The following is a 144,179-nucleotide window of genomic DNA, read 5'->3' as shown; positions in this document are numbered from 1 at the left end:
TCTTAGCACTCCACCAGAATTTCAAAGGTAATTAAACCCAATTTCTCTACAGCAGTTGTCGAGATTGCAAAATGACACGGCACACAAGAAGCACACTCTTGGTATGATGTTGCTAATAAAATCTGTGATAATTATGTATGTGTGTAATATGCTCCCAATTAAAACATGACTTGGGTCGACTCCTCTGGCATCCAAACTCTCCGGCAAAACTGCACTTCAGGCAGAAATTCAACCATCTTTAGTGTAATTTCCACTGGGCCCTTACAAAAATCAAAACAGGAACAGGAATATACGATTTCAGACATCTTGTCAGCATTTCTGTTCAAAATCGAAGCTAAAATAAAATAAATATCCCGAAATGCATATTTGATGATCCCTCTGTACACACCTGTGGTGCTGTCCCACAAAAGCAGTCACATGTGTAGAAAGAGAATTAACTCCTGAAGCAAACACAAAGTAATTCAATTGGTGCAAATCAAATTAAATTCTGTTTAAAAACTCAATTAAAAACTTATATTTTATTTTTAAAAAAGCATGTATGATTGTTAGAATATTAACTGGATTTGAATGGATTAGAATAAGGGTGCTTGTTGCTGTGTTAAATGTACAGACACAATCTTCTTTTGATCTTATTTATGTTTTTGTACACTTTTATGCATTGCCTTGTCATTGTTTATACTGTCGTCCACAAAGCAGCAACTACACAAAGAATTACAGAACATCACAAGAGTTCAAAGGGCAACAGATGCTTTCATCTATCTGGATGTTCTGTTCAAATCTTCAAAGCAAGCTTAGTGCCCTGTCATTTTTAGAAATAGGAGAGAGGGAGATTTAAAAATGATTTAGAATAAATACATTTGCTCTGACATACGAGATCTGTACTGACAAAAACAACTGAATACTGAGAAGCCCCAAGCCACCCACGTTGAATAGGAACATAAACTCTCCAAACAAAAGGTCATGGATCTACCATTTACTGTGGCCTTACAGACAAGGCAGTCATTAAAATAACGGAAGTGTCTTGGGATTTCATTACATCCTAACAGTATTGCGGAAAATAAAAATATGGCAATACTTGGTGCCAAGAGGCATGTATGTTATTATTTTACTATAATTCCACCTGCCACTACCTGACCTCCCTTGTCCAGACCATATTTCAGTACAATAATATGAAGTATAAATAACATCATGCTCCGTGCCACATTTGTCTCACTTTCCTTGCACCCTCTCCTTCTCAGAGCAGTCAATATAAACAATGTTCATATATGGTTGCCTTAATCCTCCCCTTCCCTTACGTGCTTAGAACACAAAGTGTGACAAACACTTGCTCATTTCCACCCACCCCTTTCTAAATGACAATTAGATACTTGTTCCACCCGCCCCCTGTACCACACTGACTTGTCATGGGATATCATCCAAAGATTGTTTAAAATGCTTCGAGATGAGAGCACGACTCAAACCACGCACTCCGAGCAGCAGGCACACAAAACACACACACACCCCCACACCCACACACACACACACACACACACACACACACACACACACACACACGCACACACACACACACACACACACACACACACACACACGCGCACACACACACACACGGACACACACACGCACACACCCACATCAGATGAATGTTCATCCAATTCAGCATGTGTGCTAAAGCCTAAATGTGCAAATACACTTAATCAAAATAAGCGCTTTACTGTTAAAGTGCCACCGCTTAACTTTGCATGTATGACAATATCCTATTTTACATCAGAAAAAATTGGATGGTGAATAGGGAGATGAATAGAAACAGTGACCAAGAGAGTTACTGTATTTTCACTGCTTCCCTTTTCTGGAATGAAAATACTTTAATGTTGAGCCTGCTGCACTATTGTGGCCTTTTAAAAGTGCAGAAGATCACTTCAGCCTAAACAACCTGGCATGAAATGTCATTCTTTGTTGTTAATTACTGGCCAATTAATGTTGACAAGGAAAGATACTGTAATTTAGACCTTAGGCCCCAAGGGGCTTTTGGAGAAAGCTGACTCAGCCAGGATTGACAGATATTGGATACTCCTTCGCCTGTGTCAGAACAGGGAACAGGATGGGAACAATGTGATAGCAACACAGCCAATTTGTTCAATCTTGTATTTTATTAATATTTGACCTCCTCTGTCTGAAGCTGCATACGAGCCATATGCAATATCATGCTTATATACAGGGTGTTAGAATACACAATGCATTCACCATGATTCTAGTATCCCCCAATCCCTCTAAAATAAGCATTTTATATGTACATACACAAACACACCCCACACACACCACAAAAGCCACTGAAAATATTATCATCATCATCACATTATCATTAATGTAAACCTATGTATAAAGGTGACCAATGCACATGTTACACCATCTTATATGAGCATCTATTTTATTCAGCCTGAGTTTTTATCCCAACATGTCCCCAGCCACCTTCTCTTCACCTTAGTAAATGATTTATATCAACTCAAGAATTAGTCACAGTTTTTCTCCCTGGTCTCCTTGCAGTTATCACGTTTTCCAAGATTACAAAAAAGTCAAGGGCAGAAAAGGGTCGTACATTTTATTTTACAAGACTGTTGTTTACTTGTACCAAAATAAGAAGTTACAATGTATCATTACATACAGGACATGGTATGCTTGTGAGAAAAACTGCGCCCTTTTGGGCATGATCTAAGCATCCATCAGGCCCAAATCAATGAGAGAGGTACCCCATCAGTGTCAGATGGAGATGGATTTCTCCTTTACATGCAGCCTCTGTAAGAAACAAGCTGATGACCAATTAATCTGTGCTTGGTAAAGGGCCTTGCTTGCAGCCCTGATCCAAGCTTTCTCATTAACATTGCAGCGTTGTGTCCAAGAGCTATAGTGGATTGCTCTGGAAGGTTCACGCTCTCTCAGCATTCATGAAATGTTCCGCAGGATCACACACGAGGCTCCAAATGTGGAACTTTAATCTCTAATTGATCAAGCTCATATAGCAAAGGAGATTAAATATTTTGCCCCGATGAGGGGTGTTGAATCTACCAAGGAAAAATCTAATTAATACCTGAGTATCAATAGTGTAGTAGCTGTGACATTAAAAAGCATGCATGTCGGATTCTGCAAAGTAATGCATCTAAACTGAAATTGATTTTCAGTCTCAGACTTATGCTAAACACCTCCTGTTAAGAAAGGACAGGTTTGGCTGGTTAATGTCATCTACACTTCACAGAAGTTATTCTAGAGTAAGAATTTTGTTTGAACTGTATCAAGGGCATGTTGTTTGTTTGAGATGGAGCTGGATTGTGTGTCTTGTTTTTGAGACCAAACATGTCATTGTCCTGGCAGGGAGGCCACCGATCTGCAGATGTCTGGCCCACATCCTGTGTCATCACAGGCAGATGAGAGGAGAGCCAAGCCATCGGAGGACGTCTCTCTGTTTCTCTCTGTGCCACTATCGTCATCTGGACGCCAGAGTCAGCTGTGGCCACTGCAAGGATGAAGCTAGGGTTGCGAGGGATCAAGACAAACCTATTACCAAATGAGTCGTACAGTACCACATCGCAATGTTATCCTTTTATCACTATTAAAATAGCTGACTTTACCCTCAGGCAGTAAGTAAATCCTCTTCAAGTCAGGAAGGTTATAGGTGATATTGATGAAAAAGCTGTGAGTAGCACTGAAATGAAAGTAGTACTGAAAGTGCCTACTCTGCACCTGTTTCACTGAGGCATTTGTTTGCAGAGAGTACAGGGTCTTGTACTGTACATTTTCTCCTCTGAGCCTGAGAGGACGCGTGACAGAACTGTAGTGGAGAATTGTCATCTGGACTGCTTGGCTCAGACGCGCGTCACCATCCCCGCATGGCTGACCATGTCCAGCCGGCTCACCTGACAGCCATAACCAGCGAGACGCCCGTCAAAAGGGATCTGCTGCCTGCTGGAGCAGCCCGCCTCACGCAACATCACACAGGACCGGGGAGTCGACAACGAGGCGCTTGACAGGGAGGTCCAAGACAGATGGACGAATGGAAAGGAAGAAGAAAGAGATAAACATCTCCTCGCACATACTGAACACATGGAAGCACAGAAAATATGTCATATTCTGTTAGAATATTTGACATAAGGCTAGGGTATGGAAAGATTATGTATACAGCATAACAATAAGCCTGAAAAAGCACACACACACACACACACACACACACACGCGCGCACGCACAAGCACACACACACACACACACACACACACACACACACATACGCGCACGCACAAGCTCACACACACACCCCACAGAAACCACTGAAAATGGTAGGCAATACACAGGACCTGGTCAAAAACATGAAAAAAATTAAGTTTACTGTACGGTGTAAACATATCAAGTAATTCATTTTATTACTTTTTTGCAACCGTGAACTATTTACGGTCAGTGGTGCATTTTAAACACCACCTGTGGACCGTGCGGATGTGAAACAGTCTGGCTCGCTCTTGTTCTTACACCATTATCATCACCCCATGCAGAATCACAGAGGGGGTTGGTCTCCGCAGTGGACACAGCCGTTACTGCGCGAATAAGGCTGATTTATCTGGGAAATACACCTGTCTGCCAGAGGAGTCCTGCTGCAGCCCATGAGGCTCCATGTCGACGCACATTATGTTGTATTCAGCCCATAAAAGGAATGAAAAAAAAAATTAGGAAAATGAATAAGCACATCTCATAAAAAAGCTGGATACTGATAAATAATACATCAGATAAAAGGTTACTGTGGTCGAATTCAAGTGTTAAAGCAAACAGATTAGAGAACATAATGCGAAGAACCCTTTTTTTTTGCAAGGACAGTGCCACTGTGTGGCTAAGATCCAAAGGCTTTGGCATCCATCTTGAAACTGCGCTTCCTGTTCTGGTAGTTCAAAGGAAGCATGACCTTCGGCAAACATCCCTCTCCAGAACAGGGGGACAAAGGTTCTTACACAGTCTTTCAATCCAGAGAGAGCGTGCCCTGACAGTATTGAAGACCCGCACTACCTTTGAGTTAAAATCATTATTAGACTCTGTTTCTTATGTGCTTTATCTCCCTTGGACCTTACCACTGCACAGGATGCATTTAAAAATCAGATGAAAATTAACAGAGGCAAATTGCAATGCAAATTAATATATCTGAAACTAAGTATTCTGGCAAGTGTTCAGGCAAGGTACAAAAACTTGAAAATGTGATGACCTACACAGTGTCTAAGGATGGGTTTACATGCCAATCATGAGATGGCTAGGAACACACACGTGATTGACAAGCAAGCTGGTGTGACGCATCTGTCTGGACAAGCTTTTGTCACAACACAGGGAGCTGCTGAAATTCAATAATATAAATTACGGAGGGCAGTGTTCAATATAATCTTATGTATCATACCATTAGCTTTTTCCTGTCCACACAATCATAAATCAGGAAGGACAACCTTTTGGTTAAAAAAAAAATACAGTTTTGTACCAAAAATGTTTAGCTATGAATGGCTAAATGTCCCAAAGCTGGTCGTTAGAGATTTTTGATCAAGTGTAATTGTGGTGCATGGCAGACAGTAGAAAATAATATTCATTGTTATATTAAAGCAACATTGATATGGAAACTGGTGCCTTGTTTATCATATGGTTTAATGAACTATATGTACAAAAGCCAGTAAAGTAATTAACTTGTCTTTTTTATCTTTATAGTATCTACTAACCAGTGTTATTTTTGATTTATGAAGGCTGATTAATTGTTTTCCCATACAAACTGAGAAATAGCCCTAAAAACCATCCAGATGGATTTTACACTGAGCATCATGTAGCGTATGTACATTTACCTTTATTTACAATTGCAACTTCTTTTTAAACGCTTAGTTCTGACATACTTTTAAAAAGGAAAATGAAGAAAGCTCTATTTTTAAAGTGCAATCGCTGAAAAAATAAAATGAATATGTTGTTTCTTACTTCAGAGTTTCCAGTTAATGCTTATATTCCTTAAAATCTCAGTTGTGATTATACCCATCTCATTTTTTCCTGTTTGCCTCCTGTCCCAAGATTGCCCTGACATGTCTCTTTGGTCTGTTTTAAAGAGGCAAGTACACTGACAAAGAGGATGTAAATTCAGATTCCACAGACACAAACCTGCTTGGCATTCAAAGAGTAAACAGTAACACTAGAGCATACTTCTTTCTTATAAATGCCTAATAAAGCATTCATGACTGCATTATTATTGAATATTATTGAATGATACATTGCTGGAGTTTGGTCTAACAGTAGTGGATGTTTATTAATGCGCTTTATTGGGAAAATAAAACATATTTGTATTTATTCCGAATGAGGATATTCTGCACAAGAATGTGCTGTTGCTAAGCTGTATATATTCCAACTTCAACTATGAAAATTGTCGCCTTAAATGGATTTTTAAAATCTGTCCGTCATGGCCCCCTCCACCTTAATAACATAAATACTTCCCTATTTGCTATATATATGTTTCATAAAAATCAACAATGTTCTGTTTATCATTTTCAAAAGTGTAAAATAATAAACTGTATACAGCCTAAGTCTTTGCAGTATGCATTCATGTCAAAAACAGTGTTTAAGGAATGAGTAACAAACACAAAATTTACAAATGTAATTTCCTACAATCCACAGAGAGGAGATCAGAGGAAAAACACTCCAGGCTTTGTATGAGCATTTGAAACAGTAGTCTGAATCAGATTAAGAAAGCATGAAAGGGTTTCATATAAACTCACATTCTTAGTTCAAAATAAAATGAAGACCTTTTTCAATATGGATGCTTATTATAATACAGGTAAGCATCAGCAAACAAAATTAAAAATTTAAATCAGGTGAACATACACTACAGGCAATGAACCCCTCTGATGAAGCAAATTGTCATGATTAGGCATAGAGGGTTTTTGGAAACAAACCTTACTTAACAAGTATAAATTGATTGTTTAAATCAAGTGGAGTCATGTCTCCCTTAGAGTGAGATCTTCTCAATCTATGGGTTTAGTGAATTGCCGAAAGTTGCAATAGACTGTTCAATTGCTTGTTTACATAAAATGTCAAATGACAGCTCAGTCTGATATTTACATCACATTAGAAGATATAAACATGCAATTTACATCCTTTTTAACAAAAACAGGCACATGGCTCCTAGATTTTTAAAATCTAATTAAGGACAGAAATCAATCAAGGATCTATGGACAAAAAAAATCATCTTGAGGGAAAAGATTAATATGTTCAGTGAACAAGATCCTTTTCTCGAGGGAACAACTCAACATCTGAAAGGTACTACAGGTTTATCTAAGGGAATTGCCTATTATTTAGAGGGAACAACTTATTATTTTGTGGCCATTATTTAATACTGTATGGGATAACTTAATTGCAATCCTTACACTGGATCTCACAATGAGGTATTCCCTCATGATAAGGATAGTATTTCTTAAGTTGTTCATTTTAGATATGAATCTTATTCGCTCAGTATATTACATCATTCACTTGCGATATTAAATTGTTCTTTCAGTATAAAATATTGTTTGCATCCATGTCCCCTTAGGAGCTCTGTAAGAATTACCCTTGTTAATTAAAGAATAAGTGGCAGGCAAGGCTGACTGAATTTTAAATGTTCATCACTAACCATTTTAGATAAGGCCATGTTGATAGCATCATCGCTCAGCCTGAGTTGGAGGTGAAGTCTCTGATCAAAGACTGCAAACCCGATCTCGGCTGGGTGCCACCAGAACAGAGACGAGTTTAGTTGCTGAGGCGTTGTATGTGAGGACTAATGGTCCCGCAGTGGCATAGTTGATCTCTCCACAAAGCTAAGACTTAAGCTCAGAGGAAACTTCTCTGTGTGTATGACCTATTGGCCCTGATCCCTCTGCCAGCTTTCATTTGTTCCTCATTAAACAGGTCCCTAGACCCACTCAAAGAAAATGCCTAATTTGTCTTCCGTCAATGACTAACTTCTCTTTTCTTCAGATAATTTGTAAGTGAATCAGACAAAAGTAGAATAAAAATACCCCGTTCTATAAAAGTATGCACTCTTTATAATGCCTGGGAGCAAATGAAGGGAGAGTTTGGAGGAGAAGCACGGGTGGCAGTGAAATGAATGAATTATTAACAAAAGAACAATAGTAAAAGGTTTTACTGTAGGCCATTGTTCAGAGAAAAACTGTTATAAGTAAGGGTGATGCTTTAGCAAAAGAGCATTATATTTCACAACCCCCATTCATTGTACGTAACTCATTGGGTATAATTAATGCTCATTCATGTTCTCGTCCATGGCTGATTTCCTCAAGGGAGGACCAAAAAGAGCACTCCCTCATTGAGATTATTATTTTTTTTTGTTTGACTTCTTGTTTGACTTTCTGTGCACAGTCAGATCTGTCTGTCTGTCCTTTCCACATCCTTCCAGGCAATGTGTGGTGAATGGAGACAGGGTCTGGTAAATATTTTAAAACGAGGTCACAAGGTGCGATTATATAAGAGAGTTTCTCTGGCCAGAAGTTTTCATACATTCAAATACTTAACTTTGTTGCCTTTCTTTACCTTAGGCCATTCGATGAATAACTATTCATACTTGATCTTACCTTTACATCTTACCTAACACATATATGGTATCTAATTATGTCTTATCAAGAATTTTCAGATGTCTGCAAACACAACAAGCAACTAAAAATTAAACTAAGTGGAATGGTTGATACCCAGAGTACATTAAACACCCCTTTAAAGGTGAGCTACTGGGTTTGTGTCATGTCTCTCAGAGAGTCATTCTAGATGCACTGTACGTCTCTGTTTCTCAGTTTAGTGAGCTGTGACAACAGAAAAGATCAAATGATGAAAGCCCTCCTCACTGTGAAGGACAAATTTGTATTGACCATGTAACGCAATTTCCTCTGAAGCCTCAATGACACTTGCGCCATAATCCACTGCATTTCAGCTTCTTATTTCACAGCCTCTTTATATCCAGCGAGATCTAATTCATTGAAATAGGATTTGTCATTTTCTTCTAGAGACATAATCCAGAGTAATACCCGGCCCTTACATTGAAATGCACTAACTTACCTGCGCATAAACAGAAAATTCAATACACTACATGACACCACCAAATACATTGAACAAATGTCAAACAGCTACAAAACAGACATACATAATTGATGCCTCTCTGGCTCTAATTCAAATGTGATATATACGCTTGAGTGGTAATGGAAGGCTTAAATATAGCATGCCTCTGAGAAGGAATTTAAATGATTAGCTTACTGCTATCTTTTTAGCAATTAATAAAATGCTTGATGTTCAGGTGAATAGCCTGTTAGTCTATCATTAAGCCATGGATGCCATCACATACCCATACATGGCAGATGATGGAATCAACTACCACACAGCTTCCCCTCCACTTGCTCCTTGCTGGAACTGGTGACTCCAGTCAAAAATCACTAAACAATACCCCCTTTCATTTAGTGCTAATTTAGCATGAAAAAATACACCAAACATAATAAATGACAATATCTACAATCAATTTGTCTCATTTATGTATACATGCATATGGGACATGATACTAATAACATTACAGACATAATTAATCACTGAATTTATACATACAAAGGATGACTGCATGAGACAGCTGTAATGATATTCTGAGTAAAAGTTTCGCAAAGGTAACAGTCCCAACCATGGCCTGAAGACTAACTTCTGAGGTGAGTGAAAACTCTTGCTTCAGTTACGTTGTTTGTTGCAGTTGATCTCAATGACACTGTAAACACAATAGATTTTGATGACAGTTTCAATGAAGAGGACAAGCAATTTGCAGAGCAAGCTAATTTGGCAGCCATACCTGGGGGGCACAGTCAGCATCTTTTGGTGATCAGGAATCGATCTCTTCAGAAGATTAACCTGTAGCTGCTCCTCAGCTTAACAATCTACATGGGTTCACTTGCAAGTGCCACCAATCATGGCTGAAATGGGAACTAGAATATGCTTGTTGCAGAGAGTCATCATCAGTGTACAGTACCTTCCTCCCACTCTGACACAGGAAAATAGTAATTGCTTGTGATAACCATGTGCAATCTTTAGCTTACTTGGCTCCAGGTTTATTGGGCCAGTCTGATTGCTTTGAGTAGGCTCTACTTATTTTGTGTCCATCTCCTTCACCAAAATATCTGAAAGAGTCAATAATGGCTCTATAGCATGAATGAAAAAAATGACAAAATAATATTCATGAAAGTTAAACGACAAGTGACGTTGCTTCACATTTCTGCAGACAACAGAAGAACCTACAATAACTTGAATGGTGAAACAGAGAATACTGTCACAGGGACTTTGGCTGAATCATTATCATATTTGAATCAATGACAAAACTGGGAGGGGGCTAAGTGCTTATGTGAATTTTAAACAGAGAGCTGGGTGTATTTTGAGCAATGAGCATGATTTATTTTAGTAATTCTACTATTTCATAAAGATCTGTGCAATATTAAAAGAGAAATCATCTTGAAGGTTAAACAGAGCCACAGGGACCAAGAGTCTATGAATAAGAGATCTATTCCTTAGCTGTTAGAAGAAGTACATCACCAATGACCACTACAAAATATGGATTCAATATATGAGTGGTCCATATATGGTGAACCATATACTGGATTGGAACAAAAGTCACATGCGATTCTGTGTTCATTACATGAGAGAATCTCAATGCTCAAAGCAAGTACTAAACAGTGATCAGTCTGCACTTCACGGTACACCACAGTGTTGGCATCAGGCCAAAGTACTTTTATTCATAAAGAATTGCCTTGGGCATCTTATGTGAAATGAACATCATTTTCCTCTTCAGCAAGAAAATTGCAACATAGACAAAATAACCCAGTGAGTATTACAGTACTTATAGACAGATATTTCATTTATATAACATCAAAACATATCAGTGGGTCTTTTACATCACATTCCTTCATTTCAGTCCTGATTTAAAATGGCTGAGCAGCAGCTTTAAGTTATGGTCTTTTATTGTTATGACACGCATCTTGCTGAGTGCTTTAACATCAAATCATGCTCCCACTTTTGTTATCTGAGTTTAGCAGGTCTGATAGCTGGCAGTAATGGCAACCTGTCTGCCCCCTCTGGTCTTAACTATCACAGATATGACTATCAGGAGGACAACCATAGCAGCATTTCCTCTTTTAGGCTTCAGATACAGTAATTCACCTCCACAGTGGTTGCAAAGTTAAACTGCAGCACATATAATCTACTGGGTTCAAGAAAACATCAATTAGTCTGATCACTCAGCCATGAAATAACAAACTGCATATTAAGCACAGATAAGGAAAGGTGCTTGTCACCTGATCGAGCTTGAGGGAAAAATACTGAGGTAATAAGAGTGCATCCAAACACAGTGACGGTAGTCTGGTCACCCAGGTGTAACCTTGCTTGATCTAGTCATATAGGTCAAGGTATATATCATTTTTTCCCCCGAAGAGAGAAACTGTCTATTTCCATTGTGATGTCTGAATTTCTGAGATTTATATGCAAAAGGTGAAAATAGAGGGGTTCATAGGAGAGTGTCTGATATGCTGTACAATTTAGTTCGCCATGTTAACGTCCTAAATCACTCCTGCATCACCACAATTCCAGTCTTAACACGTACACTTTATGGCCAAATGTATGTGGACACCTGACCATCACACCTATATGAGCTTATTGGACATCCCATTCTAAAACCATGGACATTAATATGGAGTCGCCCAATTGCCCCCCACCCCTCCTTTGCAGGTATAACAGCCTCCAATCTTCTAGGAAGGCTTTCCACAAGATTTTGGAGTGTGTCTGTGGGAATTCGTGCCCATTCAGCCAAAACAGCATGTGTGAGGTCAGGCACTGATGTTGGATGAGAAGGCCTGGCTCGCAATCGGCATTCTAATTCATCCCAAAGGTGTTCAATGGGGTTGAGGTCAGGGCTCTGTGCAGGCCACTGGAGTTCCTCCACACCAAACTCATCAAACCATGTCTTTATGGATGTTGCTTGAACACCTGAAGCACCTGAATTCAATAATTAGGGGGGTGTGCACATACTTTTGGCCATATAGTGTATTTTCCCAGTAGCTAACATTATTCTTTAGCATTCAGAAACTTGTGGTGTAGCCTGTGTCATGCACTCTGCATTGTAACATACACTGTAAGTGTTAACCAGAGTTGAAAGAATCTTCTATAAAATACAGCTGTGTGCCCTGTTTGGTCTCCAGTCATTAATCATGTGAAAGAAAACTGTAATACAACATAGGCCTGTAATGTTTTCCAATGACCTCAAATCCTCAATCATAGTAGTCTCACAAGAACCTACAAAACATTAGGCAGATTATTAGATTATGCTAATCTACATGCCCAAAAGCTCACTAAGAGTCATTTTTATTATATCACCACTGATAAGGGCTCCTACCAATTTCAGTCGTAGTAATGTCACTGTTACCCGCAAGAACATGGTGTTCAGGATTTTTCCCATACATTATGAGAGTCCAGGGAAGGTTATTGTCCACAAACATCATAAATTCTCTGTAAAACTGAGTCCGTGTCTCACCTTTTATATTTCTGTGTCTGTCCTAGGACTTTCTGCCACAATTTTTTAGACCGTTTTTAACCAATCAATGACTTTAACTCATCGATAGAGCCTGTGGGGCTTTCTTTCTTTTGACCTTCATTTACTCCTAACCCCTTATTACTCCTTTTTTACATCATTTTCACACATCCCATAACACAACTATTTCATATTTAGTGATTATGTAGGAGTTGTTTATTCTAAAGGTCGCCTGTGTATGATTACACACATTTTGCATGCCACCCTTTGCAAGAGGCTATTTCCTTTTCTCTGGACCTCCTGTCTTGTCTAGGGCTTATGTCGGACAGAATGCCCCTACACGTTATTTCATGCAATAAATGAAGCTAATTAAAAGCAAGTGTACTGTCTCCTTGCCTGTGTCTGAACAGAGTCAAGTATGCAATGGCGTGCAGATACCTGGCACAAGAAGGGATTTCAATCCTAGATATGTGATTTCACCACAACAACATCTTGTTAAAAAATAGAGAGGGAATAAGTCATTGACAGTAGAAGAACCAAATCTTAAAATACTTTCATCTGTGAGAAGCAGAAGGGAACAATTCAGAAAATTGTGAATATGGAAATCAATAGTTATAATTAAGGTTCAGTTACCATATTCTGAGCTTCAATTGATCCTGTATTATACAAAGAAGTCAGGAGTCTCCAGGCTGTGTCCTAATTGCCCCAAAAATTAATTTCTAAAAGATCAAAGGTTCCCGTTAAACAGGAAACTTGGCCATCAATACCGAAAGGAAATGGGAGAGTAGCAATGAAAAAAAAAATCCACAGACAGACTACTTCAAAGCTTTGTAACACCATGTTGAACAAAACTAGCACGACTGCCTGTGTGAATGGACAATGGAAGAATTCCTGTTGACGGAAAGCATCTGAAGGACCTTGAGCTATGAGCTGATTTTCTTCAAGGGCAGGACCAAAGGGGCAGCAAACCTATTTCTGAGTTTCTCTGCTGTGCCTGTTAAATTAAGAGAAACTTTTAAAATTGTTGCTTTGGAGGAGTTCAAGTTCAGAAAGGGTACTGACGTCCTATACACAAAGCCAGCGCTGCTTTGCATAACTGCTTTTGTAGATCAGTGGAGGGTAAAAAACAAACTACACCACAACAGCATAAAAAGAAATAGATGGATTTTCAATCCTTCTTCCTTAGGAGCAATTTTCAGGATCTCTGCCCTGTTCTCTTGGTTGGAAAGTTAATTAAGGCAGGACCTTATTGTAGATTCCCTCATGAGCTGAACTGCACATTGGCCTCTGTGGGCAAACTGAAGCCTTTAATCAACCAGCTGCTGGAGTTTTTAACCTTCAAAACCAAGATGAAATTTTTACAGCAGTTAAACTTAGCAATGCACATCCTGACCTCTCTACGGGCAAGAGATCACCTCCCTTTCGCTGTTGTCCTGCAAAATAGCACAAAGTAGAAAGGCTTAAATAACCAAAAAACAGAGAACATCCCTGTTCCATGTATTTGGCGGGTTGAGGGGTGCAGTTTTATGTGATGGGGATTCTGTCTGTTGTCAGTGAAGGCTCCTTGAGTACAGTTATGCTTTATTTCACACGTATGCTCATTTGGGGTCTCTTTTCTGTTTGTGGGTCTGACAGCTGACTGGGGGTCTGACATTAAGACTAAAATGACAAAGGGGATGTTGCCTACAGGAAATATGATTTTACTTTTCCAATAGAGAATTTATATGCCAATGGATAATGGTAATACATTGTATCTTGAACAGTATACACTTTTGTTGTGGTTCCAAAGGGGAAGGTGAAATGATTGATAGTCGCTTACAAAGTGCAGCCTTTTTCCACGACTCCTCCGTGTTTTGCAACACTATCCACTCAATAACAATTAAAGCACCAGCTCCCAACCTTTTCCCCTTGTCTGAATTTTATTTGAAATCAGATGTCAAACGGGGATAGTGGTTTGTTCCTCTGAGTGGTGGGTAGCATGAGTTGAGGGGCAAGAGGTGGAGGTTTTTGCCTTATCCTATCTAGTTATTTATTAATGTATCTATTTTTAAACCATGGTAGTCAGGGTTTAATGAGATTCAAGAGAGGATTCTGCTTTGCATTCAGACAATAAACTGTGCAGACTCGCTGTACCCAACAGTCCCGGCAGAGATGAGAGGTGAGAGTGAAACTTTATATTGGTGTGTGAATGTGGGTGTGGCCACGTGCATTATTTTTTATGAAATTATCCAATGTAATTGACAATTGCTATATCTTTCTCATTTCTAAGTACAGATGTGCTAAATATCCATCATGGTCTATGGAGGATGAACAAAGTGGTTGTCTGATTTGTCATACTTGTGTCTGATTATATTAATGTAAGATACAGATTCCAAAATGTCTGTTTTCTCTCCCATCAGTGCAACAGACCAAGAGTGTTTCACAAGTCAGCATTATTAAAACTACTTTTAAGGTCTCCTTCAGAAGGGTGAAGAGTTCGATTTTGAGGCATTCTTGCTACTGGGACAAATTTCGGGAGCACTAAAGTGTAGTGTGTTGTCATTGGGACTGTAATTACTGCTGGCCAGGGCAATGGTGTTTAATTAGATAAGCTTGTTTAACCTCTAAGCGAGAGAGAACCAGAGTCGTAAAATCAATTCCACTTGCCACCTATTCACTGTCCTCATTCAACTTATAAGATGGCTTCTTCTCCTTTCTGTGCTGTTCATGATATTAGTTATATATTGCTGACTTCTACACATTTGAGATGGCCTGAGAAGAAAAGAAATGCTACTAAATGCAGACAAAATGAAATCTTACTTAAAGAAGCTTTTGACCCAATTCCCGTTATGTACTTGTAGCAGCTAGTACAATTCATTACGTATTTTCTACCGAAATGTCATGCTTTTAATGCTTTAGAAGCCTTCATGGTTAGTTTTCAGCCTAGTAGAGTTCATCTATTGGGACATATCAAACCACAAAATCAAGTAAAGAGTAAACAAAAAATTGTTTAACATCATTCCTATCCATTTTAATACCATTATATGTCTAGTCTAGACAACATGAGAACTTTTCAGTTTCCTGTCTTTGGCTGCCTTTTTTGCTCTTACTTTCACAGTACACATAGTTTTTGAGACTACCTGTCACACAACACATTTTTAAACTTTGGTTGGGGGATGAAAAAAAGAGCAGAAGTGAAAGCCATTATCGCTTTATAGTGATCTTAGGCCACATTTGGGGCATATGAAGTGACAGGCTGCATTTGTCACACAGCGTCACATTTTGTCCAAAGCGATTTGAGAGAGTTCCAGGCTTTCCTCGGCCGAGTTGGCCACACTGTGAGGTGACAGCAGTGACAGGGTGGCACGGAGCAGCCAGAGCTCAAGTACAGGGCATCTCCCCCAACACCCAATCTACTTCACATTATCAAATCTCATCTCTGTAATACCGCCCTGCAGCCCAGGAAAAGGGAAAGGAAGACCTTTGCCATACCGTTTATTTAAGTTTGCTGTGTTACCCAAGCATGCTCTATACAAAAAATAAGACTTTTTGAAAGAGTCTGGTTTAATGATGTTCGAAATAAAAAGAAAACCCATTTCAACACTGTCTATAACTGGTTATGTTACAGTGCCTCTGCTCTCCTTTGAGGGCTGATATTCTTGTTTTGTCAGACAGACCTGGGAATCTGAGTAGCATCTGAGTAGTTATACATAATAAGACTGTGTGGCCACTGTCCCAATATTGTAGATTTGAAAGCATCAGAGAAAAATAAGCCTTATTGGTGCATCAGGCACCAGGCCTGTGTTATCCATTTTAATGGCTTTTACTAAAATGTTTTGAATGAATGTGAAGGGACAGAGACATCCATATAAGATACCTGACAATCTATCCAATTGTTTGTAGTGGAAAAAATCAGGAAAAACAATACCTGTTGAAACTGTCAGATGAGGGAGAAACAGTGAGAATAAGCCAACACAGGGATTGAATCCATGTCTGTGAATGGATGAAATTCTGGAGACTAGGTCCAGCAACATCACACACACACACACACACACACACACACACATATACACACACACACACACACACACACATGCACATATACAGGCAAACAAATTAAATTTGTTAATTGGTGGCACAAATGGAGGATGAAATGTGTCCCCCCTACACATGAAAGCATTTAAGGGATGAACATATATTTGGGGGCACTGTGCCTCATTAAGACAGGTTAGTTGTCTTTATTTGTAAGGCTTAGGCTATGGCCACTAAACAATAATAATGGCATCCCACTAATTGCCCTGGAGCAGCTATCATGCCCACTGCATTGGGGGTTAATAGAGATCCCTCAGCAGTCCATCAGACTGTGAAGTTTTAGAACACCTCTCTGAACCCCCTCTTAGCACTTAAGTTCAATAAGGCGATTAGACTGCCCATTTAGCACAGAGTGGCTCCATAAAATGCTGCCCGATTATAAAAATAAATAAATCGGGATACCAGCACTTAAAACTCTCCATGGACAATAAAAAACAGAAACGATCAGACGTGCACCACAAATGAATACATGCTTGCTCTCCGGACCTAATGGAGAAAGTCATTTAAAGCGCATAGAGAAGTTTCCCACTGCAAACATGGTGCAAAGCACTGGTGAAATGAACCTGCTGCAAAGAGATAAAATCATTTATTTTCTGGACCATTGGCATCCACTGAAAGAACTGTTCATCCAGAGGTCAAAACTGCAACTGACACAGTTATAAACACTTGAAATGCCCCTAAACCACCGGAGATTTTAAGCCCAACTGATGGTGATATAATACCAGAACAAACAGTAAACTAACACTCTCTATATTAGTAAGGGCAATGAACAGAATCCTCATTTTAACCTCTCACTTCTTATAATTAAAGACAAAATATTTTAGCTACTGTCATCACATTATACTGTGTATGAGAAAGAAAGCAATATAGAATGGGAAAGTCAGTGAACAGAAAGAAAGATTGAAAGGACATGTTTTTATAATTGTATAATTGTTGCTACACATGCATACAGCAGACTCTCATTCTCATAATTCATCCATGCATAAACACATAATTAAAACACTTTGTTTTTCTCATATTTCCTTTTTGCTCTTCATGCTTAGCCAGATTTGCATTGATTTGCTCGTGGTGAGGTTTTCAGATACAATAAAATATGTTGATGAGTTCTGTATATTTAAAGGATTTGAGAAAATAAGAGTTCTAGCTCAAAACTCAGGGTTCACTTAGTCTGAAGAGAATGTCAATCACTGAGGTTGAGACAGGTCATACGTTTCTCAAACACAAACTAACAGGAATTCTGCATCATAAGGACTCATTGCAAGAGCACTGGAAATCTTTTCAGGCTATTAAACACTGACAAAACCGTTTGAAAGACATGAGTCTTGTATACAGAAGGTCGGCACAATTCATGTGATAAACATCTACAGTATGAGATACATATTTGTTATTAGTTCACTTCTGCATCAACAGAAATGAGGTGGTAAGCAGCCTTGTTTTCATAGGCTTGGTGGCTCATATGCAGCAGTATCATTCTTACAGCATTTCAAGAACTTCCTGAGGTACTCTTGACAGTTGTTTCCATGGCAACGTGCATCACTGTTAAACCATGTTCATTAACAGTCAACTTGCTTAATTTGTATATTTTTTGGAAAATACAAACAGGTATTTCTTGCTGTATTATTATCACCATTACACATAAACATAAAAGCACTCAGGACAGTGTTTTGCTGTTGTTTTGCGTTTCATTAAAATTCATAAGGTTTTGTTTGCTAGCTAATTAGGTGGTGACAAGATGTTGATTTAGCTGAACGAAGTCATTGTTTACCAACATATATAAAGGGATCTTCTGTGACTAGATTATTTGAAAATGGCATTATAATGGAAGAATACGCTCTCATTTAAAAAGAAGAGAAAATGTCAATCTTGATGCCCCATCAGACTAGAAATTTACAGTAAGAGGCTGTCCATCATGGCTAGGATATTGGCCACGTGCCTAGGCCAAAAACAGAAAATATTTTATAAATATCAAATCAATGGAATGGAAGAAAAATTGAAGTTTAGTAGGTTAGCTAGAGCTGAAAAAATAACACCTTTTGGTGAAAACCAACCTAATCATTCAGGTTAATTTTCAAAAAATATAAATCCTTAATCATTCTCATATGCCGAAATTAAAACTACTTGTTTTTATGCTTCTGGTTATTAGCACTTGGTTTATTCTTGCACCAGCCGGCCAGGGTATCCAATTATGCAGATTGAGATGATTATAGTTTGACATTTATCAATCTTACATTCAGTGACATTCACACTACATATGATCGTCTATTATCTGTGCCTCAAGATTTATTTTTTTCCAGTTAGCATAAACACCCTTGATTGACAACAATACAACTAAATGAATGTGAACAAACAAACAATGCCTATTCTCATCAGTGTACAACCAGGGCGCTTTTGCAACAAATACCACAGGGAACAAGGTGACACTTGGTATCATGCTCTCCCATGTTGACAGCCTTGGCTTGGGACCAGTTCACTAGGCTTTTTGTTTCCCATTAAACACCGCTGTCCAACAGCATGCTGCAGGAGGGCAAATTTTTTATTATTATTATTTGTGGTCTCAAAAAAGTCTGAGCTTCACAAGGTCACACTTTGGGAACCAGTTCCATTTCACATGGTTGCAGAAACTGGATATTCTACAGGGGATAAAATGTTTTATTCCAATTAGCTACTTTATGAAAACTGAGGGTTGTGGTTTCTCATCCTTTGAAGAGAAAAACATACCTATATAATGCCTTACTGTACATAGCAATAACAAGGTTTCACATCATGCAAAATGTCTTTGTTTATAAACCTGAATAGCTAGAGAATACCTCATTGTGTTTAATGATATACAGCAGATATGTTCTGTTTGTCATTGTATCATTGATCACATTTGCATGCAGGCAATTATTCTAAAACTTGACATGAATGTGCATTATGAATATACTGGAAAATATTTCACTAATAGTCATACTTCGCAAGCAGGTAGGTATTTGATGTTTCTTATTTGGAATAATCATCAATCCAGTGCTGCCATATTAAGACTTCTATTACCAGAATGAACAGTTTACATGGTCTTGAATATTTGGATTTTTTAAAAAATTACTGTAATGATGGAATATAAGTGATTAGCCAGCACATGGCCAGATCTCCTCTTCCATTCACATTGCATCTGTAATGATGGCATTACCTCCCATTAATCCACTCTTTGTGAAAGTGTTACATTGAGTCAAATTTGACAGATTCATAGGTATGGGCATGCTTACTGTCATCCAGCAGTGCTCTCAGTATGTTACAAAGAAACGAGAGGGAATGTCACAGAGTTAGATGGATATTCTATAAGTCTGTCCACAGTCCATTGTCTAGCTGGAGGGTAGCCATAATGTATTCCTACAAGAAAGAACATATTTATCTGAAGAAGCAAAACCATATGCTCTCCTCTTTCACTAACCCCCATTTGAAATGAGAGCACATCTGCTGTATAATCAAAATGGCCCAAAGTCATAGACAACCTAAAGGATTTGAAAAATGGGCAGGCTCATGCATGTAGTATGAGAGCAGGCAAGGAAATTAAGAGAAGTCCAATTACCTCACTAGGGATTAACATAATTTGAATGGTATTGTAGCCTATATACTCCAGCACCCATGTCACAAGACCATGTGAGCCAGACTAGACTATTTTTTTGTATTCTCTGGGAGAAAAAAAAAAAATAAGAAAGATTTGTTTCTTTTCTTTTTTAAAAGCACCAAGGAGCAAGGCCAAGACTGAGCCCAGACCCATGGTGGTGATGGCCATGTGTTGGTCATGTCTTTTTTTGGGAATTTTGAGGACATTGTTGCACTGACACCTGGACCAAGCCAAATCTAAAATCTTTCATTCAAGGAAAGTGAGAGAAGGACATTAGTCCCCAGTTCCACAAAGTCTACGGATCATTTCCCATGGTCAAACTGTTTTCCGCACATCCGGCTGGAAGTGTGCAGAGCTGCTGGAGTCCATGCTGAGCGGCTGTGCTTGTGGAGATGAATGACTGCAGATGAGTTCTCTGAGGTCACACCCTTCCTACGGTGCTCATTTCAAAACAGCACCAGTAAAACCACATTGCCAAAGGGGAAGCATTGCCCCGCTGACATCCTCTGCATATTTTATTTAAACTACGTTTTTAAAACACGGCAGAGAAAAAAAAAATGTAGCCAGACCAGTGTCTGCAGACAGGTGTCACTTATGAATCAGTGGTTTATACGAATATACATCATGTGCATATTTTGTGACTCTTGAAAACCTTGTGTCCCATTACTGGCCAGAGCAACGAATGCACTGAAGATTCCCTTTCTGACTTAGTTTTCTCCATCCAATTTTTTTGGTCCTGTCCATTTAAAATTGGGCAATTCATTCAGCCAAGTCTGACTGTCCTGGTGCCATGGGTGCAGTCAGGAAACAAAGAGCTGTTGCTCCGGCCATTTAGAATCATTAGCTGGTGCAGAAGTGAGCTTCACTGGGATGACATACTGAATCCATCACAGGTGGCTTTGGGAAGGTGGAGGAGGTGAGGGCATGAAGGGGAACACACTCCTCCACATGCCTTATCCGTGATGTTTATGTGCACTGGGGAGAATGGCAGTGTTTGTGTGTATGTGGAGAGGTGGTGGGAGGGGAGAGGTGGAGGTGCGGGATATGATTCAGTGGTGTTGTGGTTTAACGACAGTGAGGACAATGGTTTATTTTTGTCTGTTTCCCTGTGAGTGACGGTCCAATCAAGGTTGGGACAGGCTGTCAGGGCTGTCAGACTGAGGGATGAGAGGAGATTAGAATTGGAGACACAGCATGACGGGAGGGTGATCGACGGACCGAGGGAAAGCCGAAGGAGCGGGAGGAGTGCTCGGGTGGAGAGATCGCTTCCAGGGGAGCTACGCACCTTTTGTCACCAGATAGAATTTCAGAATGTGCCAATGGCAAGCAGCAATTTAGGGAAAACCGCGAAACCATGAACGAGGGAGTCATAAATCAGTCCACAGCTGCAAACATCGGATTTCGCGTAGACTTGATTAAACCATCCTTGCATTCAGTGAACGATTTGCAGCTTCACCTAGGTAAATAATTAAAGGCTCAGTCATTTATACAGAGAGGTGAAAAAGCCCATGAAATAGCTACCACTACACAGTGATGATATGTGGTATCTGAGCATTGCTCTTGCCATACAATTAATGCCCAAAACCTTGTGGTCCCTTTACACTGCCACAGTGAGCCAAGTTTATGAGCAGATGAAGGCTTGAGTTTGAGTTTTGTTATGTTTAGTTTCAAAACTTGATGGAGGCTCATTTATTAAATTAAGGTAATGCTCAGTGGCCACAGCACAAATACTGCATGATGTAGGAAAACAAGGACATGCTTTACAGCATGAGGAATGCTGAATTGTAGTGAATAGAAAACACCTGCAGTTTAACAGTGCATGTATGTCTGTGCCAGGGGTTGGGGAGGTTTGGCTGTATATATAAGTTTGTGTCTGGAGTCTAAGCTCAGCTGTTGCTTTGAGATATAAGCAACAGACATACTTAAAAATACATGGTACAAGACATATTGTAGTAGATCTGTATCACTGGAAGCAGATGAAGAGGCAGATGAAGAAAAATCAAGATGTAACAGGTTATACAGTATACAGGGTGTAAAGAAAATAATGGAAACACCAAATGCAAGAGGTAAAAGTAAGTAAATTCTGATTAAAAAGGAGACTACACATTTCATATTAATGCCAAAACTAATTGCTGATATGTTTCTGCTTCAAAAGCCGTTTTAAAATCAAAGCTTTATTATGTCATTTACGAAAGCAACATGAGAGATCTAACAGATTTTGAACGAGGCCAAATACTTTTTGCACAAATTTCACATGTGTGAGTCACAGAAACACAAAAGGTAAAGTGCGGCCTACCTCCTCATTTCTTAATAAATATTCATATATTGGTTGGTTTTTATTATCATTATTATTCTCGCATGCTGCTATATACAGCATTTAGTGCTCACGATCCATCCTCTTTGTCTCCACCCTTTTTTAGGCTTTCTGTATAACAATGGCTTTGGCTGACTGCTTGCATGATGGACTTGTGATTGCACAGACAGTTGCTCTGGCATGCAGCGTTCCCTTATCACATTGTGTCATCTGAAAAGCGCTTGCAGTATCAATTCAAATACGTATAAATCCCTGGCAGGTCCTGGGGATGAGGGTTAAATCAAAGAAACAAAGACATTCCGCAGGTTGAGGCCCAGGAGAGAAAGCATCAGCCTTCCAGAAGAAAGTTCCTGGAATGCAGGGCTCGTCACGCGGTGTCCTGTCTCCTCTCCCTCCCAGATCGCACAGGCTCCGCTCTGTTTAATTGAGGGGTGATTGCAACAGAGGGGCAGGATCCATGGCAGCCTCTGACAGATGACTGGACAGATAAACACAGTTTTGTCATGTTAATCTACTGAGATGAGGGTTTGAGACATTGTGGGAATACGCACCGGCGGAGAGGGCGGGGCTATCTCTAATGCTATTAAAGGTATGGAGATGATCTGTTATATGGGGGAAAAGCTGGAATACACTTGAGACGCTGTCTTTTTCTTTACTTAAAGGAATATTCGTGTGAGAGGAAGTATAGAATCATGTGTCGAAGATGGATAGCTGTGTCACCCCTTCAAAACTATGTTCAGCACTGGCTTCTGGCCATGGCCACCTTTGCATTTTAATAAAATATATTACAATTTTACTGGTCTACACCAAATGTAATATTTATATGATGCAACGTAATATGAAAAGTAATATAATGAAGTACAAAATAAAATATTGAAATGATGAATGTTTTCAATGTGGGGGCCCGGACAGCTGATAGGGTAGGAGCATATCACAATTTCTCTGGCATGAAGCAGCTTTTATACAATTACACTCTCAGAACAACAACAGCTCATCTCTGAGCCATTACCATATCCATCTCTCTTATGGTGAGTGTCAAGCAGAGAGGGATTGGCTGTTTTATTAAAAGGCTTTGGTTTAAGTAAGATGGCCATTGAAATTACAACCTCCTGGCATTGGCTAATGAGTAAAATCAGTATGAATGATTCAAATACGGGAATGAAAAACAGGTGATAATGTAAATTCTAGGAGAAGCAATGCTGGCACGGGGAGGGGGGTTTGTATGAGGATTTTGTCTGAAAGACAGGGTGTCCTCTTTCCTGGAGCTTGCCTCACACTGGTGCTGCTATGTTGCCGGAGGTGTTGGGAAGCTGTGAGGAGCAATTTCCGCAAGACAGACTGTGGGGGGTGTACTATAATTTATTCACAGGTGATAAATGCATGCCCTGTGTGCTGCAAGTAGGGGGCCCTCCTGCGACTCAACCAAACAAAAACAATTAAAAGTGACAGCACCGCCCACTGCAGCATCCATGTGAGCCTCGGGTTTATTGAACCGGAAGAATGTACAAACCACAAGACATCACACAACTCATCACACAACTGAGCAAGATAGTAAACATGTCATAAACATACTAAACAGTAATGTTTTTAATAATCCACATGTAAAAAGGTACTTGACTTGTGTTTCAAGCAGAACTGTCTGTGTTCCATAATATTCTAGGTTTTAAAACATGTGGTGTCTTACAAGAAAACCAGTATAATGACATTACAGACATATTCAAGAGAAACTGGAGACTGCTTGTCACTTGGCAATGTAATTACCAATGTCTTCAACATACTCGTCTGATAACATGGTTTAGATTCTGTCATAGCAATTCTTGTTGTGACCCTGTAACACTGGTAAATAGTCAAGGACATAGTCAAGGTGTCCAGAGCAGATCATATGAAGCCATGGTGGGTCCTTGAACATCTCAGACAGAGAAGGCAGATATTGGAGTGGTTCAGGTTTTATGTGGAATCTGACTCTGACCCAACTGTTTACTATGGCCTATGGAGTGGGAAACTTGGAACTAAAAGAACAAGAAACACAAGGAGGCCATGTTGTTGGAGTCCCCATGCATCATGTCTCATGTATCGAACTTTCCCTATGTCTCTTCTCATCCACCTCACTGCAATGCATTCTGCCGACTCTTGTGTCAATGAACGGAGAAGAGAAGGAAGGGTACAGACAAGCAGAGTGAGAGAGGGGGAATAAATGGCAGGATCTTGAGAATAAATGTCTTACACACTCAGCAGTCATTGATCGCCCTGTTTTCCACTGAGTGTTTGGTCTTTCTGACCTCCTCCATCTCTCAGAGAGTTGAAGTATCCTTTTCTGTTGCCTCCCACATCCTAAGCAATAAACACACAACCACAATGGGGGAAAGAGATCTGCTTAAAGCATACTGTTTTCATCTGATGTCTGAGTGACTGCACCAAAGGAAAGTGTGCACAGTTCTGTTTATGAAGCAAGGTCAGTTTGCGAGTTTAAAGCTGGAATGTTAATTCATGTATTAAACGGACCAATGTGACGTTCTCTAAATAAAAATTTATTTCAAACAGGGTCCATGTACAGGCAGCTGCCCAAATAAAGGAAACACTTGGACCTTGAGAGAGATGGGTGATAAGATGGATGATTGTTGGGGCACATTTAGCAGGAGCCTCAGTAACTTTGACTGCTCTACTTGCCTCTGCATTTGTTTGAGGTGCATAGAAAAACAGACAAGCGACTCTGAATCAGGTGACTGCATATATCAAGGCAGTTTCATCAAGAACAGTCTGCTGTGATCACAGAGATGGATACTATGGATTCCAGTGCATCAACCCCTTATTACTCCTAAAAATACATGTTTGAGAATAAAGTGATGCAAAGAACACAGGCAATGGTCTATTGAGCAGTGGAAAAAAGTCATATGGTCAGATAACAAGACAACAAGCGGACGGGTGCATGTGTGGCCCACACCAAAAGAAACATAAATGCCCGAGTGCTTGTTTCTCACAATGAAGGGTTGTTGCATCTCTGTTATGGTGTGGGATGCATTCTCCTGGCATTGTTTAGATCCACTCAACCATTTAGAGGGCAATATAAATGTCAATAAATACAAAGCCATTCTGAGTGATCACCTTCATTCTATGGTGAAGCCATTCCATCCTGATGGGAACGGTCTCTTCTAGGAATACAATGCCCCCATCCACAGGGCACAAGTGGTTACTGAATGCCTTGATGAGCATAAACCATATGCTATGGCCAACTCATTCACTAGATCTCAACCAAATTGAACACTTGTGGGAGATTATGGAACGATGTCTGACACAGCACTTTCTACTGCCATCAACAAAGCACAAAATTTGGAATTTTCTCATTAAAGAATGAAAGTTCCAAACATGCGCAGAATCTATGCCAAGGTGCATGGAAGCTACTGTGGTGGCTTGTGGGGGCCCAACATCCCATTAAGACACTTTTTATGTTGGTGTTTCCTGTATTTTGTCCGTTACCTGTATCTCTGAACATTAAGTTAGGTGCCCAATAAAATACACCTGTATAGAGTGACAACACTGCCGCACTTCCGTGGCACTTCCGGTTCCGTGGTCCGTTCTCTGAACTTTCTCCATTCACTTCCCTAATACCGATGTTGCAATTCTGAAAAAATACACTATTTTGTGTTTAAAAGCCATGTACTATCGATGTCCTTGTTGTATTCAACGATTAATGATAACTGTTAACTTGAATGGATGAACATATATTTTGTTGTGCTGGAAGTCGCTCTGGATAAGGGCGTCTGCTAAATGTTTATAATGTAGTGTAATGTAAAAAAAACATACAGCATGGTTTGTAAATGCTGTGTCTCCTGTATTCTAGCATTAGACTACAGGAGTGGGGTTGTTACATGACAGAGCAATGTCATCCTTGCCAGGCACGTGTCCCAGAGTATGTACAACACATTAACTTGGCTGCTGTTTTGGAGGTCACATGTTTCCACATAAAATAATTAATCTGCTGCCAGTGCATAGATTGCCTCAGTCTAAAAAGTAGCTTATATAATGTAAGAACAATGCAATCATTTTCAGAGTGCCACATTAAGATTAACTATATTAGAGAGATTGCCCAGCAGTTACTGCTAAAGTCCCTTCAAGAAGGACATCATTAGATTATTTCACAAATCTTAAATCCTATCCCTCCACAAACAGGGTTTAAGTGTTGGAAAAAATGGTGACATATGCCACTGTGTTGGCCGTAGGAACAATGATGGTGAAATCATTCACAGTGTACAGAACATAAAAGTATAGGCAGAGACAGTGCTTTTGCACACCATCTGTGTGGAAAAAGCCTCAGATGAACTCTATGGATCACTGAACTCCCTGGTGGTCAAGAACTGAACATGCATTCCTACATATATACAGATGGACTATAACCCCAAGAGGGGTTTGACAAACCAGATATAAGCTACTGATTGAGGTTTTAGGGAAGCTGGCCAGAAATGCCATTTCTCTTTCACACAAATGGTTATTTGATTTAAGACCATCATTTGTGTGAATAGAAAATAGGGTTCCAGCACAGTGCCTTGGGGAACACCAGCACAGGTTTATACTTGCACAGGGTTGACTTTAATTTACAGTAGGCTCTGCGTCTGCTCCAAAACTTTCAATGATGATAATGATGGCAGATTTCAATACATGATAATAAATATTTTACTATCATATTAAATATAGAATAAAATACAGTTTATTTAATTAATAACGTAAAGTATATTTCCAAGTACAAAATCACTTACAGATGCAAGATCAGATTGTTTAATGGAATAATTAAAATTAGATTAGTCAATTTATTTCAATATTATTTTTTTTGATAAACCACAAAACAAAACCTGAATGTTTCTGTGCATTTCTGTAATAAAATTCATAACTGCTGTAAGACATGGATGGATATGAGCCTGAAATTATTTGCTGTAGGGCAAGCTGTCAGGATGGACCATGTAGAGTGTTCAAAATAAGAGATGCCTTAGATGACTTAGAATGACTTAGAATGACTTAGATGCTTCAGTCCTGTCCTAGAAACTCCACATCTGCTAAGATGGATATCCAGACAGTTCAAACCCCTGCAAAAGGTGAGCCTTGAAAGGGGAGGGTTTACAGGAAGCAATTCACAGAAATGCACAGGTGTGCATTATTACAATCGACGCTGGACACAGGAATGATCCAGGAAAATGCCGGTTCCTGGGCCACCACTGTAGTCACATTGAAGAAGAGAGGTGGGATACGGAACGTGGGACAATCTATATTGAATTTGAGCATTTATTTTTGAGTTCAGTGGCACAAAGCAGTGTTGACCTGCTCGCTGTAAGTTTGTGTGACTTGGCTGATGATCAAAAAAAGATATTTGTTGTGGGTAAAAGTGGGACAGCTTTTGAAACCGTGACACCCACAACATTTTAGGTACTCCTTAATCTTGCACCTAATTTTCATAAAAGTACAAGGCTGCATCTCACAGCAACTTCCCCTCCTCTTTGGCTCTGCCATCAATCTTCACTGACATCTTATTAGCTCTCAGCAGACACCAGGCCCATGGGCCAAGAACTCAGATAGGTTCAGTAGCTATGTCTATTTTATTTTATTTATTTATTTACCCATCTGTCTATCTATCACAATGAAGATCGGGATGTTTAACCCAATCACCTAAAAATATCCATGATTAGAAGGGTCTCCTTTAATGCGTTTTTCATTTAATTCCACATGGAGGCTATTTTCCTCATTTTCTAACCCCCTGCGGCTCTGTAAGTTGATCAGTATGTTGCAATAAATACCCTTGCCTAAAAAGTACATACTGCTACATTTTCCACTGTGTCTATTAAATGCATCTGTTTTTACATAAATCAAGTCTTATCAAGAGAAAAATCACACAAATCAATTTTCCGTTTTTTTTCCCCCAAATGGCATACACATAATTATATTTCTGCTGTGGGAAACACTTGATGGATAAAAGCCATTTTACTTTTGCCAATGATGCCAATGATATGCTTAAAGATCCGTTGTTTGTGGATTCAGTATGAGGTAAGAGTAATATATATCTTTTGGTATGACACAAAGCACATCCGCACATCCATGAATTCGACTTAGTAAACAATAAATCAGAAAATGATAAATTGCCAAGATACGCAAGTTGATGAAAGAAAATTGTAAGGATTTTTCAGCCATCTCTGGCCAAAGGAACATCTCAACAGTCCTTCAGGAAAGTAATTATGGCTAAAATAAGAAAGAAAGTGGAAAACTGAAGCTTTCTTTCCCCTTCTTTCCTAATGCTATGACCATGGGAGCCACACAATTACAGTGACGATATCAACCTTTCACTGTGGACTTATCTCTCCTACAGCCATCCTTTACAGACTGATAATTCTTAATGAGCTCCCAGTCTCCCTGCTGAGAGAAGCCAGGATTACATCTTTGCGTGTCAGAGCAGGTGAGACAAGTCAGAGGGTAACATACTTTCATTCTATCATCCACCAGAAAAGTCAGAGGGAAGTACATTTTAGTGTATAATGGGATGTATCTGTCTGAATGTCCTAAATTGGATCAGCTACCATATAAGGACTACGATGAATTTGTGGTGGGAAATAATTGATCATGCTTGATGGACTTGAGTGATCACCAATCCACTCCATGATACATGTACTGTTTGCCATAATTGGCTAATTGTCTTTCTGATCAAAACAAGAGTGTGTTGTTCTACTTCTGAACTTTTCCACTCTCCCCCTTGCCTAAGACAGACCACAGGAAGCAGTGGTTACAAAAACTGCTCAATCACCACACAGTCCAGATCATACAGATTCCGTGGAGCACCACATTAGATGGCAAGATTTCTTTAGGCATCAAGTAAATGACCTTAAATGACCTCCTTACTCCTCAAGCCTTTTGAATAATAAAACATCAACTTCACACCCCATCCTGATTAACTGAGGTTAGAAATGTACCAGTCAATAGGCACCTGAGGGCCACCTCCAGACATTGGCATATCAATAAAGTGAACTCAGTCTGAACCCTGACATGAAAATGATTCTACACAGGCTAATCAGCAATGAGGTAGAGGAACCTCCAAAAAATCAGAACATCTGTACAACTTTTATGCAAGTGGAAGACGTAGCATCTGTACAACATGAGTAGCATCTAGTTGTTTTTATTTAAACAGACTTGTGCAAATATGAATGTTAAAGAATCTGAAGACCTCAACAGCAAATCTTAAATTTTGTCCATAAACCTTAATTTTTGGATTTTTTTGGATTTATTCTGGATAGATGTAAACGTGTTCACAAACTGATTTTTAAAACCACTATGACTCCAAAGCAGTAACATTTACTTCGAGTAACTGTATGATCTTAAATTCTGAGACTGGAAATCAAATATTTTTCTTCCACCTTTTTCATTTTTCAAGTTTGACAAAATAGTGTGCTGCGGGAGATTCTCCCTCTATTGGAAGAGCAGTAAATGTCCTTTCTGCCCTTTCAATCTAGTAACTTGTTAGCATTAGATAAGTCACTGTTATGCAGGAGCATCTCGAGGATGGAAGCCCACCCTGCTCTGATGGCATGAAACCAGTCCTGTCAATGCAGGTCACTAATCATAGTCATGCTATCAGCATAACCAAGAATCAAACTAGCAATGTCTAGGCAATGTACTCAGATCAAGTCCCTTTACCAGCTGAGCCACTCAGGAGGCTGGGATCAGCAATCTAACAAAGCATACAAATCATCATAAACTTAATCAAATTCAGTCTTGACAGGTTAAGGATTATCATTAAAAGATATTCAAGGCAGCAGACAGTTTTGTAGAAGATGAGACACAGATGATGAGCAATGGGAAGAATAGTACCAGCATCTCCTACTGACAAAAGGCAGACCTGATTAGAACCGATGTAAACATGCAGGTCGCCATTTCCTAAAGGTGCACAGAGAAAGGGCTTTTTGATGTGCTTTTTGATGTGCCTTTCACATGTCTTATGTTGTGTTCACATGCTTGTTAGCTTTAAAAGGAACTTTGGTTGGATCTTGTCTTTGAACTCTGACTTATGTGAACAACAATCAGTGTTCACCTTGCAGCAGAAGCGGGGGAAATTTGCATTGATGCAGTCAGTGGTTTAAAATTTGATCAAATGATAATCCACCACCCTCCACCCTTATCATCTGCACCTGCGTTCTCATGATAAATTGAATATGTTCAAAGGCATGATTCAATGAAACTTTGAATTGCATATATGCTTGTATATGTGACATAATCTTAATAGCTAGCATACACATTGAAATAATTTAAAATAATCACATGCAGCTGCAACTAAATATATGCAGAACCTGTATCAAAAATATAATAATACTATTCACTCATTCGATGCAAGTGTGTGCCTCTTCTACAGTAGCTTATTGTACAAAGAAAAGTAATACAAGGAGAAAAAGTAAGATGAATTAATTATTGCACTGTTATGCATACAAAAAATACAATGTTCCAGATATGTCCCATAAATTCTTTGAAAAATAAATGGTTTATATGGCAAGGATATACATGTTGAAAGCATACCGCCTTAATAATAATACATCAGATGTTGTTACACCACCAATCCTCTACTCACTAATCCTCTATTTGTGAATCTGCTATTTCCTCCTACATGTGTCATGTTTCCTGTGTAATGCGCATTAACTCCTACGCACATAAGACACTGTAATTTTTGCTTTCATTTGATTAATCAATTATATGATATTGCTTGTAGCAGGGTAAGCCACAGTGATACATAACTCAGAGCTCCTCCAACACCGCACAGTTTTTTTTAGAGAGAGAAAACGGGCGGATATAGATCACACTGATTACCACTATGGCACAATGCCTCATGTTGATGAAAGATACAAGCCTGATACGTGGTTGTCAAAAAATAATGAGAACAAAATGAATTGTAAACAAATACATAAACGAAAGCCAAGGATAAAACTCTCTGGTGCCTGTCAGGAGAATGCAAGGGCTGCCCCATTAGGTTAAACAGAAGAGAGAATTGTGCTCCGCCCACTAACGGATGGACAAAGAGGATTATGTTCCCAATCCGGTTGGATCCCGGATCCATTTCCCAGAACATTTTTTTTTCTGATGTTAATCTTCATTTCAGCCCAGCCACACATGTAAGCGGGCGAAAAAAATACTTCCCCTCACTGCTAACACAAATGAAACAATAAGCAACTGGCAACTCTGCTAAGAGAGACACATATATTTTTGCCCCGCTGATTACCCATATGGCACTGGCAATACTAGAGAGGATAAAGCACCCTCCATCAGGAAAGGTATACAAGTACGAAAGCTTTTGTTGGTTCCTGTTATCCATTTGTGTAAGAAAAGCCCCCCCTACTGTGGGAATGTGGGCCAAAAACATTTTCTATACCGTCTCCTTCTTCCTCCTCTCACTTTTTCTCACTCTGTCATCCCCAACCGGATATGAGCACCTCTGATTTAACAAGTGAATGCAACAACACATCCGCTGGGCATCTCTTCATCAGCTTCAGAAACTTTGAGGCAACCGATGAGAGCAGTCAGTTGCCAAATGATCTAAAGGGACTAGAAGGTGGGGGCCATTCTGTGTGCATATCCATGGCGCTGACATGCAGAACACTGGCGTCACTTTAGAGCCGTGGGAACATTAATGCGGCCTTGTCACTTCCAGCTCATCCACTCTGACAGCACGGAACAGTGACCCCACTCAGCCCCTCACCGGGGCCCACAGTCACGAGGTTGTCACTTCGCTGGAGACTCGCAGATGAGATTGATCCTTCGTACATTGATCAAACATGCTGTTTTTAGCCTGAGACATGCTGCGCGGCTGCCACAGTGACACTGGCGTAACTGTATGAAACAAGGTTTCTGTCTGGGGCCCACCTTCAAACAGACTCCAGATGGATTTTTGGAAATTGTCTGACAGGCAGACCAAGGGAGCTGTCAGTCAAACATGCAGAGAGGAATCCTCCATGTCAATGCTTTTGATGGCCTTGCAATGTATAGCTATTGACCATTGGGAACCACGGTCTCATACCTCAAGGATTTGCTCCAGATTTTGTACTTATACAAGTTTCAGTGAGGATACTTGTATAAATACAAGTATGACTATATTTGTGTAATAATACTTGTATTTGTAAATGTTCAGCAAAAGCATGCAACTTATTTATAATGTTTAACACACAACAATAGCGCCATGCAACTGAGTGGAAAAGCCATCATTTTGTGTATAAATACTTTTTATGTTCTATTTTAAAATGCCATAAAATCCACTAAGATTTGGTACGTGCAGTATGTGTGCATGCAGTTTATACGTATGTGAATGCTGTGCTGAAAGAGAGCAATGGAGAAACACCAAAGGGAAGCAGAAACACTTGCTACTATTCTCATGCCTTGTGTCTTTCAAGGTGGCAGAGTACATTATAAACAGAATATATTACAATCAAATCACCATAATTAAAAAAAAAAAACAAAATGAACTTATGCATAAATGCATGCATGAGCAAAAAATATTGCCTAAACCTACCTTCCAGCCCTACCTTCATTAATGAAGACATCTATGTAATTAAGACACAGGGCTATATTTTCTTTCAGAGTTGATTTATTCATTGACTGATTTAATGGCACAGAATTCAACAGCTCATGAACAACAAACTTTACATACTGAGATTCCTCTGAATGTGATAGTGAGATGTTTTCAATGCTCACAGCATGATCGGGGAAAATAATATCTGAAGTGGGCCTCAAGGAAATTACTGATGAGGATAGTTCAAGTGTGACCCAAGGCTGAGGGGATTTAGGACAGATTTAGTATGGTTCACATTTTGGAAGTGGCAGATTTTTCTGTTTACAGATATCCACTCCTATAGCAGTGAAGCCTCAGAGTGCTATAGCTTGAGATTTCTATCAACTGAGTTATCTTTTACTGGAACATTACAGGAATATCATATGCCTTCAAGGAGAATTATGTGTCAAGACTGAAGCAAAGAAAAAAAATAACAGAGATATAAATAGATAAAAATTTATAAATGCATAAAACTTTTACTTGCTGGTTTCCAGAACGATTCTTAGCATGTACTCAACCCCAATGGACACACTCCAGGGAAAGCATTGTACAGAAAATCAGCCATGCGATGCAGCTCAGAGGTCACCAGCAGAAGGGAGCCTGTCTGAGAATGTCTGAATGCATTTGACATCAATGTGTGCAGAACTGATGGTCAAGCGTCCAGACAGATGTAATGTCTCACTGGATCTTTGCTGGTACTACCAAACAGAAACCCCTTAAATGAAAATAAGCTATTTTTAGAGCATGTCAAGGTCCTGCTTTTTGATCAAGAGTGACATCTAGGCAAATGAAATTTAAAATTACAATATTACAGTATATACTTAAATTGTACACATCTACCTCTCAGGGTGGGGGAGGGGGGAGATTATTCATGTGTTTCAAAAGAGAAACGAGCGGTTTGTTCAAGACCTTGCTCACATTTTAGGGGATGGAACTGCATCTCAGCAGCAAGAGTTGTGTTGTCTTTTTTCATTTGAGCTGCAGTTCTTAAAACCAGCTAATCTAGTTTTATTTTTCAATGTTTATTGGTGCCCTGCTTGGAGGTTTTCCAAAGTTGTTGTGTTAGCAATGTAAGTAGTCAGGACAGATTACCACCCCCCCCCCCCCAACTTTTGGAATGAAATGCATCTTCACATTTGGATATCTGAGATTACATCAATATACAGTATCTAGATACAAATGCATCTCTTATGATCATCATTCTGTGTTCATTTTTGCAGTTTAGTTCCTTTTCAAGTTAGCACAAGTCTACCAAAAAGGCTACGGATTTTCTTTTAAAATGTATATATGTGTGTAGTTAAAATACCTAGGGTAAATGAAAGTGTTTTTTGTCCTCTGCATAAATCACCGATAACTTATTAAAGTAAAATAAGTGAAACACAACAAACAGACGTGGATCTTTCTTCCATGTATTGCTCACATTGATATGTAGAACAGTGCCACAGCCACACCTCTGTCCTCTGTATCTCTCATGCTTTCCTATCCCCCCAGGATATTTTTAACTTGAAAATACATCTGTCTGCTTCTACAACGTAATTATGTCCCCTTGTTTTATCACGCAGTAAAATCTGTGTCCTTGTAATTCAGCCCTGTGTGCACTGTTAGAAGAACTGACTCAGTGTATCTTTTTCACCTTCTGTGGTGGCGGTTTGGACACTCAGCATGTCTGGTTTGAACTCAGTTCTGTTCTGTTGGCATTTTTTTTTCATTCCTCTGCGGAGACCGGATGATTTCACTTCAGAGAGCCTTGGTCGTGTTTCCTTCGATAATCATCAAATTTACCCAAAGTCCCTCAAGTGGGATCTGGGGAAGAAAAGGTTGCCAGTCGCACTTGAGAGTCAGCGCTTGTCAGTGTGAGTCACTGTAATTGTGAGTGAGGCCGACACCAGCTGCCAACACTGTCATCAGTCCCCACTTCCCTGACAGGGGCCCCGAGGTGCGGTGTAGCCGGGAACCATCCAAACCGGAGGAAAGAAACCTTCTCAATACAGTCATTGCAACAATTAAAAGGAGCTTCAGCCATTTTGTATGTCTTTTTGAAATTCGGCTAGCCATTCAGCCTCTTCAGAAGTGACACAGAGTGGAGGTGTTCAAGCACTGTACTGAACTTGATAAAGTATAAACTTTAATACATACATACATGCATAAATACATACATATATATACATTCATATCTATAGTGCCTAGGGCCTCCAGGTTCTGAGGATGGTATGTGCGTGTGCTTGAAAGACAGAGAAGAGAGACAATAAATGCTTATTGTTAAAACATCTGGAGAGTAGTTCCAGTATTTTTATTCTGCATGTCCAAGACATTGGCACTGTGAGAAAATATAATGCCCATTTTTGTCTTTTTAAAAATGCACTGTTATTTCCATTAGTTTAATTTTCTTATGTTTATTGATTGAAGATCTGAAATTTATTCATATACCTCTTTTCTGCAACAGTCCTGTTCCCTTTGAAAGCACTTACATGTTCTAAAAGTCTCATTTACCACACATGAAAACCAAATGGAACATAACAAAGATGCATCATTCTAAAAATGATCATTCATAGCTCTGCACATTTTAAGAATGTATCTGCATTGTGTGAACACAGAGAGGCCTTGCACATGACATCAAGACAAAAAGCACATTTTTTCCACTTTTTTTCCACACAGCATTGCAAAAAGGCCACAACTACTGCTTTACCTTCAGTAATAGCCATGTATATCAGACTGCTAACCACAGACATTCTGAAAACAATCCCACCCCCAATGACATGTACAAGCATCTGTGGGGAAAAGACTGGATGTAGTTACATAAAATAATTTAGGAAACATTGGATAGGTTAGCTTTAGTCAGTATGTCCAGTTTGTATGAGGTAATGTCATCCAAATTATTGAATCGAACTTGCCTTCACTTTGCCATTCAATATTGAAATTTTCAAGACATTTCCATAATGTGAAAGTATCTATTTGATTTATTGTTTAAGGTTGGCTATTACATGAGTGTATGTACTTGTGTTTGCTGGGTTGGGACTGAGGAGACATGTTTACATTTAGGCCCTAGTGCAAAATGGGTTGACCACTAACCTGAACGAGTAAAAAAATGAAACTGAGGGAAAGAATCTGATTTGACTTACATTTATAGATATACCTTGCATATCGAGCCGCTGTGTGCTTGCTTTGCTTCTAAACACTATCCTTGGCTTTCAAATACCTTTTAACCCTTTCGAACGTGACTTATTTTATGCTATGTAGCGTGCGTGTTACATTACATGGTTCGTTATGTTTTCATTAGCGTTATTAAGCTTCTCATAGTTTTCACAGCCGCATTGGCTATACTTTGTAACATTAAATCACTTTTTCCTCAAAGCCAGGTTAGCTAGAATTTTTCCAATCTAGTGTTCTAATTACACCGCTTTGACCGTACGCACGAAAGGGTTAATACCTCAATTAATTTTGATACACTGTACAAATATAGGTTAGGTACAAGGTTAATTTTTAGGACAAGGTTCATTTTTATGGAACAACTCCATGTGCCCTTTAATGCCCTCCATTTAGTTCCTTATAATATACAAGGTTAATTGTTCATGTGATTAATGAACCATAAATATCAATTTGTTTTTAAAAGTTGGCCTCAGCCATTGGTTTACCAATGACCAGTTGCTTTGATGAGGGTATTTGAATTTTTATTGCCTTCGCAGGCTTAGTTACAATGGGTAGAAGCCAAACCAACACAGCTAGGTAAACAGAAATGGCTGAGTGCTGATGGAATAACAGCGTGCCGTAGAAAGAAAAGACAGAGCACAAGTTTCTAGATTTACCCTTTAATAAGCCTTGCCTCACGGTGCCCTTTTTGCCTTTCCGCCACGGGCCTCTCCTGTTGCAATTTTGTCTTTAATTACACAGAGAAACCATCGTCTCTGGGGTCATATTCATAATTAACATTAAAATATCACATTAAATCTCTCTCACTTCCACAGAGCCAGGTCTGGGCTTAGGGATCACCCCATTACAGAATGTGTTGTCCTGGAGTGCTGGCTTTGTAAAATCAACACATTTAGGGATACTTTATTAGCGGGCAAACATTACGGATCTTTGTCTCAGGTCTGACATTGCTTGGAACAACTTGCCCTGAAGGATACAGAATGAAAGATGGCAGATCTTGAACTATCGCAAGGAAGAAAAGGACACCAGTAAAAATACTCTCTGTGAGGACGCGGTACTGCCCCTCTGACATACACTCAGCATGCTACACAGAGTGGACAGCATGGCTCACCGCTGTGTGACAGGGACACAGCCATGGAGACTCACACTGAGTGCGGCAGTATGGCAAACCCCCATCCCTCCGCACATGAGAAACGATCCCGTCAGCCCACTCCAGGTGACAGAGACGTTACCTGGGGCGAGTCAAACAGTCCTCAGACGTGACTGTGGGGGTGATTGTTAGGGCCCCCAGATCCGTTATGACATGGCACGGGATCCCAGGCCTGATGCTACTGCTGGGTGAGAGGAAGACAGGCAGGAAATGGCAGTATGTCACTGACACTTGTGCTCATCATTGCCCGCTGGCACCAGCCTGTTGTATCACCTCCAGTGCAATCAGCAGAAGTGGCATATATATATGACCAGACCCACACACACACCAGTGCAAACATGGCCACCTGCACATTACAGTCAAAACCGATGGAGAAGCAAACAAACATAGTGTACATAGGTACATCTTGATTCAGTTTTTTCAGTAATGATCAATAATGATTGCCAAACTACTCAATTTAAAAACAGAGCTTGCTTTGTTATAACTGAGTACTCTTCAAGTTTGCCTTTCACAGTTCAGTCCATGTTTCCATAGTTCAGTGAATGTTATACTACCAGAGTGAAGCAGGTCTTATAATGTTCATTTCCCTCAAGTATAAAAATGGAGCTGGAAAATGGTTTCTTTCTACTATATGTGTTCAATATATTTATCATTCATATTCTCAGAAGAGAGTCTCTGATAAGACTTTCTGCTGTGTTTCCAGGGACATGATACTTAAAGACAAAAAGAAAAAAAACTAAAGCCATATGTGGTAAATCTGAATGAGGAAATGCTGGATATCATGCATTCTGAAAAGTCTTCTTTAGGTTGTGCGAGGTAATGCGGGAAAATCTGTTGAAAGCTGGCATCTGATATCAACACTTTAAGTGGCAGAGCTATTTTGGCAACTAGGTACAAACATATGGCGAATGCTTTGCACCTGTGAGAAACGTGCCACATTTGTATGCTGAATGTGTGTTGGTTATGGATTATAAACAGCCACAGTAATTGCACACTGATGGTGTAATGTTACGGTGCACAATGGCCCAACCCTACTGGACTAAAAAAGAGACTAGTGACTTACAACCTTATAACCTCACAGTGTGTTCTTTAAGGCAGGATAGTACAATGTCCATTAGGACATGCCTAATTCTTTTAAACATTCTATGAGTTGACATATGGGAACCTCTCACTTCTATGTCCATATTCCCTTAGCTGAATTCGTCCCTAAGCCCTGTTGGTATCTTTCTTTATGTCCGGTTTGGATGATAGTCATTTCAGCTAACCGAATATGAAAAAGAAATGGCATCAATGCTGTCTGATGCCAGCTTTTGAAACTATCAGACATTTGAAGTGGCTGATGCCTGGTAGCAGAAGCATGTACATATCACAGGTGTAATGCATTTGAAGGATGAGACCTGAAGGATACACATAAAGTAAACACACTGTCAAAAAGGCTGAGGTATGATCCAATGTGAGCGCTGCAGGAAAATGGACAGAATAAGTGCAATGAGTCACAAGAGGACAAAAACAGAAATAAAGCACAATTGTAAGAGGCAGAATTTACTGTGACAAAGAATCTTATAAAATTTTGATGTATATTATTATTTCCATGAGCACATTGTGCAGTGCAATTGGATAATCAATCCCGGATTACTTGGTTTAGTCCAGGAAGACATCCCACTCTGTGCTCTCTGAGTCATTTTGAGAAATTACCAGCAGCTGAGAGTTTTACCTCCCTGTAGCTTTCTCCTGCCTGAAGGCTGAAGCCATGTAGCCAAGTCTGGTCCGTACTTAGACGAGAGACTTTTTAGCAGTGGCATTGGTTGCCCAATAGGGGGCAGGCTTTCCTCTGCACCAAGAAAACCAATTTTGCAGTGCATTGTAGTCCTCTTTCATTGTTTCTCTTTGTGTCATGCTCTCTTCCTATCTGTCTTGACTCCAGACAGCAATTAAGTGAACCTTCCCTCTGCTGAATCTCAGTCCTTTAGCTGCACAGGTCACCCTGTCCCTTTGACTCATTTCTACAGAGCAATTTGCTGAGGCATAAATCACAATTTCCTTGTTATTCACAATGTTACTGTGTCTCTCAAGGTATACTTTATAGTGTATGTTGAAAGGAAAGATATATAACAAAGCACCCTCAGCACCCTCACTTGTGTCATGAGGAACACATGCAATTTGATCTACACAGCTCAGTTTTATGGCAGTTTGGCATATTGAATAACCACACTCCACAGAGTCAAACAAGATCACTGAAAATCCATTGTGTGGAATATCAGGGCACCTCTTTAACCAGATAAAGCGAAGGGAGGATTTATTTAATTTTGACTGAGTTGTTATACTAGTGACATTGAGACTGAGTGCTATCTATCCATTTTCACAAATCACCATTGCCCTTTAGATGGGTGCATTGAGGCAGAGGCGAGCAAGCAAAAGGTGTGAGGTGAGAGCACACCTATATCTCAAAGAAATAAAAGGAAAACGTGACCAGCACCTGAGAAACATTGATTTAAATATTTGGGGCTGCCACAGCATTTAGAAAAAAACAAACATGTTTTTGCCACTTCTATTTTGGAACAGAATTTTTCAATACTAAACAGAATTCTCCAACAAATGGGGGTGAAATTAATCACTAGATACCTTAAATTAATTCTGAACAAATACAGAGCAAAGGTTATAAGGTTTATAGTTACTGCTTTGTTTTTACTTATCAACATTTAACAATAACCTGATGCACAAAGGCATGCATCCATTGTGTTGACTGCCAAATCAGCGAATACCTCCTGGTGTATGTGTACACACATTTTATTGTCCTCATTCAAAGAAACTACTGGATTCATTCCACTTATGGTGAGCTCACCGTAACTACTTATATCACCTCATGCATAACCTCGCTAATGTTCACATTCATACTGTGTTTGCAGCAGTCTCTGTGCTAACTCAGCTGACTGTTCAACATGAAGCAGACCTCTGTGTTGCTCAGTCGTCTGGAACCACCAGAGAGGTCATGCAGCCCTGTCATCAACATTGAATGCATTGCTGGGTAATTTGGTAGATCAAATTACCTTTTTCCATCAGCATCTATGAAAAAACATGCACAATAGTCTATTCCATGGCCTCTACTATTAGTTATGGCCCTGACTCCATCCACACACACACTCACGCACATTCATAAGGTAACAAAATGAAGTGTATTAATGGCTTCAACAACAGGCTCTTGTATGGCTCAGGCAGTACAGGCTTATTTCAAGCACAGTGTCAGCCTAACTGGCTGCTTTGCCTACAATGCCCAGGAGCTCACATCAGCACAACAAATTGGCTTTGATCCACTTGGGTATAGGGGTGGGTAGATCATCAGTGCAGTCCCAACACCCTGGCACTTGTGTGTGCCTTTCAGTTGCTTACATGGGGTCATGAGGATGCACATACGCTCCAGTAGCATTGGTCTCTGCACACCGTGGGACTTGTAATGTGGTCTTAATCTGATCAAGTTCACTCAGACTCCATATACACAACACCTTATACACTGCTGTAACGAACCGTGCCCAGTTCTGTGTGTTTTACGTACGCACACATGTATGCCTGGAGTAACACGTGTACAAGTAATACAGAATTGTTGGCCATTTCTGACAAGCATAGCACTGACATGAATAAATGCACAAGAACACCAGGCACAGTTGTTTCCTACAGCTGTCAAGCCAAGAGGTGTGTATGAGCAAAGCCGCACTTGCTCTGTGCATACGACGAATCCTATAGGTAACAGTAGTTGCTCCTGCTGTGTGTGTGTGTGCCAATGTATATGTAACACTAAAATGTGCAGCCACACCCAAATTATGTGTCTAGTGAACATAACCATAGCAATGGAAAAACTATACTGAAACAAATTTGTCATTGGATATGGAGATGGACCTAGGAAACCAGTAGAGATTTAAAATAGAGATGATGTTTTATGTTATTTTGGAAAATATGTTGCCTTTGTATAACTTAAACTCACACAAAGTTTAACTCTGTGTGTCAATAGCCCAGTTGGTTTAGCTCGGTAGATGCAACCCTGAACATGCTGTATTTTTCTCTAGAGACAGCCACAGACAGAGGATTTATGATGTGCTGGGATGAGAGACAGCGGTGGGGAGAAAATGAAAAACAATGATTTGCCTCATGTTTAATGGGATAACGGCAGTCTTGCTCCTCATACCATTATACCCATGGGGTGGAACGACTGTATCACAGTGGAAACTGTCCTAGTAAATTAGGGGGATGATGGACCTTTTCAAAAAGAAATAAATAAGTCCAGTCTCTGAGAACAGAGAGAGAAAACCTTTTTACAAATGTGTTCCATGTCAAAGTGTAATTGAAACGGAAAGCTACTCTGATGGGAAATGCTCGAGATTGCCTGCCATACCTCGTTCAGATTTTGCACACCCCCGATAATGCTAGAGGACTTGAACATTAAACGCTCTTCCCCTGGTGAGTTTATGAGGTACACATTGCTTCTCAACACTTTATGCCATCAAATACCTAATGAACAGTCAGGAAACCCCCAGCCACAACCTATACAAAATGAATATAATAAAACTGCAAGCACTAAATTCACCACTTGTGAGCACTGCCCACCACTGAACGAACTCAGTGCTACATTGAAATGAGCCTGTACAACTGAGCTCAGAAAGACCATGTTATGTGAATCACGTTTGGCCTCAATCACCCACTGGGCAAAACTATTACATCACTCTGCGATGTCCTTGCGCTAGAGAGCCAGCTTCTCGGAACGCAAAGCAATATTGTTCCCGGCATGGAGCCTGTGCTCTTTTTCTCAAGCAAGTGTGACTCTTTATTAATTTTAATTACCAATGCCAAAGTAACATGTCCTCTGAAAAACCAATTTAGACATCCAGAGACAAGCCAAGGCTCTTACCCATCCATGAGGGATTGGAGCACTGAGCTCTGGTAGAATAGCTGCAACAGTGGAAAAGCGTAAAAATAAAAAATAATAATAATAAAATTGTGATTACTCAAGCAAATAATCCATGACAGGCTTTGAGTGAGAACAGAACAAGCTTTCAAGATAGACTTATACTGAGACAAAATACTATTCTATGACTTCATTTCTTCACAGCACATGAAGTCCGGCAGCGTCAGCTGCCAAGCGTAGCACTGTTAGTGTTTTTGGCAATGGTCCTTTTACTGAAGGTGATTAGAGGCTAACTGCTTCTCTTTACAGGTGATGGATTCAACAGTGAATAATTGGGATGTTAATGACTGGCAAACGCTTGCAATGTAAGTTATATGTCATATCTACCTGTCAGATATATGGAAAAAATCTTTGTGAAATGAGAATCAGATCTCATATGTGTGTGTAGGTGAACTGATTGGAAGGTATTCTGGTAAATGAGGAACAGTTGCTCATCCACACTATTTCTCTTAAACACATTTTATGGCACTTCACCATGCATAGTATGGTCAAGGTACTACATGAAATTTGTGACATTGCATATTTATAACCCATGGCTGCCATTCCATTCATTTCCATTGAAGTCTTTCATTCTGACCTACTCATGAAGGCTGTAACTCTGGCTCAAAGTCCAACCCTTAGTCTTCAGCCCACCCTCTGCCTGTCCCTCCCGACAAACAGCCTCCTTCTCAGCTCTAGTCTGCCCTGGCTGTGTGTGTTCAATCTTCTGATCGACATCTCTCGCTGGGTCCACGTTCCTGTGGCCCGGAGTCAGGCTGTGAGATCCTCACTGTCCCCGGCTCTAATTCACTGCTCAAGCACTTCCTCCAGCTGAGATAATCTCTAATAAACCATCTGCACTGTCATCTTCCTGCTCTCCGTGCTCCTCCCTCCCGCTGCAACTGCCTGTAATGGCTTAATACCCCAAAAACTGTCATTTAGGGGAAAAAAAAATCTATTTCAACATTTTAAAGTAATGAATAATGCCATGTTACTGTCCCTCAACAGGTGCCCTGGAAACAACAATAAGCAAAATGAACAGCAAAAATGGAATTTTGGTGTTGCATGTTAAAATGTATGTGATGTGGTGTAAAGGTCGGGCACAGATGGCTACTGAAAAGGTGGCAGTTTCTCATGGAGGTGCATGCTGAGAGTATTTCAATGAGCTTTCATAAGGCACACACACGCACACCACACACACACTCGTTCACACACAAGCCCATTGTAATGCAGAACTGAAACTCTCAGGCCGAGTGTAGGAGCACACTCAACAAGTGGCAAATTAGAGTGCACACATGTTTATTTTATCTGAGACTATTTTCATGATTCATGACTATCTTTGCCTTGTTTTACCTAAAAATGAACTGCGCTGTCACATAAAAATGTACAACAGTGCACACACAATGCAATGCACTCCCAGTCCCATTACAACTGTAAGACCCACTGGTCAGGGTCAGGCATGGGGGACAAGGAGGTTTAATGAAGGTTTACAGTTAATCCCTGAAAATCACTCAGCAATGGTTGAACTGGTCCATACCACCAGATTCCTGCTGCTCAAAACAGTTGCGTTTTCACAGCAAACACGATTCCTTCAATGTACAGCTATGATTAACTTCAAGAGCTCAGTAGAGAAGAGATTCCCCTGATTAGATTGGTCAATACGACAATGTATGGTTCAAGTCTAATCCCACAACAACAAATCAATCCTGGATTTTGCAGCAAAAAAGATATGTAGCTGTGTTTTTATTTCAATCCCTCGTACTTTCCAGCCATAAAAAATGTAGAGTTTATATTAAATGAAATATCTGCAATGGAAGTGTCTATGCATGTGCACAGGCATTACAGCTGTGTCTTGTAGGACAGCCTATTCGCTGATATTGCATGCCAGTTAAGATGTTGTGGTGTAATTCAAGTGTGCAGATTAGGAAACTGGAGACTTGACTCAATCAGTAGCAAATCCAATCGGCAGACATTGATCGTCTTCAAAGCTATGTCAGCATTGAATTAATAAACAGCCTGAGAGCCCCACTGTATGACCCAGAACCTGCACCATCAAGACTGATTGGACGGAAACCAACTATTACATTTTGCATTGTTGAATTTTTTTTTTTTTTCTTTCAGTTAGCTGTTATTTGCATATTATGTGCTGTATGCATTTCAGGATTAATTAATGAATAGACTAGATGGCATTGTAAATGGATCAGTGGCTTTAAAAAAATAATTTATTTGTCATATGATGCTGTATGTCAAGGTAACTTCAGGGATATTTCAAATGTGATGTGTTGTTCTTTACGTTAGAGTTTATAGGGGAGGCATATTTCAAAGAAAAGATGCAATATCTTAGTGCTAAAACTTTTTCCACTTCTTTCCACAGAATCTCTCTTTCGTGAGCATTGAAAAAGCACTTAAAACTACCTTAAAACAAGTATTTCTGTTTGTTTCAGATCTGCAAACTAATATGCAGAGATCTGATTAAACCTCTGTTTAGGAAATTTCTTTTTATTGAAAATCTTAAAAATAGCAGTCAAAAGTTAGTTTAATCTGTACCCATATTAAAAATATTTCCCTTCATATTAATGGATAATAAGACAATTTTATTTTAACTCCCTAATACAAATAATAACTCTCCTATGGAGTCCAAGTCCATTATTTTACCTCTCTCTGTGGAAATTACACTTGCAGATAACATTTCTGACATTTCTTTAAAAAATGTTCACAATCACTGAAATGCATGAATGCAAACTATCAAATGCTTAGCTAAGTTGTAGCCATAGTCATATGTTAATAAGGAATATTAACATTTCAATACAATTAAATTGCTTAAATGATTCAGGACAGCCACCCACACAAGCCGTGGGCTTCTTGAAGATTCTCAAAAAATAAGTAAAAAAATTTAAACTCAAACAGAGCTTGACATTCTTGAAGGTGGAAAAAAATCACTTCCTTGCACATCAGTGTGCATAGCTTTTAAACTGTAGGAACAGTAGGCAAGGAACACTGTATTATCTTACCCTTTACGTTGGATTTAAAGACTATGGAAATTAGACAGTGGCTGCCATTAAAACTCAAATGGGTCATGATCTTTATGTCTGTGATGCTTAGCAAGCTAATTACAAAATATAAAGATTTTACATTGAAAACACCTTCTGTTTTTGTACACAGTCTGATGTTCTGTATGTTGTATTGTACGACAATATTGAATAGCAGTACAAGCATTTACGTGTTGAGAGAATTTCTTTCCTATTCCAAAATCAGTCCCTAGTTCTCCCAAAGGCTAAGAAACCCCTAGACAAAGCTATTTATTTCAGCTTTATGATGTGAAACTATCTTGCCAAACTGTGACTCCTTTTAACATGACAAGATATAGAAGCAACGTGAAGTCAATATGAAGAGATACAATATGGAGGCTAATCTTTATTAAGTATTTATCTGGGACATGTGAACTCAGATGACAGTGCACATGTTCACGCTCCGTCTGCAAAGTCTGTCCGTTGATGTGCCGACGTCTCGGGCAGACGAAAGACTGAGACTAGCTCACACCTGTTTCAGATAAGAAGATCAAATCTGCTGACCGGGATTTAAAACAGGCTTTAAGATAGACAGCTTCTCCCAGATAATACAGTATCTGTGACTCCAACTGAGCAATATTTTTCCTCGCTTTCCTCTTTTTTCCTTTTCTCTTTTTTTATGCCAGAAGGTATGGGATCAGCACAGGGTTTAAAACCATTTTTGCTCTGAAGATGAAACTGTTGTGCCATATCCCATTAAAAAATAATCGGTCTCATCACATTGTGGCTGTAATTGATTGGCTAAAAGTATTAAAAGAACAAACACAAAGGTAAAAGTTGATACATCCAAACTAAAAACACACAAAGAATTGGGTTTCCTGAGGATCTATGAGTGAAATCATTGTCTGACTTTGAAGTCAGTGTAGGTGTTGGCTGAAAATTGCCCCCTCAGTGGGCAAATGGATTAACATTAATGGGGGTTACCAGCCATTCCATGAAGTAAGACAAGCTTTTGACTTTATGAGCAGAGCTGACACTCAGTTCAATAGCTCACATGGAGATCTCCTAGAGAGCCCAATTCATCAATAGTGTTACTCTGTCTGGGACTATGACATTTGCTCACCTACGGGAGATTACATCTGGCTCTCTGACATCCTAATTTCTCTCCTTTTCAATCAATTTTTGTCCTAAAACAAAACCTTTGTAGTAATGTCTCCAACATCAATCTCACTTGCGGGACAGCAGCCTTTCATGTAAAACCAGGAAGAGAAGTAAGAAACTAGACTATATAACTAGTTCACATGCACACACAGCAAACAGAAATGGCTCAGGTCTTTATAATAGTACAGATTAGAAAGTCTCTTCACCAATGTATATGATGATGACACAACAGTTTTGTTGTGGACATATTTTGAGCAGGTCACCCTTTGTAGCTCAACAGAGTCACTAATTCACATAAGACTTTGTTAAAAAAAAAAAAAAGATAGATGACCTGAATGCCAGACGTGTGTGACCAGAACTCAATTAAGTACAACTCTATATACAGGTGCTTTGTACTTGGTTTGCTATTTACAATACTACACAAGAATGTCTTTCTCCCAAAACTCCCACGTAGCTAGATCAAAGATAACAATAAAATGAAAACAAAAGTTTATTATGAACCTGTGAAAAAGCATGATGAAAAAACTCCACCTAAACTAGCACCATATCTTAACACCCTAACTATGTGTACATGAGAAGGTATCCCTTTATTGAATATAACACTGTTACATAATAGTGCAATCAATGACAGCCATTGCAAAATACTGAGGACAGACATTTGTAATGCAACACAATGAAATAAAGATCTAATTATGTTTAGTTTTGTTCATAATGACTTCTTACATAAAAATGAACATATTAAATTTTAATAGATTCATTTACATTCTTTGTAAACCAAAACAAAATAATTAAACATTACTCAGTGCTGTATTGTTTGGTTTTAAATGAATGTTTCAGTGTAATGCAAAATTTACAAACTCTGATTAAACTTAATCAAGGCAGACACAGAGACACTTTCTCAGCAAGTGCCATGGGTGAGTCTGTTATTAGTGTGATAAAGCTACTCTTGTCGCTAGATGCTTAAACATGAAATATCACAGCCATTTCAGCCAGGAAATGTGCCCCTTGTCCCCAGTCCCTTCTCTATAAAACATCACCCAGGCTTGCGGACCTGGTGCCAGAGTCATTATACTGCCATCCAAAGAGGACAAACCTCAGGCTTGCCACACGGGTGTGTGTCCAAGCCTGATCTTTTTGAGATAGAGAGATCCATACTTCTGGGCCTCACATCTGACTGGCCTGACTGGCCTCTCATACAACGTTCCTTCTGTCAATACAGGAAATAGCAGTTCATGTAGAAGTCGTACTTAACAGAATCGCATGAAAACAACATATCACAATCTTGGAGGCTCATGACACAGCCTCGTGACATGACAGGGCATAGACTTCTGTCAAGTCAATGCCAACATGATTTTCATAGGACTCATGCCAGACGCATTCCATACCACACATCTATGAAATGTGGTCCTGGGTGCGGAAAGAAACCATGAAATATTTATCATTCTTCCCACGTTTAGATATCAAGATCCTCTGCCAGCTCTATGTCATTTTCCCTGCTTAGATGAAATCGCACTTCTCTGTGGAGTTGAGGCTGCCCAGACAGCCTACACGGGTTAGACTGGAATGGGCAGATTTAGGAATGGGCAGAGCGGTATTGGCAGCAGCTTGGAGCTGAACATGCGCAACAATGAGAAAATGGCTGAGACAAAAGCAGTCAATTATTTACAGATCCCTGTAGCATGTTGAGCCCTAGCTGAGGGGCCAGAGCATTTGACCCAGCCGAGTCTGTGAGTGACTAGGGGAGAGGAAAAGATGGACAGAGACTTCACTGCTCGCATTCTAAGCAGAGCTGATTAAAGTTTCATCAAAGGCATGGTTTATTAAAGGAAAAGTCAGGGGATAGATACAATTTAGTAAGGCTTCATATACAGAAAAAAAAATGTTGAAAACTGAAAACTGAACATGCCTGAAAGCATTAGAAAACTAATAAAAGAGAAACAATTACTTCAATAAACAACTGAGAAGAATCTGTTCTTTTATATTTTTTCAAAAATAGTTGCAGGGCAAAAAGAAAGTGTTCCACCACTCAATACATACTATACATACAATACAGACAAAAATATACATGATGAAATAAAGTCCCCCCCCCAAAAAAAAAACAGGAAAAGTCATAAATTTGGAGTTCAAACAAGTCAGCCCAATTTCAATTAATTAACATGAAGTAAAGAGGCTTACCCAGACAAAGATAATGAAATGCAATAATTGTGCTGTTTTGTTTTTCTTTCAAATTATGGACATACAACAGAAGAGATTAGAAAATCCGCAGAGGCAGATTTGTCCTAAACAGAAAACTGAAATGCAACAGTGAAATTTTAATTGCAAAAGAACATCACATTGTGATGTGCTCATTAGCGTGGCTTCGTGATGTGGCGGCTTTCTGCCAAAATGCGCACAATCATAGGTAATTGCAAATGAGCATTTCTTTGTTATGCAGCTTTTTTGCATGAATTTTTGTTACGTTGTTTTGCATTCTTTCCCATTATACTCATTTGCTGAGCTTTTTGCTGTGCACTTGTTGGAATACCTGTAAGTTGCCCCTCTGGGACAGGCTTAAAGATGAATCCCACTCTTTGAGTGAATGCTGTTCATTATCCTCCTGGCACTTGCTTGCCACCAGTTTAACAATGAGGGAACTGATTCCAGGAAGTTAAAGTAAAAAGGAGAAACATCCATTCATTCACCGTAGCACTTGAGTAAAGTTTAGGGTCAGGAATTTGATCAAGTGTGGGCAATAGCCCTTGTTTTGTTTGCATTTCAAATATTCTCACTTATGTCCTGTAGTGTATCTGGCAACTATGGTAATTTCAAAATGTACATGCTTGAAAACTGAATTGAGCTGAAATTAGTTAGCTGACTACACAAATGGGCATGGACAAAATAATAACCTTTGTAGTTTTTTTCCATAAAAAATATTATATTTGTCATTATTTAGCTTCACCACTATCTTGTAAAACCAGATAATAGCTAGGACAGTAGTAGACAGCAGAATCAGAATTTTTATTTGCCAAGTACAGATGTACAAGGAATTTCTCTTGGTGCAGGTGTCGACATTGAAAGCATAAATGCAGACAGAATTTTACAATACAAAACAATAAAATGCATACAATAGAATACAATACAATTAAAGAAACTGTGCGATACCTTTGGTTATGTACATTTGTACAAAAACTGTACAGTTTTACAGTTCCATTGTGGGATCTGTGGGATTGACAATTAAAGTGCAAGTGTGCAACTGGACAGGGGGCAGATATGGGAAGGGTCCTTATCTGAGATGAGTATAGCCTGGGGAAAGAAGCTGTTCAGGTGACATGTAGTTCTAGTCTTTATGGATCTCACAATTACTCTGCGTTTGGAGGGTAGCCACTGGAAGAAAGAGTGGCCAGGATGTGAGGGATCAGTCATGACTTTCCCCTCCCTCTTCCTCATCCTGGACGAGTACAGGTCAGGAGTACGGCCAGTAATCTTCTCTGCACATCGCACAATGCACTGTAGTTTCTGCTTAAGCGCTGTAGTTTCCGCTTATTTATTTATTTATTTATTTATTTATTCAGACTAATGATTCATCATTAGCCTGAACACTAAAAAAAAAGTACGCAGATACAGCAGTGAATGAGATACCACTGAATTCTTTTATAATAAGGATAATGATAATAGTAATAATTGCTGAATTTATGAGGTAGAGTCATTATCATTAATTGTAATAAAAATATTTTTGTTTGGAGAAATATATTCATAACCAAAACAGGGGTGAAACACTTTAATTTTACATTTGCAGAGTAAAAAAACAAGCAAACCACATTGAATTTCTTGTTCACTAATGAAATATTTAGGATTTTTCTTGACTTGTCATTTAGATCGTAATTTTTGTAATCAAAACTAAAAATGTGATAATCTACCTATGATTTGCAAGATAAGCTCCACAGATATCTAGGAGGAGAGCATTTGTGAAAACTGTCGTTTAAAGTTGTACAAAAAAGAGACCAAAAATAAGGCCCTTGCTGTGAGTTAAGGAAATTAATGTAATTCAATCACACATCCAAGAGAGTGATGTTCTGTTGTTTGGGTTGGGTTAGGCAACTGAAAACTAAATGCTTGTCAGGCATGTGTCAGCGTCACCCAGCAGAGGCCAAAATACAATACATGATCAAAATTCTGTCTCTCATGTGATTTTTCAAATGACATATTCTCTATTCTCTGCTGTGGAACACATACACTGCTAATCATTGTAAGTAATTTTTAGCTGGACACATGCATATATCATGAGGGAATAGATTTCAGCAAGTTGAAGTAAAAAAGTGGGAACACCCTTTAATCCATTGCAGCATTTGAGTAAGGTTTGAGGAAGAATACAATTTGATATCAATATAATCTGAATGCATCTATAAAAACAGGCACATCGAGACATTAAACCCTGCATAGCAGGGAAAGCAAATCTGTTTGATGGAAAAACTGAACAGATGCCTGATAGAAAATTAAAGTGTATAATTTTTAGCAATCATAGAATCCTTCCAGCACTGTTAAGGTCTTGTAGGGTATCCATTACAGGAGATAATCATTGCAATTTGTTCATTTGCTTAAAGCCCTCATTCAGCTTTAACAAGCTGTCTGAAATATGCAAAGATAGAGGGAGATTAAACTCAGTGAAAGACACCACGGTCATGGTCTCACTTCACATCATGATTACCTACAACAAGTGATGAGTACAAAATTAGTATTTTGGCTTCCAGATAGTAGAGGTCAAAACATGGTGCCATTTTTGTTATTTTCCTTCCTTACATCACTTATCACTTGTGTTTAGGTGACAGTGGTTGGATCACTTTTGGGGGTGTGGTTTTATTTGAAATACATCGTAATAGAATTTTCATCTGAATGTAATTGTAATTAAATTCTGGAATGCATCTTGATTTACAGCAAAGCATACCGAGTCTCAATAATACCAGAACCATTAATAGGGAGATTATGAGAAAAATGATTTATTAAATACATGGGAGGCATCCACAATTAGATAATATTAAATGAAAAATCTAGTAATACATTACAAGAAAATATAGTTACAACATAGTTCTTATTGGACTTCTTTGCATTTTGTTGCATGTTATCTGTGCCTTATTAAGTATTAATAAGGCACAGGTAAGTATTAATCGGTTACTATATAGTCATGTTTTGTGTGAGCTTGGATGATTTCTAAGCTTAAATCCTGGTCAGCTTTAGGAAACGAAAGGTTTCAGTGAAAAAGATCCTCAGCTATTCACAGTGAGTGGTAACTGTCCAAAAGATGCTATAGGTAACTGGGTTCAAGTAGATGTTCTCAAGTTCTCAAGTAGATGGCTGAAACCCTGGCTTTTCATTGTTTTACCTTATTTTTTCAGATGAAATCTTTGGCTGAAGCACTTGCACACTTATCATCCTTGCACCTTCAGCCCTTATCACATGTAACCTGATTAAAAAAAACATATTTGATAGCCTTCAGTGTCTTGCAGTGTGTAGACAGCATCATGTTTACTACTCCCCTAATTACTTGACCCTATGTACATGCAGAACATGCTTTGTATTTCTTTGAGAGCTGCTACCTTCCTTTACACATACTACATCATGATGCAGTAGGTGCAACATGTTCAGTCAGTGTTATTGATATTAGTCTTCCTCTACGACATTTTTAGGGATGTAACATGCTAAATTTGCTGAGGTTTTAGGTCTGATGCTTCATGATATTGAGTAATTGGAGGCCAGTCCTTTTTTTAAACCCTATTCTTGGCTAAATGTGAGCAATATTCTGATGCAATACTTTAATGCAATATGTGTGATATTTTGATCCAATATGCATCTCTGTGAAAGTCACTTCTTTTTACAACACAGATGTCAAAATCATTTTGAAAAGAAACTTAATTTAATAAGGCAGCGAGCCACAGTGATGCTACTGAAATGCCATATTGCCTTGTGATCACGTCCCAGCGATGTAATATCCCAAGACTAGAGACACCTGGCGTCTACCTGGGGTTAGGTCAGAGTGTCTGTTTTATGGAATATCTAATCACACCTCAGCACTGATGAATGATTTCAAAGCAATAAAAACATGTCTGCAAGCTAGTAAACACCAGCTAAATGGCAAGAGAAACAGAGGCAGGTCAGGGAAGCTGAGACCCCTGAATTTAGAGGTCTTTGCATTTTGAGTTCAGATGTTTCTGCTGATGTTTCCTGACTGTGAAAGCCAGAGCAAAAATGGAACATATTTGTCCTGTCAGAGTGACATACAGTTCTGTGAGGTTTTATGAAAGATTTAATGTACCTGAGAATAGAAAATTTATTGCACAAAAGGTCCTCCTGAATTTCAATTCAATTTCATGAAATGGTAATAAATAAATAAATAAATAAACAAATAAAGAAAGACAGAAAAAAACTGGCAAGCAATGACATATTGTCAGTACTCTGGTCCCCTAGCTGTTGTTTTGGTGTTCTCCCTGTCTGTCAATGTGGTCCATGTGCTTTTGTTTACTGTTTTCCTTGTGTTCCAGCCCTGCCCAGCTCTCCGTCCTGTCCCCGCCCACCTGATTACCTGATTGCCTCCACCTGCCTGCCTGCCCACCTGCATCCTATCTCCTCGTCAGCCCCAGCCCTTTATATTCCCTGCTTGTCTCTCTCTTGTTGCCAGTTTGTCTTGATTGTTGTCTGTTTTGTACCTGCATGTCTGTTTGTGGTTGATGCTTTTGTTACCAAATCCTGCCTGACTTCTGACCTTGTCTCTCCCTGCCACCCTGCCTTGATTGCCTGATCTGCCTGCCTACCTGGTTTGACCCAGCCTGTTTCTGTTTTTGATTCCTGCTCTGCCTTCAGACTGCCTCCCTAGTTTTGACCCTGCCTGTTTTGCCATTACGCTCTTGTCCCACGATTCAAATAAACCGCTTGGAACCTGAGCTCTTGTGGTCTGCGTCTGAGTCCTTGCCTGAGTCTTCACACACACACACACATATATATATATATGATTTAGCATTGGCTGCCTTATCTGCCCAAGCATAAAGAATATATGAAAGGCAGGAGCATTGTTGCTGTGGCCAGCTGAGAGTATCAGTGAACATAGATGCAGTGCAAAAGATGTGATTGAAACTCCAGACAAACTGGAGACAAAACAATATGAGTCATGCTTGGGATTGCATGTGTATACAGGCTGATTATGGAGATGCTTGGGGCAGGAGGAGGGGGCTTTCAAGCAATTTATATTTTCTTCTAGTTAGAGTGACATGCATTTCCACATCACACACAATAGAATTTAACAAGATGAAGACAGTTACCAGGTAACAGGATAAAGGACCACAACTACCTTGTTTTATCCATACGAATAATCACATTTGTTTGTGATTTCCGTACTTACTCTTACAAAAATAATATGCGTAGTGAATAAGGTTTATAGTGTGAAATCTGGACAGATCGTTGCCAGGTATCAAGGCCTTGCCCAGCTGAAAATGTACTGTGGCTACAAAAGTTTGCCACTGTGACAATACAGCCATAGGTCTTTAGACCTTGTTATCCCTTTCCACTAACAGTTTGAATGAGAGCTGCATTATTCTGTATTCAGATGGGGTGCACACAAAAGGCTTAAGTCTTCCCATGTAGCCAGTGGGAGTCTGCTGCTGAATTATCACAAAAGAATGACGGTGCTGCCAGGAACAGAGTATTCCATGACAGTTGCACCACACGAAAATACTTTTGAAACTGGAAAGAAGAATAAGGGGGAAAACAAAATGAAGACAATCTGAAAACTGCAAGGGCAGATTATTTTCCTGACCTCCATATTTTGTGCATTCATCTTTCCTGCCATAACAGCACGAGCAGTGGGCAGATCTTGCTGCTCCACTATTAATCACTCTAATTAAGAAAGTAATCACTTCATGCAAAATTCTCCTCTTCCCCCTCCTCTTCCTCCTCATTGACTCCCTCCCCCTCTGCATTTTCCTCACTCTATCACTCCCTGCCTAGCCAAGCTGGCGTGCCAAGCAGATTGAGGGCTATCAAGAAGAGACAGATTGTCACGTCAGACCTTGCATCCATCATGCACTTGGGCTCTCAAAGGAGGTTCCATGTTCTCACTGCTCCTGTCAGTCAATCCATTACTAGCGAGGAAATCAGAGCAAGGATACCATTAAACTGAGATGAAAAAGGGAAAGAGTGGGTCATTGTTTAGAGGCTGGACTGATGATTATATATATATGTAACACAGCTTGGTGTGGCAACCAGGGAGCCAGGCTCCCACCAGCGGGGCAATACATGAGAGGACAAATTAATATCCACACAAGACGAAGGGTATTGGCGATACAGCACAGGCAATCAGACATTTTAAACTTTTGGCCAAGCATCAGCATCAAATCATTGTCATTACAAATTTCACAGGAAATCATAAAATAGCATTGTGATTATTCACATTACAGGACTGGTTGGGGGGAAAACCCTAAGCAAAGGCATCAAGTCTTTTTATTCTCATGCTATCTGATATGGAATAACCATGTGATCTTGATCAGAGTTATTTCTTCCTCGTTGCTCCTCTGTCTCCTTATTGTAGTTACCATAATGCAAGGCTTAGTGGGCAGCAGCAACTCACCCATGATCCCAGTCTGCTCATTTCTGTCATTACTGCACATATTATACAAAGTGTAAATTAGAGTCTCAGTGAGATATACATGAACACATATATGTGTTTGTAGATATGGGATTATATAGTAAGTTAGAACTAACAAAATCAATTGAAACTGGTATGTGTTAGTATTAGAAGAAAGGTCCACACTCTGTTATGGGCCTTCTTGACATATTACTCTATGACAATAGATTTATATAAAAAGTTTTATCTCTGGTGATTCTTACCATCATGTATTGAAATTATCCATTCATTTTGTAGTCATTTTTCTGTATGAGGTTGTGTGTGTAAAATAATGAATACAACCCTAACTTTACTGATTCCAGCTTTCATACTTAAAATATCAGAAAAATAAAATTGTAATTTACTTTTACTCATGTCTGAAAAACAACTATATTCATCTTATATTAAATGGAACTCCCACCCAATAGCTTAGAATGTTGCTATTTTCAGAAGTACCAGTAACCCCATGCTGTCCACAGAGCATTAATGGATAGCTAAAATTACCAATGTCGTAATGGTAATAAATAAATAAATAAACAAATAAAGAAAGACAGAAAAAAACTGGCAAGCAATGACATATTGTCAGTACTCTGGCCCCCTAGCTGTTGTTTTGGTGTTCTCCCTGTCTGTCAATGTGGTCCATGTGCTTTTGTTTACCATTTTCCTTGTGTTACAGCCCTGCCCAGCTCTCCGTCCTGTCCCCACCCACCTGATTACCTGATCGCCTCCACCTGCCTGCCTGCCCACCTGCATCCTATCTCGGTCATGAGCAAACATTATATTTTTCTGGCACAGAATGCTAACTGCTGTTGGTAGTTTATGTCCTCACTAGACTTCTCCTCATTGATACAACATATCTCAATGAAATCAGACTTTGGCGTAAGACCCCAAATTAGAACAGTTTATCTTTTAGCTGAGTGCATGTAAACCACCGCATAAAATGTTTCTGCAATATTAGGATATTCTATTTAACATTTCAGTAAACCCCTTTACTACCCTAAATCTTTCTAGAGTACAAGTCTCAGACCATTTGCCAATGATAATCAAATCAGGGCTGCTTTACACAGAAAGTCTTTACACAGTTGTACGACCAGTGAATGATTGCACAATCAAAAAGTCAAAAAGGTGCAGTGCTTACAGACCAATTACACAAAGCCACTACAAATTTGTTTTCATTAAGGAATTTCACTATAACAAGGGTAATTTGATCATTCATTACTCGACTTACTCAAATACAAAGACAAATCACAGGAAATAGAGTTACACCAGTCTGATTTCAAGTCTGAGTACACTGAAAATGTGAAGCAACTATTTTACTCAACATCCACTTGGTTTAAATACACAGCTATGCTGTCTGGCTTTTCTTCTCTCTCATCTCACTTATGCTCCATTACTCAGTGGTCTGTATGGGCTTCCTGATCCATGAATTCCTTTCAAAGCCCTTGTTTTAGTTTCCTGCCATGTTATCCATTTTGCTCATTGATAGTCTATTGCTTCTTCCTGTATGACTCATCTGAAACTGACTTCTACAAGGGGACGACATCTAACGTCTCTTCATCCTTCTCATTATAAATCTTAATTTTCTCCTCTCTCGCTCTCGTGTATGAATTGCCGATCAACACAAGGACAGCACAGATATCTTTTCAAGCTGTTTTAAATTGCTAAATATTGTGAATGCATGTTTACATATGTATGGTTCAGTCACTGAAATCTTGAAATGTAATGAAATTTTATTTTTTCTAGAAACTGTATGATACTTTTTATGAAGCATCATACATTATGAGCCACCTTGAATGAGGCCATTTGATAAAATACAATGACGGTAAAATAATATATGAGAAGCATCAAGGTCATACAAATGATTTTCAACACATTATGAACAATATGATTACAATTTAGATACATATTCTAATATATTATTATGTATTCTAATTTCATTCATATTTTTTTTCTTTTTGAAGATGACCTTTGGTTCAAGCATTCAGTTTAATCACTAAAAATGCAAACATTGATTTTTATTGTAACAGTATCAAAAACTATGTCAACACATTGTGACAGTGTCAAAAACTATGTCAACACATTCAAATACAATAAATGGGTTTTTTTATGCCTCATGTACTACACACCCACATTTTGGGTTACACAACCAAGTTTTGTACTTCAACATTTAATTAGTTAATGACAATCCTAGGCATTAAGAAACCCTAGAGAATGTGTGGGGAAAAATATTTATTGTGGAAATTCCCTCAATATGCTTTATCACAGCAGTCAATTTTTCAACACATTACAATGCAAAAAATAATTTGCACACAATATCTTTCCCACTCAGGGCTTCTTAGAAGTCTCTTAAATAAAGGTAGGAGTTTTATTAAAAAATTATCTCTCAAGGAACTGAGACATAAAACATATGGTCAACGCACACACAAATCCTGTACCTGTTGTTCTTTTCCCTTTTTTTACGACTTTAGCCAAAGTCATTTTCTAATCAACTTGCAAATCATCAGCGAGAAGGTTACAATAACACAGCATTGCCACAGATAAACCGACCCCCATCAAAATTCCTGTCAGTTCCACTGGGCGGGCTCTTACCCATGGCATTGTTCCAGATCTGCTCCTCTGGTCCGTCAATTTCAGAGCTAGAGAAAGCAGAATGCCCTTTCTGAGTACCTGTGAACCACTGGGAGTACCTTCATTTTAATTGCCTGGGTCAACTTGGAAAAAAAATCCCCACCGCACACATCCTCACTGCTGGTCTTAGAAAGAAAGGTAATGTTTTCAAATTGAGATCACAACGTCAAAAATCAAACCTCACTCGCCACCAGGGAGTGTTAAGCTGTGAACACAAATCGACTTTGGTGGAGTTTACAACCAGGGATCTGTACTATGAGTATGCTTTTTGGCCGAGGCTGCATGGAGCAGCCCTAGAAACATTAATGTCACTCACTCTTTCCTCTCTCATTCTCTGCCTGCACTGTAATCACATCCACTGAAGAGTGCTTATTGAAGTTTTTATTTTTTCATCTTTTAAATGGAGTGTGTGTGAATACAAACACAGTAAAATATTCTGTGCCCCCCAAGGTTTAAGTTCAAAGCTGATCCACGTGAGATCTCAAACCATATAAAACAGGTTTGTTCTTCATTTGTGTGCTGCAACCCTTAGCTTGCTACTTTAACTCATTAACTTCTTAACTGGAACAATTCAACATCTTTAGTTTCTCTGGATGTCATTAAAATACCTCTACTTCCAATCATCATTGGTTACTCACACAACAGTTTTATCTTGATTTCATTTTTCTAATTAACCCCACCTTCCCAATCAGTTACACCATTTGCATTATTTCCATATATCGAAAAAAGACAATTACATTGATAAATTAAGCACAGCCTTACAATCCCCTCTGGGCTATTCAGCCACACAGACGATTTGGTGCTGAGATTTTCCAGTGTGGGCTCCCTGCCCATCTAATTCATTTATGAGTAGAAAGACTGGGCAGTGCTCCCACGGTGAAGAATGAGGACTCATCTCACAGGCAGCTCAATACCTTTTGATGTTCTACCTGAGCAGAGGACAGTAATGCAGTAGATTCCACACTTAACAAAGGTCACACTTACAGTATTTTAGCACTTCAACTTTAATAAAACTATCAGGGCAAGAGACCGGCCTGTGCTGACCGGCTGAGAAATGAATGTACGGATGCAGCTGAGATGTGCGTGTACTGAGTGCGCCACCTAGTGTGGTGGAGGAAAAAAAATGTCAGTTGAAAACTTAATAAAAAAAATTTGTTTTAGATACAGTATAGTTAGGCGAGAAGCCATAAATATCAGAGTAGAAAAACCAAAGACTGTCGTGTTTTCTCATGGTTGAGACAAGAGCAAAAGAAAGGGCAAGGCCTCTATGGACAAATAGCACAAAGAGCTTTATATGGAAAAGACTTATACAGCAGAGAGGTCAGTCCATTTCTGGTTCAAGGTTAACACAATTCTGTTTTCAATTTGCTATCACAGGCAAAGGGGATTTTCTTCAGCACTCACATCCTTCATGCCACCACAAAGATTTAACATCTTCACTGCTGGGGGTGTCTGTTAGTGCAGGGTGTGTTTAGAGAATAAATTACAGTGTTGATGGGGTCTGAAGTGGGTAATTACCACCAATGGCAATTTGGCTGTGTGTAATTACATCCCATTAGAAGATTCTAGTCTTTTTTGTGAGCCTCAGACATGAGTGAAAGGAAAACGTTGCCAATATACCTCATGACCTTCAAGTCTGGTCCATTCTACTCAGGTTCAGGGGGAGGGAATATCAATACAGAACCATTATTCACTATATGCAAAGCAACCTATGTATGCTTTTATTCTCCACATAACCAATACTGAAAAGTACATAGGGCCCTCTGCTGCTCAAGTCAGATGTGCCATTTCCCGAATGCATGGATTTATGTGTGCAAATGAGAAGCATATGAATGCCTTCAATTAATGACTTACCCATTGCATGTCATGTTTGTTAAAGGTATTTTACTAAAACTATAGAATGTGTATGTCTTCCACATCCTCCAGTGGACAAATTTATTTTATTTGCATTAACTTTTCACAGACCACTTCAAAGATGATCTTGAACAGCTCAACAGTTATTCTCCCAAAGTCTGCAATATTTGATTGGTTTTAAATACAAAGTATGAACATGACAACTTCATGCAAATTAATTTTGCGCACAGTGGGAACACAATTCAGTTAAATTACCTTGATTTATCAATAGTGTACATCAGTTACCAAGAAGACTGTTTATTTTAAATCTGCAACTATGGTACAAATGCCAGTCCTTAGAGAGCAGACAACTGAATGAAATGATACAGATGATGTCTTCTGAAACTCTTAGCAGGGTCAAAGCCAATCAGCCAATACATTGCTCTGCCAGCCATTAATCAAGAAATAAAAGCTATTCATATGTTATGAGCTATTTATTTGCTCCACATCTGTGTTATGGAGGAGAGTAGCATCTGGACATTGTCTGGAACAGATGTGATACGCTAGAAAAATGAGCAAGCCTTACCCGTCTGTGCACTGGAAAACAGTCCCTTCCAGCACCCTGTGATAATTCTTCATCATCCAAAACTGCAACGAATTTGTTTAAATTAAAGTGTGATTACAGTCAACATTGAGTATGTCATCAACCACATTAAGAGCAGAAACAGCAATGGCTGGGGGAAACGCTTTTGTCTGAACAGAAGTTTCAATTAAAAGAAACAGAGAGTACCCTAATAGAAAAATAATCACTCTGCAGTATTACCTCTGTGTTAAATCAAACAAAAAACACATGTACTGCAATTATGTTCCTTATATTCATAGTAGATTCACGGCTAAGTGTGTCTCTGTAACAAATATGCTTTTGTGGCATCTCAAACAATAAGAGTAATATTAGGGTAAAACTGCTATATTTGCTATGAAGTTAAAAAAAATCCACTTGCTCTTCAATTCTTACTTTATGGGAAGCAATGCTGAAATATATCTATATAAAGGATGAGTAAAGGAAGATTTAAGCAAGGCAAAGCTGGGTATTTGTCACGACCCCCATTACCTTGCAAGTGCAAACATTAAGCATTAACAGAATTAGCTTTTAGCTTTCCTGAAAAAGAAATCCATCACTTCCAGGAAGTCCTATTTTTCCACTAACAGTCAAAATCAGTAAAGTGAAGATGATTAAAGGGACCAGTTGTTTTTGAATTCTGCTGGGGCTAAGCACAAAGTGGCATGAGTGCATACAGTACAGCAGCAAGCAGACACGTAGGCTTTAGTGCCACCGTTCTGTGAAGGAGAGAGCTATCAAAGCCGCTCCACATTTAGCCAAGCGTTAACTCCTTTGACAGCATACAATATGTAACTATTATTAACACTGCAGAGATGGTGGATAAGGCTTTAGACTCTCTTGAGCTCCAGAGTCAAGTACAACAAGGAAGAAGAGCTCTGGCCTGGATCTATGAAGGTCATGGAAACAATACAGCAGGCAATACATGACACTGTAGATTAAAAAAGGCACTGATGAAGGCAATGATGATGAAGTTCAAGGCAAACACATAGCACAAAAAACAGTGGGCTCTTCCTCTTCTTGCCTCTTTTAATGCAGCTGATTATTTGAACTCCCCTATTTGAAAATGACTTCCCTCCTGGAAAAAAACAGCAAAACAGCATTGCAACTGACACAATACAATACAATGCTCCTGAATGCTATGTAAATACTGTATGCAAGTGAAGTCTAAGATGTAGTAGACAGGGCCACCTTGTGGATGACTGCTAATATAGCAGTCATCTGACAGTTCTAAAGGTGCCAAAAAATATACTCCCATGTTATAATTTATTTTGGCACATGTCTGAGAATTTTGGAAGGTTTGAGGTGGACTGTTTTTTTGGTAGTTATTGGTGGTATTGCTCTGGCATTCTTGGCACTGGGGATATAAACATGAACGTCACAGTGTCTCCTCATCCCACGTCCACCATGTTCCCCTCTCAGCATCCATGCAGCTTCATAAACTCTCCACTATGTAAAGCAGCACAACAGCCAAATTGGGATATTTTATTGTTCCAAATATTCATTTTCTTACAGATACATATGTAGCTAAGAGCTGAATGCTTTCCTGTGCGGCAGCAAGGAAAATGTTTCTCTCTCCAATAGCTGTGGAAGAATGAAAACTCAAAAAATGACCACAGTAATTAAATGTGGCAAATTGGGAGTGCCTAGAAGCAGAATGCCATGATGGTGGCAATCTACAAGCACAGCAGAAGAAAGAAACAGCAGAGACAACATGGAAGGACACTCACCTCATCAGCCTCAAAGAGGAGTTGGGGCCAAGGGTGAGGGTGAGGTTGACTACCAGTCTGTAGCAAAGGCCTGTCTGTGCCTGAAACCAAGTTGTGTGTGTGTATACATAGAATATATATCCTTTCCTACAGCATTATGTCCAGTGCTGGGTTTAAGAAAGAGTGCAGACATCTCAGTTCAAATTTCTGCAAGACTTGCCCGAAACTGTAATGTATATAATTGCAAATTAATCTTTTGTGGTGATATCAGCTGCTGACAGCTGAGGCTGGAGAATGGACATTCAGCTGACCTTTCTCTCTTTGTGTTTTTTGTCTTGCAAAAACAAACAGAAGCTGCCAGTCAGAAGCTTTCCACAACGGCAGTGGACAGACAGCTCCCCTTCAGAAGTATTAATGAAAATCACAGAAATGAGGATGGGCATTTTACCACTGGAATGTTTCATTTTAAATTCTCCTTAACCTTCAATCTGTTCCCATGGTGATCTTACACCTTCCTGAAATGTGTTGCTTTGCAAACTGGTAACTGGTTTTGATGACACAGCTTTCAATGCATCAAACATATGACTCTTGAAAAGAGGTTCTGAGGGGCCAACTCAATATACCACCAAGCTTATTCAGAGTGAAGCCTGAAACAATACCATGAAAATAATGAGAAAAAAAATCAAAATCTTAAATGTGTGTTGTTTACTTTGTTAAAGTGCTTCCAAATTGAAGTCCTTGTTGAATAATGTACTATTACAATGTAAACCTCAAAAACATAATTTTGTAATTTATAGATACAGTACATTAATATTTTTTTTCCTACCAGGTAACCTTGGGTTGGGAGTAGGAGTGGAAGACTATCTCTACACCCAGATACATATATCATATGTACAGTCAGTGTCTGGCTGGGCCAGAGAATTGCCCTTGTCAGCAGCTGCTGCCTGGGTTTTGGGTTAACAAGGTGCAGCGTCTGGTTGTCCTGTTCCCTGCAGGGGTATTGTACAGCTGTTTATACTTTGTTTGTCATTGGGATGTTTGTGCCAGCAATTTATGATGCACATAGTTTGTTTATTGAATCTAATAAATTTCAAGACTGCTGTAGTGTTTTGGCACAGTTCTACGCTCACTTATTCACTTCCACTGCCAGAGTTTTTTTCTTTGTGACAAGTCTTACAGGTTGATCACATGCTGTATGTTTCTGGGTGGAGATACAACAGAAAATCTCAATACGATAGAAAATGTTTGGATACTGTGTACTCTTGTTTCTCTGAGTGAGAGACTATCTCTCCAAATACACGTTCCAGAAGATGGATAATTATCTGTGCAGGTCACAGGCTTATATAGCCTCAGGCTGAGGCCAGCGCACAGGTGCTAGCAAACAAGAGTATTTTACAATATTTATATTACCCATGTCATATGTCACAGATGATGTCATAAGTTCTGCACATATACAACATAAATGTATCTGGGTGGAGAGATAGGCTCAATACAATAGAGAACTGATTTTCCCCTCTATACTTATTCAGAGAGAAAAACAGAGAGGGTGAGCAAGAGAAAGACAGAAAATCAGCAGCACTTTACCTGTTAAGCCCCACCTTTGAAAAGGTCCAACAATATTTTGCTTCAGTTGCAGGCTCTGAAATCTGAACATGACATCAATGAATGCCGCATGAAGGACTGACACCTTGATCACTTACATAGCTGCATAAGAAGAGTTTTGCCCCTTGTCTATGCAGTTAGTATGAGTGAAGCTGATACATGTCAGAAAGGTAAATCACAAATTCACAACAGTGAAAAAGTGATTGCATGCGCAAGACAGAATGACATTGTGACATGTCATTTTAAAACATTGTGTAATGGTTTAAAATGACATTAACCTGCCATTTTGAAACAACTATAACATGATTGTTGCCATGGCATCTTTGTTTTTGTACATCATCCAATCAAGCTTAAGAAACGAGTGAGTTTTTCCACTTAACAGTAATTAGTTAAGAGTGGACTTGGGTTTCTAAATGTTTTATCAGTTACTACGGGCAGAATCGTTATTGGATATAGGACACATTTTCTCCTTAACGCAACTGACATGCTCTTCTGCAGGCAGGTTTATGAGGCAATATGGTGAAACGTTCCTCACACTTACGATAGCATGCTTATATACATCATGGCATAAGCACAAATTGTATGTTTGAGAAGTGTACGTAAGTTGCTTCTCTCCTCGCACACAGTATAACTTTAGTACAGCTGGGATACCACATGTAACATATCTGACGGAATAAGTGTGCGCGTTGCGCGAAGAGAAAAGCAACCACGTGTTTACCCGGATACGCAAGCAGTATGCTCTACGATGTTTGGTCACCCCGAGCCGCAGCTGCAGGAAGTGCATTCTGCGAGGCAGCTAGTACGTAAGTAATACTTGAATATCTGTCAGTCCGCCTGGTGCTCACAGAGCTGGAAACATGCTGAATAAAGTGGAAAGTTGCGGCGAAAATATCTACTGTACAAGTTCAATTTGCACTGTATGGCAATGGTGTAAATTAGTGATTTCAGCTTGCTAGCTGACTCGAAAGTATGAATCACTGTCTAACTAGCTGACTAGCTAGCTAATGTAGCTATGTATTTGCACGTTCAGTCGCTCGGCATTTCAGTTACTGTGTCGGTTTATGAATATTGGAAACGAAGTCACAATTATTAGGGTATAGCGCATTGCCGCGTGTATGGTTAGCTAGCTAGTTTGCCGTCTAACTGTACAGCTAGATAAGTTATATTGCTAGCAAGCTAATATCTGTCAGAACAGTTCTGTACAGGAATACATTCTCGTGCTGTAAATCCTCAGGACCAGCATTATGAGAATAAACGAGGACACGCTGTTGGAAGGAAAACGTGTTGTGCTGGTGCCTTACAATGTAGACCATGTTCCCAGGTAAATCACGTATCCTCTTTTTCGTGTGGGTTATGAAGAATGTGTGTTTATCGCATATGGGTTACACAGTCTTGTGACTTGATGTCGCGCGTGCGTTTTATCAGGTATCACATGTGGATGAGTTCTTCCGAACTACAGAAGCTGACAGCCTCCGAGCCGCTCACTTTGGAGCAAGAGTACGACATGCAGAGGAGCTGGAGAGAGGATGATGACAGTAAGAATTCCCTGGCGCAGACATACAGGACACATATAAACAGTATACATGCACATCCTACCTATTCCTCCAGAAACAGGCACGCACATCACATTGCTGCTTGTTACAGCTGAATGTCACTTCTGTGATAATGCTGCATGTACCTAATGCAAAGTGATGTGCAAAAGATAGATTTTTTTGTCTGACAGATTTTCTAACTGCCTTTTTGATCCTCTTAGAGTGCACCTTCATTATCCTGGACAAGCAGCGCTGGGCAGACCCAGAAGTGCAGGAACAGGAGTGCATGGTGGGAGATGTCAACATTTTCCTTACTGATCCCAGTGACCCATCTGTAGCTGAGTTGGAGATCATGATTGCAGGTAACACCCAGGATTTCTTTCTGCATGGTGTCTGGTACATTTGCACCTTTCAGATGAATGGCTTTGAGCATTTAGTTGTAGAAAGAGTTATCAGTTGTGTTCCCATCATGCATTTGTCATTTTTACTGATATGTAGTGTTTCAACTTTTGTTTGCCATGACTACATACAGATCATCCCTGATGAATCAGTGAGATGAGAATCTTAACATTACTTCTGTATTAGAACCCAACTACAGAGGCAAGGGGCTTGGCAAGGAGGTGATTCGGGTGATGATGTGTTATGGTATGTTGTCAGATTGCTATGTTATTACATGCCATTTTTGAAAGAAATTTGCATTTCAGGTTCATATTAAATAGACAGTGTGTCTCTTTGCAATCTTATTGTGTTCCCCAGGGGTCACCAAACTCGGAGTCAAAAAATTTGAAGCCAAGATTGGATTGGACAACAAAGTCAGCATTGCCTTGTTCAAGAAATTTCATTTTCAAGAGGTAAATTCCTCTATTGTATTGTTGTATTGTATTATTGTATTATAACTCTATTGTATCCTCTAGGATTGTATCGTATTGAGCCTCATGTAAATTACATCAAGAAAATACCTCTACATTCACCATATCTTTGATCATTTCAGTAATTTTGTCTAACATTTTGTTAATGCCTTTATGGCTTCATGTGGGAACTTTTCATCATTTGTTGTCAGTTGAAGCTGTGCCAGTTCTGTGTATTTAAACACAGAATGCTGGACATAGCAGGCTACAGCACCCAAAATCTTTTGTGCATTTCAGTGCTCAGTCAGCGAGGTTTTCCAAGAGATGACACTGGAGTTGACAGTGGACGAGTCACTGCGGAAGTGGCTGCTGGAAGACATGAGCTACGTGCAGGAGAAGGAGTATCAGAAGGCTCGGGACAGCAGACAGAGAGCAAGCCAGCCCCAGACTCAGTGAACAGCTGAGATGCCCGCAGGTTCTTCTCAGGACTAGGAACCTTCACCAGGTTCTCAATATGATTTAGAGCCAGTGGGTGAAAGTTTCTGTTCCCTCAAGCCAGCTACCACTGAATGAGTGAGCACTGTTTTTTATATTTCTTATATATGGCCACATTGTCATATTAAGATCCAGGTTTAGGAGATCAGTTTGGAAGTGCTTAGGGGAGTGGGGATACAGTGAAATGTATTAACTGTCAATACCAGCCGTCCTGTCTTGAACCAAAACCCTCACGATCCCCTCAGACAGTGGTACAACCTTACCCCAAGAGTAACTGGAGCGGAGGCCCATATCAACCATCCAAGCTCTGGCTCTTACTGTAAACATGTGTTGGCTAAGTGTTGTGGAAGCACATTTAATTGTAATCCCTGGAGTATATTCTGTTGTGGCCTCAGTAATATTTATACACCAGGTGTATGTGTCAGAAGCCCTGCAAATGGACAACTGCAAAACCATAAGGGCCTTTGCCTTGCTCTTATCTGAGCTCCACAGTAAAGTGATATATTGCTGTCTTGTTTGAAGTACTCCCCAAAAATTAAACACATGAATTTAAGTGTACGTGTAGTTTTCACTTTGAATTATGAAAAAACTGCCCCTCAACACAAGATGATTGAAAAGATTTAAAGGCATTATGTCACAACAACTGGACATAATGGCTTGCTGCACATTCTTGATGTTATATACTGTAATTGTGAAAAATATATATTTAATTTTCCAATTACACAGTGGTTGAGAGAATTGCATTGGTTTTAATGCTACAAAAATGATCTGCCAGGTTAGCATGCAGATGCAATATATTTGAATAAATCACAGCCAAATGACACAGCACTTGAGTATAATCCTCTGGATTTATGTGTACCAGGTATTAGGCCACACTGTACACGTGACACAATGTACCAAAGCCCTTTCCCAGCATGCACTGGGTGAGAAACTCACACAAAAGAGGAGTCTTGTCCTTCAGCAGTCAGCAGTTTATTGTGATAATCATCGTCAATGAGTGGCTAAGCATTGCAGCAAGCATCCTCACACATTACAACAGCTCTTTCCAGCTGAAAGCAGGGAGGATACAGTGATGCTCAACAGCAGAGAGGGACCCACTCCAAGTACAATCTGAATCTCTGGAATCACTGTAGAACCCGTGGCTACAGATTCTGAGGGCAGAGTCCCAAACCAACTGATCCATGTAGCACAAGTGCCCTTGTAATCCCACCACAAACCAGGAAGACAAACCAAGCTCCTCATGCTCCTTCAACTTCAGTTGTTCAGAACAGAACACTATATCATCACACTGAACACAACAGCCTCAGGCGGCATTCAGGAAGGCAGTGGTCTCTACAGTAGTGGAAGACACAAACATACATTCATGTTGCCTTTCACTTGAGTTGTACATATAAAGGTGTGTTAGCACTTCATTTCATATATAGGATCCACTTATTTTTACTGCAAAGGATGTTAACACACTTTGCTAGAAACATGCAAAACATGTTCAGATGTCCAAAAGAAATATTAACCTGAAAGTATTTCCACCGCACTTGTACTACATTCTAAATTCATATATGGTGAATCCCTGGTGGGAAGTTGCACGGTACATACAAGGTTACGCACAACGCTACAAGGCAATGGCGACATAAGCCTTATAACAAGATGCGCTGTGGCTGAAACCAGAAGTAAAAGCACAACTTGTTCTGCTCAGCACTTTTGACACTTTATAAGATGCTATAACTGCAGGACTCGTTTTAAATACTGCCTTGGAATTATTCATTTGCTGGTCATCATTTTGAAGCTTTTAATTAAAAACAAAACAAAGAACAAAAAAAAAAAAAAAAAAAGAGACAATTCCATAGGAATTTTAGCTGCACGGCTGCCCTTTCCGTTCCCTGTGAGGGAGGGTCGGATCTCATGGCTGCAGGTGTGGCTGTGCCGGTGCCGGTGCCGGTGCCGGTGCCGGTGTGGGGGCCTGTGGCTGCTGCTGCTGCTGCAGCTGCACAGAGAGTTTCTGTAGAATGCTCCGCACCACCTCCTGCCCCTGAGCCCACGACAGCGCCTCCTCGAAATGCATATTGATGGGTGCGCAGGCCGCCTCCCTCCGCAGGTCTGTCAGCTGACACACTGCCACCACGCCGGCCACGCCCACCAGCAGCAGTAACAACAGCTTCAGCACCACGCCCAGCAGCGAGCGTTTCGCCTTGGGGGCAGACTGTGTCACCACCGTGTGAGCTGGAAGGGTGGCAAAAGAGCTCAAGTGACATTTCTGCTGGCTACGACATATGCAGGTACTTGTGCACTTCTGATTTACTGCAGATGCTTGGAGTAGCGTATGTGCCAGATGAACAACCAAGAGGAGCAACAGACTCATTCATAAAGGTTATAGCAATTCAAAGCAGGCTGCTCAATGATGGCTGTCAATATGTTACACATAATATGAAAGCTAGCTTCCAGTAACAATGAGGCCTAGTCTACAACTCACTCTGCTCTGGTTTGTCCGTCTTCTCCTCTTTCTTCTGCTGTGCCTCTGCAGCACGGACAGCTCTCTGAGCATCATACTCTCTCCTTTTCCTCTCCTTCTCTTCAGCTTTCTCTCGTTTGCGTGCCTCCCTTTCTCGTGCCTCCTTTGCCCTCTGCTGCGCCTCCTTTTTCTTTTCCAGTTCTGAAATGAAAGATTCAAAGGAATGAAAAAAGACCACAAAGAAAAACCACCTTCCTGTATTTGTCATTTTACAACTAGTAATTTCATTTCCTACCACTTCTGCCAACTTCTGTGACAAGATGTATGTGAGTATGTTCCACCATTACGTAGGATTTGCTGACTGTTGCACAGCTATATTAATTACAACAGTACCTACCCCTCTCCTTTAGAAGGCGCCGTTCTCTCTCCTTGTCCACCTCTGCTTGTAAGACCTTCATGTGCTGGAGAACCTATAGCATGATATATGGCATTCATTAAAGACCATCCAAAGCAGAACATTAACTAAGACCTCTATGGATTATACTGAACATCCTGACCCTTCCGCTTATTCCCGATTTCTTGATTAATAAGGGCCGTTTGGTCACTATTTTCTACTTGCATCATTTATTTTGAAACCATTTAAGATACTGTTAGAATCATAAACTTAAACTGAGAAGTAACTGGAGCCTCTTAAACATCACCTACATTACTAACAGGCTTAAATGCCTCATCAGATATTTTTTTAACTTCACGTGGAAGCTTATGATACTCTAGCGTTACTCATCGCAAATTGGTGTTCTATCCTGTCTGTCATGTCTTAAGTGAAACAGACATGATGTAAACCAGAAGTGACAGCATGATTGGTTTTGTATCCTGCGTGTCACGCCTACAGTTAAAAAAGGTGGGGCAAACGACAGAGTGAAATTTGACTGCTTTTCTCTCACTGATTGTCATGTTTGAAACCCAACAGTAGAGGGAGAAAGTGAGTATGCCTCCAGCATGAACTACTGGGGCTGCATCTGCTTGGGCCAGCCTGACAACCAAATCCAGGGGGGTAATAAATGCAATCCTGTGGTTTCTTAGTACTTTCAACTATGACTTCCAAATGCTTTGATTAGCCTTAGATCGTATGAACAAATGCATGACCACAGATCATAAAAATGTACAAAGTACAAAACCCAGAAAAATAAAAAGCCTCTTCAGATATCTCAGATATGGCAGTATGCGTTGACATCTTGCTAGCTTATCGAGTGGAAAAGATATCCAAGTTGACAACATTAATGAAAGCTGTGGTTCCCTGCAGAGACAAGGGCTCTTGACTGCCCTGCCTCATTGTGCTTCGTCACCTCTGCTCTCATTCTGCCATCACCCAACGTTGTCACCTAATCTTGTCACGGTCGCTGCTCCCTCACCCTGTAGGCACACTGCTTGCACTGCTTCTCATCCAGACAGTCTCCTGCCACCTTGGCCAGCGTTGGCTCCAGGGGGTTATCCTTAAGGTCCAGCCATTTCAGATTCTACAACACAAACAAACCAACTCAACACTGGCTCATAGGCAAAGAAAACACGCTCAGTCTACGTTTCATATAAAATCAACATGTTAATGTAGGTCTGCAGTTAAACTCAAAAAAGAAGGAATTGCTTTATGCATTTTATCATAATTTACAAAAAACAGTCCTACACTGACCCTGAGCTGGGAGAAGCTGACGGGCAGTGAGGTGAGCTTGTTGTTGTAGAGGTCCAGGTGCTGCAAGGTGACCAAGCGGCCCACCTCCGCAGGTAGGCTGACTAGTTGATTCTTGCTCAGGTCTAACTTCACTAGGTGAGTCAGGCTGCAGAACTCCGGCTACAAGGATTAATCACAACGGCACAATAGTCAAGAGGAAATTCACATTCGAATGATGACAGCAGCAAAACTGTTCTACTGTATATGCCAAACACACAATTATAATGGCAAAATAAACCACTGACTGCTGTTGGTGTTAACACTACGACGCCACTGATCTCAAAGCAATAATATCACGTAATGTTCGATGCGTTTGCCAAGCTTTGCTGTTCTAATGTGAAAGAATTTCGGACACAGGGTACTCACGGGGAGGGTGGTAAGATTATTACAGGAGAGGTCCAGCACCGTGGCTTTCGGGAAAGCAGCCTGACAAAGAAATACATAAATACTGAGGCGTAGCTAGCTGTAATGGATTTGCACAAATTAATACACATGTTACATGTAACGTATAATACTCAGATCTACTATTATATTCGTTTCCTGATTTTATAATCTTGGTCGACTCGATGAGCCTAAAACTGCATTAACAGACGGCATGCATTACGACACGTCGTGACAACAAACCGACAAGGAGAAAAAAACAGTTAATTTATTGCGCCAGCCAGGCTAGATTATTAACAACCGCGTATTCGTCATCATCAGTACTATTGCCAGTACCGTCGTCGTATTAGTATGCAGTACTGCATACTCACGCTCTTCCTAGTAGCTAGATTTTTGTGCAACTTGCAACTATTTAGAAACAATTTCCTAACGTTAGCTACTTACCAGTTCTTTGACAGGCACCTCTGTCAAGTTACACAGACTGAGGTCCATCTCGTTGTCGCTGATCTTGTCCCTGAGATTCACAACTTTGCCTTTACTCATTCTGGACTGAGAGGCAGAAGAAAAAATATATGCCGTTAAATCAGACATTATAGCTAACGCGAGCTACTTTATGTCAGTTCATTACAGGATCTAGTCTAGCTACCTAGCTCGCTTGCAGACAAAAAACTTGCTGACATGCTGGTATGGATGCAGACTGACTAGCTACGGAACGTTAGTTAGCTAGCTAGCCAGTTAGCGACCAATGCCATAATAAACTAAGTCACAGAATTTGTATCTAGCACTAGCTTGCTACTTAACTAATTAACGTTAGCTCCTAATGACAAGTAGATCTAGCAAGCCATCTTCTTACGTTAGCTTACTACATTGATAGCTAGACTGCGTTAGTTTGCCAGTTATACCTCCTCTCGTGTTTTGCGCCGTTAAATAAAAATAAAAAGGGAATTATTTTGAGGAATTTAAAAAATATATACGATCGATGAGCCACGACACAAAAGAAAAACTTTCTCTATCAGAGTCCAAGCCTGCACTGAGTTAGCCACGACAGTTGAAGTTGAATCAGTGAACCCCCTCACGGCGAGAATGAACATCCACGTCATTAAACACTTTTCGCCCGGTTGGCAGTGAGCGGCATGATCAGAGGAATGAAGCGCGGAAGTGACACACAACAGGAGGTTGCCATCTATTGCTTGGAGGAACGCTCTACAACGTCGCGACGTTGTTGGCGTGTAATGAAAACGCATTTTAAAATCAAAATGCAGCTTCCTTTGCTGTCGAGGAGACGGAGACGGAGACATGTCAGAATCCATACAACAACTGAACATCTGTTTGCTACATGTTCTCATACACAGTCGTTCTGAGAAGAATTCAATGATTGGTTAAGCCGTTGGAAAATAACTGGTTAATACTGGAGTATAAAAGCATTATGTTCAGAGTTGTGTTAGATGACAAGAAGTTGGACTTTATAGTCAATGTTTTACTCATCTTTTCTAAGCTCTTTGTACACAACGCTAATGTTTTAAAAACCCCACCTTCTTTTAGTTATTATAATAATGCTTTATGTTGAATCCTTAAAACGTGCTAAAAACCTCTGTGTTCTTTTAGATGGAAAAGGACCCGATGAATGTCTTACTGTGTAACTCTAGTAGTTATTTATTCCTTTTTATGCCTTTCATTATTGTTGTTATTATTGATATTGTTGTTGTTGTTGTTGTTGTTATTGTTGTTATTGTCACTGTTGTATTCAAGATTTTTTTCTCTTTGGAATGTTAGGCAACTGTTTATTCAGCATGTATAGAAAATTATTGGCTGATGTTGTTTGTTTTCTTTGTTGTTCTTTAAGCATTAAAGAAAAAGAAAAATGTCAGAAACCATACAGATAATGGTTGTCATGTTTATTGATTGTCTCAGTCTTTAGAGATACAGTGCGGTGGCAGTGTAAGCAGTTCACATGGTGCACCTTTCACAACAGAGGTCTATGCAAAACCATAGCTAGGAAAACAAAAAAGCAAGGTAATTATCTGAAGATCATTTGAGCACTACATATAGCTACAGGTCATGGGGAAAGTCATAATAATGGACTACAAAGGCATAATTTTGGAACTATGAGCTCCAAGCATACAACAAAGTGTATATATTCTAGAGGATCATGTGATCCAGGAAACATAAATTATTTTAATAAAGAAAATATTGGATACAAGCACAACATTAAAAAGAATATTCAAACCTTTAGTAGGCAAGTGAATCACCCAGTTAGGCCATCCACTCAATAAAGGTACAAAGGAGAAACAGCAAGATGGCGATGAGGTAGAAACAGAAGAAGATTGAATTTATGCGCTTGGCGACTCTCTCCCAGTACAGGGGCTTCCTCTCATGCAGTCCCATGTCAGAGGGAAACAGATTGTGCCGAAGGACCTGCAGCTCCCCCAGAATGAGCTTCAGTAGCTGGGAATCAGTCAGCCGCAGAGATTCATGGACCTGCTGCTCACTTTGAGGCTCCTCATGCGCACCACAGACACAGGCACAGGTGCACCTGCTTCTCTTGCACTCTGAAATGAGGGTTTTGGGGGTTACATGTGACACTAATGAAACATCAGCAAAGCAAGAAATGTGCCTCCCCACACCCTGTTTTCAATCCGAAATGACTTTTTTTTTTCTTACAAAAATCTTTAGTCTTTATTGAGGAAGTTGTGAGGGGATTGATCTCACCATGCTGACAGCCAATCTCCTCTTGTGTTTTCTCACAGTCATCACTCAGACTCTGGGAGCCATCTTCTACTGGCCTGGCCGGAACAGAGTCCTTCTCCATCAGGTAGGTCACAAGAATCGTTTCCAGTACGCTCAGCAACATGAACGCAAAGATGACTATGCAGAAGGTGGCTGTGAAAGGACATGCAAAAAAAATTAAAGGCCGTTGCATTCACTTTTCTGTTGTTTCCTGATTTAGACCTCTACTAGTGACTTGATCCTTTCTCACCTGGGATCATATCATAATAATTTCTGGCACTGAAGAAGTGTGTCTTTTTTGATATCTTTATGTACATATCTTGTGTTATACAGGAATGACATAGAAATTCCTTAACTGTGTGAAATTCTGGCTCATGTGTTGAGTACGAATTAACGGTTCAGCTTCAGTTCAGCAGAGCCCCTAACTCCCTTCCCCCCTGCATGACCTCTCTATCACCGTCAATGGCACCACAATACCATCCTCTCAGTCAGCAAAGAGCTTGGGCGTCATCCTCGACAGCAACCTGGACTTCAAGGAGTACATTGCTCGCACGTCACGCGCCTGCCGATTCTTCCTCCACAACATCAGGCGGATTCGTCCGTGCCTGACAACATACGTGACACAGCTCCTTATCCAGGCCACAGTTCTCCCTCGCCCTCACTACTGCAACGCTCTCCTCGCAGGCCTCCCAGCCTGTACCACCCAGCCTCTCCAGCTCATCCAGAACACAGCTGCCCGACTAATCTTCAACCTCCCCAAATTCTCCCATGCTACTCCCCTGCTTAAATCCCTCCACTGGCTTCCTGTCGCTGCCAGGATCAGATTCAAGACCCTGACCCTCGCCTTCTCTGCAATCAACAGGACAGCCCCTACCTACCTCCAAGAACTCATCCAGCCCTACACACCAGCCCGACCCCTGCGCTCAGCAGCAACTGGACGCCTCGCTCCCTGCATGGTCAAGGCAGGAGGTGCTCGTTCTGCCAGACATTGGCGTTTCACCTACATCGCTCCCCAGTGGTGGAACAAACTCCCTGTCCCACTACGGACAGCTCCTTCACCCCATTCCTTCAGACGGGGCCTGAAGACGCACCTCTTCAGACTCTATCTGGACTGACCCAGCACACAGTGCTGTCGTAAATTGCTGTGCTTTTTAAATTGTTTCTTGTTGCCGCCTTTACCCTGACACTCATTGCACTGTTTGAAGTTGTTGAAGTTTGCTGTTTGAAGGTGTATACGCTGTAGTTGTACAAATCTGATAGTACTGTGTCCTCAAACAGACCTTGCTCTCAGCTGAGAACTGTCTCATTGTGGAACTGTACACATCCTGTCCCCGTACTGTCGCTATACTTACTGTATGCACTTTTGTACGTCGCTTTGGATAAAAGCGTCTGCTAAATAAATAAATGTAAATGTAAATGTAAACTCCCAGTGCTGACACCTCACCATTCCTCACCTATTAGTGGTGTTTTGTTGGACATGGAAGGCAGGATATCATTGAGGATAAGCAGCAGGACAGAGATGGCCAGGAGCACGGTCACCTTGAAGTCAAGTTTCTCTCCTCTTTTGTCAGAAATGTAGAAGGAGGCAATGTCCAGTGTGAGGAAAAAGAGGATGGGCAGCAGCAGATTGATGACGTGTAGCAGGGGCCTCCTCCTCATGGTTATCTGTGCAGAGACAGAACCAGCCAAGACAGAGATTGTGTTGGATGTGCCACAAGAACGGCAAGAAGACACAAAACCACATGCTGTTTTGCAAGATGTCAAAAATGGCAAAAAAAATCTTGGTGCCAGTCAGTAAGATCTGCAGACCTGGACACAGCTGAAACCTAGTGGTTTAAAAGTGTTTCAGTTACTGCACCAATTGTGCCAGGAGACTGTAAGAGATCAATACTTAGCCAAGCATTATGCAGCACAGAGCATGACAAACGGCTGCACTATGTTTTTGTGTCAGTACCGTGTACGTCAGTTGATCCCACGCTTTTTCATCTAAAGAGAGTTTAGTCTTCGTCACCGACATGTTGAGGAACTCCCACTCCCCCTGGGACTGTATCACCTCCAAGGAGGCTTGAGTGGCACGGGAGGAGTTGGAGTGTGGGAAGAGCTGCACGTCATCCACTGCACGAGACAGAAGGGAGCTGCATCAGCAAGAGGAACCTTTTAAAAAATCATGAACCTTGCCAAGCTATCGTGGCCGTGTTTTAAAGGGCTGTTCCTGACAGCAAGCTAATAAGAGCGCAGAAGCGGTTCAGAAACCAGATAACCTTTAAAGGGAAACTGCTGATAACATGTATATGTAATCTGTATCTACAATATTACATTGATCTTAACAGCATCAATTATATGAGTGACAAAACAACAACAACAATAACAATAATGATAATAATAATTGAATTAATAATAAGAATTGTATTTATATAGAATGTTTCATGGGTCTCAAAGCACTTTACGATGAGGCAAGTGACTAACCTCAGCTCACATTCCACCAATATATACCCACCGGGATACTCAGAACACATCAGCTGAGGCTGAGAGGGAAGTACTTATGTAGCTAATCACACTGTGGGATTGATAGCTTGGGAGAGCTTGAGTGGAGAGTTCACCCTCTTCAACAGACAGACAGGCCATCAATTTATCATTTAGTCTGAAAGAAAGTGTTAACTGAAGCATTATGTGACCATCATTGGGAAATTGATTCTCTAGTTGGTGCAGGGGAAAGCCTGCCTCCTGCCGACACCACCACCTATATTAACAGCCTGGTTTTCCTATCCAGCTACTTTACTTACCATGACCAGCCCCAGCAAGGTGGTACCGTCAGGCAGAGGAAAGTTTAAAGATAGTATGGCTGATATCTTTTCTAACCTCGTATTTCTCTGCTCTCTTTTACTGCATTAATTACATTTTTTCTATCACAGCACACTCAAGTCATGGGTTCCCTTAGCTCCTTATGTTTAGGTGTGTGTCCTCTGTGTGGCTGTGAGAGTTCAGTATGTCACTTCAATATCTTCGGTATTGTGTGTGCAAACAGGTTTATGTTTTCTCTGCCAGGTAACATTGGAGTTGTACTCTTCTAAGGCATGATCCAGGGCCTGACCTGTATAGATGAGGGAGCTGAAGGTGATGGTACAACTCTGGGTGTCAAAAGGGAATTTGTGCACATCCATTTTGCAGGTGCTGGCTACTGCATAGTCATCCCCCAGGGAAACGGTGCCATCATGGTAGACATACAAGTATGGGCTCTGTGCACCGTTATCCTCTTCTGTCCTGAATGATGATTCACACATGAGCATACTTAATGCTTTGAAAATTTTTATTGTTATACTTTTTACTGTTGCTGTTTAAATTTTATCTACATTTAAAACAAGACAGAAAACAAAGGAGACAATGGTTAGATACTCCAGACTATTACATGTGACATTCTGCTTATTTGTCTGTTGTTCAGCTAGTGCAAGGGTCAAAATAATTTCCTGCCTGTCAGTGATCTAAAAAGTGTTTGCAGTTCTGTAAGAACAGATTTGTTCAGTACCAAAAAATACACCCTTGTAATCAGGTAGCTCTGTGGCATTTTATTGTGCCTGCCAGTGTCACCTGAGCTCATAAAAGTCTGATGCACTGGAACATTAAATGATACACGAAAAGTCATTGATTAATGAGCAAAGGCTAATAAACACCATGGTTTCTATGGAGACTGTTTGCCCATAAGTGTGACTTATACTGGGAGACACCTGCAACTGATCCATAACGGAAGTGTTGCGGTGGCCAGCACATTGTCCTGGCAAAGCGAAGATGACCTTTGTACATACTCTCTCACTTTTAAACATCGGTTATGAAGACAGTACAGGAGTACTCACATCTCATATATGAAGAGATCTGGCTTCCAGAGCATCTCTTTTGGAATGGACAGTTTCTCTATTCCACAAAATTGACTGGGATCCCAAGAGATGAGCTCATTACCCCAGGTCTGCATATTGGGGAACGAGGCACAATTTAATTGGATAGGGATTAAATGCAATCTTTAGGAAAAAAATGAAATCCACCTTTCTTGGACAGTGGATTCATTGATGAATTTCTGTCATATTTATCATTTTAAAGGCTTGAATTACAGTCATTTGTAAGTGGCAGTTTAAGATCTTCACATAACAGGTATTAATATTCTGGCCTCATGTTTGAGACAGCAGCTGGTGCATTTTGGAGAATACATTCTCACCAGTATGAAAGGCTGGAAGGTTTACCTTTTACTACCATCTACAATGCAGGTGAATAATGTTACGTACCAATGCAATCCAGATAAAAGGGGTAAAGATCTGAGATTTCTCAATCTGCAAATGAGGAAAAAAAACATTTGCACAGTAAATATCTGACTTAATAAAAATTTACATACTTCTCAGGCCCAGAGAGTTTAAAAACATTAAATCCCACACTTCCACTTAAATTAATACTGACTGTGTAGGCTGAAGCAAGGTGTAGCAAATTTCAGCTGTTTTACATAAAAATCGTATTCATAAAAATGAATTCAATAAAGGCAGAGAAGTAGTTTTGGTACAAACCACTGCCAGTATAGCATACAAGTAGATGTCCAGGTACACCACAGTTGGATGTGTCCAGTCCCTTACAGGTCGTGCAGATGTATACACTTCATTGCTTCTTGTGAGATTCAGGAAATCAATCACATCCTGATAGCTGCAAACTTTGCCTGGTGACGCAACACCTTGCATGACAAAATGGGTGTGTGATTTAGTTTAGGGAGTCAATATGATGGAGAGGAGGATTTTTGAATACTTTCAAATCAGTGTCAAACAGAGGTGGACAAAGGCACTGATCCCTTATAACAGAGCGTGATGCATTCCTTATCATGCCCCCTTTTATCCCCGCACAGAAAGAAAGAGCAATGGAAAAACTCTCTGCTATATTTTTTGCTATTTTCTGCTATATTCAGGAAAAGATGACCGTTTGCCCAAACATTGTCCCGTCCTTCACTCTAAGACTGCTTGTGGCTTTGCTCGAGGACCTGCATTAGTGAGAAATTCTCAGTATTTAGATGACAGATTCAGTCAGACAGATTCCTACCCTAAGGGTGGAACAAGAAGTATCCAGAAATTATATAATTTCATGTATTAAATTCCACCATGATAAAACATCATTAGATTACCATTGTCATCTCAGGATAATGTTTCACAAATACTTGTTTTCCCTGCAACCCTAAGGCAAATACACAAATCATTTCTCTAGAACAGAACAGGTTTGTTACACAATTTTGAACATTGGCACTCCAGAGCATGTCATTTCACATTCCTTGTTTTGACATAAACAACACTGACAGAAAGACTAGGAATAAAAATAGGGAGAAGCCTAAAAAGTTGTTGAAATGAGTGTCTAACTTACCTCTCAGAGCAAGCAAATACAGGAGCAGCAAAGTGAGCATGGCACACATTTGTGTGCATGTGCACCTATGAATGTGCGTGTGTATCTCTAACTCCTTAGGGAATTTGCCTGGGGAATCAGAGGCGTCTCAGCCGCACTCAGGGCTGTGTGTATGGGAGAGGGATGCGGTCTGGGAGCCCAGGAAAGAGGCTGACGAATGCGGCTGCTCCGAATGGCTGAATTCAAGATCACTCCTCTTAGCAGCCCTGCCTGCCTGAAATGTGGCTCTTCTGCCCTTACCATGTATCTTGTTTCTGTATATTGGATTAGGAGTGAGTGAGGGGCTGCGGACACTCACAGGGCTCATTTCCTGATTGTGTTTGGATGCTCTGATTTATGAATCTGATGATATCACAGCTGGCATTTTGTACAGAGGCAGAGATGCAAACGGAAGCACAGTTATAGGAAAATTACCAAGTTGTTGGTACATGCAAAGAGGTTTAGTTTTAATCAGGGGCTAAGCACCAATAATGCAGGAACTGTATTGTTTTTGATTTTTTTCAAACATGTGGATGAGATGGAGAATCAAAAACTAAATACTGTAATTTACTCTTTGACACATTTTTTGCCATTTGTAACTTGTATAAAAATGCACATTATCATAAAATGTTTCATATTTTGACATGGGGCTGCCACTAATTTGTGCTTTGGATGACTCTCATTAAAATTACGCACCAATTCCACATTCAAAAATGAGGCCACCATGACTCAATCAATTTATGGCATTTAGGCATCAGGTCTACAGTGATAACCAATGTTTGGTCTATCACCATAAAATGTAACTGTCACATTTCTTTGAATTTTACCCATTCCTGCATTTATAGTGATGTGGGTTTTACATCTAGCTCGTAAGAGCCTCTCCTCCTAGCCTTATAGAGGTGTTTACATGCAACTTTCACCATTGTTCTTTGAAGGCTCCTCCTTACATTTACTGAAAGATTATCCCTACATTTAACAAAATGATTACCATTCACAGATTAAAATCATACATTTTGGAATAACTTCAAATCTACATTATTATATCCAACAAATTAAATTCATCTATATTGTGTTGATATGCAGGCAGTTTCATGTGATTCAATTCGGTGTCCCACAGGTTGCATCATTTGAAGTCCATTTCCTTATGCTGCTTGGTCTCCACGCTTGCCAATTGTTTTAAGTAACACTTTTGTGCTTGAGAGTGAGGTTAAATCAAAGCCATGAATATCTTGTTTCATACCCAATTCTGATACCAAGGCCAGTCTGAAAGTTGAAAATCGCTTGTTCACTTCCACATTGTGTTCTCTAGGGCGTAGCCAGCCGTCAAGCCTGTCTATGACATACAGTGCTGTAGGGAGTGAATGGAGCTCCCTGCAAAACCAATTAATTATGCAAACAGGGATTTACTCACACTGAACACTTACCTGCCACGTGGACTGCCTGGTATCTGATGGCACCCATCTAGGAAAGTGAGACTTCCGAGAAAAGGTTTTAGGATGTTGTTTCAAGTGCAAACTAAGCCCTATGGCCTAGGTCTGAGACCAGCCATGTCATTTGCTAACAATAACCAAGACCACGTTGGCAGGACAAAATGACTTTGTTCCAGCGGGGATAGGTTTGGGGAGGTGCAGTGTTGAGACAGTGGGACTCATGTGAGGTACCATCCTCCAGCAGTGTTTGCCTCCCGGTATGCTGTGCAGTGTGTAAGAAATAGTCGCAGTGACCGTGCATGTGCACCGGAGGATTGCACATGCCTTGCCCTGTGCTCCTATGTGGGTTCAGCAGCTGTTATTGCAGTGGTGATGAGCTTAAATATGTTATTGACAACCACTAAAAGTCAGGTGAAAAAGGGGAAAGTGCAAAAAAAGAAGAGAAAAGAAAACAGGGAATCAGCAGTACATTTATGTTGTTGAAGCCTTGATGTTTTTTCTCTATTTTAATGTGTATATTTCTGGCTTTAGAATTCCACATGTATGAAAGGGTGGAAGGCCACATGTGATGAAGAAGAGGGTGGTTTAAGTATGTGTTAATATTTGATATGTGATCACAAACTGTTACAGCAGCTCTTTAAAGCAGCTCTTACCCTGGGGCAAGATACTTAACCCACAGTTGTCTCAGTAAATATCCCTGTGTAAGTGGATACAATTAGGTTGTAACCTATGTAAATTGCTCTAAATAAGAGCATCTGCTACATGACAACAATTTAATGTGTTGTCATAGCTGTGATCTCATTTTTCAGCCCGCCAACTTATAAACATTGTCTGCTGTCACTACAAATAATAATCTCCCCTAAAAATGTATTTTATTGTACAGAAAGTCTTCCTTGTCATATCATTCCAGTAAAACTAAATGTCCCCACATGATGGCACTATAGTGCACAATTATTTCTATTTTGACCACTTGATGGCAGCATAGCATACGTTTACGATTACTCAAGCGGCTTAAGACATTCCTCTAACACAACCATAGACGTTTGTGGCCAAGGGACTGTAACGGGTAGTAATATCCTTCAGAATAATTTATATGACATATTTCATTTTGTTCATATGAAACCCCTTGAAAGATTCAGCAGGACATTTTTAATCAGCCTATAAAGGGGGAAAATACGTTCTATAAAAGCTACACAAAGGATGATACATGCAAAAAAATTGCAATACATGTTTGACTTTGAGTTACTTTGTTTCTTTTTTTATTTACTAACCTATTACACCATTTTTATGACAGTTGCAATCCTTAGTGGTACCTTTAACCTTCAGGACAATGATTAACTGAGGAGTCTCAGACTTCCTGTTTGCATCTTATGCTTTACTGTTGTCAGGTAATGTGATTTGTGCTTAGCAATGTCAATGTTTAATCACTATTGCAGAACAAATAATAAGGCCAGAGTGCTTCCTCGGGGTAATTTTGATCGTGCTTCAGCTACTGCTCTGAGAGGGTTGATAGGACCTCGACCCCGATTACTCCTTTCACATCTTTCTAGAGGCACACTTTTCCCTGCATTTTTTTTCCCTAAATAGCATTTAGATGGTGAATAGGATGTGAGAGATACCGGATTAGGTCCTATCAGTGAGTAAATGTTTTGTAATTAGTATCTAAGCAGTTTACTATTTGCTATGCAATCATAAGTGGTGGGAATGTACCTGTCTTGTGTTGCTTTAAGAACCAGATATGCAACATCTGACAGAAAAAGATTACCACAGGTCCAGAGTACATTATGACAATAAACCTGCCAAAGTGTTAATAAAATCCTTAGTGATATTTTGCACAAAATTACACCAACTTCATTTGCATTACTATTACAACCATTACTAGAATACACATGCAATACACAGTAGATTGTTAGGCGCAAACAGCTCTAGTAATGGGGAGTTTCTGTGAGGAGTAAAGTGAGGGCAGCAGGTCACAATTGCCTCACTACAGGATGAGACCGAAATGTGTGACAGCACAACACGGTGACTGGGTAAAATATATTTAGGTGATTTGTTCTCTGTTTCACTAATACCTGGTGCTAAATAAATAAATGTAAATGTAAATGTGATGGTGACTGTCCTTTCATGTGGGTTGAGTGGCCCTGAGTGGATGCACCTGACTGAAGAAGTGAGAAAGGTGCATTTCTGCAATGTGAAAAGTGAAGGATTTGGAAAGCGTAAATGTAAGTAACGTTCTCACCCCTCCCCTTTAGTGCCAGCCTGCCCCCTTTCCTGAAAGTAAACAATAATCAAAATTTCCAGGAAGTCAGATAGTTCCTCGAGTCTTGCTCATCACCATGGTTTCCAACCCCTTGTGCTGTCCCATTGCATCCACTTGAAGAACTCAGACCACCCATGCAGAAAAACTGTAACCAGAAACCAGCTCTACTGTATAGATTACATAGTATTTAATAATAGTTAGATTGAAATATAAATGAGATGAAAATTATTCAAATTCAACTGAAATGCTATTTTTAAATATGGTTTATTCATTTAAAACACTTGGTGACATTAAATCAGTAGATTGATCAGATTATTGAAACACATGACCCTTTACATTGGGAATCTCAAATATTGTCCTGGAGTACACATACACCAGTGCAGCTACATATACCAGTTTAATAGAGATTAAGTCCCTGTCATTCAGAGAATGTGAAAGAAAACTGAACATTTTGTCCCAAAGAGTGATGTTAGCATTATCCACGCTAATCTGTGATTAACATGACAACCTGGTGTCTGATTCCTCACACCGCATTCAATAGTGCTTTACTGGCCTGTCAGTAGCTGCGTGTCACCAATTCAGAGGCGCCTGAGAAAATCTGACTTTCTAATCTGGTGTTAACCGCAGTGAATTGAGGTTTAGCATTCTCAGCCTGCTAAACTGGGGTCCTGCTTTGTGCCCACCGTTGACTTGCAAAACACGCCCTATTGACCCCTGTCACTGTTGTACAGGAGATACAAGCAGCCAGGGAGGTCATTGTAATCTGTAGTATTCAAAGCATTGATCTGGGCACACACTCTGGGTAGGATATCACTCAGAAATGGCAGCAGCAGCATAGGTGCAAGATGCAGGTATGATAAGAATAGAATAAGATGTGTAATATTACTGGATGGTCACAGCTGTGAATGACATGATTCCCTGGAGAAGAAATGTAAAATTTTAGCAATCAAATGGCAATGTCTATCTCTGTTTGCCTTTGTGGCCTGTCTTGAGACAGTGAGAAAGCTGTTTCCCTTCAAGTGCTTGCAAATTTTTCACTTTCAGAAACAGGCCTTCAATACATCTTGCTCTTTTGAACTTTCACCTTGGCAAAAAAAAAAGGGTAAGAAAAGGGAAAACTCCCACAAAACACCATTTCCTTTCCTTTCCATTAATTCACAATAATCCTTGACAAACAGCACTTGAATGCAATAGAAAAGATGACACTGCAGACAACAGCAAACAAAGCAACACCTAGTGCAAACTGCTTAACTCCTCTGCGCTGGAGTTTTGTTTCCTCTGGCACTAATCTGTTACATCAGGTGTTGGCACCTTTGTTTGTTGTCTGAGTACACAAGCCAGTGCAGCCCCTCTGTCTGACACAGGATCAGTGAGCACGGCCCAGCCTGACAGAAGTGACAATGGAGGCACCTGTACACTGGTGCTCTGCTGGAAGGATGGGGCATGGGACAGGTGCAGAGGCTGTCACACCTTAACTGACATCTCCACACCTCATATGGGACTTGAGTCTCTCTGCCGCCACACAAAAAGATTTTCTGTCTGCCTCGAGGCTGCACCACTTTCTCTCTCGCCTTGTCATGAAACGTCCACTCTGTCCTTTACTAGAATTAGACTTGTGGTTTCAACGATTAATACAAAATACTGTCCTCATTTTTTTCTCAATTTTTGTTGGTGTTCTTTCACAAAAGGCAATTCACAATTAATGATTTGCTCAATTCACTCGATACATTTTCAATTCAGAAAAATCCTGTAACTATATCCATGGTGTCATTGTCCTATGAATGAAGCCCTTGGGACGGTAGTGTGTCTTCAGTCTAATTGCTTTTTTTTGTTTTTTATTTCTATTATTCAATATATTAGCTAGTTTTATAGATTATCTTTTTGTCCAACTGATTATTTCAAGAACCTATGAAATTCTCTACACTAGATATTCTTTTTTAGCCCTACAAAATTGATCTGACCAAATGTTAAATAATCTCTAAAATACTCATCAACACTTGGCCTAATATGGCAAGACAGCACGAGGGCTACTTACAGAACAGGACTTTGTGCTACCACCAAAGCAATCACAGGAAATCAACAGCAATGCACATCAAAAATAAGGCCAAGCAAATTAAACCACAACAAAAACAAGACTATGTCAGTCATTGGGAAGAAACTTGATGCAGCGCTTTTCTGAATTACACTGTGCTAAATTACACTGTGCTAAATTACCTGACCATTGCAGTCCATCAGTGGCATAGACTGGCAATAGAGACAAGCTGACACAGACAAACCAAAAAGTCCCAGGAGGATAAGCTATATGTACATTATGACCTGAAAGATGCTGGAGCAGTGCATTTTATCCTAAATGTAAAAACCCACCAAAGAAATCAATAACAAGAAAATTATATGCACCTATTGAATATGAAAACTTTGTCTCTTGCAGTTATCCCATGATTAATCATTTATTTCTCTTTTAAAATGTCATTGGTTTATTGTTGCTGTTAATTCTTTTTTTCTGTCATTTGCTGTATTCCTAGATGCACTTTGTCTGCCCAAAATGCTTTGGCAATAGCTATGTCTTGTATGTCATGCCAATAAAGCCATTTGATTTGGAAACGAATCGCAAGGGCAGGAGAATTCACCCCCCAGTGACAGCAATATCCCCACCCAGTCGGAGAGCTCCTGCATGTCCGTGTCCCCACCAGCCCCGGCTTGTTTGCATTCCTCTCAGTTAATAAGTGTTTGTCTGATCCCTGGCAGGGGCTAATGATCACCCCATGCAAACACACAGAGCTCTCCATCTCTAAACTGTAAAAAGAGCAGCAGTGATGCTTTCTTATGACTGTCATAAACAAGCCTTTCGTAGATGCCCCTCTCACTCATTAACTGGCATGGTCTTAATTAAGAGTTAACGGAGATGAGGTCTCCCAGGCTGAGTCAAGGGTTTTGTACTGCATTCTTTTACTTTTAAACAAGCAAAGTACCAGTGACCTGTTTTTGAATAAAACCTTAATGAGAACTTTAATCTGACACCAATATTGAAGAAGAATCTGCAGCATTTTTAATCCAATTTTGTATTATTTGATACTCAGTCCTTTCCTCAAAACAAAATTATTGGGGCCATAGATGCATTGTAATACCATGACCCTACAGAGATCATAATGATTGAAAAATTGTGAAAAACATCATTTTCAAGGGGGAGTAAATGGATTAATTGTCATTCTGCAGCCCAAACAAGAGTCTCTTTTCTTCAGGCCTCATTTTCACATCAAGCCACAATATAGACCCTCTCAATAATCACCCCCCACCACCCACCCACCCCCGGAGCGAGACCAAAACAGCAGCCATGGGCACTGAACTGACAACAGAAAGCGAGAGAAGCGGCCACATTCAGGCACATTCACAGGTTCTAGCCCCTCTCTGTTCCCATGGAGTCATTTACTAAGGGGGAAACTACAGCAAGATGCTGTTTTCTTTGCTGGGGGTGGAAAGCAAAGAGCAAAAAAGAAAAGCAGGCTATTATAATGAACAGTGTCACAGTGAGAAAGTTGGCATCTCGAAACCACGCAGTTGTGTGCAATAAGGTCTCACGTGTGCCACTTATTCAGTGAGTCGCTTAAGATATGTAAAAGAGTATTTTTTTTTCCAAAGCTTCAGTACGCCAAAAACAAAAAAGAAATAAAAGGGGAAAAAATAATAAAAGTTGAAATGAGGAAACAAAAGAACAGAGAAGAGGAGGAAAAAAAAACACTCTATTGTGAAAATGCAAAAGCCTGGCGGGATGTTTACTGAAAGCCAATGAGGAATAGAAAAATAAATGAATTAAAAGCAAAGGGAAAGGCTTGCTATGTTCTTGTTTGGTTGGAGCGTTTACAATGGGCAAGGGGTGTCAGCTGATTGGGCCAGGCCAAGCCCTTACCACAGAGGGCCGCTTGGTTTAAGGATTTGCTTTGTTTATCCCACCCTCTATTGAGAGGCAGGTCTGGGCTTGTCCGCTGAACGCACAGTCCACAATGGCTGGCTGTAACAGCTAAGAACATACGCAGCTACAGCAATGTTTGTTTACCTGTCCTTATGATATTTCCTCGCTCGGCGTCCCTCTGAGGAATGTGAGCGCTGGTACGTGCTGCAGCATTGTCCCCCTCTCATCTCATCATGACCATAAACACTTCCTGCATTACACAGCAGGGTCACCAGGATGCCAACAGTCTCAGAGCTCTGCTGGCCACTGGCGCAGGTCTCAGTTGGTCCCTTCTCCAGATAGAGGTCTACACGTCTCTACGTATTTTTCACCAAATGTTCTCTCAGTTCCTCTCTTCAGAGGTTAATGCATTTTTAAAACTTTTTTTTTTTGTGGTTGACATAACCACTTTTTATTTTGATTTTCTCAGTTTGTCTATTCCCTCAGGCTACTGTGGATAACATGAAATTACTAACATGATAACATGACATCTATCCAGCACTATTTCTATCTAGTGCCATATCAATATTAAACCTATGACTATTCAGTCTATTCTCACTATTTCAGTGTCCGGTAGATATTTCTGTCTGTAAAACAAACTATAATTAGGGAGATGAAACCGAGAAGGCACACCTCTGTGTGAATCCAAGATGTAGCTGTTGGTTTGCAGTTTCGTAAAGGACCCAAGGGTGGAAAGTTGCTTTCAGGGACTTCATTCTCCTCAGAAGAGGTGTCACTGCTTAGCTGAAGAGCACAGTGGGGTGCCCGAGGGACCTCACCGAAATGTACCCTGCAGCTTTCCCATGATGTCCCTCTTCCTGTCATCACCAGCTCACCTCCGGAAAATCCGACCTGCTGGAAGCTCCTAGCCTGCCCCATCTACCTGCTGTTGCTCATATGTCCCTGCAGAGGGGAGCTGAGAGATATCTGCAGGGGAATTAGTGCACCTCGCTCATGTATCTACCCATGGGTGCACAGCCATGGTGATTATGTTGATTGGCAAAACAGCTCGTCTGCTTGGAAGTCTGCAGTGCAGTTTCTGCAGTTTTGCTGCCAGAAGTCGCCTAAAAATAATTTTTTTGAATTATCTGGTCATGTCAGTCACTGACACGGGGGTAAAGTCCAGGCACCTTGTCCCTTGTTTGCAGGTCATTAAGTAAAAAGCACTGAAACTGGGCTTGGAGAAAGTGTATGGGTGACAGGGGGTTTGAATTCAGAGGCCAAACATGGGGTAAAGCTGATAGTGAATTGTAATGCAGGCCAGAAAACAAAAACAGTTAACTGTCAGTTCCGGGAATGGCTTTGTTGACTCTTTTTCAATCTCATTCCCGCTCCACAGAATGTAACAAAGGCTGCCCCCGAGCTGCTTTGTGTAAAGAACAGCGAGGCTTCCCACCTTTTCAGAAAGCTGCGCTTCTTCCGCGGTCGCTCACTGCGTGTTTGTTCTCTCTGCCAGTGACGCATGTCGGATTACTCTTTTACCTTGTGTCGCGCTGACAAAGATGCATCAAGCCACACTGCAGCAGCAAAAAGACACCAAACGGCCTCCCACCAATGAAGTCAGACAGTCGTGTCATTGCCCTGCTCCAGAGCTGGCACCTGACCTTGAGAATGAGCATCTTTGGAGTTCTTTGTCATGTTTTACCACACATTTCAAGTTTATCTGTTCAATATTTAGATTTTTGCTAAAAGTTCTGCGACACAAGACCTCCAAAAGCACGTAATGTCTTCCAAAAGAATTTATACGTTTTTATCCCTGCTCATTACAGCTAATCAAAGCTGTAATATCCTGAGCTGAATGAACAGCAGACTCTTCCTCAAACCTGATTTTTGCTCAATGAAAGTTGGCAAAATTGCTGTATTTTCAAATGCTTACTGTAGGAATATGATTTTACTGCACGGTTCTGTGGTGATTTTAGATTAATATAACTGCTCTTAAATTAAAGTATAATCCTGTTAATCAGCATTATATGTATTGACTATGAGGCTTTTGTGACAAGTGAAATAAAATATAAAAAGCAACATAAAATATCAAACACGGTTTATTTAAACTGTAGGAAAAAAGTCAAGCCATCCCAGGCATGAATCTTGCTTTTGTTCCAAGAATGGTATGATGCAAAGGGATGTGCCTGTGGTGGCATCTTATTGATGTTTCACACTGTAACACATTGCTTTTTCCTGTCCCCACAGCTACAACAAACACATTCTCCAGCTTTCACTTGGCTGAGCAGCGCGAGAGGCTTAACTAGTGCATTAAACCGGGACTGCACACTGTTTCAAAAAGCCCCTGTGAATTTGCCCCTGCTGATGGGGGTTATTAAAAGTTCACTTTGGTAAGGCAAATGCACTTTCACAAAGACTTGCACCGTCACTGTAATTAATCTCAACCACCAGCAACCTCTCCCTCTCTACAACTGCTATCCCGTCTACAACCAGGCTCTATCCCCCAGAGTCTGGGGGATCAACAGCAGAAACGCTCTCATTCTCCTTCCCGTCTACATGACAAAAGGACCAGCAGTTGCCTGGGAAACAGGCTTTCATTAGCTATGTGATAAAAAAGATGGATTCTCTCTTTCTGTGTTTTTTTCCCTCCCTCCTGAAGCAGAGGGACAAGCTGAACTCGTCAGTCCATCCAACCAGCAGAGCTTTGCTCTCTCCTTTTCTGTCCTCAGCCTGGAATACCAATGGGGTTGTGGGGCAACAGTGAAAAATACGTCCTGAAGGCAGTGCTTGTTCCACCCCCACGGATGAGCCAAGCCAATATTTTCACAAGGCCAGAAAATCCTCGGGTCAGCGTAGGCTCCGTCACAGTTGGCTGAGTGCACACTCTTGCCTCAAAGGTTCACTTTCTTTTTTTCTTTGCCTCTTTTTTAGTAACTGTTATATTGTTGTCTGTGTGAAGGAGAATGCAAGATAATGAGAGAGAGAGTGTGTGTGTGTATGTGCACGTGTGTGTGTGTGTGTGTGTGTATGTGTTTGTGTGCTTATTTGCCATTGATGAATTTCTTGTAAGACTGTTCAATGGAATACGAGGGCGTCAAGAGGAAATAAATCTATAGCGAAAGTGACACAAACTAATAAATGTGGACTTTGAAGAAAGAAAGAACAAGAAAGAAAAAAGACTGCAGGCTGAACCTTTGCCTTTCATAGTTTCATCTCCAGCATGTCCACTCTTGACAGCAGTCATATACTTGAAGCCATCTACTTCACTGAAAATTAAAGAATAAAGCATATAAATAAACAGTAAATCCTGAAACAGGCAGACAAACCTGCATTTATATCAAAAATATGACATCCTTCTCATTTGATACTATAAAAGTACAGGACACCTAAAAAGGCTTGAATTCCAAAGACTTGGTGAGGGAAACACGTGCCTTCTTTTCAAACCATTGTCCCTCTGAAAAGCTGGTCTGTAAGCTGGTCTATAATTATAAGGTGTAATAGGATATATTTTAAAAAGTTATGTAACATGTCAAAGCAACCAAACATATTCTTTTGCAACACGAACATTCTTAATATCTTGACTAAATATAACGCTATAAATAGGTCCTCTCCAAAGCTTAGAATTCATTTCTGATTACTAATTCACTGAATTTTTTTTTTAAAGCCTTACATCATTCAGGTGTGTATTTTTTAAGCATATGCCACTGTAATTTTGCATGGAATATATTGCAATTTTTATGTACAGGTTACATGCATTTAAAATAAAGATAAATGTTCAATACATTCTTCAGTTGCTTTGTGTTTGTTTATTGATGTTGCTATGTATTGAGCTTTGAGGTTTGTATGTTCCTCGAACGAGAGAGCCTAGGTACCATCTCAGCAGGGATATCTCCTTACACAGAGCTGTCAGCGAGGCTGGGAAATAATGCCGGCATCAGATTACTACAGCTTCTCACCTAACAAACACACCTTATAATTATAGACGTGCTTTTAGGAGGGACGCTGCTTCGAAAAGGCCGCTTTTCAGGGGGGTACGTGCTTCTCTCCGGACTGACCTCAGGCTGGTAATATCAGTCATCCTTAGCATCACGTCAGAGGACGTGGTAAGAAGGCACGATGAATCACCTCTCCCTCAGCTTAAACACACTTAAGCAAGTCACCATAGACAAAAGACAGATCTATGAACAATTAATAACGTGTCATGAATAACCTGTACACCGTGCTTAGGTCAGCAGTAGAACGATTTTCTCAGCAGGTACCCATTCACTAATGTATTTAATCAAATTTATCTCAAATACTAAACAGAGGTTTTCAATCTTCCTTACTTTACAGATTAATGTTGATGCACAACTTATTTATTTATTATTATTTACTCTTTTTTTTTGCAATTGTCTGCAACAACTGAACTTAAACCGTGGTTTCAGTGATAACAAAGGTTCTGGAATTCATTACTCACAGTTAAAAGCAAGCCTCCAAGTGGCAGAATTGAATAGCCCCCTAAATCACCTTCAGGCTATTCCTTATTGAGATTGGCTGTTCTTTTGAACAAAATCAGATGATAAATAATAAAACAGAAAACATAAATAAAAAATCAGTTTAAGGTAAATGTTGCCACACAAAGAGGAGAAGTTGAGACATGCCCCATACCGTCTGGTCCTTTTAATGGTGCCACATAAACCTGTCACCCAAAGTTCTTGCACAATGGTGTAGCCGAGAGGAGACAGAGAAAGACTCTAAGGTTGAGTAAGGCCAAACAATGAAGAATATCAGGACATGGGATGCACATCTTTCTTGGACCTCACACGAACCCAGCAAGAGGCGCCAATGCAGACTCCAAGGCGCACAATAATCTAATTGAGCACAGACAATAGAGGTTAAAAACTGTATCCCTCACTGCTGAGAGTTACCCCTGAAAACATGAAAGAGCAAACAGCCAACGTGAAGAACATACAACTACAAAGAGCCTGAGTGCTTTATCTGGTCCCCAATTCATTCTTTTCAGTGAACACAGACTATGCTACTAAAAGGGCTTGAACAGGGAACATGAAGATCAACTGAATCAGTTTTGTGAAAGAGAGTCTTTAGAGGCAAACTAATTTCAAAGTATTTTATTGTAAATAAAATGTAAAAGAAAAAGAGAGGTTATTACAATTGCACACATGAACTGCATATTCCAGCATAAGAAACCAACACATTAAAGAAAAGGAGAAAAAAAATAACTCAGCAACCAAAAAAATCTGCAAACTCTCAGAGACAATGTGTACATTATGTGAACATCAAGGAAACAGGAGTGGTTTTATGCTGCACTTGATGCAATGTCCTCTCTGTGCTTTCTTGGTCTCCGACAAAGATGACAGGTACAGCATGTGTAAATTAATGTTTATGCCACTTAATTGGAAGAACCACAGCTGCTAAAACTCCTACAAACCTATGGAAGAACGGATTGGGTATTTTTTTTAAATTGAATATATTTTTTATCAATCGGAGCTATCCTACAACAGGCTAACTCCAGTGTTATCGCTCACAGAGGATAGTGAGGCTTGATGTTTATGTCACTTATTTTAATTCCAAATTTGATCAAGAGGTAAATGCTCCCTCAGTAACAGGGTACTCTAGATAAAAGAGTTAACTGAGCACACATCATACTCTATACTGCATAGAACACTAGATACAATAGCACTCCCTTCTCACAGAGACATAAACATAACCATACATTGACAGTTTTAGTACTTACACTATGTATGCATTGTTATATCCCAAAGACCTTTTGGTTTTAGTGTTGGAGTTATATCTAAATTCTCTGCAAAAATAGCAAAGCAAATGTTGCTCCCTCAAGTCCTAGTTGTGGTCTTGACACCACATAGCTGATGGTTAGGTAATTTCAAGCCAGTTTAGCATCTTAAAACACCATTCAAAGATCAACACATTTCATACATCACACACACCTTGATAAGGGTCTGGAGCAGATTCCATATTTTCTATATTTTATATTAAAATGAACCCATAGGGAGGATGCTTCACATGGACATCAGTGAGTGATACATTTTTATTTTGGGTCATAGATGGAGATGCTGAGGTAATACTACAAATTGTATTTGTGAGTGTGTGAGACAGAGAGAGAGAGAGAGAGAGAGAGAGAGAGAGAGAGAGAGAGAGAGCTAACACACAGACTCCTTAACTTCTATGTGAGTGCTTTGGAGGAGCTTTCCTTGGCTTTAGCTATCCAAATGCAGAAAAATCTTATCCTTTCAGTTAAATGTTTGATGCATAAACTCAATCTACTTTCTGGTATATGCTGTACATCGGCTTACCTATCTATATATTTATCTCTGACTTTCATACCTGTGTTAACATTCTGGAATTACAGTTTTGATACTTATGAATTTCTCAGTCAAATGAAAATGAAAACGATGATTATTCACCTATTCAGAATTGTTCCTGTCAAAAGAACATGTTTGCTTGATGCATGAGAGGCATGCTTCACATTATGCAGCATAATTGTTTGGATGAAAAGGTAGGTTGAGTTTCTTTTGTTCCACTTTTGTCCATATATCGAAGGGTAAATGATAATATGCAAAAATACATGAAAGTAGGGAAACCTAAATAAAAAGATCAACTTTATTATTCAGCCTCCTTAACACTATAATGATTTGGCACATTGTTCTTATTTCATCATTATTATTGTAATAACACGTTATTGTTAAAGGTAATTGTTATTTATTATAAATGCACGATATATACCCTCTTGCCCCTCTGGGTCATTCTAGGAGGTACCCATCATCAGGTCACTTAGAGTCAGTCCACCACCCAACACACAGTAAACAGTCATTCTGCAAAATGGTAGACTGGGCTGTGAGGGCCATTATCTGGCCTCCAATGAGCCATTCGAATGATTAAACAATGGTTTCGCTGTGAATACTCTTTACTTTCGCGTCTTGCCAGTTCTAGCTTTGCGGCCTGTGCTATTGCAGCCAGTCATTACAGCAATTGTGGCTATCCTGATGATAAATAATCATTTTAAATCGAAGGCTGGTGGAAAAACGAGCATAGCTGCATCAATAAATTTGGGACCCTTGGAATCACCAGGTAAACAAAGACAAAGCCCCTTGTGCACTTTTTCAAAAAGATCATCAGGCAACGTCATTACAGTGATTCTGAGTCACAACTGGACATTTTCTGAAATGCCATATCCCAGCAGTCAACAAATCTCATTTAGTATCGCAGTGTTTTTCTTCAATAAGCATACGTCACACTGCATGTCTATATGCAGTTTGAATTCTGTGTTCATAGCTTTTTTTTGATACTTTGAAACAATCTGCTCATTTGACAGCTTGCTGACAATTCCATAAACATACAACATCAGCACCCCAAACATCTGGATGGCAGAACAGTGCTTGGAAGGAATGTTAAATTTGCATAAAGAGGTGAAATATTGTCTGGCCTCTCATTTTTACAAAGTCAGTTTTCCCTGGCTCAGCCGGGTCCATCTTGAAGGAGCTGAGAAAGGAGCCCTTTCTTCAAAGAAAAGACTCAATCTTACTGCTGAGGTCACCACTGAAAGAGTCTCCAAGGTCAAGCAGCTGTTCAAGGTTGACGCCGGAGTTGCAGAGGAAGTCAGTGCGTCTGTCCTGCCCTCCGTCTTCCTCCTCAGGCCAGGGGCTCTGCAGAAAGGCGGTGGCGAGGAAAGTCTCCTCGTCGAAGTCCATGCTGCTCTGCTGGGTCTCGGACAGAACATGGCTGCTGCCGCTTTCAGCAGAGGCCTCCAGGGGGCTCCACTGCTGCGGGCGCTCAATATGCCTGCCGCGTACTGTTAAGTCCTCATCCCGCTCGATGGGGCTCAGCTGGCCGGTGCCATCCAGGCTCAGCTCCCCGCACAGCGCAGAGTCCAGCAGGGCGTCCCAATCGAAATCCCCTTTCAGAGACCCCAGCTCCTTCTGCTCGTCGGCACAAAGCAGGGGAGAGCTGGAGCGCCGGGGGGCTTTCACCACAGTCGTTCGGCGTGGCACAGGCTGCTTCCTCTTGTAACCACATCCCTTCCCCATCCCCCAGGCTCCAGACAGGGTGCCCTCAGTACTGCATGGATCCCAGTTCTGGTCTGCCCCTGTGGCCTCCTCGAATTCTTGCAGGAGCTGCTGGGACTCTGGGCTGATGGACAACTCTCCTTGGCCACCTACTACTGGCAGGGACGCCGTGGGTCGGAGCTGGAGCCCTGGTCTGACCCTGGCCTGCAGGGCAGGATTAATCTGCACCGGGGGCAGACGACGCTTTTTGTAAGCGCCGCTCAGCAGTCGATCGGCATACTGGGGGTCAATCTTCCAGAAACCCCCCTTTCCTGGCTCGTCCTTCTGCCGTGGAACCTTTATGAAACACTTGTTCAGGGAGAGGTTGTGCCGGATGGAGTTCTGCAATAGTTCATCAAGACAAAACGTAGAAGTTGGTTAATTGTGCTCATAATCAAATGGGCTTTAAAATTGTTTTAACATGATATTAATGGTAAAAAAAAAATGTAACACTGTGAATCTTGTGGTTAAGAACATGACAGCTTGAAAATTTTACCTGGCAAGAAGAATTGGATGTTTGGACATTATACATTTTACTACTATAGCCTGTATCCCAGTTTTTAACACTTATATAACACTTATATATAGAAACTATATATATATATAACTAACAAAATTTGTTTTTATTCTCTGTTTAAAATGAAGAGAAGTTTGGCCTTATAACGCTGGTTAAATATTACTGAGGTCATGTTCTAGTGTACGGTAAGAAAATTGCCTGGGAATGTACCTAATCAGTACTGATGAAACCCAGGAGTGAGAAGCTAAAGGGGGTAAGTAATGATTTATCCAGCTAACTAACTCTTCTTGAGAGCTTTGCAGACCCTTTGCTCATGGTAATTATAGCGAAAACGTGAATCTGCAAGTCCACAATGTTGAAAATCCCACCTCCCACCCCATTTTCTCTTCGCTGAAGCAGAAAACCTGAGAGCCCTGGATTAAAAATGACTAAAAGACAAAAATGCATGGCCAGTCAAGTTGATGTCTTCAGTAGGAGGATATTGGCCGGTTGGGATCGGCACGGTTGTTCTCCTACGGCTTCCCAAGCATGGCAGCCAGCCCAGAGCTCTTAAAAATATCAAGCCTCACAAAAAAGTCCTACTGCTTCCCGTAAAACAGCATTGTGCCCAGCTGCAACTTGGCCCCTCTCCAAAACACACAGACCCCTCTGTGGGATGCAGCAGATGCTCAAGAGGGCCCTGTTCTTTTCTGCTTGGTGGGACTAAAAATCGAGCTGACAGAAAGGCTTTCACTAGAACTGGGCTGAGGCACCTGTCTTCGGGTATCCATAAATGTGCATTAAGGTGTTCTTCATTACCAGTCATGACACCCATTGACTGGCCACTGATTATGCTTGAAGAGTGTCAAAGTAAGTCTGTTGGCAAATAGCTATATAATTTAGTTTTTCTCATTTTCCTTTGTGCATACACTTTCTTTTGCACACTTCAATACTTGCAAGCACACAGGTCTGCTGTGCATGTATAATCACTTGGAAGTGGCAAAGAACCAAAAGCTGGTTTGTGTACCCCTATTGCACTCACCTGCCATGTGGGATCTGCGTGGCGGAAGTAGCAGAAATTGTCAGTGATCCACTTGTATATACAGGAAAGGGTGATCTTTGTCTTCTTGCTGGCTTGCATGGCCATGCAAATTAGGGTGGCGTAGGAGTATGGTGGTTTAATGTGGGGGTTAGTCTTGTAGTCCACCTCTTCTGGGCAATGGCCATAAGCAGCCAAGCCTAGCAGGGAAGATGAGGTGGGCCCCCTGCAAAAGGCAGCAGCTGTGGGCTTTCCTGGGGTGTGGGGCATCCCCATCGACGCTGGGTCAGCCGCCATGGGGGATGCCGGAGCGTCAGAGCCCACCAGCCGCTGGTGCCCATACAGGGGATGCTGGTTCTGGCCAGGCAATGGTAGCTGTTGGTTTCCGCTGGCATTAATGATGGAGAACTCCTGTAGCCACTGGAGGCTGGTCAGGCTGTCATCCAGGCCGACTGAGCTGCTGCAGCTGTTGCTGCTGTGGGTGATGCTCTCGTCCAGCGCCTCTGCCTGCGCAGCTGCGGTCACCACCTCCTCCTCCAGTGCCACGGAGCCCTCAGGCCAGGTGTCTGTGCAGCTCAGGGACAACATGGCCCACAAGTGTCTCTCTTTCCACTGGCTCCCCAGTCACTACCTACCAATCAGATAAGGCTTCTGTTAACAAGACAATGTTTGAAAAAGATATCCCCTACAACTACCTAGAAAACAAGAATACTGTACTGGCAAACTTAATGGAATTTTGCAAAATTGTTTAAAGACACAGTTCTATTACTTGTTAGATGTGTAAACATACTAGATGATAACAGCATGGTGCAAGTCAGAAACTAATCATATAAACTTTAGTGCGGATTATGCGTTTGATGATAATATTAGTTTTCAATACAACAACGTTTTACATATGATTCAACGCACACTGCTAACAACAAGAGTCTTGGTATGCTAAGATCCGTACACAGCCTGTCGCCAGTTTGATCGAATTGTGTTCATGGAACTTTCCTGAAAGTCTCTCGGCTGCCCCCCTTAGGAAAACTTTGCTCACTGCATACACCAACGTTTCTGATGCTCCTGTGCCAGCCAAACTTACTGGAAACTAGGTTAACCGCCACAATAATCGTATTAATTGCAAACGGAATATAAATATAATTTTAAAATACATGTTGCTCTCCATAACTGGCATTCAACCCAATGCGCATGAGTAAAAAGAACAATGAAAACCAATTAAAAGCTAGTATCATTAAACCTATGATATTCTTTTTGGTTTTTATTTTAAATGAAAGTAAACGCAGTTCTATGTATTTTATATTGTGGTGATTTACTATGAGTACAGTTACAATTAAATAACATAAAGCGGTATCGGTGGTAAATGTATTGTCATCAACTGGCAATTTCATGTCAGTCTAGCTACGTCTGAGAAGCTGAAATCATTTTAACAGTTCTAGTAACTATGTCACAAATTAGCAAGCAATATAACAGACTGACCGTGACTCACCTTTTTTGAAAAGCGTACGAAAGACTTACAAAAAAAAATAAATAAAGTAATTTCTGTTAAAATTGCTGTTAAGGTATTATTTTAAAAAGATAAAACTTGCGCATACACCTGCTGCCAGATGTCCGCTTCAGTGAAAATGTTAGAATTTGCCAGTATCGACCGGGTCGCGAAATCGGGTATCTTTTCAACGGTGGAAGCAGCAGCAGGAAAGCTCTCGGGGAGCAGTTTAATACCTGCAACAAGAGGTTTGCCTGAACACCATAGAAACGGCACACCCCCTTGTAAACAGCTTCCCGTTCTTCCATTGGTTTGGGCGTTGCTATAGCATTTCTTTTTAATCACTTTCTCACTTAGGGTTTGTCCTGCTCCGAGTGAATTCAGTTTGATGGTGGAGGGGGGATTTGTTGAACTTTAACTTTTTTTCATGCAAATCGGTAGGATATAGAGCCAGACAGTCAGACAGGATAGAGAGTAAGCGTAAAATTGGGGAAAGGATTGGTATCGTTTATTGCCAGTTTGGAAGAGGTGCACTTTGCAACAACTGCAGATGTCATGACATGAGGATGCAAGTGTGTGGAGGGGTAATCACCTTTCCAGGCATACATGAAGATAACATCTGACTCTTATTCTGTACAATTTAATTGTCCTGATAGTACTTTTGCCCTCACCAACAAAAAAGTGTTTTGCTTTTTTCACATCCCAGTGCTTTATTACACTTTCAGGAGTTGTTGGATAGGCCTAACTAAACTTACCAAAACCACATAATGAAAATAAAGTAAACAACCACCAAAACACTTACAGAATAAGAACTGGCATGTGGATTGCAAACAGGTATCCTACACACATCCTATAGACATGTGGCCGGGGGGGGGATCACATCTATGCTCCCATTTCACTTTGTCTTATTCTTATCTACTCAAAGTAATGCTGTTTAAAATGTAGAGCCAGTGTTTGTCCTTATATATTGTGAAAGAGCAGTTAGATAAAACTCTTCTTGTCTTTTTATGACAAATTGATGACAAATGAGTTGAGCTTTACAAAAGTTGTTTATTATTATTATTATTATTTTTTTTTTTTACATCTCATTATCTCATTACCAGAACTCTATAAAATATTTTACTAGAGAGACTCAGCCCTTTCCTTACCTTTGAAAGAGTAACGTGGAGGAGATGATAACAATGCCATGTCAACTGCAGATTTTGATGCGAAGAATGAGGTTCAAGGTTTGAACTGACTATGTTCTAGCAGTACACAGAGGAACATAGGAGAGTGTGGTCTAAAAAGAATGGGTGAGAGTATAGTGCAAGTGTACACAAGAGAGACCTGCATGGAGGTATTCTACTGACCCGTGTGGACTGGCCTAGGCTACCATGCTCAATCTACACTTGTCACATGCACCACAGTCATGTGGTCAGGGAAAGGTTAGGTAGTGCATTCATCATTAGCATTACTGTCCCTTTTAAAGTATAATGTTGTATTTATTTATTTATTTATTTTACATATCATCCAATATAATAAACAACTTCAACAGATAAACATGTAACATGTAACAACAATAACGACAGAGCTACGATAACAAAAAATTATAAAATAAAACAACGGTGGTGTCTACCTATGGGTTCACTTTTTCTAGTAAGCACATATGTCATCATATCAAGACTCTAGGTAAGGTACCCGTAACCTCAGACCAGTTCTAGCCTGGAGCTTTGAAACCACCCCACAGTACTGTTTTGGATGGCTAACACAAGGAGATAAAAACAGAGGAAATCTGACCTAGATTAAGTGGTGCGGCTTCACCAGGTATCATGTATCGGGGGCAAGCAAGAGCCTGGTTTGGGGTATTAGGCAAAAGGTCAACTGTGAGGACCCTTTCTTTTATAATCCCATTGCAGATTGGCTGCACGTTTCATATAAACTCCATGTGCAGATCCGTAGGCTTGATAAATGGACTGACATACCTGCGTCTCACATAAGGATGGGTAGGGCACATTGTAGCGGGAACATCACAATTTGTCCTATAGACCTATATATAAAATACTGATACTATAATATATAGCCACTCTGTGCTATTATGATTCCTCTATGGTGCATTTTGGAACAAAGTTGTGAACACTCCAGTCTGAAAGCATCTCTCGTTACAGTACTACCATAGGTACAGGGGTGTAAATACAGTAATGCCAGTGTTGCAGCTGCAGGAGGAAAAACAGGCAGATATCACAGTGGAACTGTCCTTTGCACGGCAGTAAGCGAGTCTGTATTCATCAAATCATCTCAGATCTCGTCTCACTGATTGCTCTTGTGTTCTGCAGAAAAATCAAAAAGCTTTCAAAGAGACCCTGCTACAACAACAACTAGTTATTTGAACACAAAAACAGAGTAACCATTTAAAAGAAAACATGCAAATTTGGATTTGCCACTGAAAATTGTGTGGTTTTCTTTACCTTTTTTACCTGATCGGACACAATGCTGATTTCCTGGGTTAACCGGTATAACAATACTATGATCCACCAGCTTGGTCTCATAGAGGTTTCCTCACTTGCTATTGTCCTGATGGTATAGAGGGCTGTCCAATTCCTGCAGGCTAACAGTGGGCATAACAGCTTGACAGGAGCATTGCTGAAAGGACAACAATGCTTTTATTGCTTAAGTGTTTCTTTTTTGAAGTACCACAAGCTAGCTCACCAAGCCATACTAGCAGTGTGCTGAGGCAAGCTAGACAGTCAAGACAATTTTCATTACCTCTTATTCATGGAATCCAGCTTACTCTGTTCATCATTTAAGACTTCTAATGAATTACATTCCAGAACCTCCATTTTACAAAGTGACATGCTTATCTGAATAGTTTACATGTGTACAGTAGTAGCATCCAAAGTAGATTTTGGAGGAAAGATCCTCGCAAAACCACCTTTGATTCAGATTCAAGAGAGATTCATGCAAATCCAGGTTCAGTTCTTATTTATAGAGTGGCCTGTAAACTGTTTTGTAGGGTGGTCTCTAACACAGTTCGATTTATATGCGCAAATGACTCCTTCAAAGTGGAAAAATAATAACACAAGAATTCAATTCTTGATTATAAAACACATAATTGTATGGTGCATATACAGTTCTGGGGTCCCCTTATACCAGTTTGGGCCCATAAGACTTAAACGTACAGCAAAGGGTACTACCAACAATCATTCAATGGCTGCTTTCATTGACCAACACTAAAAAGGTAACTGTCTCCCAGTCAGAGGGTAGCAGCAGACAAGCAAGGACTGTCATGGAGGTTATTCCATCTTTAGTTCTTCTGCTGACTCAACATGTCTCTGAGCACCGGGCGATGTCCATCATCCTCCTAACATGCAAGGCCCATTGCAGATGGAGGAAGCAGAGTCAGGGTTCCGGGTGGTGGAGGTCAGGCTGGCAGACTGTGACTGCTGGCATGTAAAAGACAAAGTAACGACATCACTGGAAATGCCATAAATCAAACAATGTGGACCAGAAATCTTTGAAGTGAAGCCATTTTTCTTCTTTGTACTCTTCTTCCTTCTCCAATTGGAGACCTCACAGTGGTCACCACTCACACAAAGGCCTTCCATCCCTCAGAGGAGAGTTTGGGGGGGGGGGGGGGGCTGGAGGTTGGTGGTGGTGGAGTTGGCCAGATGAGGATGTGTTCTATTCCCTGGGGTCAGACAGAGGTTGGAGGGTGAGCTGTCTTGCAGTGGAGCTTGGATGTTGGGAGTCGAGCGGCAGTTACACGGCAAGGGGTCCGCGGCGGGGTGTGTGTTTCGGGCTCGCTGCCTCGTTATCAGGTCCCTGCTCCTCAAGGTTGATGTTGCTAGTGGAGGCATGGTGAGGCAGTGGCCCCCGGCCCTGTTGCTGCATTCCCAGGTAAAACAGACCTGATGACAGCAGAGACCATGGACAGGCAGCCAAAGAAGAAACAGTAAATGGAAAAGAGGGGAAGGGACATAGAGAGAGGGTAAAGAAGGAAGAGGAGCATTAGCCAACCATATCATTAGACTTCAGACTGCCCTGCCCGAAAATGAACACCTAATACCCAGTGAGTTAACACCCCTACTAGTGTTGTGTGATCAAGTAAGCCGTGGAAGTCACAGGGTGCCGTATAGTTCAAAAAGCACTGATGTGTGTACAAGCACAATAAAGATACACGGGTATACGCATAAAACTGTCGTTTCCAGACTCATAAATCCTTTATTTCCATTACCTTAATAATGACAAATTTCTGAGAAAATATTCAGTCTCGTAGTGAACACAAAGGATACTGTCATGACAGGACCAGTCCGTATTTTGGTGTGCTCTGTGTTTTGGCATCTGCATTTCTGTCTGACCTGGTGACATTATAAACTTTTATGCGCATACCTCAGAGAGAACACACTTAAAGAAAGCATTAAATCACCAAAACAAATATCACATGCGGGGGTAAAATGTGACACAACGTGCGCTAATTCAAATTTTTTCATGTGAACCTAAGCAAAAAAAAAAAAAAAAAAGCTTTTAAAAAAAAGCTCAGCCGTTGTGGTTATATACTTTAGGGCACTACTTTTGTGAATGGTGCCATACCTAGTCCTCAATGTGAACGGGACACGAGTCCACAGCTGTCCATTCCAAAGAGAGCAAAGGGAGAGAGACAGACACACACAGGGAGACAGGAAGAAAGACAGAGTGATGGGGAAGAGAAACAGAGAGAATATAACACGTTTACAGCACACACAGAGAAACTGCTGGAGAACAACTTGGGGGTGGGGTAGGGGGGGGGAGCGGAGAAGAGTGGGAAGCAGGGCAGTAAACAGCCAGTTGCTGGAATGGAAGTGACAATGTTTCAGCTGAGATATATCACATCTCCTTTTTCTGAATCTATGAGCCAGAAATGAATTCACAAGGTGGTCTTCTCCTGCAATGACACCTCTTAGCCAGCAAAGTTTGTTCCTTAGTGTCCTCATTTCCACTGCTGGGCCAGACTAAGGTTTCATCACTCTTTTTGATTTTCCATTGTCTTCGGGCAAGCCCTTGCCTCATTTATTGTCCCAATATTTCAGGGGAAAAACTCTGGTAAGGGGTCTGGTTGCGGCATAGGATGGGGTTTCCATAACTACATGGCTTGGGAAAGTTTACATCAATGTGCCGCCGCAATCTGTTTTGAGGCTTGGCTTATTTATTTGCAAATAAAACATTTCAACGTATAATAGAGCAATGGAATCATGTTGTGTGTCAATATTGCAGTCCTGATATGAGCAATGGTGTCTGGCAAGCTTTGTATGTGTAAATATGTGTGTATGCATGTATAGATACAAAGTAGATAAATGGCTACACTGCTAGCTAGCTAGCTACGAAGTAAGCTTGCTAACCATCCCCGCACCAACATGAAATATATTGTAATATACTGACAAATATGTTGTTTAGCCCAAGAATGACACAAAAAACATATTTAAAATATGTTCATACAAAACAGAAATATATTGCAAGGTACCAACATGGAAATAATGTATGTATTTTCAATATATTAATTGAGCTAAAGCATATTCTCTAAAATATATTTTCAATATATTTTTGGGGGGTATGGATACAAAGCTACATAGTAGTATCTAGCTAGCGAGTAGTAGAATAATTTGAATGTTTAACACCAAGAGAAGATATAGATCTATGAAAAAAACAATCAGTGAAAAAGATCACAGATAACTTAAAACTTTCAATTATCTGTGATAAATTAACTAGCTTCCCTCCAAATGTTTTCTTTTTGAGTGGAGTAATACATTTTGGTGGGATCTTGCATGACTTTGGCAGCTTTTTTTGTTCAGATTAACTGTGGAAAACCAAGAAAGATTTTGTCCCCAGTCTTTGTCACAATGTGTTTGGTCTTGCAATGTCAATTGTGACCAGAATAAAACTAGAAGTTAAATACATAGCCAGAACACAGATGGCTCCATATAATAACATAACAAGACAATACAGAAAAATGTGATCTAAAGTTTCATATCTTCAGTAATTGAGATTAGAGAAATTAGACACAATTAAGGCAGAGCTATTAACGGCAAGGGAAAAGTGTATCTAAAGAGACGACACACCACTTTGAAGGAAATACCGCACATTCCATTCCAGCAATAACCATAATAAGCTGGAGTGGACCACAACTGCATGGGTATGGGGGTGAGGGAGAGGAGGAGACGGAGGAGGAAAGGATGGGCAGAGGAATCAAGAAATAAAATGCTAAGGTTCAGCAAAGCGACTTGGAGCTGGCAGACACTGAACATGAACTTGACTCTGGGATGGACGGGACACAGACACCCAGGCACATACACCACACCAAAAAACACTGCTTTCACCAGAGGGAGAAGGGGGAGGGAGCAAACAGCTACCATCTCATTTCTAATAAAACAACAACAACAACAACAAAAACAGCAACAAGATAGAAATGAAGAAAATACGACCAAGGAACACAGTGGGTTTTTTTTGTTTTCCTATCTGTCAATTAAAAGTTGATGACAGTAAATCATCTTGTTTTTAGACTACCATCTTTATCCCTCAGCATGTCACATAGACTGTACTTCACCCTTACCAATGTAATCACTTGATCCTTTCTCCTGTATAATGATTTCCAGGTAATGGAACAAGTCTGAAGAGCAAGACTTTTATGATTTTTATTAGTTTTGTACACATAAGAATTGTATTTCGATAAACAAAATGTTTTGATCCGGACATGGAAGGGGACAGGGCTTCAAGCTACATAACACATGGTCACCACAGGTGATTCCCAATTCTCACTTTGTACTTATAAGGCAACATATAACCCTACAGATGTTAATGTAACCCAATCCAGCGGGGATACATTGCATACCACTTTTTTGACGGAAGCGATGGACCCTTGGCACCATGTTTTCCCCTCCCCACCCTCACCCCACTCCACTCTCATCCATCCAGGTTCCCCTCGTCTCAGAAAGTCCATGTTCAAGAGATTGCCACTCACCAGCGAATCGGCCTTCAGGGCACTGCTCATTGTCCAGCCCTGTCAAGCAGGGGGTGTCAGACTGGCCCTGATTGTTATTGTCAAACTCAGGACAAGGCACCTCGCTCCTCCTCCGACCACCTGCAAGCGAGGTCAGAGGTCAAACAAGAGCAGCCAGCCACAGCAGAGCGGACAAGGAGGCAGAGGTTGGTGGGGTGGGGCAGTGTGGCGGGGATCCAGAGCAGTTGCTCAGGCTAACGCACACAGAGGCTGACACATGGACAATGGGGTGCGAACACACGCATGAGTGTGCGCACATACACACACACACACACATACCTGTATGAGAGACACAACAAAAGGGGACATTTCTCTTGTTCTCCTCACTTGAAATTAAAAATCCATACCGATTCTCTTGTTTAATGCCAATCCAGTTCCACGCATATATTCCTCAGTTTACATACACCAGAACCGATATTTCAGTTCTTGAAATGGCACATTATCAACTCTGACAACGCAGACATGGAGATATGTGGAGGTGGTGCAAGAGGAGGAGGTGCAACAACTCTAAAAGGCAGACGTGATGGTTCACATCCAGAGACAGAGAAACAGAAAAACTGACACAATCCCACATAGACACACACAGGTACCTGCACCAACACAGACACATACAGAGACTCTGTGACCTACTAAAGTAAGGTGTGGTACTAATGACAGCAATGTATGTTCCTCTCAGTACATCTTAAGCTTATCATAGATATATATGATATCTATGAAGGGGGAAAATACTTCAACATGTAGAATATGACCTACAGCACCTTTAAGTCACCACTAGTTTATAAATTCTGAGAGACACGCTGTGTTTTTCCTAGCTATTATGGTATACTGCAATAAGTCAGAGTCAATCAGAGAAGGTCAGCGTCTCAGTGAAGGACATTCTGTATGTGTTTGACATAAGGCAAAGAAACTCATTCAGAAAACATTAAAATATTAATCCTCTGTGACCAAAGCATTGAAAATGAGGGTGATGTAATCCCGTATGCACACTGAAGCATGTCTCACAAAAAAGGCAAAAATACATATACTGTGTCACTGAGAATAATAGGTACATTTAAGCAGACCATGCAAAGCAGGGCAAATAAAGACATACTGATGAGAATGGGCATACAAAATGGAAAAATTTAACTAATAAGAAATCATAATAAATGTTGTTCTCTTTTTAATTTTTATGTGATTTCTCCATTCAGATACTGGTACAGCTATAGCAGTACCTGCTATTCATTTCAGTTCTTACACTATAAACGTATCCTCATTTTCTGGGAATGTGGCGCCACCCATTGATCAATGTTTGATATGACATTCTATAAAAGGTACCCTTAACTAAAGATACTATGATAGCACAAAGTTATGTACAACCTCATTTACACTGAATTAATTTTCTTGACACCCCCAAAGCATTTGTTGACACACTACAATAAGGGTATTCCTTGTGTGTGAATTCACTACTATTTTACTAGTCATTTTACCTTCAGCGCCTCTCAAGAAACCCACAAGCATTTGCTTTTTAATTTCTCATAATTTGTGATTCATGATGTTCCCCTGCCGTTCAGTGCTGTTTTATGAGTAAACAACTTTAAAGTCCCACACAGAAAATGTATAAATGTGACATGTGGAAAGTAAAGGACTCAGACGGAAGAGGAAGGAAATATAGTGCAGCTCCACTATCACTGGAAAATCAGTCACATTAAACAGTACATATTGTATTTTTATCAATTGTACTGTCTGATTTCTAGATATGAATATTGATATTTGATACTAAACAATAACTTGCAATAAAATACATAAGCCTGGAAATCCTCTGAGTGTAACATGAAAAATGTCACATGGTGAAACCCTAATTGTTTCAGCCCAGATGTTAAAGTTAATCCAGGCATGGAAAGTTACCTAGATCAGGATATCAGGTCAAATATTCTTGGGACATCAGGATAATTATTGAATACAGAAGCCTGTTCTAAGGGAGGATCCCTAATTTAACTAGCAAGAAACGCACGACCAGTGAGAGTTCAGGGTTCATAGTTACCCTGTTCCTGGGTGGGTGATGGGCAGTCTTCTTCTGTGACATCATTACCCTAGGAAAAGCAAACAATTTGAGAGTTCCTGAAAACCTGCAACTTGTGACAGGATTTATACATGGAACTAGTACCAGTTAATTCAGAGGAGGAGTTTGGGATTTTTACCTCAGAGTCCTGCTCTTCTGCCACCGCTGCCAAAAAGTTATGTTCATTTATTTCAACGGGCATATCCTGCAAAAGAACATATTTTTTTCATCACTGCTGGCTAACTGGATATTTCAGTTAAATTTGGCAGTGTTGTCATTATAAACAAGATGCCTTTTTGTTTTGTGAAAAGAAGAATGTTTTCACGAAATGACGTTTTTGAAAGAATTACCGTATTCAATACTAGATCATAAAAACACACTTCTTTGGAATAATAAGAGTAGCCATCATAGAATGGATTTCCAGCACTTTATTAATGCAATTAATTAAAGCCAATTTAATTTGAATCTAAGTATAGTGAAGGAATCCTAACACATTTATCCAGGTTGATGTAAGATCACACTTCACATGTGCCAGGTGTGATCTGTATCATCAGACCTAATCTGCTGACAAAATCTAATTTTTCCTAATGCAGATGTGCAGGCACTAGCTTAGCGTTAGTCTAACACTGAGGGCATTACCATCCCTGACAAGCACTGGGCCCCACTCACCTCCCCCTCTTGCTGGGATGGTCCCCGGCTCTCCATGGGAGTCTCAGGGGCCTCGCCCTCCGCCCCAGCCAGATAAGAGCCAGACATGGAGGACAGGGTGTCAGTGCTGAGCTGGGAGTGCTGGCTCTGTGAAGAGGCCATGGACATCACAGACTGGGCCAGGCTGCTGCTCACAGGGTCTGGGTGGGAGGAGGAATGAAGACAGCCAAACTGTGATGCTCTGAAGAGCTCATCTCACTCCTCATACACCAAAGGCTACACAGGTCTCCACATGTCTCACCTTCGGGTGAGGTGATGGTGGAAGACAGGGGGGTCCCAGTGCAGGAAGACTGGTCGATAGCTCCAGAGGACGACAGGGTCAGGTTCTCACTTTCTGGAGTTACACCACACTAAAACACAACATGGGACACACCATGAAAAATCACACATGCACTGTCACGTTCAAATGTGATCTTTTTCATTCATTCAAAAAGGAAAATATCCACAGAGGAGTAATTCAGGCAACATGAAAGGCATCTTTACCTCTTGCTGGTCGACAGCTATTTTCCTCCGACATGCCTGAACCTCTGACTCGCTGCATGACTTCTCATCTTCCTCTTCAGGCAGTACAGAGGAATTCTGGGAAAGGGATCTGCCAGGTCCCAAGGACATGAGAAACAGTGTCACGCAGATCTTTTTTCACACATTAAAAAAGAAAAACTTTATGTTAAATCTTCATCAGACATGAAGCCTGGTTCAAAACCCTTCCTCATTGTGAAAACACATCATCAGTAAAATTGTTTAAAATGGTCAGTCTAGCAATGCAGCAGTCAGGTTCCATTCTGCAGTCTCGAAAAGTTAGAGAAAGGTGAGAGCTAAAAGCACTCACTTGGAGCCGCTTTTCTTAAGCTTCAGCCCCTGGCTGGAGTCTATGGAACGCTCCAGCGGGGAGAGGGAGCGTGCAGGTGGGGGGTGGGTCTCATTGCCATACGACGGCAGGGTCCCAGAGACGTGCCCCCCTGTCAGGTTTTGTAATGGGGGCGCAGAAGGAGAGGGGTTGAGGGGACCATTCAGAGCCTCCAGGAGGGACACAGCCTCATATCCAGGTGGGATGTGTTCGGAGGCCTAGGGCAGAGGCACACAGTCAGACAGCTGCGGCACAGCAGACACAGGAACTGAGGCCTTGAAACCATCATGTGAAATAAGGGCTCCATTCCACAGTCAAAGGACCTACCGAGTGCTCCTCAGAGTCTGAGGTTTGGGAGGTGATGACAGGGTTGTACCCTGTGGGTGAGAGCGGACTCAGCTTTTTCCTCATTGCGCGGATCTGCAGCAGAGCTCGGAAGGCTGGGGGGGGGGGGGACAGCGAGAGAGCCAGCTTGTTCACGCTGCAGTCAAGATCGTGTTACTTCAAAGTAATTAATTATTCTCTGCCTGGCTGATTATCTGGCAGTGCTGTGGCAGGCCAGACTACAAAGCGAGCTGAACTGAACTGAACAGAAGCATTAACAGAGCATTTCTTGAGAATAGCCTGCATGTGTGTGGGCTCCAGGCCGGTCCTTACGTAGTCGGCAGATGGGGCAGCAGTTGGCTTGGTAGCGCAGGGTGTCCGCGCAGGCGTTGCAGAGGCACAGGTGTCTGCATGGCAGGATGAGGGTGTCGCGGACATCAGACAGACACACCACACACTCTGCGCTGTTGTCGCTAATCTCATCATCCGCCACCTAGTGGGAGCAGAGCAGTGCCAACTTTAACAGCAGGCCTTTGACTCTACAATCACTTAAAAGGTTTAAGACAGAAAAAGTCTCCTTGACTTAAAGCATAAAAGGCCACACAGGGACACGCATGATTCTGTGCAGGTAGATTTAGAGGCTGCAAGACAATGTTTATATTTTTTACCTTTGACTCCTGGCTGTTGTATTTGTTCTCAATGCCATAAATCTCCTGAAGGAGATAACTGACTCCATCCACCTGAAGAGACAAATATGAAAATGGTATGAAAATTGTTAGTAACAGTAATACTCATAAATATAGTTTAAATCCTCCCATGCCATCCAGTGTCCGCGATGGGCATATTAAAGAATTCTTACTCTATGGGGGAAATCTGCATTCCATGTTATTACACATAATGAAACACAGAAATAGAAACTTTATACATCTGCATACTGTGATATTGAAGGTGACCTACAACAATGCAAAAGGCTGACAAAAACCTCCTACTGTGTTTAGTATTGTTTTTGCCCCCAGTCCAGGTATCTCTGCCTGCACCACCACTACATACATCACAGTACAACCGAATCTGGGCTGACCCAGGTGGCCCTGGCATGCTGAGCAGCAGAAGTCAAGTTTGGAAAAGTAATGAAAAGTGCAGAGCGTGCAGGATTAAATTAAACAGAACAGGCGGGAGGAATGTGCTTTTTCAGCATGAAGACGATTTAGATTAACTGGAAACCTTTTAAGTCAAACCAACAAAACTTTCTGCCAGTATAAAATTGTGTTTCCTGTGAATGACTGCATTCAAGTTTGATGTTTTTTTATCCTTGATATTAAAAATGTAACTCCTTTATGGCCATCTTGTGTTTTCAGATAAAACTGAATTGAGAGGTTGCATATTTTTATTAATGCAAAAATACTTTTAATATATGTTTAAAACTCAGTGTAACCACCAGCATAAACCATGACGATACGCATAATAATAAGCTTAATTCCCCAGTCTCACCGTGAATACTAGACAAACAATCCTGGTGTTTTATCATAACCTCCTGAGAATGTAAATAAGTTTATAGATTTTATAAACTTTAAATGACTCCAGTTACCCCAATAACAGCCTGCGTCCTCACAGGCATCATTTTGCAGGCTCTGTGCCTGCCTGATCATTTTTTCCATAAGGATGCATCTTTGTTATAACTGGTTTGGACAGTCAGCCCATGTAGATGCCACAAGCACCAGCTAAGAAATGCTGCCTGTGAACAAACCCTACACCCAACTGCCAATGCTAGAGTACACGGTGTTCTGTAAAAACACTGCATTCCTTGCTTCATGCGGTATGACCCAACGGTTGTTTATTTACTTTTTAAATAATCATTTTCATAGTGTTACTTCAAATTACTATTCAGCTTGATAATGTACAATCAATGCACAAGATAAGTAATTGCTATTAACACTACACCTGCTGTAAACAAAGTGTCAAGTATTACATTTTAATGCTAATGTCATGGCAATGTGCATTTCTACATCCCTTTCACGACTTTCTATCTTTGACAGCAAACGCCAGCATGGCTGGAAACCGTATTGGCATATATGGCATATATAGGGCGGCAGTGTAGCATAGTGGTTAAGGAGCAGGACTCTTAGGACACTGCTGCTGTACCCTTGGGCAAGGTACTTAACCCATACTTGCCTCAGTAATTATCCAGCTGTATAAATGGATAACATTGTAAAGAACTGTAACCTATGTAAGTCGCTTTGGATAAAAGCGTCTGCCAAGTGAATAAATGTAAATATACGTCTGTTAAAAAAAAAAATAATAAAAAATAAGCAGTATCTACAGATCACGATAAACTTGGCACAAATGCCAAACACTTTCTCCCTCTATCCAGCCTGCCCCAGGGCTACCCACGCTAAGCTAGTGCAAGCATTGCAAATGGGATGCAAGTATCAAGGATAGAGTGAACAGAGAGAAGGGAACTTACCACTTGCTTTTGTTTCAGAGGTTTCACACAGTAACTCCCATCCATGTGCTGCAGAGATAGAAAATCTCTCAGCTACATTCATCCAGAAAAGGCCTAAAACGGCTGCTTGTGCAAATAATAGACACAGTACTGTCTTTATCAGTGACCACTACTTATTCGATCATATTCTGCTGGATTTTGGGGCTCACAGTTTACCCATAACTGATACAAATAATAACCTGTGCACCCACACCTACTATTGATACCTGAGTTACAGAGATGAAGGCAAATTGAGGCCACGATACAGTAAACCCCTCACAATTCCTACACAGGCATAAAAAAACCCACAACATTCACATTACTTGCATATAATGCTCCTTACCTTCTCAAAGGTGGCTAGCAGCACGTGGGAATGACCTAAATGCTCTGAGGGTGAAATAAAATGGATTAGAAAATTAGAATACCCCAAAATGAGCACACCTCACATTACAGACGCGACTGACGCTGTTGTCCTTTCCAATTTTATGATCACACATTGTGTCCGAGGTTGAACAAGATATCATACTCACCTTCACCCTCGTCTACTACTGCCTGCACCACCATGGGGTAGATGTCTTTGTCCATATCAAAGAGCAGCTGCAAAGACACAAACACACAGCTAGGGATGATTCACAGCTCTTGGACACTCCTATAGTTACCGCTACAGACATACACAAAAAACATGCTAATTATATATTAATATTCATTAAGAATGAATCATTCTCTCTAATACCATTTTTTTGGGATTTATATGCAATTGCAAAATATTAGCAGCTATTATTTTAAATGTAATTACTGATGAACTTGCAAAAAAGAAAAAAAACATGGGAGAATCCGTGTTTTTGACTATATTCGTACATGTCTACATACAGCCTCTTGCCAGTGAATTACTCTGTTTTGTGGCTGTTCTCTTCCATTGACACCCTGCCAACCTGTTCACAAAGAGCACGTGCACACACAGACACACACAGACACACACACACACACACACACACACAAACTCTACAAAAAAGGTACCTCTTCGTCACCCCACTCTGAGAGATTCACAGAATGGGAAGGCAGGCAAAACTGCTGGCACACTCCCCGCTTAAAGTGCACTGTCTCAGACTGTAGAGAGCTATCCTGGGGCAGGTATCTGCATTGAAAAATACAAATATATGTATGTGGCTGTTAAAAAGAACCTATGAAAAACAAAACGGTTAACGGTGAGCGAGGACTGTAGAATGTGCAGATACAGCACACAGTGGATGTAGAGTGAGTGTACAAGGACACATACAATGCATAAACAAATAAGACAAAAAAAAACTTTAAAGATAGGAAGTTTAGGGACACTACCAAAAGACATAACCCAATACAAAACAGAATCCCTCTGGCCATCCCCCTGTGCCATTACGCTCCTACATACATGGGCACTCCATTGTGGAACTCCTCTATGGCCTGGTAGAAGATTGTGATGGCAACTTGAGTGTCAGCATCGAAGGTGAACTCCACGTTGTAACAGGCACGACCCTTCCCCACCTCCTCCCTGGGCAGCTTCACATCCTCGCTGCACCTGCATATTCAAGCACAAAGATAAAGAGCAGCCATTAGGAGAAGACGACATTTTTAATGAATACTCTTTTGTCCACAGCAGTTAATTGGCGTAACAAAACTTTAACATTGACTGTCCAAAGATTCTCTCACCTCTCGAGGCCTATACTACTAATCAGAATAAGTAATTACTTTTGTTCTTCTTCCATGAAAAGTACTACATTTGCCATGCACAGTATCAATGTTTCTTCTAGACTGATTACAAAGAATGGGGATAGTGACACTTACCGCACAAGCCTCAGTGTATCCTTGCGGATATTGATGAGGCTACGTAGCGTCTTCACCGGTTCCTGAGGTGGAGGAGCAGCATACGGGAACTAAAGGAAAAAAATCAAGCACAAACGATTACTGAATGTTAGCGTTCCGCACTCTGAAGCAAACAAAGAGAGGAGGCGGATTTTGGCTTCAAAAACCGAATTATGTTTTTCCAAATCATGTACAGCCTGAATCGCAGCCAAGTGAAACAGGGTTTGGGGGCACTAAAGGAGCACCAGCAAATGAAGAATGAGAGGATTTACTGCTGCGTACGGGCTCTGCATGAGAGCGTGTCTGCAGCGCAGGCAGAGGATGTGTGCAGCCAGGCAGCAGCAGAGGCTGGGCATCTGTCCTTAGCCCATTCTGAGGATCATGTTTTTGTGGTTTTACTGCCCACGCTCCAGCTGAGTCCAGATGTGTCTTTACCGCTTCAGAACAGCACCATTCATGGGGAAAAAAAACAAGGGGGAGATTGCTCCAAGCAATAGTGTGCTCCTAAACCACAGAGGACAACAGCGGAGACCCAACACCACATTTTAAGATTTCTTTGTTTCTTTATTCTGTCGTTTCTCTATCAGCTGCCATTTCTCATGCAATTTGAGTGTGCATATTTGGAAGTTACAGCACATGAAAACATACCCTCATATTGTATTTCCTTACACTATTACATAAAAGGTTCACATGGAACCACAGTAAATACAATACTTAGAATTCACAGCTAGCCATCAGTGGTTACAAAGCCAGCACACACCTCAGGCATTGAAGATGGGAAATGATGAGTTGCCGTGTAAAATATTTTTGAACCCCCCCCGCCATAAAAATATACATTTATATGTAAGTGGAGGCATTCAGCACTGTGTGGTGGTAAGACAGCTGGGCTGCATTTTCCTAATGCAGGGAAAAAAAAAAGCCAAAGGGGCCTCAGGGATGTCCACGTGCCAGAAAAGCTGTGAGCCTGTGTGGACCTGTGGGTCAGAGCTGGGTGCACGCCTGCCTCTATCAGCTCCTCCCTTTCCTACCGACCCCACCCCCCGGTAGCTTGAATGTGACGCCCTGTATTACCCTCTGTAAGCTGGTGCCTAAATCCCCTGCAACACCAGGCAGACTGCTTCACAAGAGAGCAGGCTGTCATGGGTGCGCTTTCTCTTTCTCTCTCTTTCTCTCTGTCTCTCTCTCTCTCACACGCACACACACGCACATACACACACATGCACAGTTACACATACAAACATAAATGCACATACACACAGACAGTCATATAAACACTCACCTTTACAGGGCACCAGCTTTAGTGCAACGATACACATTCTCATACAAGTAACCATATCTCCACATAAAAACACACAAGGAACTTTGACACTTCCCTCTACAGCTAACCCAAGGCCTTTAGTTTACAAAGCATTCAGTGTATATGATGCTGTAAAAAGACACATGATCATCCATGAGAGAGAGTAGGCAGATTAGTACTTTTAACCTAAACCCTCATCAAGTGCTATAACCACACGGTCTTAAATCTCACCTGGGAAATTCTTTCTGCCTGTTGGCAAGACACTGATAGCAAACAACAGACCACCCAAATGACATTCATTTGCAGCATGTTATAAGTCATATTACAAACTCCAGTGTGTTAAATACTTCCATGTCTTCTATATCTTGCAAGAGACAAAATATTTAAAATCAAGTAATATTCTCTATACAGTGACATACAATGTAATATTCCACTTCAGTAAATGTGCAGTGTTAAGGTTAAGGAGCTAGGGTTGTATGAGGTTAGAGACTCAATTCCCAATGGGGTTACTGTCATTGGTGAAGGTACTTTACCTCAATTGCTTCAGTAACATCCAACTATATAAATAGATGATATGTAAAGATGTAAGCCAGCCTGATTTTTTTTTTTTATACTGAAGCAAAAAACATTATTCTGAAGACACAATATGTCTTCGTACATATACAAGACAGTGTGTCATCTGACATTACGCAAAGTGAGTCCTTCAAAAGGTGCAGAACAGCACAATGTCAACATCAAAACAAAATATGACATTACTCTTGAAATTCCAAAAATACGCTTCAGTTCAATTTGCTATTTATTTCATGAAAGCTGATTTGCCTGCAACCTCTGTGCCGTTAGTAGAATATGAGGGCAAAATGGGGACCGAAATGCTAGCACTCACACTGTAAATGCATAACACAATATGTGTTTATGAATCAAAAGGAATACATGACTGTTTTTGTAAGATAGTAAAGTGCAGTATAGGAGCTACAATACCATCTAAATCTGATTCTGAACCACACAAAAAATAGCATAATAAGTTGATAAAAGGAAAAGAATTCCTAATTAACACAGGCGGGCCAATGAGCACAGACTCAGTGTCATATAGGTTCATGATAAACTACAGCATGAAAAAATGCAGCATGAACTTAAATAACAGTCTCCTTTCCCTAGGAACTGACTGCTTGTGGACTGTCAATTATCATCACTGCTCCATTCGTGTGGCCTATTTCAAATCCCTGGCTGGCCTGCTCAGTAAATCAGAGCAAATTGCAGGTAGATGCTGGAGACAGAATGAGAACAGTAGAGGGAAGATAAACCGGTGATGTTTAAAAGCATTGGAAAAGTGCTGTTTAAAAGCATTGTGACTTAACAGAGGCCAGACCCATTTGCACAAATCCATCAGCCCTCGGTCAGATTCCCGTCCTCAATACATCTGGGGTATAAACATAATGATGCCTTTTTTAATCAGAACACATCTAATGCACATCAGAAGGTTAAACTTTGAAACCACTGACATTCATTTCTTAATCCTCCACTTGAAACTAATTGACACATTTCTCCTAGACATTGTTCCTGCTGTGCACTGCCCACTTGCTATCAAGAATGGAACCATTTGCCAGTAATTCAACACTAAGTGATTTGAGGCATGCCACGGATGCAACAAATATGACAGTATATCTCAAAATATTCTGATGCAGTTTGGAACAAACATCAGCAGCATGATAACCATACTGTTGCAATGATCATCTGATAAACTTTATCAGATTTACAGAGGCCAGGAGTGCCCTAAATGTTTACGATACACCACTCCCTTGAGATTCAAATTGATCAAAAAAAAATGCTTGCTGTTGACCCAGAAAACAGAAAGGCACAGAGATATCAGATGGATACACCATTTCAAATCAAATGGCATGAGTTGAGACCCCTTTTTAAACAACTTGTGCTATACAGAAGATGACACCTCCAAATGTTCAACAGCATTTTGGGGCAGAGTAACAAAGTGAATGATTTACACACCGGCACCGGTCTGTTGCCTAAGAAGTTCAGGTCAGTGTTCTCCCCGAACAGGTAGCCTTCTGGGTGTGTAGAGTCAAACTTCTCCCCGCCCATGATGAAATGGCTGGCAAAGTAGCTACCTGTAAGAGAGAAAGGGAACAATGGATGCTTTAATATACATATATCCCATCCTAAGCATGGCAAAGTGTGTGTGTTTTTTTTATTTTGTTGTATAATTATACTGTTAATGCCACAAATCGTACCAATTTATCATAGTTTGAAAGGTGGTACTCAAAAGGACTCCTAAATCTACTCACATTTTGCCAGAAAGAAAACAATAATTTGTGTGTGCCTGTTTAGTTTTGGTGAAAAAAGCATCCCACAATCAAGGGACCTGCTTCAAAAGCTGAAAAAAAAACATACACAGCACAGACAGCTGACAGCACTGGATTGAAATAAGGAATGCAATGAAGCGAATACTCAAAAAAAGATCACCTGCAGGCAATTACGTGAGGTGTCTTCTGATGCACACATAAACTACAGCACCCAGCAGTGCAGTTCTTCTGAAGACTAACTCTGAAAACACTTCGCTTCTTGGGAGTGGCACAGGCGGTACAACAGATCATGTCAGGAGGTTTTTCGCATGTGTGTATTAACTAATTGTTCCTATTTAAAATACAAAAATCCAATTTCAAAGACACCCTGTTCTCTTGTGTGTTATGGTGTTATGGAACTCAGTATGATGGACCTTATTTTTTTAATTACTACCCCCACTGAGTGTTGTCCCCAGTTCTTTTTTGTGTTCCCATAGAGGCAGCATTGTGCAATCCATAATAGATGGCCTTCTCTGTCACAAGCTTTCTCCTTTCCTTTAGTTAAATAATTCAGCATTGGAGCTCTGGAGGTCTAACATTCCAGAACCTTGTTTTCTCAATGACAGGTAGACAGTGGGGGAAAAAAAACAGTGTTTATGAGGCTCAGCACTGAAGTCACATAGGCTTATGTTCTATTGTGCTGGAAGTCGCTCTGGATAAGAGCATCTGCTAAATGCATGCAATGTAATGTCATCTCAAGGTTGAAACTAGTCTCCAAACTTTTTCACTGCGTTTGGAAATGGGAATATTGGGAGTGTGTTGCTTGACATCGGTAAAACGTGCACAAAAACTACTAATGTAACTATCCTTCTGCAGCAAGACTCACACAGCTAAAGAACAAAACAAAAATCTGCCTCAGATTTTAGCAAGGAAAAAGTAGTTGGTTCCTTGCCTAATCACCCACAGGCACTACATGCTGCTAATTAAGGAGGAAACAATTACCAAGCCAAAGTTTTCCACTAACTGGATCTACCCTTTTATAATATGTCCTTCCTGATGGGCCACACTACAAAAAAATCCTATAATGAATTCATCAGATCTGGTAAGAAACTGGACTGCCTTGCTGGACACTTTCAGTTTTTAGTGACCATGTTTCTCAGGAAAGTAAATGAGCTCACACAGGGATTCCCACTTTTGACTTTTTTTTTGTGAAGCCTCTTCTTGGAGTATCATTTCCTCCTCTGAGGAGGACATCTTGCCCATGACTGACATCCTGCCTTAGTCGCTCAGGTTGTATAGTAATCAACCCTTTATTGCCATGGGTTTAAAACATATTTTTCTTAGAACCACGTTCAATAATAGCACTCTGTCCAGGATACAGATATTACACATTGCCCTTGAAACTTGGTTGACTTTTAGAGACACTGAGCATTGCACCTCACTGGATAACAACCCTTTCAAAGCAAATATTTGGAGTTGACTTAAGAGAAACAGGGAATGTGGATGTGAACTATTAACTATACGGGTTTTTAACGCTGAACATTTTCATATGTTCAGTAAGATCATCCCATCACAGCCCTACGTTTTGTAGCTAAAACCCAGCTGTGCTTTAAAAACCAAAAGACACAGATTTAAGTATGTTACCTGCTCCAGAACATATCTAAACAGGTTATTTAATCTTATGAGGACCACCTGAATATACCTACATCCTCCCAGCTGAAACTGAGATAAACCTCAATCAAACCTATTGATATTCCACCAATTCACTGTTAGGTTGGCGCTACATTTAAAGTAAAACTTAGATAAAAACGTAAATACACTTTGTTCAAATGTCATTTCATTATTAAGCTATAATGTTGTTATTGTTGCCTGTTATCTTCCTGTTTGTATTATTTTGTGTATTCTTTCCAGCTGTGTTTCTGTATGTATCAAACAGTGTGTACTTCTTGTTATATTGGATTAACTATATTTCATTTCTGTTTGCACTATTTTTTTTATCTTTAAGATCACTCCTTTCTGAGACGTGTGCTCTGTGGCAATTTCGTTTCCAAGGGGCAAAACTGGATTAAAATTTCTTTTTAATATCAAGGTTTAATGCCTCATACAATCAAAAAGCCAATACCAATGTCTACTAGCACACATATCAGGTGAAATCAGGTTGTAGGTCTTAAAATTGTGCAGCCATATGAATTTTAGGCTACCACACAGGCCTTTGCATACACTACCACTATTACTGACACTACCACTATCACTACAAGCACTATTACTACGACCAATATCACTATGACGACTACTACTACTAAGACTAATAATGTATCAAGATCTAACAAAGCGTTTCCTTTCAAACCACATTTATGCTGCGGCGAACGTTTCTATGAACAGCACATAGTAGCTAGCAATGGACAGATGACAATTTCATGATGATTGGAAAAAACAGCTTTGTATGCACAGCTGTGTGGTATCCGGCATCTGTCCTAGTCACATTACAATTCATGTGAGATTGTGCGGCGCATCATCATAGACTTACCGGATTTCGGCGGATATCGGTAGACCGAATTAGAAGGAATGTCGACCTCTTCCACTCCAGCATTCTGCCTGCTCGTCAGAGCTCCCATTTCCAGACAAATTCAAATTCAAATTCAACTAATCAAGCCACCATTAGCGAGTTTACCCTCAAACCCCTATTGCTCCTTTTTCTGTAATCCTGTGCACGACGTCATTTCCAATGTTTCGTTTTAGTGTTGTTTCTATTAAACACCACGTATTTTAATGTTCCTTTTATAATTTGTAGAAAGTAGTATTGTTCTGGTATCTAACCCTAAACCGCACAAGGCCACTGATTTGTCTGACGATGACAAGCAAGCACAGAACAAGCAAACCTGCAGTGGTTTGAGCCTACTGCAGGATACAAACTGCGTCCTTTTAGCTAAGCGCTTGATTATCCCTCAGCCCTGCGACGTGTTCCTCACTAGACTGCGGCGTGCTCAGAGCCCCTTTGAAGAACAACAGGAAAAAAAAGGAGCGCACTAGGCTGTAACAGATAACGGTGTCTACAGCATCTTACAAGCCCTTCTTCCCCTCAACGGCTGCAATAAGATGCTGGGATCTATTGCTATCGGTACCCAACCTCCGACTGTCAAAAACGGCTCTAATGGCTACCTCTGACGTCAACTGTTAGTCCGGACTCCGGGTTTTGCGCAGTACAATCCAGTTCCCGGTTTGCTAACGTGACCTTCTCAGAGTGTTGGAATGGTTCACTGCAGTGCGGGACTGATACTGATCGGAAGATAGTATCGTCCCAGGAAGGGGCAGAACTCGCGTCTGAATGCTGTTACTCCAGGTTTTCTAATATTCTACAGAGTACATTTCTCAACATTAGTTAATGAAAACGTATAATCCTTGGGCACAAATGCTCATTATTGATAACTGGACCGAACAACGTCGCTCACATTAAAGCCACACCGCATGCACTAATGTAATATTTATCACCATATGTCGCTGAAATATTTATTTATTAGATGCTGTGCAGATAATCCTTTCACCGTTTTAATATTTTGTTTCATAATAGGCCTACGGTCCAGGATGCCAGTTCAGTACAGGCTGCGATTAATTTAAGTGCTGCTTCATTGATTCTTTAATAATGTGTCACTTTTCAAATTGTGATACATGACGCTGTGAAGCCATTCATAATTAAAAGCAAAGTACTTGCTCAAGTCTACAGTCTCTACACTTGATCAGCACAACTATGCTAGAAGCTGCTATCGTAACCCCACTACTCACTTCAATTAGTCTAAATCAGTGTAAAGTGAATGGGGTTTTAAATTACTTCATGCATCCAATCAGAACGTGTTCCACTGGGGTCAAGTTTGATTGTACAAATGTTCTCTCAAAACAAAAAATAACCACCAATAAAAATTCGTCTAACTATTGACCAATACACGACAGTCCTCCAGTCATTGTTCAGCATGTAAAACCAATAGGAATGGTCCTCTAATTCCTGCAGTGTCCAATCCAAAACGACATGTCACTGAGAATTACATCACTCTAACAAAATGGACGTTTGTCTAGTGGCCAATGAGGTATCCGTGCGTTTGATTTCGCCTCCCTTGTTGTCCAATAGGTTAGCTGGATGGGCTATGTTGTTGGTGGTGACGCTGAAAAATATTTTTGTTGCTGCTGCAAGGCGAGAAACCAGAGTAGAGAGGATTTATGTAGACCGCTTAAACGAGATTTTGTTACGTTTTAGTATTCGCGTTTTTACGGTAGGATTATCAAGATTAAGTAAACCTGTGTGTAGTGCATCGACGATGTCGGTGAATATGGATGAACTCAGACACCAAGTCATGATCAACCAGTTTGTTTTGACTGCTGGTTGTGCCGCCGACCAGGCAAAGCAGCTTCTTCAGGCGGCTCACTGGCAATTCGAGGTGTGTGTTTACATGTGTGTGTGTATATATATATATAGTTAGTGAACGAACGTTAACGAGTCAGCTAGACATGCTTGTCTGGGTATATGATGAAATTTGGATCCAAGTAAAACCAACCCAAATGGTTAACGCTAGTTATCCGGTCCCGTGTAGTAACGCTGACTACATGTAGATGGTTCATAGTTAGCTACTTGGAAAGCTAACGTTACCTAGTTAGCTAATTCATTTGGGAAAAATGGTGGGATTTTCGGTGAGACAATCGAAAGCCGACATAGCTGGCTCTCTACCTAATTTCGCTATTTTAACTGCCAGATTGCAGAATCTATCATTTTTTGTATTATGAAAGCTGTTTAATTAGCAAGCTCTGATTTTTTAAGAACAGACCTAACGTTCACTCGCTACTAAGGTAACTAGTTATCTTATCCTGTAACAACATGCCGGGGTTGCTTACTGGCTAGCGTGGTTAATCCGGAAGAACCAACGTGGAGGGTACGGTGGCGAGCTAGCTAACGGTAGCTAGTCCACCACAATATTTGTTCCTTTGCTTGAAAATGTGGCTAGCTGGCTAGCTACCACGTAATCATGCTTTATAGGCACCGCTTCACTTTGTCCTCGTGTACAAAATCGTGGAAATGTTTTGATCACATGCATAGGATTACAGCTCTGTATATAGCAGAGTAACGTTAGCTAATGTTTGAACTATATATTCAAATAGATAGCGTAGCTCACCAGCTTTATTGGTTTATTCGTTCAGGCTAACGTTAGATTGTTGTTTGGAAACCGTTCCCTGACTCATTTTTTGCTGCTAGCAAGCTAACGTTACATTCCGTTTGTTTAATTGTTTTTGCTAACTGATTGTCTTAGTACAAACTGTTATTGTGAGTGGGCATAAAACTTGACAACTCAGTTAGGTAGGTAGCTAAATTGCTTCTGATCACATCTTCCAATTGTTTAAACAAATTTGCCGTAACCCCCAAGAAATACTTTTATCACTGAACTTTATGGATCTAGCTAGTTATAAATCTTCTGTGTAATCTATAGCTCAGTCCATTGACATCACAGGGAATGCTCGACGAACGATAGCCAGATATTTCGATAATGTATATTTTATCATCTGTTAGCTCAATAATAATAATACATTGTTATAGAGTGAAGCTTATTACTAAGTCTGCTCTACATCAAATAGCTACACTTGTAGCTACACTACGCTACTGGGAAAGTGCTACCCGTGTTTGCTAGCTATATGGTTGTGACACTTTTTGCACACTATATTCACACCATGTCGAGACGCTTGACTCTTGGTTTTATTGGTACTTTAAAGTAGGCTACAAAACATAGTTGTAGTGAAGGTACACGTTCCTACTTAAGTGACTTCAAGGGTTTAATAATGATTCATTAATTGTCCTCACACATGAATGTGTACGTGTTGCCTGCCAAGACTGAGTGAGAACGTTTTGAAAACTGTATGCAGCTAGGTAATTAAGGTTATAGAACGGACCGTTTGAGGAAATCTACTAATGTGTGTACAGGAATTACTGGTGTGGCCTGTTCTGAATACAAAACAAAACGGCGGTGTATATGCGTTGACGTCCTAGCTACAGTACCAATGGTATTTCGTTGTCAGGCAACACGTTGGGCAAATGGCACAGTCATGCCACAATAGCCATAGAAAATGGTATCAGTACATGCATCAATACAGTATCACTCAAAGATGGTATTCATTGAGCAGTAGGATCCAATAGTATAACAGATTCAGACATCTGTGCACACATGAAATTGCTAAGTGTGAAATGGAGAGTACAGTTTGTACCCCCTATGAATGCATTCTCACAGTCAGCTCAAGTTATTATGCGGAAGACAGACAAAACGTCAAGAAAGCCTCAAGAAAAATGCAAGGTGCTACAAGACAAGAACGTTGTTGAAAATTCTGATTAAGAGCCACTGTTCTCCAGCTATTTTGTCATCACATTACCTGCACAAATTCATAGGAGTAATTTTGTGAATGAGTCCCAGATTTTTTGACAAAGCATCCCTTTGTAATTACTTCAGTTATGCACACGTATTACCACTTCCATGATCACATTTCCGGTTTGCTATGTGTGTGCAAAATGCATACAGGCTATGTTATTTTGCAGTAGAAGATGTTGTGTAATGTTTAAGGCAGTCTGTATTTTCAGTTTCTACATGTTACAGTGCTTTCTCTCTTAAAGCTGTCACTTAAGCACGAGAGCTCTCTCTCCCAGCATTCCCTGGAGTCCTTGTCTGTGAGAGGCTCTTTGTTACCCTGCTCTCTTTCGAATCATGATTAGGGCGAAAGGTTTTGCAAGCTGTGAGCATTGCAAGAATTCTGTTTTAAAATTTCCTTTTCTGACAAGATAATGGGTGATCTGTACAATAAGACAGGCGTCCAGATCAAAGGTTTTTGGAGTGACTGTTAAATAGTACTGAGATGGCAAGTCAATGATTCTGGCTGTCTCATTGGAATGTCTGACAAAAATCAACATAGTCTCAAGGCCACTTCAAAAACAAAAGGTCCATGTAACAAGGGTGGGGCTTTGTGAAGGGCTGTGCTTTTTTGGTTTCTAATAACAGGTCATTTGCATTAGGCATAAATCAGTGTCACTTGCTAAGCAAAGTCTTAAGGAGCAGTACATTTTTTGTTGAGTGGTGTTGCTGTAATAAAGCCAGGTGGCTAATTTGGATGAAGTGTGATGTCCTCTTCTTGAGAGCAGGGGACATGACTGATTGAAACTCTTCTGTTGCTGGAACCGCAGCAGCTGTCCATGTCAAAGGGCTGTGTTTTCAGGTGCGCTGTGTGGGTCAAATGTCAGAGTGAACTGTCTGTTACTTAACTGTTTTTTGGGAACATGAGAACTCGGGCCTCTGGTTGGGGACATTTAAAGAAAATAAATCAATACCATGAACAACAAGGAAGGAAAAGAATAAGATTGTGCCTTCCACTATCAGTAAGACCCTGCATACTCTTTCTCTGCGTTACCGTTCAAGCTTCAAAACCTCAGATTGCTCTCTTACTCACGTTTCCTCACCAGCGGCATAATGTGCTCTACCAGTTTCCCAAAAACTTTCATAGTCATTTGTAATAGTCAGATTCACCAGATGTTTTGAGTTATTGTTCATCCTCTCAGAAAATGTTGAAAGTTTCTTTCTTCCCCCTGTTTGTACTGTGTGTAATGGTTCCTCTCTCTCTGTCTGTCTGTGGCAGAGGACTCCTCAGTCCCTGCCTCCACACAGTGCGAGCTGTTGCAGGTCAGTTGCGTCATGTGTCCACGGGAACACAGACACTGGTCCCTTTAGGTTTTGTGGTGTATCTGCAGGCCTGTTCTGTACCCTGCTGCTTTCACAAGTGTGGAAAAGAGGCCCGTGCTTCACTCATGACAGGAGACATCTCCCACTAGCTCTTTGTTAGGGCCAAGTTTCTTTATTTTTTTTTTTTTTAAATGTCACCCTCTTTCATCAGATGTTTGTACAATAATGTGTGTTCTTTCTGTTCTACATCTGCTTTCCGCTCTCTTTCTCTTGCCATCGACATATAAGTCCCCGTTGTCAGTTAAGTAACCATGGCTGTCTGATGGATTCAGTGTAGGCTAATTCTGTGGTGTGCTGTGCATGCAAATGGTCCTCAGATTTTAAGCTGGTGTACCCTCCCTGTCTCGCTCACACACAGACACAAAACAATAGCTGTTAGCCTTGAGGCTCAGAGGTAGATCGCCATGCGTGGGTTGTTGCAGTGAATGCAACTGTTCCGTAGATCAGGAGTCAAAGTGTGTAAACTCTGTGTGGCTGGTTGATTTTCCAATAAGAGAAAGATGCAAAATAGTCAGAGCAGCTGTGGAAACAACAGGGACCCAGTGCTTCCATGTTGATATGTGTGTCACGTTGAAAGGCAGACATTCCTTCACTGCCACTGCTGTTGTCAAACAGCCATGAGGAGAGATCAGGCATTCAGCAAAGTGTAGGGTAGAGGCAGAGGGAGTGTCAAAGGCAGGCGCTTGTATGACTTTGGTTCCTTTGCTTGCATTGGTAATTGTGCCTAAAAGTCAAAGTATTTGATTCCCTCTTGTCTTTAAGCAAGAATACAAAGAAAATAAAACCTTTTGTGCTGCTGCAGAAGTACGTAGTGAATAAAGCTGTTTTGTAGAAATGTTCACAGGGAGCAACAGACAATGCAGTGTAGTATAACACCGTCATCTTGGTATTATTTGCATTATTGCCCATGATTCAAGTGGAAATACTTTTATGGAGGGGGTGGGGTCTTGCTCTTATAAAGACATGAAGTGTGAACAATTACCTCTTAGTTCAGTTTCATATTTACGCAAATAAACAGATCCTGATCAGTCTCTGATTTCAAACATTTTGTCATCACAGTGTGATGTATGACTTTGCTTATTAGCCTACATTGAGGAAAACTAGGCATCTGAGTCACACATGTAACTTCATTGCCTTGTCATTTTAATAAGTGTGCAGTGTTGGCTATGTTACCAGGCAGTCCAGGTTTATTTGTTTATTTTTTTGTATGCTAGCCATTTCAATTTCACCGCTTGCATTTAACAGGCATTTTCATACTTTCTCTTATACAGACAGCATTAAGTTCCTTTTTCCAAGAGGCCAATGTCCCCAGTCATCACCACCAGATGGTAAGTACATTTTGTTCCAAAAAAGAGCAAAAAAAAAAAAAGATATGCGTTACATCCTGCCTTCAGGAGGCTCAGTCAGGAAAGCTCAGCATATAAGGGAACAGAAGCAGCTAAAAATCTTCAGCTCATTCAGGGCATAGCTTAGCAGCATCGTTTAACAAGCCATAAGCTAAGTTCTCTGAGCCCTGTAAAGCAAAGTTTCTCCTCTGTAAAGTGGTTGACTTTGACTTGGTCTTCGCTCATCAAGAGGGAGTGGGGAATCTTGTGAAACCGTGAGTGTGCTTGTTCCCTGGCTGCCCGTGAGACAGTGTGTTCCCTGGCTGTGTGTGAGCCGTGAACGAATCTGTCCCTACCGCAAGAGGTAGTGCCTTGGTTGCTCTGTTTTGTTTTTGTTTCCTCCTTTGTGCTGGGGAGATCGCCGTTCTGGGAGGAGCGTGTGTAAGTGCAAGCGGGTGAGCGAGTGCATTTGGTGGCAAGGCCCTGGCTTGTCTTTATTTTGGGTGCAGCCATTACATCATACTGCTGAAGGCTCCATGGGGGAGGAGAGGGGAGGGGGGGGGGGGGGGGGCAGAGAGGGAGGAGTGGGGGAAGGGCTTTGACAGCAGGCATCTGTTGGCAGCTTTCTCCCATACACCACACCATCTTGTGACAGACCCATTACTGTTCCCCTGCAGTCTCCTTGAGCGGTGGGGAAAGGGAGGCTATACAGTTAGAGCATTATGGGGACCAAAAGTTTAGTGTACCGTGAAACAAGAGAGAGAGCTTCTACGGAAGAATGCAGTATGTATTTATGTAGATAAAAGCAGGATAAATGTTTATTGTGCTTTGTTGTTCATGTTCACTTCAAGTTCCTTTAGTCAGGTTTGTAAAATGTTATGAACTGTTCCACTGGCAAGCTTTTCATTTTGTTCAGTTTGTCGCAAATTCAAGCAGTAGATATTTTCCATTGTCTACAAGGGTCTTCCCAGGATTACGCAACATGATGGTGCAACGTACAAGAGAGGGTGTGTTGTAGCTGTGGCCTTAAACATATTTCAGACACTGTTTCTAACTATTCTCTACTTTAAATAACATATGGAATTAGAGTCTTAAATAAGCAAAATAGACAGACAGCCTGAATTTTCTGTATAGGAAAACCCTTGGAAATGTAACATGGGAGTGTGAGGAAAAAGGAGTAGTCATGCTGCATCACTGTTAAAATTCTTTGGGTGACCCCTGGAAGATATTTTAAGATGTGGTTGTTGGATGAGGCGATATGGACCGAAATCACATCTTCTGCACCTTTAGGACGTAATGAAATAGTGGCAGTATTATTTTGTTTGTGTGGTTTTTATCGAGGGGGGGGGGGGGGGTTGTTGATGTAGCAAGGGTGTGAGGCAGCAGATTGAGACTACATGCAAAAGTATCTGAGGGAAGAAAGCACTGACGTTTGGACTATAACAGCCTGTATAAGTAAAGGAGAACTAAGCAAAAAAGGAAAGAATTAAAGTACATTTGAACATACAATATCTTGGGTATACAAAATGTCTTTCACCCCCAGTTGAAAATAACAAAATATAAGTACCAATATAAATACTAGTCCTCATATGTTTCATAAGTGCAGACGAACAAGAGTTAATCAAATTCTCCTGATATGGAAACATGTACAAATGTGTATTTTCAATGTTTGTCATGATGCTGTATTCATTAATATACTATTTACTTGGTGCCCTTTTACTGTGTAATTTTATCTGTATTTTTTTGCTGTACTTGTACATGAAACAGTTGTATAAAAAAATAACAACGAGTCAGTTGTGCATAATTGTCAGCATTTTGGGTCAATATATTACCCTTCCCATCTCGTCCCATCTCTTTAGTACAAAGCAGGGAATTTGTCAGTTCCTGTTCTTTTTCCTGCAGTAGGCAGTGGAATTAGGTGCCGAACACAGACTGAGGCACAACCCAGTAGTTTAGACCAGACCCATACAATAAGCCATCAGTGGCAGCATATGGTTCTCATATGGGGACGAGGTCTAACAGTGCGGGTGTTTAAGGCTTATGTAATCAGGTCTGGGGGTGTTGAAGATTAGGAATGAGGACAAACCATGTGGGGGGACGCCGCTCTGGGATGTATGCAACATCGCTCACAGCTGCACCCTGAAGTATATCTCAGCCAAGCCAAAAGCAACACCATGGAGAGGAATCGCATGCTCACTGCCCCAGCAGCGGCTCTGTTCTGAATTCTGTCAGGTTTCGTCCTCTACAGATCCATGCACGCGCAGAGCACTTCAGTCAGGGCTGGCACCAAACAGCCCCGGGGTCCTCGAAGCAAATCTGCCCCTGTCTGTACGCGAGCAGTTGATAGATTCTCTCAGTCCTTGTGGGTTTTCTCCAGGCTCTCTGGTTTCCTTCTACAGTCAAGGGCTGCTGTCTGGATTAACTGCTGTCACTAAATACCTTTTTTTATTTATATACCTTTGCTTTATTACATAGTAAATTTACCAGCCTATAGAATTCCTCCAATAATGTGATTGTAGTAATGTCAGCATTAGTCTGTCTTTATTCTTCCCTTAATTTGTTGGCTCTATTCTGTGCTGCTGCCCTGATCCATCAGACATGCAGTCAGCAGATGTGTGCAGCTTAAGCCCCCTAAAGACTTTAGCTGCTGCTCATTGCTACTATTGGGGCTGTGCTGCTTCCTGTGCCGTTGATTGCAGCAATATTCTCAACCCCCTCCCTTCCCCTATGTCTCAGCATTCCCTTCCTCCCCCACTCAACACTGATTGTTATTGTTCTGTACCGCTGCAGTTCAGATAGTCTCCTCAAGATGGAGCCTGTGAGTTGTTTACATGGCTATACAAAGGTGAATGTGATGGTGTCTTACATTTATAAAATGTCATTAATCCTTGGATCTCGCACGGCTTCGTGGTACGGATTCAGTTGTCATCCACCTGGATGTTTTTGACCTCTAGTGGGATCTGATTTGTTGATGAGGTAAAGCTTTCAACACCATGCTGCTGTACTAACACATTGAGATGGACTTGAAGTGAAGGGGAAGATGGACCTTAATCATACCCCTCTGCTCCTCCTCCATAGTCATGCTTGTGTCTGTTGTACATTGACGCTATTAATCCACTGTATAAATTGGGCATTTCCTAAGTCATGTCTTGTGGATCTATTATATTATTTAGCAGACACTCAACTTACATAGGTTACAGTTCTTTACAGTGTTATCCATTTATACAGCTGGATATTTACTGAGGCAACTGTGGGTTAAGTACCTTGCCCAAGGGTACAGTGGCACTGTCCCAGCGGGGATCGAACTGGCAAGTCCTGTTCCTTAACTACTATGCTACACTGCCGCCTGCAAAGGATCCCTGGAAAGACCATGGCAACAGTGACACCAATGTTTTAAGGGCATACCTGTTTGGAAAATTTGGCTGGCCTACAAAACACAAACATGTAAAACAAAATATCACATGTCTAGTGACATATCACACAGTTTTTTTCTGAATTATTTGAAACAACAACATCATAAATTAAAGACATTTTTGCTGAATTTGACATTGCAAAGTTGAAGCAGCTCCTACTATTTGTTCCCAGCATATTAGACTACAATTAACTGTAGTTGTTACAATGTATTTTTTTAAATGTCACACTGCTCTAATACTGGTAGCCAATAATGTCATATGAGATACAGTGGTACATAGGATAACATTGTCTCATTGCTGGCACTGTCTGTACTAACAGACATGATTATTTGATTTCCATAAGAAACATTTTTGGGGAAAAAATGTCCGAACAGTTGACATGTCTACACAGACAAGATTGCTGATTCTCTACAGAGGGTGTCAATTTTCTAAAACGCTCCATATGATAAGCTGGAATATATCAATAATTACACTCTTCTTTCTTCTTTCCTCCTTTGTTGAATGTAGCTACCTATGTAGCATGGACATTTGTCCATTCTTATTTTATGCCTGTCAGTGACCGTTGTAGTTAATACATTTATAAGTGACATTTACGGTTCAGGTTGCACCTCTCTGGTGCTTACCCCTGGAGGCGTGCACCACACTGATATAAAAAGAAAACATAAAACCACTGGTATAAATGATCCCTTTTGAGACTCTGGGTGGTGGGAAATGAGTACTAACAAGCTTTAATTGCTTAAATATTATGAATTTAATAAGCCATTTAACAAGTTTGATACATTTTCCCATTTCCTAATTGTTGTATCCCTCTATTTTTGTAAAGTCACATATCACACCTAGATCTCTACTCCATTTCTGTTCTGGCCAAATGGCCATTTACACAACTTTTATGCCAGCTGAAACAGTCCCAGATCAGCTGACTCCAAAGGAATTTAGAGTTCATGTTAGCTCTACAGTCTGGCCTGAGTCAAGGGATAAACACGGCTGTCTTCAGACCTGGTTGCTTCTCTGAGATAAAGGTGGTCCACAGATGGCTTCTGGGGACTTTCTGGACTCATATCAGTTTAAATACATGAATGTACAAATAAGATACATATAAAGGTATATTTTATTTGAAAATTTTCATTGCTGTATGAGATTACTACACGGTTTACTGTATTGTTTACACTGCAAGATCATCATATTTGTTTGCAGAACAGCATGTACTAAATATAGGGGTCTCTTCTCCAAGTAATATTCAGTACAAATGAAAGTATGTAATTGGATTAATAGACATTTTATCTGGTCTCATTGTGTTCATAATTTGGGTACTTTATTGTAAATGCAGCTCTTTTGAGGGGAGAAAACTCAAAATTAATTACATCTGTTCTTCCCACTGAATTTGTTGCTCATTGGTGTTCATTCATAAATGGCTCTGTAAAATATGTGCCCTGCATGTACAAAATTAAAAATGGTTATCTTAAACACCCAAAATGTCAGCTGAGTGGTGTGATGATTGAGTTTAACATCTATACCATTCAAAGCACTATGCGGAGTCAGATGAAAAGACAAATTAAATACACAATGAATCAACAGAATAAAAATAAAGCCTTTTCAAACAGTATTTAATGATAAAGAACATTTAATAGAGTGTTCCAAAATGGCACATGTTGGTTATACACAATGACACTGTAGAGAATGAAGGCCCTTTTCAAGGCACCCTATGCAAAAGATGAGATCTGTGTTCCTTGGTTAGCTGTTACCTCTGCTGTGCATGTGTGTCCTTGTTTGCATGTGTTCTCCAGTTGCAGAGACACATGACATGATGTGTTTTCTGCTAGTGTTTTGCAGATATGCTTTTTTTTTCCTTCAAGAGAATGGTAATGAGGGTTCCTACAGATGTCTATAAAAGCTTGCCTGTGAGCGCATGAGCACTGAAGGATAATCTTAGCTAGATTTCAAACTCTTAAGTCTTGAAACTGAAAGCGTGTACAGATTCAAAGCTTTCAAAGCTTCCCCATTTGTGTAAATGGTGTAAATGTAATTCAGATGTGCAATGGACATGAGAATTTCCTTTCATCTCCTTTGTTCTCTCTCCTGCCCAGATGTGCACCCCACGTAACACGCCAGCCACGCCACCCAATTTCCCAGACGCCATTACCATGTTCTCCAAGCTGCGAGCCTCGGAATGCAATACCGGCAACAGCGGAAGTCCTGCCCCTGGTTCCATGGCGTGTTCCCCGCCACCCGCGTCCGGTTTCGGATCCTTTTGGGCCTCGTCTCCGCCGAGCCATCAGCCGGCCTGGTTGCCCCCTTCTTCTCCAACTGGCCACCACCTGCATCACCACCACCTGCAACAGACACCCATGTGGCCCCCAGTTTCCCAGCCTGGCAAAGCCCAGCAAACAGCTGTTGTATCTGCACTGCATGGGCAGAGATGAGAGACTCTAAACTGAGGGGGGAGGGGCGCATGGTGGGATTTGGAGAGGAGGGGAGGGGTGGAGTCTTTGAATTTAAAGGGATGGGGTTTAATTAAGGTGTAGAGATATGTGGGACAAGAAGGTGATCTAGGTCTTTTTTTTTTTTTTTTTTTCTTAAAAAAATTATGATGGAACAATCTTTTCACTTTTGAATACCTATTCTTTCTCTCTCATTTTCAATTACTGATGTGCAACGATCCAGGCCTTGGGAGAGAACCACTATCAATTCAAATAAGCAAGTATATAAGGCATCTAGCAGTCCAGATGAGTGTCTGCCCACCAGAGGATCATGGCAAAGACTGCTGAGGGAGGACATACTTCTATCAAGGCACTAAATACAACAATGCAAATACGCCAGTGACTTAGCACAGGAAACAAGAAAAAAAACATCAAAGCAGCTGGTTTAATGTGTGCCTGGGGATAGTTTTTGGAGTTAATGTTATGTTCATGTTTTCTTTTTAGTTTTATTTCTGTAACCTAGCAGACTGATACTACATGGAGCACTGACACAGAAGGGCTCGATAACCAGCAGGAAAAAAAATGACCTGAGAAGTGTCATGGTGACGTCTGCCTTCACATCTGTGTCATTCTCCTCTGCTGTATAGGAAAATCTGGTGTTGAGTACCTCTTAGAGTCTAACAGATTGGCTCAAATTTTGCTTCTTCAGCATCAGAAAGAGTGAATGGATGATTTTTTTTTGTTTCTGTCAGGAAAGAATGACATGAACTCTGTTGTGAAGAGATATTTCTGAAATATGGAGAGTGGTTATAATTGATTTACTGTCTGTAAATGACAGAGAAAAACATCCACCTTGTTCAGAGACAACAAAGTGTTATCTAACAAAATGAAATGAATATGAACTTTTCCAATTCAGTTCTAAATTATGACTGAGGTTTAACCGTATAATCACAAAAGCAATCGATTCACATCGTGGACGCATGCTGTCTCAGTTAGGCGATGCTGTCTGCACAGTATCACCAGTCTCAGATTTGCAAATATTTTGACAAAAGGATATGACTTTTAATTACTACTGCCATGTGGGTGGTGGAAAGAGGTGTCGATTTGGTGATTCAGAAAGTTCAGCTGCACAATCTGCACAAATAACCATACCTGCATCTACCTCTGCTTGGTGGGAAAAGCCCTCACATGCTCTGAATGTACTGGTGAAGACAGACACTAAGCAAGGTGTAGGAATCTTTGTAGTTCAGCTTCAGGTGGAGGACACTGACTTATTTTGTCAGTGACTCCTGACAACCATTCGGTTATCTTAACTAACCCAGGGACTGTGCCTCACTCTAGAGAATGGGACAGGAACAAGCTGTACGATTTGAGACCTGGAAATTTGCCACAAGTGTTTGTTTCTAGCCACCCTAGTCATTACCAGTCTTAAGAAACATTAGAAAAAGAATGGAAAAGCGGTTATATCCAGTTAAAATCATGATGAATAATGTGTTTTCTTGAGATTAAGACAGTGATTTTGTGGGTGTGAAACAAGAAATGGTAGCCCTTGAGGACATGGGATAGCAGCCCCTGAAAAAATGGATTCTGTATGTCAGTCAGTCATTGTGTCAAAATTTTTGTCAATCTGTAGTGGATAAAAGTCTTTTTTGCATAAAAATAGACACTGCCCAAATGAGGATCATAAAGTACAACAAAAAAGGAAGTATGGAGTGGTTAATGTGTTTTATAATAAGATGATCCTTTCACAGTTCTTTTGGTTTAATTGAGGGATGTCATGAATAAAACTAGATAACCCACATTGTCCTTGCTAAACCAGTCTTTATACCATGGGATACATAAAAATGTCTTTATAAAACAGAACTGAATCATATGACATTAGTTTTCTTATTTAGTTAGTCCGTCACAAAAAAAAAACTTGCATTTCTGAAACTGAACTTAAGTAGAATGCAGGTTGTTGTTTTTCCTCGTCACCCAACCACTCACTTGGTCGAACCGTCATTATCAGTCTTGTGTGTGTGTCCTACTTTTTCATCACTATTTCGACAGGTTGTATGTTTTGTTTCTGCTTTTTAATACATTTGTTCCCTTTCTAAATGTATTTAAATATATCAGTTTGGATTATCGGAATCTCAGTGGACATTTCAGTGTTGGACACTCATGTCATGTGACCAGCATCTACTCATGCCAAGATTTGGTTCTGCATTTGGGACCCTGCTCCACTAAGCCATCATATGATCTCTTCTGGAACACCTTGTATTTCAGAAGGACAGTAAAAGCATATGTAAATAAAATTGAATGTAAATAAGTAAAAACCAACTGTTTTATTTTTTAGTCTACTTCAAAAAAAATCTGTTGTTTTTTGGCTATGAGAACAACTGAATTATTTGTTGATGTTCTATCATAATGGGGAAAATAATTATCTGGGGTTGTGTTTATTGGTGACATGGATGCATTTCGTAAAATTGATGGATTTGAGTGAAAGCCATGTTTTAAGAACTGGGAATGAATCGATGTTCATTTTTAATCCACACATTTTATAACATCTAATCTGACGTTTTTTATTATTAATACTATATATATTGTCTCGTTTGATATTCACAAAAGTGTAGAATTATTTTTTTTTACAGAACTAAACAAAATAGCTTTTGGCTGTGTGATGAAATAAAGGAGACATTAGCTGTTGTTTCCAGAGATTTTATGTGGTATGTGACCGCACCATTTTTGTGAAACTTTGTTTGGAAGTACATGAGTTTTTCTCAGATGAGCTGATGTACATGTAGATTTACACACGTGTAAATCTATATTTACATCAGCTCAATTAAGTCAGAAAGACTTAACATGGCAGTTAATACAGGGAGAGCAAGTTGTTCATATCTTCCGTTCCCCTTAGATGACCCAGAACTAACAACACATTGGTATGTCGTCAGGGCTGGCAACCTTTGGCTGCAGCAGATGCTAGTTGTGTCTCAGCTTGCCTCATAACAAGTTGATCTATGCCAAGGGTGCAACTTTGCTATTCAGTTTCATGCAAGAATATAAGTCTGCCAATGGAAACAACAGCCAGAGTGTCCTATACTCAAACACACCTCCAAAGGGTACGCTTACTCTGATCGCTGGCATCAGTGTCTGTATCCAACCAAACCATATAATTTCAGAACGGCTACAAATAAATCAAGTTTTAGTAGTTAAGAGTAACTATAATACAAAATATCAGATTGTTCTGTTTTTTTTTTTCCTGGAGATGTGATTTTTTTCCAGAATATCAGCTTGGTGTGTAGTATCCCCTTTCCCCATTCACTTTTTCCTTTTAGAAGAAAACAGAAAAGTCTCCGGCATCCATTCTGGTATCAGTGTATAGTGTACTTCTCCTCAGTGCCTCTTTGTATTAGAGTAATGACCCCCAATGTCATCCTGAAAACATACACCTCGTCTGTTCACAGAAAAAACGACACCACTCCTCAAGCCAAGGTGGCATGTACCATTTCCTGCAAGTGTAACATGTACCGGTGCTAGTCATCATGATACCAACAATTTTGGTACAAATATATTTTTCATCCTAGTCTGAAGTGTGATGGTTGAATTTTTGTGGTTACAAATCCAAATAGGTGAGGAGCATGGGAGTGTCTCAAAGACAGTACAACCAAGATCATTTTGTAGTTTTTAATTACTGATAATTCGGAGTTTACTCTTGCTGTTACTTTGTAGAAATCTGTATTTTTACATTTTGAAAAACAAGGTACAGTAAGATATGCCATCACAGTGCTGACCTTTCCATTTTTATTTATATTCTATTAATGGTGCATCTCTTGTCATAAACTAGAATATGTGATAACCTGGAGTGAAGGACAGTCAAGGTGCCATTGTAGGCAACGTGACACGTGTAGGGATCCTATGTATAATGATTAATGATGATATTTCCTGTAATGCCACAGTGTGCTACAAGCTTCCATACCTGATCTAAACTTTCAAATGCTCTTTAAAAATGTGATTATGCTGTTAAGGGAGGAGTTACACCTGAGAGGTTCTTAATTATTATCTACAGACTTACAACCTGATTTGCAGAACTCTTACTCTAGATTACTTACTCTTACTCGTGCTTTGTGGTCTGTCCACTTCTCTATTTATTGTTTTTGGAAGGCATTAATTGAATACCTTCCCTGGTATGGATAACAACATACTACCCCTCCCATTTTTGCACTTTCAGATTGCCTTTCTTTGGAAGTTTGATCAGACATCTGGAATCTTCTCAGTCCTATTTCATCATAAACTATTTGCATAGAATGTCAACAGATGTTTTGATGTGGGTTTTGACCGCCTCAGGGGGATTCCATCTGGACTAGGTGCCTTTATGTTTCTGAGGTGGAGAATGGCCTTCTTGTTCTCTTGTAGATGGTCTGTTAGTGATGATTTTCTGTTTCTATTGGTAGGATGTCTGGAGACTCAGTGGGTGCAGGGCAGCTAAAAGACTTATTCAAAATACTGACTCCGTCTACTGAGCAGTCCATTTCAGTCACTCAATAAAGGTCCATTCTTGTCCATGACTGGCTTTGCTGGAGTACTAATGTGGTGTTGGTTCTTTCTTTTCATACTTCATAGTTCAGAGACACCTGCGTTGCAACTTTTGCTATCTTGCCAGCTTCAATAATGGACTACACAATCTATGCTACGTTTCCTTCAGGACTTTCACCGGAATACGTCACGTACAATCTAGCAGGTAACACTTTCCCATCCAAGACCTAAGAGTAGTAGAAGTCCGTGCGGGTGACTCTGTTGCATGGTTTATTTTATGAAGTAGCAATGCTGTCCCCGCGCCAAACCTCCACCACTGATGGCCAGGAAATGATTTTTACTCTGGCCTCTACCTTTTCATCTGTCATACCTAGTAGTATCTATGATAGATCAAAAGCAACTGTTGACATTGTTCTGAGGACGAAGGCACTCAAACCACCCAGCTGTGACAAGATGTCAGTCCCAAGCGGCTGACCACAGACACAGGATTACTTCTCATCCTCTAAAGTAAGAAAACAGCCACTTACTGTAGGAGCCAAACTAAATGACCTTGAAAATAGTTCTTCTCTCCAGAACCGTCAGACTGTCAGTGTGTAGGAGGGGGAAATGATTGACCCCTGATACATTCCCATAAAAGTTTCTTCAGGAAGTGTTGGGCACAGAGGTTTTCACAAAATCACAAGAGCAGGACAGGGTTTGTCCACTGCTGGGCACCAAACTGATTTGGAGCAAAGTTATTGAAAGATTTGATTAACTTAATTTTTATCATTCAGTTTTATCTAGCACTCTGAATAAAGGAATAATCACAACATTTCACAGAATGCATTACAGGGAAGCAATGCACATTATGATAAAATTGGAATGGAATGAAAACTGGGTGGTGACAGTAGCCTATATTCATGATATTAGAAACAGTGAAGTATATTTAGGCTTTGCTGGTTTGCCCTGATGATGTATATAGCTAATTGTGCTAATATAAATTAACTAATGTCCCCACTGCCCCATAATGGTGATCAAAGAAAAACTTGAGCAAATCTGTTTTGTCCCAAATCAAACCATAGAACTACGTTAACTCTCCAAAGAAACAAGACGTAGTTATTCATTAATGCCATAAACAGAAGAAAATAGCAATGGGTTTTCATAAAACAATATCATCAGACAGAGGAGAGCCAATATACTTTCCCTGTGCTCCATAGGATGTGAGTTAAAAATTGCTTTGTGCAGTGAGGATAAAAGCAGGTCTTCTGTGCTGATTGGCATTTGAGTTGCCTTGCACAGACCTGGGACATTATTCAGAAAGCATTCTTAAGAACAGTCTTAAGCCTTTGGAAAAAAAAAAAAACGAAATGGTATATACAGTAACAGAATAACTTTTAGTAAAACAAGACTTAAGACGTTAGTGTGGCGGCCTCAACGTCTATGTAATGGTCATGAATGGACATGAATGACAGGTGTCCTTTGAGATGTTTATTACTACACATATTTATCACACACATACCACATACATGTATATAGAATTCTCTGTCAATCAGGGACAGTGCAGTGCAGTGATGTGCCATCAAAGGCCCTTAGAGTTTTATTCAACTCAACTTCCCTTCAGGGGAGGTGAAGTCTGTATTCATCACGGTAATGAGATTTTATATATATATATATATATATATATATATATATATATATATATATATATATATATATATATATATATATATATATATATCATTATAAACGTAGTAGTAGTCGTAGTACCACTACTACTACCCTGTCTGGGAATTCAACCTCTTGCCTTATCCCCATGCCTAGCTATTTAATGTCACTAGATGCCGCTATTTAGGTAGCTCCACTCTTGGATGACAATTAAATCAACTATCTTCTTACCTTATTTTTTTATTAATAATCTGTCACAGACATTTGCCGACCTGGCCAATCTGGCGAGCTTTCGGGATGAGTTGCTCGTATATGCTTATTTTAGACCATTTCTCCCTCTTATCTCGTAATGGATAAAGTCAGAAATGTGTTTGCGAAGTCTGGACCTAGATGAGCACTTCCGGACGACTTTTGCATTGAACCGCTGAGCTTGACGGCCTATATTAAGACGCCAAGCGCATTTGATTATGATTGGCTAAATAGTGTCACGTGGGTTATTTGAACCAATAAGAGTAGGATGCGTTGTTTTCCTAAAAGTTTGGTACTTACTGCGTTTTTATAAAAAGGTTACATTTTTTGTATTTAATAATAATAAATTTAATATGTATAGTATAAAGGCGTTTTGGAAACCATTTTAGAAGAAAAATGCTAATTTTATTTTAATACACGGGTTGCACTGTGCAGCTGGTTAGCTATATATAGTTTGCTTTCTCTTTCTGCCCGCCATTTTGTGGGAAACGATAGCAGTACATGGTAGTAGTGTAAATGTGGTGCAGCAGTAATGTCTAAATAATTTTCATTTGCTGTAGTTTGTACTTTTAAGCTGAGATAAATTGTGTCGCATATTAGTCGATATAGGTGCATATTTGTGTAGTTAAGAAGTTTCAGCTTTGCCAGAAAACTGATTTCTTTTGTTTGTTTCGCCGTCTTGCCAGCCATCTCGTCTTTAAAGCGAAATGAGTTACGGTAGGCCTCCACCCGATGTTGAGGGCATGACTTCACTAAAAGTGGACAACCTGACGTACCGAACATCGCCCGAAACCTTACGGCGCGTCTTCGAGAAGTACGGGCGGGTTGGAGACGTGTACATCCCCCGCGATAGATACACGAAGGAGAGCCGCGGCTTCGCCTTTGTAAGGTTCCACGACAAGCGGGACGCAGAAGACGCAATGGACGCCATGGACGGAGCAGTTCTTGATGGACGCGAATTGCGGGTACAGATGGCACGCTACGGACGGCCCCCAGATTCTCATCACGGTCGCCGTGGAGGACCACCCCGGAGGTACGGGGGCTATGGTCGGCGAAGTAGGAGGTAAGAGCAGAGCTCAGTGCTCTGATCTGTCTAGCTTTAGTGGCTAGATGGCTCTGCTCTTAGCCGTGCTAGGTTAACGAAAGGCGTTCTTGTGTACCTCTGTCGCTAGCTAGACTACCAGTCGGGTAACTTTGCAGCGTGCTAGGCCAAGGAAGTACTAAACAGGTAACGCAAGGTATCTCCTGCCTGTAATACTGCAGTTACCTAGAATACGCTGACTCCCTAGCTAGTTAGCATGGGTTCACAGAAATGCCTCTTACGTTTGGACGTGTGGCTAGTTACACTCTTACCTCCTTGCTTTGTTTGACAATGTTTATAGCTGTCTTGAAGATAACCTGCTAAATTTACTCATTAGCTTCTCTCCCAGCCCGCGACGCCGGAGGCGCAGTCGGTCCAGAAGCAGGAGCCGTTCACGAAGTCGCTCTCGCTACAGTAGATCCAGATCCCGCTCCTACTCCAGGTCACGCTCCCGCTCCAAGTCCCGCACACCTCGCAGGAGCAAGTCAAAGTCCGCTTCCCGGTCCCGTTCCAGATCCAAATCAAAGTCCAAGTCCCGCTCCAGAAGCCGCACACCGCCCTCCAACAGGGAGTCCAAGTCCAGATCAAGATCCAAGAGCCCTCCCAAATCACCGGAGGAGGGAGGAACAGCGTCCTAACGAAGCAACAGTAAGCGTAAGGCCTGGAAGTTCTATTAACACAGCATGCGTTTTGGACGTGTAGGGTTAGAAGGACCACTGGCATGATCAGCTTCTGACTGGTATGGAAAGGGAAAGGCGGTAGAGTGTAACACAAGTGTTGTAAAACTTACTGCTAGAGACCAGTAGTTATGCTTCAGCATTTTCAGTGTTCTTGTCTGAGCAAAGGTTGTCAGAAGTTGACATCACTGTATAATTGTTACAACTTGACAAGCACATCTAGCTTTTGGGCAGGTCTGTCAAAATGTCTGACTAAAATGATCAACTCTTAATCTAAAGATGAACATGCTCATTTCTGAATCAAGATTTGTCATCTCCAGGTGAATATCAGCAAAGTCAGTATTGCTATCCATTATAAATGCATTTGACACTCCTGTCGTAAAGCTGGAAAAGGTTGAGAATGCTGCACTGTGTCTCAATGTCAGGACATTTAACTGTCCTGTTTTTTATGCTTTAGTGTAGATCGCAAAATTGGAACAGGAGTGAATGCAGGTGTGCTGGGGGGTACATTGGTAAACGGTGTTAGATGCAAAGGAGTGAATATTTTTGCAGTATTTGAAAATGGTTTTGGGTTTAAAGTATTCACCAAAAATGTGGAATTCTCTCCTCCAAGCTGCTGTTTCCTGTTTGCAAAAATGGAGTTTGGGGCAGTTTGAGCAGTTAGTGTGTGATCCGCCCATGGGCTGCCTGCTGCTGTTGGGGGTTGCTATGGAGCAGGTCGGTCTGTCAGTGTTGAGATGGTGTTGAGGTACGTCTGCAGGACAATGGACAAAGCCTTACATTGTCCTCCAGGTCATGTGCTCAGAGATATCGGTGCACAGACTAAAGCAAGAGGAACCAAGGTTTGTCTACATAGTTTGACGGAGTCTAAAAGACAGCTCCGATGGCTTGCTGTGCTCTTTTATTGACACTTGATGGAATATCTTTCCTTCTGATTTTGGGGGACACATTTTTAACAGTGCCCTCATACGTTTATTGATAAACTGGAATACAATGCTTACTCATGTACTTTGGTCGTAACTCACAAATTAAGTTGTAGTCAGTGAAATGTTCTAGAAGTCTAACGGTTATAACAATGCCTTGTTCAGACTGGTGAAGATCCTCGCTCACATTTGGTTGTCTTTTTTTCTAGATTTTTCAGATGAGACTTCAGTGAGGACAACTCGACGAAAGTAAAGGCCTCATACCGAGGACCACCCCATTTCCCCCATGATTTCTGACTAAAAGGTTATTGTCACTTGATCTGAATGTTCTAATGAATTCTTAAGTTACTTAGATTAAAAGGCTTCTGTTGTGCTAGCTGTTCCAACTCCTTGTAATTGATTGAATAGGATGAACATCAGATGGGCTTGTGTAAGTGAGGTAAATCAAAACTGGTTATCTGTTAAAATTAGTTGTTCCTTTGCAGCTGTACTGTACTTCAATGATAATTAGACCTGTAAAGTCTGAAGTACATGCTATTATTGATCAGAAGAGCATATTCTATTTCATGGAATGCAGTGGATGAGTCAGATGGACAGAATTTAGTTCCCTATATTGGCTTTGCAGTCTATATAATCTTTAAATTTAATTTACCCTAATGTTAGTATGATCTGGCATGCAACTGTAAATTTAATTTGGGGAGGAGGGCAGTACTAAACGCAAACATCAACTGGAATGAAACGGATGTTGGGAGAACATCGTAGCTGTTCAGTCTCAATCATGGGGAAACTACTGGTTGACTCAGCACTGATTTTTGTCATTTGTTTTCTTGCTTTATAAACAGTAATCATTTTGTGATTCTAATCTTCTCTCTTGTGTATTTTTTGTGCACTAGGCGCAGTTGTGTAGCAGTTGAGTATTGCTGGTTAGCTGTTAAGGTGGCGTGTTGCCGTGCAGAGAGCTTGGCTGTTTCCAGTTTGCTCCTGGTTGCTCCTGTGTTGCGATGCCTTGGTGTGCTGATGTGTAAAACGGCTGCTGCAGATAATCCTTTGGTGTAATGCCAGTCTCCTGCGTTTCCTGACATCGGAATACATGTCATTGTTTCTTCAGTGAATTGGAACCTAGAAAAGCAGTGTTTACATTTTGCAAATCATTCTTTTAGTTTTTTTTATATATCTATATCTGTAACTTACCAAGTTACCGAGAACAGCATATTGTAGCTTATTCTTGCTGCATTCCTCTAAACTTTCCCAAGAAATTCTGTACTTGTAACTGCATATATGTGAATGCTAATAAAGTTTTTTTTTTTTTTGTGTAATTTGTGTCTGTTTTGCATTTAATGGAGTGTCAAAGAAGCTTGATTTGTAATTTCGGGCATGCATTCAGTGTTTAGCAGTGTGTGCATGCTTTAAAGCAAAACATGGAGAATCTGTCATTTCATTGTTTTCTCAACACTACACAAATGACTGATGTCAAGTGAAGCTCTGTAAGTGTACACATTAAAATGTTGGGTGCAGTCAAACGTCATTGTATAAAATGTTCAAGTCGAACTGAATTGCCACAGGACAATTTACCAGGTGTTGTTCCAGGAGTCTGCATTGAAGCTCAGAAGTGAATGTCATAGACAAGAAGCACGCTAAGTATTGAAAGGTCACGGTTTACAAATGTGCTGTCTCTGTGAGCAGTTAGCCTCCGCACATGTCACAGATGGTTTTGAGCGAGGCAGAGCAGGGGGCCTGCCTATATGCTAACATGCACTGCTTATAAATACAGGTGAGTTCCACTATACTATTGTCACATTTGGATACCTGATAAAAGGATTATGTCAATAGTCATTCATGTGTCAGTAGTTTGGCATTGTATGACTGGACCACCAGGGCCCATAGCTTGATACTGCCCCCCACTGGCAAGCTTGTGTTAAAATCAAATGAGCTGTAACATATTCTAAGAGGCCCTGTCTTCATTGGCTTACATGTTTGTGTGAGAATATTAAAATTTGCTATGATCTAATGAGCTGTGTCCAATGTTTATAAAGCCAAACAATATGTACTGTTGGGGTACAAGATACTTGTGTGCCTTTGTGCTGTAGTTTCCTGTACTTGAAACTGGCTTTTATTATCAATGTATGTCTTGCATGAGCATTATTTGCTTAGTCGTTGCCCTTATGAAGGGTTATAGTTTTACATATTACACATGTATATAGTTGGATACATGTAGGGACATTGATACATCAAGGAAATGTAAAAATAATAATAATACTAATGTTTCACTCTTCAGCGTTAAAATACACCAGTTCCAGAATCCACTCATTTCCTTGTCAAATGGCCTTGGCTGGACTGATTTACAGAGAACAATAGCTTGCTAGTTACCCAAACAATACAACAGACATTTTTGTGTTACTGGCTGCCACCTTTTTTTTTCCAATTAAAAAGTCTTGTCATTGATTTTGCGCTGACTTGTGAGGTTCAAAAGCCGGAAACCAAAAAGAAGCAAACAGCCATTTTTACTTAGAACAGCAAGATGGATTGTTTAACAGAAATAATCATATTTGCTTCCTTAGTAGGTTTATAAGGATTAAGCTCTACAAATTCCCTTGCATGAAGCCAGTAGTTGGCAGTTGGCTTTTTGTTTTTGGTTTTTTTATTCCAAGTAGACCAGTTTACCACCATGCTTATTTGAAATCTAAAGAAATCTGAATTTTCTTTTTACATTGCAGTGAAGTATCATGGGTTTGGCTTTTGTGGAGAATATTTGTGTTCCAGGATACATTGTCTTGGGATTTTGAAATTAGGCTGGCAAACCGGATCAAGACTGTGTTTCAGTACTTGAATATTACATACTTTAATACTTGATAGCATGCTCTCGTAAGCACACTGTCGCTAGAGCTGGGGTCAATTCCATTTCAATTAAGTAAAATTCATGGGATTTGTTGAAATTCCGTTTGTTAATGTAGAATCCTGCCATCATTTCCTAAGACTTTTCAATAACCTAACTTTCGAAACTTAATTTATTTCATTTCCATTTCATTATTTCAGTTCATTTACTGAAATGAAATGGAACTAGCTAGGACTCTGAGTGATATTATATGAAGATAGTTTAACAGATACGCTGTATTATCTAGTAGGTACCACCAAATATATTCATGTACAGTAAAAAAAAACGGTGAGGTTTTGGTCAGATTTTAAGATTACATTGTCTCCATGCTCCTAACAGCTAGTGTGAACAAAGTGAACTAGGGAATTTGACCCTTTTTCAGCAGGTCAAAGCGGACCCCCTAACTCTAAACTCAAACATACATTTAGTGTAACGTTTTGATCGTGATCCAGGATCAGCTGATGAAGGGAGGAAAGCGCTAACGTCATACTTCCTGCATTCTAATCTGCATATAGGCAATTGGTGGAGGCTAGGCGACTTTCTGAGATGGAATATTGTTGATATTGATATCTGATTTTGATATTTAATAACTCACTTAAGACAGAGACAAACTCTATGTTATTTGAAATTTTAGAGCTCTAAGTTACACGTTTCACACTGGAAATTCTGTTCTTTCTATAATCGAACTGGTTGCTACATTACCGGATCTCCACAACACTTAAACGAAATTTTGTAG

The 144,179-nt window shown here is 40.5% G+C and overlaps 7 protein-coding genes across 15 annotated transcripts; 3 read left to right on the top strand and 4 right to left on the bottom strand.

The window, feature by feature from the left end:
* Positions 1-64,331: 64,331 nt before the first annotated feature.
* nat9 (N-acetyltransferase 9 (GCN5-related, putative)) lies at positions 64,332-66,966 on the top strand. The gene is made up of 7 exons (XM_036541950.1): positions 64,332-64,341; positions 64,773-64,859; positions 64,964-65,073; positions 65,292-65,432; positions 65,656-65,715; positions 65,827-65,921; positions 66,216-66,966. Exons 2-7 carry the CDS (start codon positions 64,783-64,785, stop codon positions 66,372-66,374), a joined length of 642 nt encoding a protein of 213 aa, XP_036397843.1. The 5' UTR covers positions 64,332-64,341; positions 64,773-64,782; the 3' UTR covers positions 66,375-66,966.
* A 408-nt stretch (positions 66,967-67,374) lies between these two features.
* Positions 67,375-72,056, bottom strand: lrrc59 (leucine rich repeat containing 59). The gene is made up of 8 exons (XM_036542638.1): positions 71,869-72,056; positions 71,411-71,515; positions 70,952-71,011; positions 70,547-70,705; positions 70,272-70,376; positions 69,257-69,329; positions 68,881-69,060; positions 67,375-68,630 (listed from the first exon to the last, which is right to left on the bottom strand). Exons 2-8 carry the CDS (start codon positions 71,507-71,509, stop codon positions 68,311-68,313), a joined length of 996 nt encoding a protein of 331 aa, XP_036398531.1. The 5' UTR covers positions 71,510-71,515; positions 71,869-72,056; the 3' UTR covers positions 67,375-68,310.
* Positions 72,057-73,219: 1,163 nt separating this feature from the next.
* LOC118777069 (5-hydroxytryptamine receptor 3A-like) lies at positions 73,220-80,551 on the bottom strand. The gene is made up of 9 exons (XM_036527826.1): positions 80,515-80,551; positions 78,238-78,398; positions 77,965-78,009; positions 77,542-77,651; positions 76,785-76,954; positions 75,648-75,808; positions 75,148-75,358; positions 73,676-73,846; positions 73,220-73,515 (listed from the first exon to the last, which is right to left on the bottom strand). Exons 1-9 carry the CDS (start codon positions 80,549-80,551, stop codon positions 73,220-73,222), a joined length of 1,362 nt encoding a protein of 453 aa, XP_036383719.1.
* A 13,560-nt stretch (positions 80,552-94,111) lies between these two features.
* Positions 94,112-97,806, bottom strand: foxj1a (forkhead box J1a). Its single transcript, XM_036547869.1, has 3 exons — positions 97,751-97,806; positions 96,268-96,895; positions 94,112-95,071 (listed from the first exon to the last, which is right to left on the bottom strand). Exons 2-3 carry the CDS (start codon positions 96,850-96,852, stop codon positions 94,187-94,189), a joined length of 1,470 nt encoding a protein of 489 aa, XP_036403762.1. The 5' UTR covers positions 96,853-96,895; positions 97,751-97,806; the 3' UTR covers positions 94,112-94,186.
* A 3,547-nt stretch (positions 97,807-101,353) lies between these two features.
* Positions 101,354-119,741, bottom strand: rnf157 (ring finger protein 157). Of its 3 annotated transcripts, XM_036534586.1 has the most exons (20): positions 119,104-119,741; positions 116,284-116,402; positions 112,968-113,056; positions 112,555-112,701; positions 112,167-112,284; positions 111,680-111,746; positions 111,493-111,536; positions 111,132-111,179; positions 109,339-109,410; positions 109,004-109,163; positions 108,674-108,786; positions 108,329-108,564; positions 107,983-108,091; positions 107,741-107,849; positions 107,461-107,639; positions 106,931-106,996; positions 106,774-106,822; positions 104,715-104,834; positions 102,314-102,348; positions 101,560-101,631 (listed from the first exon to the last, which is right to left on the bottom strand). In XM_036534586.1, exons 1-19 carry the CDS (start codon positions 119,189-119,191, stop codon positions 102,314-102,316), a joined length of 1,968 nt encoding a protein of 655 aa, XP_036390479.1. In that variant the 5' UTR covers positions 119,192-119,741; the 3' UTR covers positions 101,560-101,631. The 3 variants fall into 3 exon arrangements, with proteins under 3 accessions (XP_036390469.1, XP_036390487.1, XP_036390479.1); XM_036534576.1 differs by lacking the exon at positions 102,314-102,348 and having other exon boundaries at positions 101,354-101,631; XM_036534594.1 differs by lacking the exons at positions 102,314-102,348; positions 104,715-104,834 and having other exon boundaries at positions 101,354-101,631.
* Positions 119,742-120,759: 1,018 nt separating this feature from the next.
* On the top strand, positions 120,760-131,916 carry LOC118781809 (UBA-like domain-containing protein 2). 2 transcript variants are annotated; one of them, XM_036534904.1, is made up of 3 exons: positions 120,760-121,003; positions 125,602-125,658; positions 131,153-131,916. In XM_036534904.1, exons 1-3 carry the CDS (start codon positions 120,884-120,886, stop codon positions 131,486-131,488), a joined length of 513 nt encoding a protein of 170 aa, XP_036390797.1. In that variant the 5' UTR covers positions 120,760-120,883; the 3' UTR covers positions 131,489-131,916. The 2 variants fall into 2 exon arrangements, with proteins under 2 accessions (XP_036390797.1, XP_036390805.1); XM_036534912.1 differs by lacking the exon at positions 125,602-125,658.
* Positions 131,917-138,377: 6,461 nt separating this feature from the next.
* On the top strand, positions 138,378-141,880 carry LOC118791399 (serine/arginine-rich splicing factor 2). Of its 6 annotated transcripts, XR_005005541.1 has the most exons (4): positions 138,378-138,953; positions 139,309-139,619; positions 140,781-140,875; positions 141,465-141,880. XR_005005541.1 is itself a non-coding variant. In XM_036548788.1 (3 exons), exons 1-2 carry the CDS (start codon positions 138,598-138,600, stop codon positions 139,607-139,609), a joined length of 615 nt encoding a protein of 204 aa, XP_036404681.1. In that variant the 5' UTR covers positions 138,378-138,597; the 3' UTR covers positions 139,610-139,619; positions 140,781-141,880. The 6 variants fall into 6 exon arrangements, 5 of the variants coding, with proteins under 5 accessions (XP_036404681.1, XP_036404673.1, XP_036404665.1 ...); XM_036548788.1 differs by having other exon boundaries at positions 138,378-138,923; positions 139,321-139,619; positions 140,781-141,880; XM_036548780.1 differs by having other exon boundaries at positions 138,378-138,923; positions 140,781-141,880.
* The last annotated feature ends 2,299 nt before the right edge of the window (positions 141,881-144,179 follow it).

The sequence above is a fragment of the Megalops cyprinoides genome, chromosome 1 (assembly GCF_013368585.1).
Source record: "Megalops cyprinoides isolate fMegCyp1 chromosome 1, fMegCyp1.pri, whole genome shotgun sequence".
Taxonomy (NCBI): Eukaryota; Metazoa; Chordata; class Actinopteri; order Elopiformes; family Megalopidae; genus Megalops; species Megalops cyprinoides.
Note: the sequence above shows the minus strand (reverse complement) of the source record. Positions and strands in the feature narration are given on the sequence as shown.

Bases quoted from the DNA above. Each gene is read 5' to 3' on its own strand.
- nat9 (XM_036541950.1), top strand. From the start codon at position 64,783: ATGAGAATAAACGAGGACACGCTGTTGGAAGGAAAACGTGTTGTGCTG. The intron at 64,860-64,963 runs GTAAATCACGTA...GCGTTTTATCAG, and splicing joins AATGTAGACCATGTTCCCAG to GTATCACATGTGGATGAGTT. The intron at 65,074-65,291 runs GTAAGAATTCCC...TGATCCTCTTAG, and splicing joins CTGGAGAGAGGATGATGACA to AGTGCACCTTCATTATCCTG.
- lrrc59 (XM_036542638.1), bottom strand. From the start codon at position 71,509: ATGAGTAAAGGCAAAGTTGTGAATCTCAGGGACAAGATCAGCGACAAC. The intron at 71,012-71,410 runs GTAAGTAGCTAA...TTTCTTTGTCAG, and splicing joins AGGTGCCTGTCAAAGAACTG to GCTGCTTTCCCGAAAGCCAC. The intron at 69,061-69,256 runs GTAGGTACTGTT...CTTTCATTTCAG, and splicing joins GCGCCTTCTAAAGGAGAGGG to AACTGGAAAAGAAAAAGGAG.
- LOC118777069 (XM_036527826.1), bottom strand. From the start codon at position 80,551: ATGGGTGCCATCAGATACCAGGCAGTCCACGTGGCAG. The intron at 76,955-77,541 runs GTGAGTACTCCT...ATCATCATTCAG, and splicing joins GATCTCTTCATATATGAGAT to GACAGAAGAGGATAACGGTG. The intron at 75,809-76,784 runs GTCAGGCCCTGG...TGTCTCGTGCAG, and splicing joins CAGCTCCCTCATCTATACAG to TGGATGACGTGCAGCTCTTC.
- foxj1a (XM_036547869.1), bottom strand. From the start codon at position 96,852: ATGTTGTCCCTGAGCTGCACAGACACCTGGCCTGAGGGCTCCGTGGCA. The intron at 95,072-96,267 runs GTGAGTGCAATA...GAACTATTGCAG, and splicing joins ACGCAGATCCCACATGGCAG to AACTCCATCCGGCACAACCT.
- rnf157 (XM_036534576.1), bottom strand. From the start codon at position 119,191: ATGGGAGCTCTGACGAGCAGGCAGAATGCTGGAGTGGAAGAGGTCGAC. The intron at 112,285-112,554 runs GTATGTAGGAGC...TTTTCAATGCAG, and splicing joins TTCCACAATGGAGTGCCCAT to ATACCTGCCCCAGGATAGCT. The intron at 111,537-111,679 runs GTGAGTATGATA...TTTCACCCTCAG, and splicing joins AGTAGTAGACGAGGGTGAAG to AGCATTTAGGTCATTCCCAC.
- LOC118781809 (XM_036534904.1), top strand. From the start codon at position 120,884: ATGTCGGTGAATATGGATGAACTCAGACACCAAGTCATGATCAACCAG. The intron at 121,004-125,601 runs GTGTGTGTTTAC...TCTCTTATACAG, and splicing joins CGGCTCACTGGCAATTCGAG to ACAGCATTAAGTTCCTTTTT. The intron at 125,659-131,152 runs GTAAGTACATTT...TCTCCTGCCCAG, and splicing joins CCAGTCATCACCACCAGATG to ATGTGCACCCCACGTAACAC.
- LOC118791399 (XM_036548751.1), top strand. From the start codon at position 138,598: ATGAGTTACGGTAGGCCTCCACCCGATGTTGAGGGCATGACTTCACTA. The intron at 138,954-139,308 runs GTAAGAGCAGAG...TTTACTCATTAG, and splicing joins TATGGTCGGCGAAGTAGGAG to CTTCTCTCCCAGCCCGCGAC.